This window comes from Lucilia sericata, unplaced genomic scaffold (assembly GCF_015586225.1).
Source record: "Lucilia sericata isolate MDLA Ls3-8-SP2 unplaced genomic scaffold, ASM1558622v1 Contig000067F_arrow, whole genome shotgun sequence".
Taxonomy (NCBI): domain Eukaryota; kingdom Metazoa; phylum Arthropoda; class Insecta; order Diptera; family Calliphoridae; genus Lucilia; species Lucilia sericata.
In genome coordinates this window covers 78,721-222,899 of record NW_023994101.1, presented here as the reverse complement: position 1 = coordinate 222,899, position 144,179 = coordinate 78,721, and the positions used below count along the sequence as shown (strand labels likewise).

At 27.3% G+C, this 144,179-nt stretch overlaps 3 protein-coding genes across 6 annotated transcripts; 1 reads left to right on the top strand and 2 right to left on the bottom strand.

Moving 5' to 3' along the window:
* Positions 1-17,363: 17,363 nt before the first annotated feature.
* On the bottom strand, positions 17,364-43,075 carry LOC119616331. 3 transcript variants are annotated; one of them, XM_037972689.1, is made up of 8 exons: positions 42,530-43,075; positions 35,202-35,335; positions 20,562-20,767; positions 20,322-20,457; positions 20,032-20,165; positions 18,477-18,599; positions 18,224-18,419; positions 17,364-18,131 (listed from the first exon to the last, which is right to left on the bottom strand). In XM_037972689.1, the coding sequence occupies exons 2-8, from the start codon at positions 35,263-35,265 to the stop codon at positions 17,962-17,964; spliced, it is 1,029 nt and encodes a 342-aa protein (XP_037828617.1). In that variant the 5' UTR covers positions 35,266-35,335; positions 42,530-43,075; the 3' UTR covers positions 17,364-17,961. The 3 variants fall into 3 exon arrangements, with proteins under 3 accessions (XP_037828617.1, XP_037828619.1, XP_037828618.1); XM_037972691.1 differs by having other exon boundaries at positions 17,372-18,131; positions 42,664-43,044; XM_037972690.1 differs by having other exon boundaries at positions 17,372-18,131; positions 42,425-42,534.
* A 6,875-nt stretch (positions 43,076-49,950) lies between these two features.
* LOC119616332 (protein bicaudal C) lies at positions 49,951-56,507 on the top strand. 2 transcript variants are annotated; one of them, XM_037972693.1, is made up of 13 exons: positions 49,951-50,086; positions 51,860-52,250; positions 52,648-52,697; positions 52,760-52,829; positions 52,899-52,978; positions 53,034-53,360; positions 53,426-53,551; positions 53,615-53,725; positions 53,785-53,892; positions 53,979-54,141; positions 54,212-55,104; positions 55,176-55,503; positions 55,568-56,507. In XM_037972693.1, exons 2-13 carry the CDS (start codon positions 52,007-52,009, stop codon positions 55,807-55,809), a joined length of 2,742 nt encoding a protein of 913 aa, XP_037828621.1. In that variant the 5' UTR covers positions 49,951-50,086; positions 51,860-52,006; the 3' UTR covers positions 55,810-56,507. The 2 variants fall into 2 exon arrangements, with proteins under 2 accessions (XP_037828621.1, XP_037828620.1); XM_037972692.1 differs by lacking the exon at positions 49,951-50,086 and adding an exon at positions 51,245-51,734.
* Positions 56,508-58,705: 2,198 nt separating this feature from the next.
* LOC119616338 lies at positions 58,706-115,788 on the bottom strand. The gene is made up of 8 exons (XM_037972710.1): positions 115,120-115,788; positions 93,868-94,600; positions 70,594-70,805; positions 68,141-68,276; positions 66,528-66,661; positions 61,648-61,770; positions 61,329-61,506; positions 58,706-61,235 (listed from the first exon to the last, which is right to left on the bottom strand). The coding sequence occupies exons 2-8, from the start codon at positions 94,046-94,048 to the stop codon at positions 60,022-60,024; spliced, it is 2,178 nt and encodes a 725-aa protein (XP_037828638.1). The 5' UTR covers positions 94,049-94,600; positions 115,120-115,788; the 3' UTR covers positions 58,706-60,021.
* Between the last annotated feature and the right edge of the window lie 28,391 nt (positions 115,789-144,179).

The window sequence follows — 144,179 nt, the reverse complement described above, 5'->3', positions numbered from 1 at the left end:
GATATTAACTTATTTGTTGTCATCATACATACATATGTATATGTAGATAGTTTTATATCATTAGTCGTATTATGATTATTAACATTATTATTGTACGAGACTCTCATTAATATGTGAGACACATAACTTGCAGGTCATTAGTTGTCATTGTTTTAATAAAATTTTCAAAATATTTAATTAATTTTAGACATTAGGAAAATCATAAAAAGAACAGATAAGACTAGAAATTTTTATGTTACAATGAACATAAAGTTTTTGTTGCCATCATGGCTTCTTCATTGTTTACAAAAAGAAATAATGGAAACCATAAGATGATAATGATAGTAATAAGAGTTATTAAATTAAATGCTTAAAAAATTTTTGTACTTTTTTAGAAAAAGGCGAAAGATTTAATTTTTATATTTATATCACAAAAGTAAATTTTCTTTTAAATATTAAGAATGTGCATGTAGTGCTCAAAAATTAACACCAAACATTAAAATCTATAGAACTCATTGCAAAATAATTTTGAAAGGGAAAAAAATGTTGTACCATTTTTTCATCAACTTTGTCATAATTTCCTTTTATCTTAATGAACAATATTTTTTTATATGCAACTTTATAAATTTACTGTATGAACGAGTACGACAGAATATAGTTCATAAATGGCAAAAACTTTTGTCAAACATATTGTATAGAGTTTTTCATATTTTGTTTTTCACATTTTCATCTACGAACATTTTCAAGTCGAACTTATGAACACAACAGTGAAGTGATGTAGTAGTAATAGTCATAGTATATAATCATAATAACTAACATTGCAGTTATATGTACAAGGGAGTGGGGTGTGTAATATGTTCTCTAGGTAGACACCTGCTGTTTTGTCACAATTTTCAAACTATGCATGCTTTTGTATGAACCAACAAAAAGAGTAACATCAAATTACAAAGACATTACAGTTTTCTTCTCTTTTTTTATTTAGCTATGAAATATGAGTCAAAACTTTTTTGTCCTTTTTGTCTATATATTTTAAAACAAATGTTGTCTCTTGTTGGAATACAAAACAATATTTCATTAAAAAAAAAGTTGTAGTAACTCATTTGAAAATGTTAAAGCCTTTAAGTTAAATAAAAAAAAAAGTCACACACACACATCAATCTAAAGACATTTATCAAGACAATTATAGCTTCATTTGAAATATTTCAATATAAGAATTTTTGTAAAACTCTTTTCCATTTTTCTTTCGTTATTTTGAGTATTTGAGTTTTTTGTTGGTTTGTTTGTTTTCTAAGCCACAAATCAATCAGGATTTGATTTTTTTGTCTGCATTTCTAGGTTTAACTGCCACTAAAATTCTTGTTTTTTCCCAACATCTCTTTTAATTTTGTCCCAAAAAAATATTTACAAAAATTGCTATAGTTTCTACCTCTAAGACAGTTAGTTTCCTTCACAGAAGTTTTACATATTTCAACAATTTTGTAAAAACCCATATGATTTTTTTCATGTGATAGAAATTAAGGTTTACTTGATTGTTTTTTCATTTGTGGTTTGTGTTATTCAATTTTTATTTTGGATATTTTTTGGGGTGATTTTTTAGACCACACATTATGCAATAGAAAAGTGTTGACAAAGAAATTGGAAAGTTGATTAAATCGATAAGATTTGTGTGTCAGTTTTGCTTTGAAAATGGTATATTAAAATTTAAATATAAAATTATATGAATATCTAACTATAAAACGATTTTAAAGGTTTTAAATTAAATGATCATGTGAATGGATACTTGTTTTTAAATTAAATGGAGAGATAATTAATTCCGCCAAAGGATCGACGCAATCATGTTTTTACAATATCCTTCATTAGTATAGCCTACACCAGTATAGATGGGAAGGTATTATGCGTTTGTGCTGATGTTTCACCTTAAAGTATACCAATCAGCTTAGAATCACTTACTGAGTCAATCCTATGTCTATCCGTCTGTGTGTCCATGTAATCCTTCTGTAAAGGTCATGATAATTTGATGAAATTTGCCTCAGTAGTGTAGGCTTAAAATTGCTTTTGAGCTCATAATTATGTTTAAAATACTTGTACCTGCCTAAACAGAGGCACAACTAATTTTATATAAGCCTCGATAACCTTGAGATAGTCCGACCCAGATACCAAAGTACACTTTTCTAAAAGATTGAGCTGCGTTGAATCCGAGTCTGACCTCAGAATTTCTCCATCACATATGAAATTCGATTTGATCTTAATATCTGACATATCTTATTTTTTCTTCAATATATGCATCTTTACCTTTTTAGGTGACGATACAAAAATAAATTGACAAAACCTTTATTTTTTCGTACATTAAATACTTTTTTGAATGGTTTAAAAATCTGCTGATATTGCTGACATATTATCCATTGAAATTGACGGACAGACAGACATCGTTAAATCGAAATAGAAAGTAATATTGAGTCGATTGGAACATCCTTAGATAGGTGTGGATCCAATATTTTTCTCTGCTATAAAAAATATTTACAAAACAGAATATCCTTTGAACTGTAGTAGTGTATGTTATAAATAACATAAATGTATAGAAATCCATGAGTTTTCAAGCTTTAGGTAAAGATATTAAAAAGAAGAAAGCAGATAGGAAAGGACTTTCAAATAGCATAAATTTTTTAAATAAAGTTGTCTTTGCTCAGTTATTACATCTCAAAGAAGGGCCAGAAATTGCGTTTTTTCACTCATTTGGTGCAAGTCTGTTTTAACTCGAAAAATACAGTTTAAGTCAAGACTTAAAATGCTAATCCAGAATATGTGTTCTTTAGTCCACTGTTGTAGCTACAATGCCACTGCTTTCATATTTAATTGTGCATTTTTTTTTTTTCAAACAGAAATACTTTTCATTCTGCATGTAAAGAGCAGACGCTAGCGTGTTTTAAACACTTGTTTTTATTTGTGACTCTCTTGCATAAACGAGCCTTATGATAAACAATATCCAACAAAGTCAAATTTATTACCTTTACTGCTTTTCAATTCAACTCCCAAATCACTTTTTGTGTTTTCAAAAACTTTTCTCAAACACGTTCCTGATTTCCGCACATAAAAGTTTAAGTATTGAGACAACAAATATGAAAAAAATACCAAAAAACAAATAAAAGTTGACCGCTTTTAACACTTTGGCTTATGCTAGTCAAACGTTCATGTTAAAAAAGTTTAAAAGTCACAATTTTGCCAACACTTTTCATATGGTGGTTATGATTTTAAATGGAAACTAAATCCATGAACGAGCTATACGTGTTGTTTATAAGTTTTAGTGGTTGACGTATGATTAGACAGATATTTAAAAGCTTTAAGTTAAGGAAAACTGTTGAATCTATGCTTGAGGGGATTTTTTAAATGTTAAAACAAATATAATTCCAATATATGTATGTATATTGCAATTTATAATTTTATTTACATATCTATAATTTTTTTTGAAATCGTTACTGTTTGATAGTAAAAATTTAAAATTCTATTTTACCTGCCAGTTTCTGGGTTTTAGCAAAACATTTTCTTAGTTTTCTTTTTTTTTTTGTTTTTAGTTTGTTGCATTCAGTTATTCTTTACTAAGGCCAACTACTTTAAGCAAGCAACAACACCTACTTATCATTTATTTTACTCACGTACAACATGCATTTGAAAAGCAAACAATCATGAATATCAACTTTACCATGCAATCTGCATTAGAATTCACAATAGATGCAAAAAATAACTACGATTGAAATTTATTGGTAGCAATAACGATTTATAAAAGCCCCTAAGCTTAAATTACAACAATGAAAAAGAAAATACTGAACTTTAATTGTTCTCCTTTTATATTTACAAATACTTTTAAATACATACATATTCACAGTAAACCTGGTAGTCAATTTCTAACCAATGAACCTTCATACATACATAAAAATATTTATTTCATATATGGAAAATTATTTATTCAAATTTTAAGTTGCAAAATGATTTTGTTCTCATGTATACTTTCTTTAGGGGCAAGTATCATAGAATAAGTATAAAAATCATAGTACAAGAAGAAAAAATACATCAACAATGCTAACTGCAACATATATGTACATATAAAGATATGTTCGTAAAACGTATATGTATAGATACATATGTAAGTATGTATGCATTTACATTTACATTTGCACTATGAATAAAATGTTAACTACAGCACTGAAAGAAATAACATTTTATTGAATTAGGAAATTCAGCCTATCAGAGAATTTTTTTAAAAATTTCTTATTGAATTTGTAAACTATTATAATTGAAGTATTTTATATTAAAAACTAAATGAACTAACTACATATTTTAAACATCTGCAAAAAAACAAATTTAATTGAAAAAATATTTTATTACTAATTCCTATACTTTCTGTGTACGTTTGTATATTTGTTGGCAGTATTTGCCAGTATGTAAAAAAAAATTGTAACTTACTTCCCAGTAGATGTGTGAACATTATATAAAAAGTATTGAAAGAGAAAAAAAAAAATAAGTGAAATGCATAAAATAGAATGAAAAAAAATATTTCAAATCGTATCGATGTGTTGAGAAATCAAAATTGTTAAGCAGATGTTAGAAGAGTGATGCTAATTTCCAACAATGTAGTGATGAGATGAATTGCAAAATGTGTTATTGATTTTGCTGCCATAAGAATCTGTTGAATGTAAGTACTATTTAATAATTTAAAAGAACTATTTACTGGGAGTAATAAATACACTTAAGTGTATACTAGTTTTTATAGCGTTTTATTATTATTATTTGATTTTGAATACTACACAACCACCAATATTTTACTGTAGATATGTAATGGATATTTTAATAGCAAATCGGTTACTATTATAAACAAAAGATTTAGTTTTTTGAATTTTGTTATATAATAAAAATAGTAAATATAATAAATAAATCTTTTTAATTATGTGCATGTGTGTACTATGTACTTGTCAATTAAATACTTTATTGGCTATTCTATTAATTTGTGCGTTGACTACTGTATGTCTTTGATTATCCCACCTATACTAGTCTATTGACTTTTCTGTGTACTAGACTAAACATTAACTATTCTATGGACTAGTCTATTGGCTTATCTATTGATAATTTTATAGAATAGTCTTTGGCTATAGACAAGTCCATTTGCTAGTCTAAGGACTACCCAGGACGGCAAATTTTTAACCCAGAGACCAGAGTGAAGATATTTCGAATATTTTAAAAAAGGCCAAAAATTAAATTTTCAAACTTCTGTCAAATCCTAGATGTGATGATGAAATTCAGAGCGGCTCAGAAAGTAAAACTTTAGAAAAGTATAACTTTATCTCAACATTTCGACTTTTTTCAAATTTTGTCGGCTTGTGCTATTATATTGACTGAATTAAATATTACCCCATTACCCACCCATTTGCTAGTATATGACATTAACTAGTCTAAAGAGTAATCTATTGACTAGACTATTACTCTGTTAATTGGTCTAAGGATCAGTTTTGCATAGAATATATGTTAAAAGTATTCTAAAAAGTGCAATAGTAACGAATAGTAACTTTCTAAATATAACTTATTTAGATGGGTCTTAAATGAAAGGCAAAGCAGTATTATCTTATAATATGTCCAAGGGAAATATTAGTTAGAAAGAAACGGACTTAAAGCGATTTAAAACAATATAAAATATAATATTCAGGTTTCCTATATTTAAATTTAAATTCAACTTAAATTCCGCAATAACCTTAAAGATTTGGACTATGTTTTGTGTTTTGCCAGCCTTTAACAAAAGTACACAAATTAACTTCTAACGTAAGTAATTAAGACAATAGAGTTATGTTGACTACTCCTCCTTTTCAAAACATAAAAACTTTTTATTTTTTGGGGGGAAAATCTTACATCTTTTGGAAAAAAACTAAGAAAAGTGTGCAGAAGTAAAATGCTATACATGATATTTAATGTTAAAAAGAGAGTATTTTCCTCCCATTTTAGCCAAACAAAAGTAAAATCCGCATTAATGTACAAAAACAAAAAAAAGTAACAGCAACCTCATTGAAAGAAAAATGTGCAAAAAAAGGCAAAACGAAAAAAAAACTAAATTTTCTACCTTTAATATAATTGAGTCATAGAGTTTTAATGGCTAATAATACAACAAACTACTGACATGGTTTCTGTTTGTGTTTTCATAGAATAAAATAAAAAGCAACAACAACAAAAATCACTATACCAAATAGTTGTGTAACATTTAATGTCAGGATAGAGTTTAGTTTAGTTCAGCTGTTGGAAAGACCTTTATTTGCAGTAGTGTTTTATAGTTTATGGGTTTTCTTCTTATTTTATTTTTCTACCGGAGTGTAAAGCTACTACTAAATAGCAAAAAAATAAATAAATAAAAATAGGAAAAAGGTTAATTATGTGAACATATCATGTGAAATTTACACTTTGACTACTTTCTATGCAAAGATATAATTATGTTATAATTTCTGTTCTACAGTTGTTACTTCATGCCAAATACCAACAATGAAACGAGAGAAAGGGAAAAAACAAGAAATTAAAATAAAAGAGTCTAGAAAAACTTAAGGGAAAGTAAAAGTTTGTTTCACTTTGAGACACGTTCTTATTATTATTTTTAAGGTATAATAGAAAAACTAATTAAATGCTAACATTAAATAGATTATAGAATTAATTTAGTTTACCAACTTTTTTTGCAGTAGGAAATATGGGAAGTTAATGGTTTGTGATATATGTAAAAAGTTTTTGTATTAGTTTAAATAGACTTTTGTGGATTTAAATTTTAAAAAGAATTTAAAATTAAATAAAAATTTAGCAAACATTATTACGACGTATGATTTATATTTTATAGTTTACATGAATTAAAAATTAATCATACGTACATTATGCTAATTTTATATGGCAAAAATATTCAACTAATTTTATATTTTTTCTTTCAATTTCCAATTCTTATTCAACCATAATTGAGTTAATTTCTGTCTTTCCAAAAGACATTACAGATTTAAAAATATGCAAAGTATTTGTGTCTTTTTTTTTCTAACATGTCATTTAGGACTAACATGATATCTCAATTCCGAAAGACAACAAACTGCTAGGCAAAGTAAATAACAAACATTTTAAAATCTTTTTTTCCATTTTTTCTTTTCACTTTGGTTTTTCTATTTTTTTACTTTGACAAAGTCTATGTAAGCACGACTACACAAATTTGAATATAAATTAGTAGGTTTACAGCATACTAAACAAACGTTTGACTAACACATTTTTAAACCAACAAAGACATTACACTCACTCACATACACACCAATAGGAAACAGGCAGTAAATTCCTGCTGTAGGAATAACTATTTCTCATTGGCGTTAAGTGTAAAGTTTGACAGAGTATTTATTCTGTTATTTTTTTGTTTTCCAACAACTATATATATTTTGTTCTAACAACTCTTCAGGGCTCTTGCTACTAGAATTACTTTACTGCAATTCGTCTGTTGCCTTTTTAAGATTTTTTCTAAAGGCCTTAGCTGCCTGGTTGTCTGTGTCTTTAATTCCCCAACAATTTCAAGTCAATATTGTTCGGCAAATTGTTGCTATTGCAACGGCAACAACAATTTACTGGTTGGAGTTTTTCTGTTTTAGATCTCTGTTTTCGGTGTCTTTTCGTTGTGAACATTTTCTTAAGTTTCAGTCTTTAAAAAGTTTTGTATTCTTATCTTAAGCTGTTGGAGCAACAAAACAACCATTCAGACATATACAACAAAAACAACAAAGTATTACATTGTATAAATACTTGTACATATTTGTATTAACATATAAGTTTATATGTATATATTTTCTTATGTATAGAACTACAACAGCTCTTAGAATAACATTGTATCCTGTGTTTTGAAAATTTGTTTGTTGTTTTATAATTGTGTCAACATGTTGCAGCATCCAAGACAAGAAGCCAAGAAAGACATTGCGTTCCATTGGAATTTACAGCGGAAATCGGTAGCTGTAGTTTGTCAAGACAATCCCTGGTGTAAGGAAGTTGTAAAATATTTAGAAAATGTTCGTATTATTTAAAATACAATTTACAGCAATATAAAATATATTTGTGATAAGTGCTTAATGAATGGTTGTAATTTAATAGTAAGGTATAAATTTATTCTAGGTGATGATGTATTGTAAGTTGAAAGTTCAAATTTATATTGGGTAAATAATCGTAAATAAAGAAATTATGAAAAGTTAAATGTTGCTTTTAAATAATTATGATGTAAGCATTAATCCAAATATTGTAAAGGAAGATTTTACAAATATTTTAAAGTTTTCCCTTTTAATTAGGTTTTTTTTACAACTTTGCCATCCTATTAAAGACAATTTAACAAGTCAACTAAAATTCATAAAAATTAAAACTAAATTCTTTAAATTAATAACACCATTGTGTATTTAGATTTTATTACCACAATGTATGCTTCACTTTGTTAATTCCTTAAAGAGATCATTAAAAAGTGAGTGCTGTTATTTTTGAAACATTTCACAAACTTTTTATTTTTCTTTCTATAGTACATATTATTCTTTTTACTCAAAATCAACTCAAGTGATTGTTTTTTAATTGTTTACATCAAAAAGTTTAGTTTACTTTAGTTTTGTGTATTTTGTTTTTAGTACTAATAGTTTGTTTTGGAATACAAATTCAAACAAGCATGCTCACACAAACCAATACACCCACACATTATATTAACATTCAGAAAACATTCGGGGAAATTTACAAAAAAAATCAAAAAAATAAAATTTTATAAAACAACAAAAGCGGAAATGACAGCCTGTTGAGAATTCAAATTTCTATTTCATCTTATATCACCCCAACTACTCATTCATTCTTCCTCTCTATCTTTCTAACTTATTCTCCACTAAATACTACAAGTACTTTTAACTCAAATACTAATACACATGCACGCACAGCATAGTTTGTGTTGCAAGTATGAGTATTTCGATGTGTGTGCGTGTAGGTTTGTGTTTTTGTTGTTGAAGAAAGTTCATATTCTACACAAAGTAATGAATAAAGTTGGCAGCAAATATTGCTAATGTTAGCAATTAAAATATGTCAAAAACCATTCTCAAGAAACACTTGTTGTAGTTGCTAATGAAATTTTTGTGTTGTCGTCATTATTGTTGTTGTTCTTGTATGTAAGGTTGCTTGTTTCTGCCTCAAATAGTTCTTAAGTGTATTATTTTCGACAAATAATTTACCAAGAAGACTTTCAATTGAATTTTATAACTTTGTGAAAAATGTCAGTATTTTCTTTTTCTTTTCTAAATTTTACTCTTATTGCAAATAAGCACAAACGTCTCCTCTATGGACTGGTAATTAATTTTTAAAAATTTACATTTCTACTGGTGAAAAGCTACCGTTGTGTAATAAAACTTAATGACGAGTTTTATTTGTGCAATGAAAATTATATATTTTTTAATTTAATGTTTAGCAAAAAGCAACAATTTTTTTTTTTATTTGTTAGGTTAAATAAAATTAAATTTAGTCGGGTTTTTTATATGATCTTAAAAAGTCTCCCCCTCAATGTATTAAATTATTGAGATTCATTCCTACTTCTTAGCATTAATTAAAAATCAAAGATCAAAGATGATTCAACGTTGGCTTGTAAAATACATTAAATAAAGTGTCAACTATTTTGGTACTATTTTTATTTAAAATTTCATTTCCTGTTACCAACAAATTATTCCAGAGAATTCCTGGGATTTCCCGAATCCCAAGCTCTAATTACAATGAAATAAATATCTTTTATATGAAAATAAATCCCTCTACCAAATTTTATCAGGATCATTTAGTCCAGCTCGAGTAATTTTCCTATTTGTCTTTTATGTCTTCCTTGCAAAAATTATTGGAGTACATAATCTATTTAGGTAATCAAAGAACTACTCGCTGTAAATATTATAGTAGTACATGATCCGTTAGTAGTCATATGTAATGCAGGCATGGATCATGTTTATTATTTTTGAAAACAATATGGTCCATAGCCTGCATTACATTGGACCATGTTGCGAATCATTTCAGAAAGGGACTAGTTTTGGGATTAATCCTTTGTAATACATTAATGATTACACCACCATGTTAAATGGAGTTTGTTTTTTCCATATATTTGAATTAATTTTGGAAAAGTCCTTTGAGAAGTACTCTTTACACGCGTTCGGGGAGTCTCCATTTTTGTAGAGTTCAAGTTCGTGTTGCGTATGATTATTATTGAGTGGAATTTGTGAATCTTATATTACTCATTCGCCTAATATCCAAGGAAAATTAGTCGAAAAAAATGTGCAAATGGCCAAATTTTATATAGCAAAACAAAGACCCAATTATGGGATTTAAAGTCGCCATTGATCCCGTATGACCTAAGTGAAATATTGGAGGTTAAAGGTCATAAAATCAGTTTTTCATATATCTTGCTTATTATGTATGCTGAAGATAATTTTTGTGTATCATTAGCTATTTGAGACCAGTAGTGCTATTTGCACATAAAAAGATTCCCTGTTAATCTCTATTTTAGTCATTATTTCTGAACAGATACTCATATTCATTAATCAATTTTTCCGAGAAAACATTTTTATGAGTATCGGATGTTTTGAACGGACATTGCACTATAGGTCTGAAATAAATAAATAAATAAAAGGTATAGTAACAATTAATTAAGTTTTTAGATAATATTTTTCAGAAGTATTATGTCATAAACTATATCTGTTTTAAGATTATAAAGATTCAAAAATATAATTGCAAATAATAAATAATATACTATAGCTGAAAAACCACTAATGATATACAAATATAATTTTCAACCAATAAGTAGGAAATAAATTTTATATCGAAATTATTAAAACATCTGAATGTGTAGGATGCACTATATGCGTGATATTCCCTAAAAAACATATTATTGTAACCTTTGACGTCCAATATCTCTCTAGGCGAACACGTCTATATTAAGAACTATGCTATGGGCTAATTTTCTTTTTGCTATCGCAGCAGAACCCTTATTTTTCTGGGCTATAACTAACTATAGTTAGTTAGTTAAATAGTTAGTTAGTTAGTTAGTTAGTTAGTTAGTTAGTTAGTTAGTTAGTTAGTTAGTTAGTTAGTTAGTTAGTTAGTTAGTTAGTTAGTTAGTTAGTTAGTTAGTTAGTTAGTTAGTTAGTTAGTTAGTTAGTTAGTTAGTTAGTTAGTTAGTTAGTTAGTTAGTTAGTTAGTTAGTTAGTTAGTTAGTTAGTTAGTTAGTTAGTTAGTTAGTTAGTTAGTTAGTTTAGTTTTAGTTTGAACAGAGGATGAATATACATCAAATCCGAAGAAATACACCTAGGCCTCTATCGGGCCTGTTTTCGCTCCTTAACCAGTGCCTCAGGTGGGAATCGAACCCACCACCTCCGGTTTACCAGACTAGAACACTAACCACTAACCTACCGGAGGCCACATTTTAATAAGGCTTGCCTTAAAATCAAAAGAAGTATGGATTTATAATATTTTCGATTAGTATGCATATACAAGAGAACAATATCCTTTACGATAACAAAAAAAAGTTTTATAAAAATCCTTCAAAAAGTCATTCAAATTTTAATAATGAAAAACCCCAATAAATATTGTTTCGTTCAACGTTTTAAATATTCAGTAGATAATTTTCCTCTAAATACATGACATTGGATTTTCAACATCATTCTTTTGTTACGAAAATCTTTATAAAAAATTTACATTAAACCAAAAATTTTTTTTGCAATATTAAAAACATGTAAAAAAAACTCATCATTTGTGACTGACATGTTAATAATGCAAGAAGCGAGTGAAAAAAATAACAAGAAAAATTCACTAAACATACGCGCAAAAAGTGAAAACATACTTTACAAATATCCTGTTTTATGTAAAACATGTACCCAGTGATGCCAAGTGTAGGGATTTTTCCCTTTTTGTAGGGATTTTTTTAAAAAATTTCACGTGTAGGGAAAAAGGGAAAGATTTCTTACTATTGTCAAGTTGTAGGGATTTTTTCAATTTCATAGTTTTTATCAACTAAAAATATACTCTTTCATGTCTTAAACTTTAAAATTAACCAGTTAGAGTGCTATATTCGGCTGAGCCGAATCTTAAATACCCTCCACCAGCAACTTTTGTATTAATACATTTCTAATTAATAAAATATTTGTAGAAATAAGTTTTCTCATGTCATAAATAGAAAAAACCCAAGATTTAAACATCTTTAATCTACTACAATTCCAAGATTTATTGAACATTAGAAACGCCACTTCCTTTTAAATTTTTATAGCGCCCTAAGACATGCTTTAGCGATATCTAGTATTTGCATGTGTGTGAAAGATTTAAGGATTTTCAAAATACATACATATATATAATTTTGTTCTACACAAATTTATAATGCAAATAGTTAAATACGGTTAAATCGCTTTTAGGGGCAGGACCTAGTATGAGAAATATGACCAAATATAGACCGATCGTGAAAAATTTTTGAAATAACATTAAGTGCTTTTTGCATTACAAAATAGTATTTATGAACAAAAATAGTATTTATTTATATCATTATTTGGTAATGAGTTATGTGCCTTTAAGTGTTTTTCTGAAAGGGACCTTGTATGGGAGCTATGATCAATTATGGATCGATAGGAAAACAATTTCACAGTAATATTTCTCTGTATATGAGCAATATTTCTGCCAAACTTTATATGGATATCTTAATTTAGTAATGAGTTATGCGCGTTTAAGTGATTTTCGGGAGCGCCCTAAGACATGCTTTAGCGATATCTAGTATTTGCATGTGTGTGAAAGATTTAAGGATTTTCAAAATACATACATATATATAATTTTGTTCTACACAAATTTATAATGCAAATAGTTAAATACGGTTAAATCGCTTTTAGGGGCAGGACCTAGTATGAGAAATATGACCAAATATAGACCGATCGTGAAAAATTTTTGAAATAACATTAAGTGCTTTTTGCATTACAAAATAGTATTTATGAACAAAAATAGTATTTATTTATATCATTATTTGGTAATGAGTTATGTGCCTTTAAGTGTTTTTCTGAAAGGGACCTTGTATGGGAGCTATGATCAATTATGGATCGATAGGAAAACAATTTCACAGTAATATTTCTCTGTATATGAGCAATATTTCTGCCAAACTTTATATGGATATCTTAATTTAGTTATGAGTTATGCGCGTTTAAGTGATTTTCGGGAGGGGACCTTGTATGGGAGCTATGACCAATTATGGACCGATCGGAAAAAAATTTCACGGTAATATTTCTGTGCATATGGACAATACTTATACCAAATTTTATATGGATATCTTTATTTTGTAATGAGTTATGTGCGTTTAAGTGAGTTTCGGGAGGGGACCTTGTATGGGAGCTATGACCAATTATGGACCGATCGGAAAAAAATTTCACAGCAATATTTCTATGCATGTGGGCAATACTTACACCAAATTTTATATGGATATCTTAATTAAGTTATGAGTTATGCGCGTTTAAGTGATTTTCGGGAGGGGACCTTGTATGGGAGCTATGACCAATTATGGACCGATCGGAAAAAAATTTCACGGTAATATTTCTATGCATGTGGGCAATACTTACACCAAATTTTATATGGATATCTTAATTTAGTTATGAGTTATGCGCGTTTAAGTGATTTTCGGGAGGGGACCTTGTATGGGAGCTATGACCAATTATGGACCGATCGGAAAAAAAATTTCACGGTAATATTTCTATGCATGTGAGCAATACTTGTACCAAATTTTATATGGATATCTTAATTTAGTTATGAGTTATGCGCGTTTAAGTGATTTTCGGGAGGGGACCTTGTATGGGAGCTATGACCAATTATGGACCGATCGGAAAAAAATTTCACGGTAATATTTCTATGCATGTGGGTAATACTTGTACCAAATTTTATATAGATATCTTAATTTAGTAATGAGTTATGCGCGTTTAAGTGATTTTCGGGAGGGGACCTTGTATGGGAGCTATGTCCAATTATGGACCGATCCATAAAATTTTTCCTCTGGAAGAATTCTATTGACATAAGATTTTAATTTGTGAAATTTTGTGAAGATATCGACATTGTGGCGGAAGTTATTAACAAAAAACCCATTTTCCGGGAATTTGTACTTTTGTATGGGAGGTATATGAAATTGTGGACCGATTCTGGCAATTTTCAGCAGGGATCAAGATCTTGTGCAGAAACGAATATATGGTGATTTCCATGAAATTATCTTGCATAGTTTTCGAGAAAATTATATCATAATGTGTAAAAAATGCTTATTTTTTTCCGAGGTTGTTTTAAATTTTGATTCATAACTTTTCCCGGTGTGAACCGATTTTGCCCATTTGCAATACCAAACAACTTAGGAAAATGAAGAACATTTTGGGTGAATTTGGTTAAACTCTATTGCTTCGTTTTATCGTGAGCGTGTTTTACACAGACAGACGGACAGACGGACATAGCTAAATCGACTCAGAATTTGATAAGGACCCAGAATATATATACTTTGTTGGGTCTCAGATGAATATTTCTTGGTGTTACACACGGAATGACAAAGTTATATATACCCTCTATCACCACTGATGGTGGTGGAGGGTATAAAAATGAAATCAATTTTAAGTGTATCGTTAGTAAAAATTCCGCTTGTAATTTCTACAATATGTGTACCTATGTACATATCGCTACAAGCCTGGCATAATCCAAAATTCGGGTTTCTTGAACTGAGGTCTAAAAAACATGCGACATCTAAAATCTTTCATATAGATTTATCAAATTTCTAATATGTCTATTATTTTCGATGTGAAAACGATTTTTGTAAACGTAAAAACTAAAACCCACGTTTTCGTGAATATTAGATAACTAAAAATTGAATTTCAATTTAGATGAGAAACATATTAAACTCAACTATCTGAATTTGGATTTTTAAAATCCCTTGATTTGTTTAAAAGTTATCAAAGAAAATAGTTAAATGTCTTTAAATATTCTTACCCTTTTTTCTTGAAACTACTTTTTTGGATTATGCCAATCCTGTAGGGCGATATATTCTGACTCATTATAGATAGAGTAGTCGGGGGCTTAATGCAGTAACTCTGGATTGAAAAAAATAATTTCATGTTCTGAAAATTTATAAAAGTAAACCGCAAAAAGTAAACGCAAAAGTAAACCTTATTTAAAATAATTATATTAAATTTTATGAAATTTTTTGTTGGGGGCACATAAAATAAATTTTTAACATCGAATCGTGATACTGCCATAAATCTCTCAATTGTCTTGTTTTTTTTTAATCTTAACTGAAGAGTCAGGGTTGGAAGATTTGTATGATGTAAAATTGAAAGTAAAAATTTAAATTCTAGAAACTTCATTCCTAAAAATTAAACAAAAAAAAAAAAAAAACATATATATATATATATATATATATATATGTATATTATAAAACAGCTAATATTTTAGTTTTTTATGTTATTTTTGTATTTTTTTAAGATAAACTTTGAAAAAAGTAGTGTAGGGAAAAATGTAGGGAAAATAAAAAGTGGGTGTAGGGAAAAAAGGGATTTTTTCTCATAAGCGTAGGGATTTCTAAAAAAAATCTCCTGGCATCACTGCATGTACCGAACAATAAAAAAGTGAAAAAAAAAACAAGAAAAGGATTTATTTGTAATACCTAAAATATTAATGACATCTTTTCTATACCAAATACATTGACACATACTCACACTCTAATAACCAACCATAGATCATCATCAGTGACAATAATGTTATATTACATAATACATAGTTATATTTATATACATATGTACATGCAAAGATAAATAGGTATTTCCCCTGCTCAAGCAAGTTACTTATACACATATATTTCGCTTGTATACGTCTTCCCCAACTTACAATTGATATTATTGTAAGTCACTTAAATATATGACGTAACGTGAGATACTCTTCTTTTGAGACATTTTATTCATTCAGCGTAATTTTCTTCAATCTTGCTTTCCCTGTTATGTATTTATTTATTTTTGCAACACCTTAAACCTTTGTATTGTTAACGACATTTATTTGAAATATTTACAACAATATGAAAAGTGCCTTTGACATTTTCATACATTTACAACAAGCAGTATTTGCCTCTGTTTTGTATACATACATATATTATTAAATATGCGTTTCAGAATAATGTTTCCTATACTATATTTCAAATGGCATACCTTTACAGGTTCATTTGTATAGTATGTTTTGATGTATTGAGTGAAATGAAAAAAAATATGTTTACACGTTTATTGACAGCTAACGATAAAAAGGTACAAGTAAAAATATATTAACAGAAGAAAAAAATTGACAATATGTAAGAAAATTCGAAATATATGCAGTCACATATATTTAAAAATAATGACTACTGCGAAACAATCACCACATGTTTGTAATATTAGTTTTTTTTTATTTATTAAAATTCATTTGTTGTCAAATTTTAAAATTATTACAATATTTTAAAATTTTTTTTGACTTCATTTTCTATAAATTGTATAAAATCGATTGAGCTAATTTTAAACAAATTTTCATTTTCTCACATTTCTATTTTTATAGCAATATTTGAAATTTTTAAGAACCTTCTTTTTAGTAGAACATTTTCGAAAATTTCTCTCTTTTAGAATAGATTTTTTTTCTCATTTTTAAATTCACAATTTTTTTTTTAATTTTTTTAATGTTAAAAAAATTTTATTCTTTCTTTCACTTTGTCTGTCTGTCCGTCTATATGTCTGTTGAAAAAACGATAGAAGAAGCTAGAGAGCTGAAATTTTCTAAAACCACTTCTTATTGATGCAAGTTGTTTGGTTTTGAAAATGGCCGCGATCGATTCACGATTTCACTTGGCCCCCTACAAATGGCCTAAGGGAATATCGTTTAAACAGTTGTTTTTAAAATACCATTATAGCGATGAAATTTAACATAAACAAACTATCATTGATTTCGAGATCTCTCTACCAAATTTTAAGACGATCCGACCATAATTCACTCCACCCCCCATATAAGGTCCAGCTTAGAAAATGATTTTAACGTTCATAACTTACTTCTAAATGAGAGAATACGTAAGAAGCTTGACATGTTTGAGTTTTATATTAACGATGTGTTTATAATTAACCGCCACCCCATACAAAGTCTCCTTCAGAAAATTACTTAAAAACTCATAGATGGCTTAAAAATGCAATAAAATCAATGAAATTTTGCATAAATAAATTTTATGTTAATAGAAATTTCTCCACCAAAGATTTTGATGGTCGGTTCATAATTAAGCCAAACACTGAATATAAAATCATTAAATTCATTCCAAAATATCTTACCTCATCAGTTGCCCTTAATAAATGAAACATATTTGAGTTTATTTAAAAAATGTTATATCGTTATTTATAGTTTTGCATTTTATTTATTTATAATTGATTTGCTTAAAAAATATATTTTAATGTTCAAACTAAATGCAAGTAATTCAAGATTATGTATACTTAAATGCATTAATTATAAATTTAAATCATTACGTTTATCTTTTTCATTAATTTGAGCATTTTTTGTATTTTGTTTAAATTATAATTTTATAATTCTAGTATATAGTAAACCATCAATTACCCTACACACGTTTTGTTTTTTTAATATATATTTTTTATTATATTTAATTCTTTGGTAAACCCTCTATACATTTTAACACATTAATTTTATTATACAATAGGAGTTCTTCATCTTAAATAATATTACAAAAAAATATACTTCTTTTTAGAAAGTGGCACTCTATGTTTAACTGAAAATCTTATAAATAAATCAGGTTTATATATTTTTTTGGTTTCTTGTGTAATGGCTGTTGATGCTCTTTTTCACATTTTTTTTATTTTTTGTTAAATTTAGTATGCAAGACATCACTGTGAGGTTTCTTTTGAAAAATTAAATTTTTAACAAACATGTATTGATTTGAAATCAATAAGATTTTCATGATAAGTTAAGAAAACAATTTTTTAAATGCCAACACAAATAAAAGAGGGATGTTATTAACAAATTCAAGGAACAGCTAATCAATTTAAGCGAAGACGTTGAATTGGCAGCCGAAGCCCAGGCGGATATTTCAGCATCATTTGAGGGTATAAAATTGTAAAAGAAATCTATGGGAATAAAAAATAAGCAACAAATATACATTTGCAATAAATATTTTCAATGTGTTATTAAATAAATATTTGAACTAAACAAATATTACCTTGTATTTGTGTTAAGTAATTATTTTTCTTTCTTAACATTTCACTGTCCTGCAAAGCATATTGATCATAATCCCGATCTGTGGGTATCATATTTACTGTATTTGTACTTTCATATTTGTGATGGTAATCAATATCAAGTATTGTTTTCTCCGATGATTTGTAGTAAATATCGCCAATTTGTGCTGTGCAACGTATCTACAAAACAAGTTTCATTAACATTAAATCTAAAATATATTTAGGTACTATTCTCACCTTTAGTTTGCCATCTTCAAAATGATAATCATTAATTACAAAATGTATACCTATTGTTGAAGTTTGCATTTCATTGCGTGCATCCTTGTGGGTTTTGTAATGACGTACATGAGATGATTGTATCTAAAAATATAAATTTTGAAATTAGTTTATTTAAAGTAAAATTCTTAAATATTTTTCAGTTAGAATGTATCTAAAAGATTTCCATTGGATGCCAAATTATATTTATTGCCCTCAAAGAAGAAAACTTCATGAGTCCATGTAAAACGTCAAAAAGACCGTTAATTGATGGTAGCAGAAAGAGTGTAAAGTGTATGTATGTAAATTTACTGCAGAATTCAAACTGAACACAGAATTTAATGCGCGTATTTTTAATATACTCTCATGCAGACACTCTATGTATATTATGTTAACTGATAAAAGTGCATAAAACAAGTTAAACAAACATAGTAAAGGGCATACAGAAGGGAAAATAATTAAAAAAAATTTTATAATTTTTTCATTAAGAATTATACTAAAATTTTATAAATTAGCTTTTTAATTTGTCAATGTGAATATAATAAAAAAAAGTTGTAGAAGTTCTTTCTTTATCATATTTTTACCACTATGTTCTAAATTAGGAACCTCTTGGAATAGGCGATATTTCTAAAGGAAGAGAATTTTTCCTAGTATTAAACAGATTAGAAAAATTCACTTGAAATTCAATTATTTTATTTTTTGTATAAAGCTAAAAGTAGTTTTCATACTTTTTGTTGATGAATAGTACAATTTTAACAGCTTTATATCCTTGAAATAACCCCATACTAAATGCATACAGATCAGTATTAGTGGGTTTCAGTTTGAGTTTTCTATATTCTAATAATCTCTAATTTTGTTAAAACAATTTTTTAAAAAATTGTCCTTCGTTTAAATATTAGTCTCCCTAATATACATACATATTTGTGTTTATGCTTAAATACTAGTATACACACACTAACATACTCTATTATATGTATATGTCCGTATATCTGACGGTTTTAGTGCGAATATTGCGTGCATAAACTACACAAAACATTATTAGCAAATAGACTACGGGGTACTAGAGGGTTTCAGGCGAAAAAAATTAAATACAAACATAAAATATCAACACTCTCAACATGTTGCATAGATTACTTTCAACTTAGTCTTGACTCACGATTGCTAACAATAACAAATATATGCTCAAGTTGCAACTGCACAAATTTTTGTAACATGCAATATTGCGTTTGTTTGTCAGCTAACTTTATGTATACTCTAAAACACTTACTCCGTCCCTCTTATTCAAATCCACCAGCAAGAGAGCAGTGACAAGCTAAAATATGTCACATAAATTCTGTTTACAAATACACACAACACTTTTCTCACTAGCACTTAAATAAAAATCTATACAAACTTGTATGTAAAACGTTACTAACGATACTTCATTTGCTTCTCAGACCCGAAATAAGTTGGGAGGATAGTTGTATATCTACTAAGCAGTGTCTAAAACATGATCACACCGTACAAACTAACAATCCTGCAAATAGTGAATACTTACCTCTTCATTATTCACTGTCCATGTGAGATTTGCTGCTGGCTTTGAGTGTCGCGATGTACAATTGCCGCGTAATATATCACCAATGTGGTAGCGTGGTCGTATGCCAATGATAAGCGGTGGATTGTGTGGCAGTTCTGAAATGAATATAAAGAACACGCACAAACATACGTCAATAAAACGGAAACGAAAAAAAAGTATTGTAGTGGTTGTAAAGTGAAAAGCACACGTAAAAATGAACATAAATTCTAGGAAATTAACAGCACTGTATTTGTTGTCTGCTTCATACTCACCTACGACTTCTAATTCGGCAGCAGCAATTAAGGTATGAAAGGATGGTGCATCGGCTGATACCTCACATGAATATTTACCCGCAGTGGCCATAGATGCTGAATCCAATACTAATTGTGTTTCATTGGAGGCACGACGCTGTTCAAGACATAGAAACAAACAAATATAAAACCATGTTAATACTATTTAAGCCATTTTTAATATTGTTTATTTACAAAATTGTAAACATTTTGTTTACTTACATCCACTCGAACACCTGGCATTTGAAATACTTTTATGGCCGGCTGCTCATTGGGTGTAATTCTATAGAATTCCCTTCGTCCTTTGTACCATTTTACCGAGTAAAGTGTGTCATCTTCAATGTCATAGTGACACTTTAATGTGATTTTCTGTCCACGACGCACTGCATGTGGCACTTTAACGCGAACATCACGCAACGCTAAAGATTCTAAAAGTAGCAAAATAATAAACGAAGTAAAAGTGTTGATGAAACTCTTTATTTTTAAAGAACATTTAAAAATTATGTATCAATTTTAAATTCAAAAGAAAAATTAATTTTTGTTTTTAATTTTCAAACAAGATTTAAATGTGATACCAATAAACTTGCCTGTAAAAAAAAATATCCAATATTTTGAAATATATTACCATATTGGAAGATATCCTTTGCTTATGTAATTGCAATTTTATCGTACTAAATATTTGCTGATTTATTAAAATTGTAAAGTTTATTAAAGCACGTAAAAATTATTATACCTACTCTGAAGTATGTGTGTAAATTGTAAAATATGTTAAAAAATAACGATAGTTCCACAAAAAAAGACCTTGTTATTAAAATTGAATCCTTCAGAAATGCCTTGACTGAGTTTATCATTTTTAAATCAATCAAAATGTCAAACAATTTTGTACTGCCTTTTTTCTTTTTCTCCTTTAACATCCACTAACATGTTCTTGTACGAATATTTGCTCGTTTGTTTCATTTAATGTTGTTATTTCTTTCTTTTGGTTGGGTTTTTGTTCCTTAATCCTTTTACTGAAACTTTACTTATACTGCATCACAAACATATGTACGCATGTAAATTCTTGAATTTGGTAACATTTATAATGTTTCTTGATTTTACCCACTCACGTCTCCCCTTATTATTCGTCTTTATTTGCTGCCCTTCATTATACATGCCCTCAACAAAGCTATTGTGCAAGTCTTTCTTTTAGTGTTTGCTTTTTTTTGGTGTTGACACATTTTTGTCACAAAAAATTATTTGTCTGTCTTACTGTCTATCTATCCGTCTATCTACTCCTTGTCAGTCAGTCGTTCACTTATTCATCCATCCATTCAGTTTTTGCCAGCAGAGAATATTTACCCCTTTTTTTAATATTTATCATGCATTCATTCAATTCATACGAGTACAAGTACAATAACTACTATTTTCCATACATCCTTAACAGTCATGTTGATATGAGACTGTGAGTATTCATAGTGAGTATTCCTTGTTGGTTTTGATAATTCAGTTGCATTTCATTTTGTGGCAATAAAATGCGATTTCATGTTGCGCCTTCTTACTGTCAGTTTTGTTAAAGTTTTTTATGTCTCTTATTTTTTTTGTTCCTTCACTTTTATGCATTTTTATATAAATTTGTATTCAGGTTTTATATTTTATTTTTATTTCATTTCATATTGTTGTTCACTTTTTTATTCTACTGTGTCCTGTGTGTTATCGTCAAGTGCATTAACTTTCTCTTGGCGTTACACATGTGAATCGTAGCTATAAGAGAACTAAATCTCTCATTATATATCGATTAACAAATTGTCCAAAAGCAGGAATGTCTTTATATACTTTATAACAATCACTATCAACAGAGAAATAGCAATATGAAGGTTTGAACTTCAGCGAATAAAATAAGAGTCCGAAAGATTGTATGGATCATAACTGAGTGCAAAGTCTAGTCAACAGTATCTTTATCAAATACTAAGAATTTTTTGGCCTTCTCATGGACCACATTTTTATAGGAATATCTCTCAAAAGATACGTATAAATATACTAAACCAAATAAAAATATTATATAAAATATAATAAAAATATTTTTTAAATATTATTTCAAAATTTCAACAATTTTGACACCTATTTCAAAAAAACAAAGATAATATGCCTCACTAAAAGTCATTTTGTACACCAAATATACTCTACAACAATTTTACAATTTTTTTCCCGTGATCAGCCAAAAATTACGGAACTTTTGAGGACAATTTCGAAAAAATTTCAGAAATCTTTTTTTATGAAAGATCCCTACCAGCGATTAAAAGTTTTGACTGAGACCCCTTCAAGAATAAAAAATATTTTAATTTTCCTTTTGTTCAGTATATTAATACTTATCGAATGGTAGAGAATCCTAAAAAGTCCATTCCTCCTGACACTCATTTTTGACGTTTAAGAAATTTTTTAAAGCGGGACAGCCAGCCGGACAGACGGACGGACTGAATCGATCGGTATACTTTAAGGTGGGTGTAGGACCAATATTTTTGTGTGTTACAAACAATCGTATAATACCCTCCCCACTATAGTGGTGTAGGGTATAACTATTAGTTATTAAGTTCGAAATGAGGATGTATATTAGAGTGTCCGGAGGAACTGACTTTTAAGAATTTATTTTTTTTATATTATAAATTATTTGTAAAATTATTATGGAGTGTAACTCCATTTTTTAAGAAATCATTACTTTAAAGCACATCCATGTAGGTGCTTTTTTGTTGTCTGAAAATATAATAAAGTACTGAAAATGTTTGCATTTATAGTGACATGAGTCAACATGTTTAAAGATGTACGAGTTAAATGTAATAAATTTTAAATAAATTGAAATTATTGTAAAACGCTGGAAAGAGAGTTTGTGGGTTGTCAGAGGAAAAAAAAAACAAAAGTAACACGACAAAAAACAACAAGGAATAAAATCAAGGATAAATACTACTAAAGAGAACAAAATGAAATGTATAAGCTAATGAAATGGGTTTTTTTTATCTTACACCACAGATAAAATTGATACACGTAATGTAATTTAAACGCTATAAAAATAATGAAATATTTTCAGCAAAATCTGCCAGCCAGAGAAATGTTTTAATTGAGTAGAAATAAAGTATTTTAAAGCTTTAATAATTGAATATTATATTTATAGAATATTGCCGTAAATTGTCTGACCTTTTTCAGTTTAATATTGTAACTTTCTTAAACCGCATAATTTAAGATGAATTTGGTTTGTTTTATTTTTGGTTTAAACTTTCAGAATATTTATTGATGTTTTTATTTGTATTGAACAGTCATTCAGGGTTTAGGTCAGCCATTGTCTCAATGATTATCGTCTACTTATAAATTCGTTAAGCATAAAAAACATTTAAATTTCCAAATGTTTACTTGGGTTTATTTACGTATGAATATATGTATGTGAGTGTAAAAGTTCCTTTTTTGTTTACTTTTTGTGTGCGAGTAAAAACCCATATCAAATTTCCAATTCAATAAGCATACAAATATTCGTGTTTGAACCTTTGGGTGACTATTGAACACATAACCGCCTTTCTTTGGGATTACATGGTCAAAGGTTTTATTGTTTAAATGTTTGGCGTCTACAGGAGTTGGTAGAGGAAACCGAAATTTCAACTTAAAAAAAACAGATTTGTTTTAGATTTACTGGAAATCGATGTTTAATATTTAACAAACCAAATATTTAGTAGTATTTAACAACAATCTATAGATTTTCAACTTAACATAGAAATATAGTCTTTTAACCAACAAATGTTTTTTTATTGTCGTCCTTTTTACTAAAGTTGTTGCATGTCTGAAATGAAAACAAAAGTGTTGGTCCTTTTTTTTATTTCTCTCCTTGAGTCTTGGCTTGTTTGGATTTTCTTTAAGATTTTATAAGTAAATTTATCTTGTAGACCTTTGTAAGTGCTTTTAAAGTCTTTAGGGAGTTCAGGTTTTTGCAAATAAATAACTAGTTCTTACGTAAAAAACGTATTATGGAGGGACCGTGGGAATAACTATATTTATTGAAACACATATTGTCTGCGAAAGATTTCTAAAATGTTCTAAAGTTATTTGTTATAGTATATTTTTTGTAGGAATGTTACTTAACATAGTCCCAAATTTTTGATCATATTTTTGAACAACCTTTTTAAATAAGCTGAATAATATAATAAAATAATTTTAAAAGAAATTTTCTTACGTATACTACTATTTTGGGGCTACTGTATTTGACTTCTTAATTTTATTGCTTTTAGGACCTTTTTGTTGTTATTTTTACCACAAAAAATATGTTTAAGATTATCATGTTGTACATGTTAAGTAGTCCACAATGATCATTTAATCTTTGATGATTGATTCTGATAACATATTTATATACTCCAACTACAAAACTAAACTTTTCATGGCATGAATAATTCTGTTTAAAGATAAACAAACCACATCAATAAAAAATACTGAAAACATTTTAAATATGTATTAAAAAAAGCAGGAAAACAAGAAAAAAACAAACTTTCAAATATTTGTTTAAATCGTCCATTTAAACAGAATTTTTTTACTATTAAGAAACATAAAGATATGATTTATTATACCCTACCCAATGCGTTCATTCATAATTTCACCTTTATTGCTCTTAAATTTCTTCATTTTACTTTATTGCAAACAAAAAATCTTTTCAAAACTTAAGAAAATGAAAAAATTATATAAGAAAAACTTTCAAGTATTCCATATTAACTGGTATTTTCTTTTTTGGTTGTTTACAAAGCAACAACTAAATGGCAAAAACTCAAGGGTCTACTTAGTTTATGTTGTTGTACTTTAATAAAACACATTTCTGTGTTTTAGTGGTAAATGCGTGTAAGAGTAAGAGTATGTGTGTTTGTATCTAAAATGTTTCTTTCTCCTTAAAAGTGATATATGTGTAATTTGTTGTTATGTATGTTTGAATTGTTGTTGGTGTTATTTGCGTGTAACATTTGTTGGTGTAGAAGGAAACACCACTACCTCTGGTATCACTAAAATAAAGTGACATTTATGTGACAGTAAGAATATTTTCACATGTTGCTTCTTCAGTTTTGAAGACAGTTAGAAAAACTTATGCTCATACCTACAATCATCCAACAAACTTTGTTAAAATGATTAATTACTTATACTACAAATAGTTGCAACACATATGTATACATATTTAGAATTCATAGAAAAAACGTGTCTCTTTAAAGCAAAATAAAAAAGAAGCCATAAGGTTAACCAATCAACGTAGTGGGACAAATTAAATTGAAAGGTAAATTGTATGTTTAAGAATGTTTTATTAAAATAAATGGATATTTAAGTAAAATATTCAATTATAATGGGACAGACGACGTTTCTATAGAGAAAGAAATATTACAAACAGCTCATTACAAATGACATTATGAGATGATATTTACAAATTGATTAAGGGTTTTGTTAGCATAAAGTATTATAATATATACAATAATAAAATACCAATAAATAAATATGTCAAAATACTTAAAAATTACACAACTTATTAAGTTATATTTAAAAAATTTTACTTTTATAAATAAAAGATTTAAAAATCGATTGATTTTTTTTGGTTGACTATACTGAAAAGAAAAATTTTTCCTAGAAGTGATAATTACTTATATTGTAGTCTTATTTTCAAAGATTAGTTGTTTCTGTATACAATGCTTAATTTTATTCAAATAATTGTAGTGAAAAAATAAATCCAGTTTTATACTTTATATTATTTTCAGCAAAAACATTTTCAAAATATTCTCACTTCACTCCATTATCAACTGAAAAATATAAATTGTATTATTGCAGCCACAAAAATTTATTCTTATATCCTCGAAATAATATCCTTCTTAATAGTCTTATTTTACTCTTCATTTAAAAGAAAACTTTACATGCATAAGTGTGAGAGAATTTTTTGATTATTTTCATTTTTTTTCTTTCCCTCTTTCTAAAACCCACATAAAGTTTTAAATTTCTTGGATTTACACTAAATTAAACATACATTACATTCATACACATACATACATATTTACTTGATAAGTAGGGGTTTGTATGTTAAATAAAAAATGTCATAAATGAGGTCATATTAAAGTAGATTTGCATTTAGTTAAAAAGTTAAAGTTTATAAGCAACAAACAAATGCAATGGTATAAGAAAAACATCCCTTCTTATTTGACTTTATTTGTTTTGTTTTTTTTTTTTTTTTTGTTGTATAAAATCGAAATTTACACTTGACATCATCGTCATCACCATTGACATGAGTAAGACTTATAAATAAGAGAAATTGTCTTTAAGTAAATTATTAAAACAGGAAATCACAATTGATGGGGTGAGTAATCAAACATATACATCCTCCTAAACAACAGCACATGCATTCTATATTTATTTATAAATACATATAAAGAAATTATAAGGGTGAACTTTGAAAAAAAAAGAAAATAGTTTCTGTGTACGTAAAAAGTATGTGTTATGGGGATGTATATGTATGTTGAAGTATGAGTCATTTATAATTTTTGTTCAAATTAAATTGTAAAGAAATCAATTGATATATAAATATTGACTGCTAACTTTTATTTATATTCATGGGTGTGTTTATACATCAATGAATTACTTGTCTTTACATTAGTTTGTATATGTATGTATTTACTCAACAAAATGTATTCAACTTTATGTGGGTGTTCTTTGTATTTATATTAAACATTCATATTTTCTATGTTAATTTATCTTTGTTTGGTTGTGTGTGTCCTTTTTGGATTCTGGGGGGAGGTTGCTAAAGATTATCTTCTTGTTCGAATTATATAATTTACAAAGTTGTTTCAACTTTATTCCATTCGACAGGGTGGGTTAATTTCTTTGTCAAACTATTTTTAAAAGTGTTTGACTATATTTGGAAAGTTTAAGTTTATAGAGATATATATGTACATTAGGGTGTCATGTGGACACTATATATTTGACTATATTTGGAGAGTTTAAGTTTATAGACCACTTTTTGTAGAAATACCTCCAAAACGATGCGTCGAATTCATCGTTATGCCGGTATTTTTAAGCCAGTAATGAGAGTTAAAGTTATTTTATGGGTATTTTGCGTGTGTCCACTTATATGGGGCTATATGAAAACGTCGACCGATATCGCCCATATTCAATATCAAACAAACTTTACCTATAGTGAATATTTGTGGAAAATTTAAACCCTCTAGCTCTTTCCGTTCGGTCTCAATCGTGCTTTCAACAGACGGACATGGCTAGATCGTCTTAGAATTTAATAAGGACCCAGAATATATATACTTTTGTGGGTCTATGACCAATATTTCGATGTGTTACAAACGGAATAACAAATCAATATACCTCCATCTTTTTTTGATGTTGGGTATAAAAAGTGGATATATTTTTTTTCTCGTGTTCAGTTCATTTATACGCATTTATTGGGAAGCATTCCTAGATGAGATTCTTAAAAAGGGCTGTTTCTCGGGACACACTAGATGTTTATAGACATATGTATATATGAACACAGTAGTAATCCAATTTATAAGGACAGTGATATTATCTATAATAATAAAATATTTCAAAATAAAATATAAATATTAACTGCCTTATTCATAAACATTTATCAAAGGTTTATAGAACAAATTTTGTATGAAAATTTGATTTATAAACCTTTGATAAAAGTTTATGAATTATACCCTAAACATTTATTTAAATTTGATTGCAATAAATATAAATTGAAAAACAAGTAAGAAATTATAGTCGGGCGTGGCCGACCATATGATACCCTACACCAGTTATGAATATTAAATGTGATTTATTTTTCATAATAAAGCATTTATCTTCAATATTCCCTTGTTCCGATACATTTAAGCAATTTATGGATGAAAAACTAATTTTCTGAAAGAGGCTTTATATGGGGGCTAGGGGCAAATATGGACCAAGCCCGATAAAATTTTGTGAATATATTTATATTGACATAATATTTTATTGTGCTGAATTTCATCGCGATATTTGTGTTTATAAGCTAATTTGGGACATTCAAGTAATTTTCTGAAGGGGACTTTGTATGGGAGCTAGGGTCAACTGTGGCCCGATCTCTATGAAATTTGGCAGGGTCATCAAGACTTCTATAAAACTTAGTTGTGCCGTATTTTACCGATATATCTGTATATTTAACATAATTATGAGCTCAGAAGCCCTTTTCGGGGGGTTCTGTTCTATGGGGGCTAGGTGAAATAATGGACCGATTTTAACCATTTTCAATAGGCTTCGTCCTTAGGTCAAATAAAACGTGCGTGCCAAATTTCATCCAATTATCTTGAAAATTGCGACCTGTACCTTGCGCACAAGGTTTACATGGACAGCCAGCCAGCCTGCCAGACGGACGGACGGACGGACGGACATAGCTTAATCGACTCAGAAAACGATTCTAAGCCGATTGGTATACTTTAAGGTGGGTCTAGGACGAATATTTTTGTATGTTACAAACATCAGCACAAATCCAATATACCCTCCCCACTAAAGTGGTGTAGGGTATAATAAATAATAATTTCGAGTACTGAATTATTTTGTTACTTCTATATAGTACGATATGCCCCTCACTTTAAAAGTTCAAAACTATAAGTATTGTTGTTGTTAACATTTTGTAATAAATTTAAAAATTTTATGTTGACATACATAAATAAAATTATCTTTTTATTCTCCATCAATATTAAATTTTTAATTGAATTTATTCTTACAAGTTATAATCCTCATTATATCTATACTCATACAAGAACTAATGTAGGTGAATAAATTATAAGAAATTGCCCATACGCTATGTAAAAGCAAATAAAAATGGGATAATGCCCACTCTGAAAATACTTCCTTTATATTGTTATTAATATATTCTTATTTTTTTAATCTATTTATCTAAAAAGGTGAAAAATATATACATAGGTTACACCATTAAATAGTTTCAAAATAAAATATTTTTATATAATACGTATAATATAAAGAAACTAATCAATATTTTTATCTACAAATCATTTTGAAATAACTGAAGTTTTCAGAGAGTGCTTTCGAAAATTAACGTAATTGCATTAACTCAGAAATTATAAAACTATTAAAAAATAAATTAAAATGTAAAACATTTAATAATATTACAACGTACTTTAAAACAAAAATCCTAATAACATTTTTATGTCAGTATGTCTGGTAATTAAAATTGTAATTAATCCCGCCTGTGTTTAAGGACATAATTTCAAAACCATAAAAAAACAAAACTTTATACACTTAATAAACAGCTAAATGTTAACAAAATACTTACACAGAAAAAGTCGCAATAAAAAAATTAACTTAATCTAAACAAGCACCAGCTCAAATAAATAAATAAAAAACATGAAACAACTAAATGCCAGCAATTAAATATAAATCAAATACTACTCAGACACAATTAGAAATAAACGAACGAACAAACCTACATAATCAAAATCACTTCAATATAACAATACAATATACACATACATATGTATGTATAAGCCCACCTAGGCATTTACACACACATATAATACTACATACAAACATATGTATAACAAATAATAAAACAGTTTAACACCGGGTATTGGACACAAAAACAAACAGAAAAAAACATTTTCAACTAAAATACACTTATACACATGGTGTTAAATAAATACAACAGAAACAAAATACAATAATACAAAATGAAATGAAATTTACCATGGTACAAACATAAAGGAAATGTAGCAGGAAACCGTGGCAAATAAAGCAATTACCTACCATGACAAAACTATAATAATATTAAATTATTAAATAAAATATATACACATACAACAACAGCAGCAGCAACAAAAAATAAATATAAACACAAACACAAACACACAGCTTTTTATTATCAGCGACATTGATTTATACACCTATACACCTACACAAACGTTAAAATATATACAAACACACAACAATGCATTAATTTAACTTTAAGGACTAAAGGTTTATATAGGTATTTGTAGGGGTGACAATATTTATGAGTGTCACTATACCCTACAATAATATATTATGCGTTTGTTTTGACGATTGCAGCATTCAAAAATATTGCTCTTGCACCCATAATTCTACTAAGAATCATTTTTTTAATTGAGCCAATTGGTAAATCCAAATTACAGATCTTATGAAGAAAACGATCACCTAGTTTAGTTTAATCATACATGGGAGTAGTTAATTATATCGACTAATTAATTGACGATTTCATTAGCATTAAATTGAAAAAAATTATAATTATTATTTTTTCATTAGCATTATTTTGTCTAATGGTAATGGGTTTTAATGAAACGATTTCATTAGTAATTATATAAAAATAAATTTTCATTACCATTATTCAATAGATTTTAAAAATTTTCGAACATTAGTTCGAATTTCGAAATTAATTTCAAATATCCGAACATGATAATGTATTGTCATTAGGTGAAATCATGTATGACAAATTTCAGCACATTCGGACTAGAAGAACTAGTTTTAACAGCTTTAAAAGTTTTTCGAACACAAGTTCGAATTTTCGAAATTTTTTTTTAGGTTTTATGACACAGAGATTAATTTAAAAACATAAAAAAGTTTTCGAAAATAACTTCGAATTTTCGAACTTAATTTCGAATATTCGAACATATTATTGTATTGTCATCAGATGTACTTATGACTGCAAAATTTCAGCCAATTTGGGCTACGGGAACTGGTTTTAAAAGCTTTCAAACCTCGAATCTTCGAAAAATTTTCCTTAATATATTTTTCGACAATTATAAATACTAATTAAATTCGTTTTTGAAAATTCATTATCAAATTCATTACCATTATCAAAAAAAGTTATAATGAAAAAAATATAATTTTCATTAAATGGTACTTAAAATATTTTTCATTACAATTTTTTCTATAAATGGTAATGAAATTTTAATGCTTAATGAAAAATTCCCATGTATGAGTTTAATGAGTGTTTGCGTTATTGGAGATCCTTAAAGTTCATGGAGCCAAGTGAAAATATTTGAAATCGGTGCATTGAAAACGTTTAAATATGTGGTTCTAAAATTTTTTCTTCAGAAGTGACATTTGAAACACATCATCATTGATTCGACAGCATCCCGAAATAAACAAATTAAACCTTAACCTCATCGTATTCATTATAGTTTATGATGTGAGTACTAATTATATGTTGTAGTCCCTAGACGAATTAATGATTTTAACGGTCGAACATGAATTGCTTCGAAAAAGTCAAGCAAGGAAATCCTCGGTGCACGGATAAGTGCACCGAGAACGGTGCACTTATCCGTCTATTTTGTTCATAATGTGGTAAATAGGCTGTACTATTGAGGCATGTTCTGATGGTCCATATTACCTCAATATTTCAATTTATAATGAACCTATAAGGGCATTAGTAGATACCAGTTTTACTCTCACGTATACAGGGCTACACTGATGTTCGTACCCAGAAGTCATTAGTCAACCATACAACTGGCAGATGTGTTATTCATATCCGACTATTTCATCAATGAAAAAAGTGTTCAGTCACACCTGCTGTACAATTGCTTTTTTATGTCGATAGGGAACTTCAGGTTCAATCTCCGAGGGAATCAAACCCTCATCATTCATATTCTATCGTACATCGAGAATTATTGGTTACCAAAAAAAATCCGCCCTCTTAACTTAACAGCATTTACTACGACAATAGAAAATACGTGTAAACCGTTATTAGGAACCATTCTACGTCTTTCGAAATTCACTGATGTAATGATGCATAAAGTCGGACATAGGCGACTATAATATTTTACTCGTTTTACACTGTGGTAATAACGGGAGATTAAGTGAAATATTTTTTTTATGATATTTGACCACTAATAATGGACAATTATTAATGTATAAAATAATTAAACATTAATTTATTATCTACATAATTTTAATGTAAGTTTTGTTTCTGAGTTGGTAATAATAAATAAGTGAATGTGGGATAAATTTTAGTATATTTTTGTAAAAATACGTATATGGGCAATTTTGTGTCAAGTGGCCCATCAAAAAAGAAAAAAAAAAAAAAAAATAGATTTGGATAAAATTTGCACCTCGGTTAGTACTATTGGAATGTAGTCCAGACACAAATTTTCATCTGCATCGGTCAAGAACTGCCGTACAGGGTTTTATTCAAATGAGTGTAACTTTTATAGCAAAAATTGTCCAAAGAATTTCATATAGCTATTTGATCTGATATCCAATAGTATTAACCTTGGTGGAAATTTCATCCAAATCGGAAGACATCGATTTTAAATGTTGCGTCACTTGATACGAAATTGTCGATGCGTCTGCCAATTATGTCGTTTCGTGAATTCAACCAAATCGATTAAAAAACTATTTTTTTAACAAAAAATTTTGAACTTCATATTTGAACCACTGTCCGACGTTAACTTATAAAGTAGATCTACATATGTACAATCATACCTAAATGTAAATTTGGTAAGGGGGGTGTTCATTTTCGTTTATGCTCCTTTCTGCTTTTATTTAATAGTGTTAAAAACACATTAGCACACGTTTTTGTGGTAACAGTAGACTAAACCAATAGACGTGACTTGATATAAATCTAATGTATCAAAAACAATAGTCTATGTAAACCTATTCTACTCTATGTTTAATAAAAAAAGGAACTATACGAATAAAAATATTTCATATATGTATGTATGTATGTTTGTATTTCCTGTGGTGACTATAAAATAGAATAAAATCATAAATTTAAATTAGAAAATGAAATAAAATTTGATTTGATTTTTTGCTGCCTCCAAACAAACACTAAGCTGTTGTGTATGTGTGTGTCTGTATGAATATTTTAATAAATTTTCTGTTCGTCGTTGAAAATTAAATTTGATTTGTATGTAAATACGTAAGTAAAGTGAGTCAGTAAAAGTGTGTGTACACAAATAAATGTGTAAAAACACGTGTATACATTTATTCATATTGTTTGGTTTTACACCTGATACTATTTATTTACATACATACATGTGTGTGTATATGTACATACATATAGTTTAAACTACCTTGAATATCTTGTGCTGTTTCATTTTCCCTTTTAATATTGTTTTTTTAATGTCGCTGTCTTTCTGACTATGAAATCCTTTTTGGGTCATAAATTGCTGTGATATTTATATGTATTTCAAGGATCGTACTTAATAAGGATTGTTTTATTCTTCATATTTTTTTTTTCTCTCTTAATGCTTAAATTGTAACAATACAATTTTTCGTGACTGTTGGCGTCGTTATTATTACTGGTGTCATAAATTATGTTAATTTATTACAATTTACATGTGTGTGTGTTTTTAAATGAGCACAGTGGGCTCAAGTAAAATTATTATTTAAATAATTGAACATAAATTTTAAAAATTTAATTTTTATTTGTAATATTGAAAGCTTTGTCTCTTTTCGTGATTTCTTACTTGCCAACTCAATTGTAAAACTTCTTACTGCTTTTTTAATCTACTGTTATCTTTAAATGTTTATTTACATGTTTTTACTTTTATGTTTAATTTCCACGCATTTCCTTAACACTTTGTTTTTGTACTTTTTTTGTTTGCCATTTCCCGTAACGCTTCCGTTGTATTAAGTTTGTGTTTCTTTTTTCTTCCTTACAAAAAGCAACGCAGAGTTTAAAAGTTATTTTTTTTTGAAATTTATTATTGTCTTTTTGTTAAGTTGTTTGTCCGTCTGTCAGTCCGATGATTATTTCATCTGTGTTTTTGTTTGTATTTAAAAACGTTTTAATTTCCTTTTCTTTCGCTATTGTTTTACTTTTTTTATTTACATTCTTTCTTCAGTTGTTGTTATTTGATTTTGTTTTTAACTTTAATGTGTTTATTTTTACATCTCTTTTACAGTTTTTCTATAAACATTTACACTTACTTATACCCACATACATACATACATTCAAGTGTATTTGTATGTATATATGTACATGCGTGTAAAAGAGCTTTAACGGAAGTCATTCTTAAGACGTGATTGCATTATTATGTGTCTTTAAACGAAAAATACTTTCACATTTTCGTACCAAGTAAACAATATCATTTTCACTACGTTATTTTTTAAAAGATTTAAGAAAAATATACAAGGAAAAAAAAAAACTTTCTTACGCCAGAACAAACAAAGAAAATGTTTAAGAAAAACAATGACAAAAGTTAAGAGACGATAGAGCAGATGAAACAAAAAACGAACAACAATCTTTTAGAAGTATTAAAGGATTTGGGAATGTAACCATTTATTCCATATCGAAATCTAAAACCCAAAATGTGTGAAAACTTAAAGAGAATTTTGTGTGTGAAGGAAATCGATTGATATGTTCTTATAATATTATTTATAATATTTGGTGTTAAATATTACTAAATATTTAATAGAATATTTTTGTGGGGGAATATACAGAAAGTTTATTTCTTTTACAAATAAATGTAGAAAACTTTTGACAACCAACTATACACATAGATGGTTGTAGTGACATTTATGAGTTTAACAAATCTAAAGCTATAGAAGTTAAAAGAAAGAAATAGTTTGGAAATATTCATAAGTGGTACAGAGAAAATTATATGAACTACAGACATTTTAGTAAAATCTAGGAAAATCGTGTTGTTGTTTAAAAAAAAAAAAAATAGGTAATTTAGGTATAATTCATAAATTTATTCTTATATTCTTCATATAACCCTATGAAAACATTTTAAATAAAATTAGGTATTACACTTCAAACAAATTTATTATTTAAATAAAAACTTTAAATTAACATATAATAGATGATTATTTACTCAAAAATGAAATTTTTCGATTAATGCCGGTCCTGTAGTAAATGAGTGATATGTGCCATTAAATACTTCTTACCTTTTGTAAATATTGCCATTAGTATGATCCATATTAACTGTGTTGTACTATATACAGCTTGCATTTTATTACTTTTATTTTTAGAATATATATATGACACACTTCCTTTTTCTCTTAGCAAAATCTAAAACTATCTGTAAAGAAAGAATAATTTCAAAATATTTAAATATTAAACAGAAAAATAACATATTTAAATTATAGACTAGTATTTATGGTAAATTTTAAAGCAAAGTTTTGTCGAAACGTAACCATAAATCTAATAATGGTACGAATATAACTTTAAACAAGAATTTATGAATTAAAAATAAAAACCTTCTTTTAAGAGATTTTAAATTTACTTTTAGTCTCTATTTGTTTTTACATCTGTTATTCCACTTTTTGTCTCCTTTTTATTACTTTCCTTTGAAGTAATGCTAAGAGTTTTTTCTTGTTAAAGAAATAAAAAAAATTAAAAGCAAATGTTAAAATATGAAACATATACTAACTATACATATTATCATACATAATAATAAATCAATGTTGGCTGCAAGTATATTCTTACTTCTTTTGTTGGCTGGTATTTTTACTATGTATAATAGTCATACATAGGATAGATAGTAGCAGCAGTGAAAGTACTTTTACGTTTATATGTATAAGTCTGCATACACACAAAAATTTATGTATTTACATTCTAAATCAAATTGTTTGCATTAAGGTTAGACGTTAGATACCAAAAAAATATGAAAAAAGTTCTATAATATTTGTTGAATAAAAAATCCTATAAATACTTTAGTTGTATATTAGATATTATAAAGATTTAGTTGGGTTTGCATAGATGTAAAGTAAGAATTTTGTATTTTACATTTTATCTCTTTTATAGTCTAGAATTTATCTTTTGCAGCTACACTCATAAACTATTTGTTGAGATTTAAAAAAAATAAATTCTTATAACATATGTATGTATATGGCTGTACTAGAAAATCTCTGGTTATATTTACCCTGCGTGGAAGGGAAATGACACGAAACATGTCACGCTTGTACTAAAGTGATAGAGACCGGGCGATGTCCTACGAGGGGGTTAATTGACATTTCATTCAAACTCTGTGATATATCACGGAACTTACGTCAGCGAACCTGTGTAATTTTTTTAATTTAATTAATGAAGCAATAGCAAAAATTTGCATAAGACGCAAAAATTTTTAAATATTTTAAAATAAAAGGATTACTCCACAAACGTAAAAAGAGAACATGGCACTTAACTTGCCCGAAAGTCTCAAGTATTTATTAATATATTTAAATCAAGTTACTAAAACAAAATTTATTCAATATTTGTCACTTCCTATAAATAATGCCATATTAATGTGTATATTGTAAAAAATAAATAAAAAATGAAAATTTTTATTAAAATATGCTATTTTCACCATAGCGTACATGTTCTTAAAATTAAATTAGGGCCTACATGTTCTTAAAATTAATCTGTCTGTCCGTCTGTCTGGTGAAGGGGCCTGCATATTCTTAAAATTAATATGCCCGTTTGTCTTTCCGTCCGTCTGTCTGTCTGTCTGTCTATCTATCTATCTATCTATCTATTATCTATCTATCTATCTAATCTATCTATCTATCTATCTATCTATCTATCTATCTATCTATCTATCTATCTATCTATCTATCTATCTATCTATCTATTTATCTATCTATCTATCTATCTATCTATCTATCTATCTATCTATCTATCTATCTATCTATCTATCTATCTATCTATCTATCTATCTATCTATCTATCTATCTATCTATCTATCTATCTATCTATCTATCTATCTTATCTATCTATCTATCTATCTATCTATCTATCTATCTATCTATCTATCTATCTATCTATCTATCTATATATATATATATATGTATATATATATATATCTATATATATAGATCTATATATATCTATCTATCTAAATGCTCTCTTATCTTATCTGACTTAACTTATTTAAACTAAAAAAATATTTAGAAATGATAAAGACATAAAAAATTTACAAAACAAACAAAAAATATAATAGAAACATCCTAAAACATTTAACGCCGTTTCAAAATATATTTTTACTAACATCTTTTCACGAGTGTATAATACCATTCCATTTAACAATAAATCAGAATGCATGTCCAAATAGTGAAAAAGGATTTATTATTTATATGCATAATATGCATTTACAAGGTAACTAAGAATATATAATAACCTGTATAAAAGAAAAAAAGAAAATATATGTATTTATTTTGAACAATCTTTATGTGAATAACAAAAAAAAAACAAGCACCGAATACAAACAACAGAGTACCATTGTTAAAATCTCCATAAATATATTAGAAAATACGTTCAATGTTATCAGTTTCATTTAAGACTCTTCAATATTATGTTTGATTTCCTAATCCCAAATGTAATTACATTTTCAATGACCACAGTAATGTGAAAGATAAAATCCAAACAAAATCATACAAATATCAATAAAAATAGCTACTGTAAGCATGTATACACCATGGATGCAACAATTTCTCTTTATATTAACACACCTGTGACATTGTTTTATAATATATTCAGGCAAAATTCTGTGTAGTTGTTTGTTAGTAGAATATTGATGGTGATTATAGAAAAATTGAAATTTTTTTCATTTTTATGTTTTTTATTTCTATTGAAAATTTGATGTTCAAACTATAAACATTAAAGGATTTAGTTATTTTCCATTTTCTAGCAATTTCAAGAAAACTGTTAAATATGCTACAGTTTTAGGGAAAATCCTGTTATTTAACATTAAAGACTTAATGCTTGCAGTTGAATGCTAAATACATATGTTTTTACTTTTAAAACTTAATTTTTATTCCTCTATCAAGATTTTCTATAAATCTGGATTATGGTAAAAGTCTTGATAGCATTTTGCATATATGTATGTTGTCGCAACAATGTAATAAAATATTACAATATGTAATAACGGAAAATTGTTGTTAAAGATGAGTTCAAAGTTTACTGTTTTGTTAACAAATGTGTGCTATACACAAATTGAATTTTTTAGTCAGACTTAGTTTTTAAGTTAACCCATGTATTCATAAACGTTTAATAAAGACATTGATGGTGCTTAATAAACCATAAATAAGCGTTTAATATATGTATGAATACGGGGTTAAGTGATTAGTCTCGCTTAAAACATTTATATTTTTTAATAATTAATCGCTTTCCTTAAATTTACTGGTTTATTTGCTTTTTAAACTTTGCTTTTAAAATCTTATTAGACTATAAAGTCAAAATCCAATACAGCATTAAAATGCGTTAAAATATTTGACAAGCTGTGAAAAAAAATAACAAAAAACAACAAAAAGTAAATATATAAAAACAGCGAAAGCAAAAAAAGTAACTTTATGAATTAGCACTACTGGCTCCATCGAGTTTCCACAGTTTGCCAACATCTACAAATAACATTTTTTTATAACCTCCCCAAGCACTAAATAAAAAACAAAACGAGGAAAACTTTTACCCTCAAATAAAAAATCCACCAAAAAATAACAACAAAATAGCATTGAACATCTAGACCAGATGAAAAAAAGTTTAAAAGAAAACCAACAACCACAAAATATTCCATTTAAAAAACGCGTAAAAGAAAACTCACAAATACGATTGCGAGTGTTACACAAATTCACAATAGTATAAAATAAACAAATAATAAGAAGAATAAAAATAAAATAAATAAATAAAAATAAACTGAAAAGTATTTTCGTGCTGAAAAAATTCAGCAGCAACCAAAAAACAAATACAAAGTGATAATATTTTCTTTTACTTAAATGAAGTAATTCAAGAATTGTAAAATTTTTATAAAAAATTTCCACGAAATTTAACAATTTCCACTTAATTTTACCAGCATTTTAGTTGTAGTTTTTTTTTCAGTTTCTCTTCCAGGGATCGAAATTATTATTATTAAAAAAAACATCAATTCTATAAAATTTTAATTTATTTCATTTTCCCGTTTATATCATTATTATCGCAATAGCAAAACGAACAACAACAACGCTAAACGAAATAAACACACAAAAAAAAAAACAAAATACACAAGCACAAGGCAGTAAAAACAACAGACATCCAAACATACGAAACGAAATACACAAAAAACAAAATAGACAACGCAATGAAACCAACAGACATCCAAACATACGAAACTGAATACACCAAAAAACAAAAACAATATACACAAGGCAATGAAACATGCGAAACGAAATACTCCAAAAAAAAGCAAAAACAAAATACACAACGCAATGAAACCAACAGACATCCAAACATACGAAACTGAATGCACCAAGAAACAAAAACAATATACACAAGGCAATGAAACACACAGTCATTCAAACACATGAAACGAAATGTTGTTGCGTATATCAAAGCATGAAAAAATTGTCTTTTTTATGAAATTTTCAGAGGTTGTCTCGGATTTTTGCTCATATCTCCGGTATTTATGGACCGATTTTGCTAATTTTAAATAGCGATCTTCTCGAAAGCATGTCTAACAGAATTATTGAAGATTTGGATCTCGCCGATATCTGGGGTCCTCTAAAAACTGATTTCAACAAACAAACACACAGACGGACAGACAGACAGACGGACATAGCTTAATCAACTCCGCTACCTATAAGGATCCAGAATATATATACTTTATGGGGTCGGAAAATTATATTATAGAAATTACAAACGGAATGACAAACTTATATGTATATACCCTTCTCACGAAGGTGAAGAGTATAAAAAAAAATTATAGATATCCCACTCACATCTCATTATAAAGCCCTTAAAGGAATTTGTCTAAGATTTCATTCGAACAAAAAAATGAGAGTTTTTAGAAAAACAAATTAATTTTATAATGAAGAAATAACTAAATATCTGAACTCCTTTGGACACTTTTTTCTAGGACAAATAGGTGCAAAGTTATACTCATTTGCATAAAACCCTGTATGACTAAAATGTCCAACTTTGACCGATAGAGCTGATAGTGTCTGGCTTACTATCCAATTGTACTATCCCCGGTGCAAATTTCATCAAAATCGATTTTTTGGGTTTTTACGATCCCTGTTTTTTCTTCATTTCTTTTTGGTTATTTAGTTTCTTTAGGAAAATTCTGTAATTCTGTTTTTTTATTAACAATTTCTTTTTGTATGTGTTGTGGTTGCTAAAAATGCTATTTTAAAGAGAACAATAAATTTGATGATAGTATTTAACAATTTTATAAAAATAAAAACGGTAAGTTTTGTTTTGCATACATGAAGGGGTATAATTTTTAATTTTATATATAATTTTGATTTTAAACCATAAACGCCAAATGGGTAGAAAAATACCCAAAAATAAACCAATTTTAGAAAAATTCTTGAACATTTTAGGATTAGCTTTCTGAAATAGGAAAAGTAAGAATTGTACTACATAAAATAATTTTTTTTATACGGTCATGCCTTGATGGGAAACTAGTGGACCAAATTTGAGCAGATTTATTAAATCACAAAATTCGAAGATAAATGCCTGTAGAAGTGGAGGCCCAAAAGGATCTTCTTACTTGTCCTAGGAGGAAGTCAATTGACGCTTTGTAGAGAGTTACTACATTTTTCGTTAAATATATATTTCATGATATTATTATAAATATATTATTCATGATATTATGTATATCAAGAGGAAATAGAGGTCAATTTTAATACATTACTTTAGAATGCTGTATTTAATTTTTATTGTATTATTATACAATAAAATTTTTGCAAGTATTTGCAATTGTTATTTTTAATCTTTTCCCATCTTTCTGGCAAACTATGGATTCCGCGCCAAATGAATATAACAAGTTTTGAGGCCACGAATTCAGTCAGTTCGATTCAAGTCAATTTGGGATACACTGTTCTGAAGTGAAGCGTATTCCAAAGAGAGAGTTCTGAATCGAACAAAACACATAATAATTGGACGTGCAATGGTCTGAACTTTAAGGAAGGCTAAACTTTTCAACTTCTTACTTTATTAGTTTTCAATAGGTATTGCAACATGTGTGGAAGGGAGTTCTGAATCGAACAAAACACATAATAGTTGGATGGGGCATGGTTTGAACTATAAGGAAGGCCAAAGTTTCCAACCTCTTACTTCCATTAGCTTTCAACAGGTATTGCAACATGTGTCGGAGCCATGTCTGGCCGTATATTTTGCGGCCAATGCTCGCTTTAATCGATTCTGAAGCATTAAGTACAAGCTTTCTGTGATGATTTGGCCAGATTTTAGCAGTTCACAATAGATAGTACGCTTTCGGTTCCTTTTCGCCATGGATATTCGGCTGATTAGCCGGGATTTACATATGATATATTTCTCTTTTAAAGCAACATTTTGTTTAGTAGCCCGATCTTTGTCTTCTATATCAAAAACACAACTTTTGAAAGGCACAAACCATATATCGCACACATTCACCATAAGTTTTGCTAAGCAATTGATGTACTTCAACGGCACTTTTTTCAAATAAAATATTTAAGGCAAAATTTTCCAAATTCAACATTTTGAAATAAAAAATTAAAAACAACAGTGATTATTTAAATATGATTCCTTATCTCCCTAATGCATTAAATCATTTTAAATAAATATTTTTGTTTGTGTTATTTTTTTGCCTCCTTATATACTTGCACATATGTATATGAACATACATATGTATGTATATATTTATATTTAGTATATTAATAAAGCAAGAATGAAAATACTGTGGCTAGACCGACCATATGATACACTACACCAGTTATAAGTATATTTAAAATATGATTTATACCTTAGTAAGTTATTTGTGTCTAAGTTTATCTTTCCAATTTATTCAAGTAATTTCTAGATGAATTTAGAAAATTGATTATAGGGAGACGTTGATTTTATTGCGATTCTTATATAGTACTATAAGTTATACGACCATTATTTTTGTGCGATACAAACATTATCACATTTTGGTATAAAAATTTATATTTAATCTGAATTTAATATGTAGATTTGTATGTCAATATATTTAAACACACATTTATGTGGTAAATTCAATTAAAGTATACCTTATCTTGCATTAATGAGTCGGAATTGCCCAAGCAGTTCATAATTAATAATCGTTTATAAATAACGGGGTAAGGGTTTATATGCATTCTTATTAATTCGTGTTTATATTTTTTCATAATTTTGATGTATTTTTCCATTAATACAGTAAATCCCAGTCATATATCATACATACCAGACATTTAATAATAGAAACAAACATCCATCAAAATAATTGCAAATAACAAAATATTTCTGCCTTTCGAAATTGTTTGAATTAAATTATTTTTTTTATTCATACCTTTTTGTTATGTTTTCCGATTAGCAGATATATATTTTTGAAATAAGTTCCACTTTTAAAAATTATGTTATTTTAATTTTAATCTTTTTATTTATATCACCTTAAAAACGCACAAATTTAAAACATATACCAACATTTTATTTAACTTTCCACACGATATTTATTCTTGGACAGTTCAAGTTGCATTTGTAAACTTTGATGTAGTATGTTACCGGCACGTAACCACATTATTAAACATTTAAACAGCCATAAGAAAGATGTAAGACTTTTTAGTTTGCCCACAGAAAAAAAAAGAACTGTAATATTTCAACAATTTAGGTCAAACATTTGGAAAAGAATAAAAAACCTTAATAATGTTGTTGTAAGAAGAAATATATTATTTTCTTTTTTGTTTTATATAAAAACACTTTTTAACCGTTTAAATGCAGTTAACGAAATGCACAATTTGTACGACTAAGACCCGGCTACTTTTTTGGTGGTTAAAAGACACAACCTTTGCCAATAAACTTAAAAATTGAACTGATTTTGTAAATCACAAACAAGGGTAAAGATGTGTGCAAAATAATGTCAAAGAAAAATTCGCAAATTATAAAATGTGGTGAATTTCTTCTGCAACATAATTTCATTTAAAATCAACACTCTCAATTTCACGAAGTTGTGATGAGAGCTGCCGAGAGCGAAGCATTGTTATTTATAAAATTCACCACTTTATTGATACAAAATTCTCTGAGTCCAAGACTAACAGGATTATTTGTAATTATAAGCTGAGAGTGCCAGCAAGCTAGTCTCTATTTATTTATGAGATTTGTTTTTTTGGTTTGTTTTTCTTGCTAGCACGTGTTATTTGTTATTGTTTACATCAACAGGTTGCTTGTTTTTATTGTAGTCTATAGTTGGTGGTGGTGGTTTTAGTTGCTGAGCTGGTGATAAGGAGTATTTATATTAATTTCATTAACTGTTATACTGATTGTGTTGAATTTAGTGATTTTCAACAATGGTTTGTGTATTGTCTATTTCATTTATTTCTTTATGACAAAAGATGTCGCTGTTAATTTTCTAATAGATTTTGTAATAAATTTGTGAAAAATTCCGCAATGATTATATTCAAATGAATGTTTATTGCGGTATGTCGTATAAACAGACTTATGGATAAGATACATATTTTCACGTTTTAGAAATATTTATGAATTTTGGGATCGATTTGTTAACGCATGTTTTTACATAATTTTCCCATAAGAACATAATTTAGCACAATTTGATTTTATTAGCTTATTTTAGGCTTATTTTCTTATTTTAAGGCGTATTTTACTCTTTTAGCACATATTTATAAAAACACTTCACTCACGACCCTATAAAGTATATTCTAGATCATTATAGATAGCGGGGTCTATTAAGTCATATCCTTCTGTCCGTCTGTCGGTATCCAAATCTTCAATAATTCTATTAGACAGCTAAATCCGTCCATAAATAACGGAAATATGTGCAAAAATCCGAGATAACCTCTCAAAATTTCATACCACTCTCCACATTGATTAAACAAAAACAGTTTTGTTGATTTCTTGTGTAATCATCCAGTGTACACACAATCTCGACCTCGTATGAGAGGGTAAGTACTTCAAAAAGAAGCAAAAGAAATCAGCAACAAGACAAAATGTTAAGGGTTAATAAAAATATTTATAAAAGCTAAATTTTCTGGATCGGGATGCAAATCTTTAATAATTCTATCAGACAGCAAAATAACTTCCATAAATAACGGAGATATGAACAAAATCGGAATAACCCCTCAAATTTTATAAAAAATAATTTTTTTTGCATGCTTTGGCAAAGAAGCAACAACAATATTGGCTTATTGGAAAAAAATTTGTTTGGATGTGTATTGGTTTCATTGCTTTGTGTATTTTGTATGGAAGCTAATCGACGATTTTACCAGCGGGCAAAATCGAAATTGCTTGGGAAGTGAAGTATCTAATACTGAATACGAGGGTTCTATAATACTTCACCTTTTTTAATCAGGCTCATACCTAAAACATATTAAATATTGTATATGGTTTTTTTTACAATTTATATACAATGTATTTCAGTTTGTTGATTAGACTATATATTATATTAAAACTATTTCGCATTACATTAATTTTCTTGAAATTGCTTAAATTTACCGGAAAACCATAGTTTCATTTATTCGCTTACAAATGTAGATTTATAAAATAATTTAAAAAACTCATTTTCAACTGTATCAGATTAAAATCAAATGGCACTTCATAAAATGTCAATATTAAAACTATAAATCAATTGCATACACATTTGCCATACACGTCCTTAATAATTGTAGAAAAAACAGTGTTATTTGCACTGGCATTTCGTTATGTAAAAATATGTACACATTTCCACCTAAATATGTTTACGTTAAACATTTTATTTAATATCAAGTTGTATAACATCAAATTGTTCAAAACCCATTCTACCGACTTCCGTTTAACACTTATTGCCACTTTACGTGACATAAACTTGCCATCCTACTTGCACTTTCTACTATACATTCATACACTCGAACACATTATATTTGCTCGGTTTAATATTGAATAAAAAGACGGACTACAAAAAAAAAAAAAAAACGTAAAATAAAATAACATATTGATGTTTATCCTTGTGTTGATAACACAAATTGATTTGATTTGACAATTTTTTTTCTCTACTTCTTGAATTTTTTGTCGTTTGTGTCATGTATTTTTTTTGAGCCCAAGAAAAATATGAAAGGAAGGAATATATCTAAAACGCGTGATGTCATTTAAATTGTATCTACATACATTCTACAAACTTATACTCATACAATGATTTCAGGATTGCAAAAAAATGAAAACATGAAAGAAAAAAGGTGTTACCTCTAAGTATTTTATGCTTATTTTTCCTTAAACAACATACAAATTTATACAGGTTTTTAGTTGGAAACAGTGGTATGGAAAGTGTTTTTTTATGGTAATATATTGTCAAGAAGTTCTGCTATAATAAGGGGGTTTTGTAATTATTTGGATAAGTTAATTGATAATTGATTGGTTGTTCCTTTGTATCTCTATACTAAGTAATATATATTTTTTTTAGAATTATGATGAGCCAATAAAATTATGTAAATAATACCACTGTCAACATTGATTGAACAAATACAGTTTTGTTGTAAATTGACAGTTGATTTCTTGTGTAATCATCCAGTGTACACACAATCTCGACCCCCTCATACCTGGTATGAGAGGGTAAGTACTTCAAAAAGAAGCAAAAGAAATCAGCAACAAGACAAGATGTTAAGGGTTAATAAAATATGTATAAAAAATATATTGAACAAAAACCTAAACAGTTAAGTCGTGGCAAAAACATCGAGGAACGAAAAGCTGGAGGGAGTTAACGACAACAATAAGAAGAACAAGGTCTATCTTTACATAATAGACGTCGTCGTTGGAATGTCAGGTAAAGTTAATATATAAGTTTATTGAATTATATTATTTTATTGGAAAAATTCTTTTAGATTTGTCATCGTTGTTGTCATGCAATTGTGGTAAATTAAATTTTACACGAAGCTAAAATTTGTTCACAATTTCATTTTAGTTATTTTCTTGTTCCTCTTTTATTAAGAGAAACGCAATAAAAAGATTTGATTTGTTTACGTGCCGGTATTGAAAATACCGGATTTTATTTTAAAATTAAGTCATAAATAAAGTTTATATTCAATTTTTAATACATTTCAAAATATTTATTTACGAATACCCATTGAGTGCAAATGAGAGCAATAAACCTTTCTGTTTTTTTTTTAATATCTATAGAATACATAAAAATTGTAATTTAGTTTTATGCAAATCCAAATTTCCTTCATTTATCATTGTCTTCCTTGCAAAAGTAAAGTGCTTATAATAAAATAAAATGAAAAAGCACTAAAAATTATAAACATTTAAAATTACATATGCTGATTTTATATTTTCAACGAGTAATTTTGAAAAAATATCAAGTTATAATCTTGATGACATTATTGGCTCGATTTAATAGTCATTAAATAAAGATTTTTTGTGTATATAATGTCTACATACTAACATGTATGTGTGTATATAAAATGCAGCATTATCCTTTTATTATATAAACTATATCCTTATTACTCTAATGTATAACTTCTCTGACGCCATGCAAACAGTAATTCATAAATACTTATGTACATGTGTATTTATGTTTGTATCTATGTATGTATGTGTGTTTTTCTAGTTAGCATAAATATTTTACAAACAATATTTGTAATATTATAACGACTTAAGTTTTATTCTATGGGATTTATGTTTAAATTATAACATTTGTTTTCTTTTTTTTCGTTTTGTTTTTGTGGCCCATTTGTTCATTCACTTATAATATTTGAATATTCATTAAAGTTATTTATTACCAGCATGAAATATATATAAAGAAAAAGTATTTTTTTTCACAGATAACATTATCTTATTAAAATGTGTCTGCAATAACAGGCTCTAAACGAAACATTTAGTTGAATAAAGGTGAGACTGCACAGAAGTGCTTATTTCTGCACTTAGACCATCTTTTGTAGGTATACCTCTCAAACGATGCGTATTAATATACTAAATAAGAGAAAATTTAAAATATTATTTTTCAAAGGGCCCTCAGTTCCCTACCTGCGATTCAGAATCCTGATCTCAGTAAAATTTATTAACAAAAATTATCTGGAGTCTGTTCCAAATGGGTCTCAAAAATTCAAAACTTTCAATCGCTTGAGTATTCCTACTTGAGATTTTTCAAAAGGTAGTTCCTTGGGACACTCTAATGTATATATTTTAAAACTAAACAAGTAAGAGTGTTATATTCGACTATGCCGAATCCTATATACCCACCATCAAACCGCATGCCGTAAATGGAATGCTCCCCTATAAACATAAGCTTGATATTTGAAATAGGGCTTAAGACAATTGTGAACACATCCCTTTCGGATTAACAAAATATTAATTTTTAAACCATGAACATCGGGAATCGGGATCAATTATAAAATTCGATAGAGAGATTTTGGCTTGTAAGAAACTTACTTCTGTATATCGAATTTCATAGCTATACTCGTATTTTTAAGCTCGTAATGTGCGTTAAAATCATTTTCGGAAGGGGGCCTTTTAGAGGGGGAGGTTGGTTCAATTCTCATAAAATTCGATAGAGATATTTGCTCTTTAGAGACTTACTTATGTCGAATTTCAGCGCTATACTCGTATTTTCCAGCCAGTAAATAAATAAATTCATTCTCTGAGGGGGGCCCTATATGGGTAGAGTCAATTGTGGACCGATCCTCATAAAATTTGCCAAAAAAACTTGGTTATGTCGAATTTCATCGCTATACTCTTATTATTGAGGCAGTAATGAGCGTTAAAGTAATTTTGTGGAAAATTTTAACCCTTTAGCTCTTTTCGTTCGGACTTTATCGTGCTTTCAACAGAACAGACAGGCGGGCAGACATGGCTAGATCGTCTTAGAATTTAATAAGGACCCAGGATATATGTATATACTTTTGTGGGTCTATGATCAATATTTCGATGTGTTACAAACTGAATGACAACAACAATATACCCCCATCTTTTTCGATAGTGGGTATAAGAATGCTAAATAAAAAATATATATTATAATTAAATATTAAATAAAAATTTTAATAAAAAATTTGATGATAAAATTGCAAGAAAAAGTTAAAACATTTAATAAAAATTCACATTCCTATCAATTAATAAAATCCGTGAAAACCCAAATGACAAATAGATTTAAAATATTTTTGTACATAAGTATGTTATTGTAGTAATAGGACATAATTAAGTCGGATTAAATCGACTAAAAAGTTAACAGCTTCTTCATGGTTTGGTTTCAATACCAATATCTTTCATTCAATCAGCTGTTTAATAAACATGGATTTGTTTTTGTTTTGATCTTCTCTTTTTGTAATTTACAAACTATAGTTGCCAGATAATTTTCATTTAGACGAATTTTAATTTAAAAATTAAAAAAACTTAGCACGTACTTTAAAAAAATAAATTAAAAAAAAAATATACAAACATATTAATAAAATTTTCAAAACTTTCATAAAAAATCTATTGCTTTCCAAAAGATCATGCATCTGTTTTTTATTGTAGAGATTTTGTGTGAAATGTAACCCAATTATCCTGTAATCTTTTCCTATTGTATATAGATGCAAATTTTTGTTGTTGACATTTCCAGTACCCATATAGGATATACGTATAAATGTACATGGACATATAAGTATGTATAGCAATTCAAAGCAGTATATGTGTAAATATATATTCCAAATATAGGAAGGTTAAAGCTTATGCTGTTAACTGTCTTCCTTAATTTAAATTATAGGATTTTATTACCCTCGGTACATACTCCAAACGTATCATGTTTTATACAAAAAGTTCTGCAAGCATATTGTGGCAGCCATGCAATCTGAGGCAGAGTGTAAAGCTCTTTAGCTTCGTGTGTACATATGTATGTTTGCACTTGTTGGGCAACAACATAATTGAAGTTAATTTTCTTTAAATCGATTTATAAGCGCCATATAAGGCATGTTATATTCAACAAAGTTAAAATAATATGCAAAGGTTAAGGGAAATACAAATTTACATGGAAAATAAAAAAAGATATTAAAAAAATAAAGATTTGTTAACTAAGCGATAACAGCAGCTTAATATTGCTAGTTGTTCTGTTTCCATTAATGAAACTTTGTTGACTTAGCTATACTTCCCCTGATTACAGCTGCTTAACATGTTTACTTGTTTTGATTTTTAAATATTTTTTAAACCAACTACCGTTATTCTGCTCGTTGCAATATTTATTTGTCTTTTGTTCTTATTTTCTTTCGTAAAAAATCACTCAATGAATCGAACATCTTTTAAACAATCAATGTTTATAGCTATTTGTAATATTTTATAGATTTTAGTGATTGCCTACACCCTCTATCGCTCACAATATACGGTCACTCATTGAAACAAAATTACGCTGCTCTAAATAAATCTTAAGCTAAGAATTTTCATTAAACAATTTAAATATAAAAAAAATTATAAAACATAACAAAAATATTAAATAATAAATAAAAATAAAAACAATAATTAAAATCTGTGTTGTTAGACATTCCTGACTAGACGATTTTCAATTTACCGCTTCTTAAATTTTTTTAAACGCGTTGACTTTTATTTGACTTTGTATTTAGCCCCTTTTGTTAATAATTTGGAAGAAGTAATTTTTATTGTTTAAAAATTCACTTGCTTCCCTCTTTAGGTTTTTCCACAGTTTTTATTTTATTTAATTGACCAATTGACATTAAATTAATGTTATAATTAATTTTTTTATGTAAATTGTAAAACAAAACAAATTAAAAATTTTCAAGTGTTTCGACTTATAATTATTATTTTTTTTTTTTAATAAAATTCGCGTGTTCCCTTTTACGTTTGCTTAAATTTTCTGTATCGACAAGTTTGTTTTTCATTCTACGTTTCGCGTTTTAAATTTTTGTTTTTTTTTTTTCATTTTGGTTATTGAGCCACTTTCAAAGTAAGTATAAAAATATTATTTCTAATAAAGATAAGTTATTTTTAAATAAATGGCTACTCTAAAAGAATAAAACTGTGACATAACTTATATTGTGAATTAATTTGTATTCACAATGTTAAAACATTTTATAAAATAACTGTAAACCTCCAGCAGGGTGCGTTTCTATTGATGTTTAATCAAATTTAGGTATTCTACAATAATTGTCATATTCACAAGATGTTGTGTCTTTGTTTGAAAAGTAATTATGATATTCATATGAGCAGTTTCATGCCAAGTGACCCAACACAAAAAAATCGATTTTGATGAAATTTGCACCAAGGTTAGTACTATTCGATAGTAGGACTTAGAGAGGGTCAAAGTTGGACATTTTGGTCATATAGGTTTTTATTCAAATGAGTGTCACTTTTCAACTACTGATCCTAGCAAAAATTGTCCAAAGGAGTTTAGATAACTATTTATTTTTTTATGTACTATCTATAAGTACCAACCTTGGTGCAAATATCATCCAAATCGATTTTATGAGTTGTGTCACTTGACACGAAGTTGCCCATTATTGTGAATTGGGCTAATGTTCGTGTTTATTTAAAATAAAGCGAAAGAAATGTTAAGATAGTTATTTTATTATTCGATGGTTTGTGAATTCTCTCTTTTATAATACCATAAAACTAAAGCATTAAAAGTTCATGTTGATAAAGCTATCACTAAAACTTTTTAGCTTTTTTTAAGTTTTATCCTTGACAAATTTAAGGATAAACATATTTTAAATGTTTCTTAAAAAACGCTTTCAACTACCCATAACGACATTGGTTTGCATCACTGCTTTCTCTTTTCAAAAACTACGTTTTTATTTAACACCCTTATTTTCTTTATGTTATTTAACATACAAATCTCTGAGCTAAAGCTTTTATAGTAACTCTCAACAAAAAGCAATAGAAGACAAACCTTAAAAATAATCCAGCGCATTCCAAACTGTTGTATTGAAAAGATGTTTAAAGAAGAAACGGCAATAACAAAATTCAACAAAAAATATATCAAAACACTCTCAACGGTCATTGAACTTAAAAACCGTTAAATTTATTTTTGTTAGCACTCTGAGAGCTCTCATGAGATCTTTTACTTTTAAAATGTTATTATGTATTGCAATTTATTGGCAGGTCTAATTGCTGTGAATACGTTTAGTTTAACTTGTGAGACCTTAACTAGAACAACTAAAGTTTTTTTCGTTCTGTTTTTTTAAGACAAGTGCATTTTATTTTTTCCCTTTAAACACATTTTTCGAATGGAATTGATTATTGAATTTGACCACAAGAGCATCAATAAAAATTTTGAGAAAAAAAAATTGTATAATTAAAGTGTTTAATGAAACGTGTAATATTTAAATAAATTATTATTTCTAACCTGAAATAAATTGTAATATTTTAAACAAAATTAAGTTAAATCTAGATTTAATTTTGTTTCGCGAATTTAAATCTGCATAAATGCTGTTTTATAAAAACTTTAGACAACTTTGCCAATTTGTCATGAAAATTTGTGTTCTAGAAATTAATGTAATTTTACAAAATTTTTTTCATCCTGTGTATCTATACTTTCAAATTTTATTCAAGATAAAGTGATTTTATATTTTCTTAACAAAAAACTAAAATCCAAGGTAATTCTTTAATTAAAAAAATCTCCATATTGTATTTTATTTCTTTTTCCAGTTCTAAATTTCCAAAAATAAAACCAGTACTAAATAACTCTTGTCTTGGTTAATATTACTTCGTTTCTTTTCAGCTTTTCCTTATTCTTTTAAACTTTTCACTTTTATAATTGTGAAACTAAACTTCGTACCAGAATAAAGCTTTAAGGACTTTATGTACTAAACACCGAGTCTTCTTTAGAGTACTGTATTCTATTCACAAACCATTTTCAAAAAGCACCATGATTTCTTGCATCAATAAACTTTTGTATCCTACTGCTGCCTCTGTTGCAGCTGCTTCTGCTGCTGCAACTTTGGCCCCATCGAGTGGAGCACCCAGCGAAACTCAAAGTGAAATTTCATCTGTGGATAGCGATTGGAGTGATATACGAGCGATAGCCATGAAATTGGGTGTTTCTAATCCAGATGATTTACATACCGAACGTTTTAAAGTGGACCGACAGAAATTGGAACAAATGATAAAAGGTAAGAATTCATATTTACATACATATAAGGAATTTCATGTCAAGTGACCCATCTCCAAAAATTGATTTTGACGAAATTTGCACTAAGGTTAGTACTATTGGATAGTAGGTCAAAGAACTACCGGATTTATAGGGGGTCAAAGTTGAACATTTTAGTCGTACAGGGTTTTATTCAAATGAGTGTAATATTTCATTTGAATAAAACATTGTATGGCCAAAATGTCCAACTTTGACCCCCTCTGACTCCGGCAGTTCTTGACTGATAGAGCTGAAAATTTGTGTCTGGCATACTATCCCATAGTACTAATCCATAGCACAAATTTCATCCAAATCGGAAGATTTGTAGGTGGTTCACTTGACACGAAATTCTCTATATCTTTTTTTATTTATATTTTTAGCTGACAGTTCTATTGAGGGCATGAATGGAGCAGAGTATTTTTTTGAAAGCGTAAGTGAATTATGATTTACAAAAACAACTCAAATATAATTTTAAAAAAATTTGCTTAAAAGGTCATGAAAACTACTGAAACTTATATAAGCTGGCCTTGTAGACTTAAAATTGGCGCAAAGAGTAAAAAGGGTATGATAATATTATTCTCATAAATAATTTTCGCTAACACTATTTAATTCTCTTTAAATGAATAAACAGATCCTCATGTTCGTATAGTAGGTAAAGCTGATGAAGTAGCAAAAGCTAAAGAACGTATTTTAGCTAATCTAGACTCAAGAGTAAGTCCGACTAAAAACTCTATATTCCTAATGTTAATAAAATCCATGATTTAAGGGCACACGTGTTATTATGAAAATGGATGTCTCTTATACGGATCACTCCTATATTATAGGACGTGGTGGAAATAATATTAAACGCATAATGGAAGATACAGCGACGCATATACATTTTCCCGATTCGAATCGCTCTAATCCTACAGAAAAATCTAATCAAGTTTCGTTATGTGGTTCTTTGGAGGGTGTAGAAAAAGCCAGAGCCTTGGTTCGTTTATCTACACCTTTATTGATTTCGTTTGAATTGCCAGTTATGGCACCAGGACGTCCACAGCCAGACAGGGAAACTCCATATGTAACAATGGTGGAGCAGAAATATAATGTGCAGGTAAGAAATTCTGACTATATAAAAGTAACTTTTAACTTTGCATTAACTATTTTAAAAATGTTTAGGTCATTTTTTCTTCTCGTCCTAAATTACATTCATCTTTAGTTTTGGTCAAGGGTTCTGAAAAGGAAGCAGGACAAGTCCAAGAAGCCACACAAACACTAATAAATTATTCTTGTGAAAATATTGCAGTTTGTATCTTTTATGTTTACAATTATGTATATTCTTATTCTATACTTTGCTTTTGTTTTCAGAATCAAATCTTGGTGAATATGCAGCTGGAAATTTCTCCGCAGCATCATGAAATTGTTAAAGGAAAAAATAATACAAATTTATTGAGTATTATGGAACGTACAAATACTAAGGTAAAAAGAATTGCATATATTCCTTTTTACTTTAAGTCTATTTTCGTTTCTATATTAAGATAATATTTCCCGATTTATCGGATATGAATGTTAAACCATTGAAAAAATCTCAAGTGACTATTACTGGAACCATTGAAGGTGTCTATAAAGCACGACAACAGTTACTCGTAAGTACTATTTTAAGTGAACTGTCCTCTTTGGACATTTCTTACTCTAATTAAAACCAACTATTTAAACGTCCCGTTAATTTTAGGGTAATTTACCGATCGCTTTAATATTTGACTTTCCCGACAATCAAAACGATGCCTCTGAAATAATGAGCCTTAGCACTAAATATGGCGTTTACATAACGTTACGTCAAAAGCAACGACAAAGCACTTTGGCCATTGTTGTAAAGGGTGTGGAAAAGTTTATAGGTAAGACCTATTCCTCTACCTCTCTATTTTTATTTAACATATTTAACGCATCTAATAACTTTAATCTTAGACAAAATCTACGAAGCCCGTCATGAGATTTTACGTTTGACAACACCGATGATTAGGCCGGAAATACCGGAGACATATTTTATGCCACAGGACAAAGATCTCAATTTGGTATATCGTACCACATTGACGGCTTTGTTGGCTGGCTATACAGAGAGTCCTAAGACTCCGAATGTAATGCCAACAGGGCAGGTACAAATATCACCCTACGGCAACAATAATAATTTGTTGCTTAATCACAACAACAATAATAACAATGCTAATAATAACAACAATAACAATCACAATATGAATCAATTAAATAGACAACAATTTGGAGGTTTATACCCCAGCACTCCAACGGGCATTTGCTCGCCGACTCAAAAGTATTTGCAGATCCACAACAACACTTATGCCCGTCAGCAGCAGCAACATCAACCACCACAACATAATCATAATAACAATTATCTACAAGTTATGCAACAGCAGCATCAACAACAAGTGCAGCAACAACAGGCCCAACAACAAATGCAACCTCCTTCGCATTTGCAGCAACAACAACAACAGCAAGCAGCACATCAAACTCATAATGTTTCACCACGCAACAGTTGCAGTAATAATACAAGTGGTTATCAGAGTTTCAGCAGCAGTACTACATCTTTGGAACAGGCTTATCCACCATATGGAAATTCATTAGCGGCCGGTTCAAATGTTGGCCCTAATGGCACTACTTTATTAACGGCAAATAGACCATCGCCTTTCTCGCCGGACTCGAACTATAGCAGTGAAGCTGGTTGCAGTCGTTTGGGTAGAAGATCAAGTGATGGAGTTCTATTAGGCTTGAATGCTTCTGGACCCATTGGTCCTTTGATCCCCGGTAGCGCTGAAAGTTATCGTAATTTACATTATGACTTAAAGGTTTGTCTCAGCATTCTAATTTAAGCGAAAAAAAGCTTTTCTTATACAATCTTGAAAAAAATTTATTTTAGCACAATCGTACTTTTGATTTTGACATTAAGCGCGCCATGGGTTTTAAGGCTATGGAACGTCCACCTGTTGCTGGCGAACTGCGTACACCCACACCCAATTGGATGGGTATGGGCTTGAGTCGCACTTCACCAGCTCCAATTGAGACTGTTGATGATTTGGCACCTTGGCAACGTGGTCTTGCAGGAGCTGGTATTCTTGCTTCACCCTATGGTTTGGGTGCAACAACTGGAATTGTTGATTCGACGTCCGCCAACCGTCGCTTACAGTTAACCCAGTACAAAGACATACATTCATTGTTGACAGCTTTGGGTTTGGAGCATTACATTAGTAAGTTTTGTAATAGAGGGTTTGAAAAATTCTTTTTTCTTTTAAAAACATATTTGCTTTTTAGAAATTTTCGTTTTAAACGAAATTGATTTGGAAATGTTTTCTACACTTACTGAAGAGAATCTTATGGAATTGGGTATAACAGCATTTGGCGCCCGCAAGAAAATGCTGACAGCTATACATACCCTACAAGCTAATGAGGCGGCCACATCGACAATGCCTACCACATCCTCTAACGCCTCATCACCACGATTTTCTGGATCTGCAGCACCCGGAGCTGAGCGTAGACCTTCAAATCAGTGGTAAAAACCATTAAAGTTTGGAGTTGAACTTTGAACTTTTTTTTTACTTTTTTCTATTTTTTTTTATAACCTTTTAGATTTTAAGTTTTTTTCTTTCTATTGCATGCTTAAAAAAATGAAATGATTTATTCCCTTTAGTAACTATGAATTTAATTAAACACTCTCTTTGTAAAAAAGGACTTTCGTAAATGAAATTGTAAAATTTTAAATCCTAATTAAAACTAAAATCAATCTTTCTCTCTTCGATGAAGTACTTAAAACTCCGACTGTTGTCTTATGAAATTTTATTAAAAAATTTTATTAACTATTTATTTTTTAACATAAAAACTTTCTTCAAACCTTTAAATGACTTATACTCGTATTTGTACACAAATTTCTTTTAAAGCAACAGCCGATAATTCTGTTTTTCAATAAACTAATCTTAGGAGATAAATTGATTTTATTTAAAAACAAGAATGAAAACAATATTTAATGAAAGTCCATTTATTAAAACTATTTATTTTTTTATTTGTAATTATTTATTTATTTAATTTTTATATTTATTTTTTTTTTTTTGAAAAACAAACCTTGAACTGCATGAAATTTTCAAACTTCAAAAACAGTGCCGTTTACTTATTAAGTTGTAACAAAAAAAAGGAAAATGTTAAATAATATGTAATTAAATTGAAAATAAAAAAATTATGAACATTATTTGAAAAATTATGAAAGTTCATCTATTTTAATTTGCAAAATAATGAAGTGGAATAAAAAAAAAATATTTATGTCTTTGTGTAGGAGCTAGGTGAAATAATGGATCGATTTCAACAATTTTCAACAGGCTTCGTCCTTGGTCCAATGTTTACATGGATATACAGACGGACAGACAGACAAGCGGAACATAGCTTAATCGGCTCAGGAGCAATATTTCTGGATGTTACAAACATCAGCCCAAACGCACTATAGTGGTATAGGGTATAAAAGCACTTACACACACACTTGTATGTTAGACCGACAAAAAATGATGCTTGAGTAACCCTTATTTAGGACTCGTAAGAAACTTACTTATGTCGAATTTCAGCGAATTTGTGGACCGATTCTCATCGAATTTGATAGAGAGATTATAACTCATAAGAAACTTGTTCATGTCGAATTTCATCGCTATACTTTTATTATTAAGCCAGTATTGAGCGTTAAAGTAATATTCGGAAGGGGGCTTTATATGGGAGGTAGGATAAGTTATAGACCGATCCTCATTTCGGTAGATAGAGTTTTGCTCGTAAGAAACTTGCTTATATAGAATTTCAACGCTAGACTTGTATTTTTAAGCCAGTAATGGGCGTTAAAGTAATTTTTTTGAGTGGACCATGTATATAAGGGGTAGGATCAATAATCGGTCGATCCTTATAAAATTTGGTAGAGAGAATTTAGCTCATATGAAATTTATTTAATTCGAATTTCATCGCTATACTCACCTGCTTTCAACAGAAAGACAGATAGACAGACGGACAGACATGGCTAGATCGCCTTAGAATTGCATAAGGCGCCAGAATATATATATACTTTTGTGGGTCTATGATCAAAATTATAAACGGAATGGCAAAATCAATTTTTTTAATTTTATTTAAAGGAAAAAATACCAATTTAACCTTTACGTGTATTCATACCCACCAATACGATTTTTTATAAATTAAAGCAAAAATCTTAAAATAAATTTTGTTCATTATTATTCTCATTAAATTTTATTTATATTTATTTGCAAAATTATGTTTAATTGTAATTTAATTATTATTTGTTATTTCTATGTTTATTTTTATTTATATTATAATTTTTTTTTCTTTGTTGTTGTTATCATTATTATTTTTTTATTATAAGTATTACTTGTATTTAAGATATGACTATTTTTAAATATATTTATTTATTTTATTTCTTTTAACTATTTTACAATACTATAATAATATATTATACTATATGTGTAAGTATGTTTGTAAGTATTTAATAATTATGATTTTTTAAATACATATATTTTTAATTTATTACTTTGTTGTTATTGTATTTGTTTATATATATTTATATTTATATAGATTCTTTATATTTTTATAGCATGTTTATTTTATGCTCATTCATAATCAATTTACATAAATTTTATTTCAATTTATTTATTTATATAGTACGTCTAGTTTTATTTACAATTTATTCAATCAATCAAACAACCAATCAATCAAATTATTATTCATAAATGTATGATGGTACATACGACAACTAATTAACTATAGATTTTATTTATTTAACATTTATGTCTGTTTGTATGAATGTGTCAGTTTGCAAGTGTATTTAGTGGTATTTGTTTTAATAAAATAAATAAAATTTATATAAATCTTTAACGGCTAAATAAATTAATAATGGGGTCACATTTGTGTTTAATAAAAAATAATTAATTGTGTTTTTTTTTTTCTTGTTATATTAATAGCAATTAACACCATTACATGGAGTTAAATTAAACTATTACAATTTTTTATAAAAATTACTACTATTTTTATATTAGTTTATGTTGTTTTTTTAACTATTTTAAGGAAATATAATCTATATTTAGCCATGACATCAACCTGGTTATATGAGCGTTTTTATTTAGTTTGATTTTGTGAGCTTTTGAATGTATTAAACAAATACATAAATAACTAATTTACTACTAAAATAAAAATCATATATTGTTTTAATTAATTTTTCATATTTTTTTTCCATATAACTTAAGGAAGACAATTGGCACAACACTTTCGCTAAATACTAGAAGAAATTATATTGTTAAAAAGCATATTTAAAAAAATAATTTTAATTGTTAATAAATTTTATATATAAACGTAAATTTTAATTTAATTCTAGGAATTTTACTTCCCAAGTTTAAAATGGAAAATTTTTCAAATATATATTTATTATACTTTTTACTCTTTACCGGGGTTTAAATAATTTTTTAATTTACAGGCGTGTTTGATTTACAAAATAAATATTTTAGAGGTTTCATAAAATATAAAAATTTAATTAAACTAACTATAGATTTTATAGTCATATTTTATTCTTAAAAAACTTCTATAAAATCTATAATCTGTTTGAAACATTTTATTAAGTTTATTTGTATGTCTTAATTGTTGGTTATGTTTATCTCTTAATTTAAGGAACTAGTTACCGTTTTTATGGATTTTTTTCAAATTAACCAATTATATAATTTTTTTTATTTTTTCGGCCTAAAAGTTTTGAAATAATTTTTTACATATCTTTTATAATAATTTTACTATTTTTAGTTTTTTGTTGCCAAAGTTTTTATTTTAACGGTAATTATTTTCCCCAAAATTTTTTCAATTTTCAAACATACCAAAACATGCTTTAAAATTCATTTTTTTCAATTTATTTACATATTTACAATATAGAATTCAAAAAGAAGATTAATCTTGGTATATTTAGTCAAAGAAATATCGTTAAATTGTTTCAAGGATATAACAATAATTTTTATAATATTGAAAAGTAAAAGAAATATAAAAAATTTTAAAAATTTTACCAGGATCATATTTAAGAATTGAAATTTTTTGTTATTTTACCTTTTTCAAGAAATTATTTCATATAATCTCCTCTTACGCTTTCTTTTTTTTAGTCTATGTTTTGCTTTTTAATTTTCACTTAAATTTAACGTTAAGGCTTAATTAAATTTAAGATTATTTTAAATATTTATCTTATATAATTTATTTATTAAGTTCTATTTATGTGTTTATTTTTTACTTATTTTGTTTATAACAGTCATAACATAAATTAAACTTGTTTTTAAGGGGTTGTATTTTTTTTCTTTTAATTCTTACAAAAAATTATAACATTTAACACTTAAAATCTAAACGTACAACACTTTGTAATTTTCCTGCGAATTTGTCATTTCACTTTTACTCCTCTCACAGCTTGTCCTTTTCTCCTTTGCAGTTAGTTCACTTTGACACTTTGTGCTCCAAGAGCAGTTGTTGCAGTAATATAGCTTATCAATAAATACTACCACTATTTCTTTGACATAATGCAGTTAGAGAAATAATATTAAAAATATAATATATTATTAAGAAAAATAACTGTATATTTCATAAAAATAATAAAGGAAAATTTTATATATATTTTTTTTCATTCAACGTTGTTAAGCTTATTTTGTTGTTGTCAAAGATTGACGAGAGTCGAGCAAAAGAAAATAATATCATTCATCATCATTTTAACATCAGCATTGATGCAATAACAATTCGCCAATAAACGCCATTAAATAGTTATTCCGGGAAAATGTTGGCGATAGTGATGAGAATGAGTTTGACGATGACGACGATGATAATGATGATGGTATTGATGTTTCTTCTTTTACTATTACCAGCAAGGGTAGCACAGATGTTTGTAATAAGTTCAACTCTAAAACTAATGCTCTCACTGATGTTGATGTTGCTGTTGCTGTTGAGGGTGCAAAAGCACTTGGTATTTCATAAGTTGAATTTGAAGTGGCAACAACAACAATGGCAGCTACAGCTGCAGCTGCAGCAGTTACAGACGCAGTAGAAGTCATCAATAATGTTTGATCCTTTGACATATACTTGGCGTTATTGCTTTTAGATGCATCTACAGTATATAATGGAAAACTATCATGTGTATATGTTTTGCTATAACCCAAAGTTGTTGACAATGATAATGATGTTGATGCCAGTGAACATGATGATGAAGAGGTAAATGCTGTAGGTGGCAAAATAGCTGCATTGGTTAAGAACAGTGTATCGAAAGCATGTGTTTGTGACATTTGCTGTTGGCCATCAATGGCTGTTAATGCAGCAGTAACAGTTTTGTTTTTTGAACTCCACTGTGTTTTAGTAATATTTGTTTCTTTTGGAGAGTTTTCTTCATTGATGACATTTTGATTTGATACTAAACAGTGTTCATTTTGTTGGTATTGCTGCTGTTGTTGTTGGCGTTGTCCACATTTGGCCTGACAGTCATCATTATTGGCATCTTGATAACAATTCCCATTTTCTAGTCGCTGTTCTTTTTCTTCAATGTAACATGTATAAGGCCATAAATTCATCGCTAAAAAATTCTCTTTTATTTTTATTAACATTTCAATGCAATTATCTACTATTTTCCTGTTTACTGTCATTTTCTTTTGCAGACATTTTCTTAAGTAGTTTTTTTGCTGTATTTGTAAAAGCAACACTACCAATAATATGATGAAAACAGATATTAATTTTATTAGCATTAGAAATAAAACATTAATAAGATTGATTCTGTCCAAACTATTTTTCATTTTATTGACAAGTGTCGAGGTTAAGGCATTTTGAGTTATGTTATCGACTAATGAGTTCAAATGTTGTGAGATTTTTAGCGCTTTATGTTTAAACATTTTAAGTATGTTATTCAATACAAAATCGGCAGTTGGAGAAGCAGAAGATTTTGGAGCTATAAAGATTAAAAGTAGGATGGTAAAAAGTATATTTTAAATTGTTGGGCTTTGAAGAACATATAACTGATTTATCAGTAAACACTACTAACCTGAAAAATATGTTAAATATGACTCATTATGTTCATAGCCATCACTGTCGCCATGAGAACCATAACCATGATCAGGTGGATAGGATTGGCCGGATGCCATAATGCGTGGACGATCTTCTTCGATAACACTTTCAATTTCTTCTTTGAAAATATCAAAAATACTTGCGGTACATTTAAGCTAAAAATACAAATATAATTATTAGTATGTCAAAAGCTTTGCAAGCTTTTAGGTATTATGTTTATGTTCTCAAGAAATTCTTTTTAATTCTTATTTTAATTTATTTGACAATCATTTATTGATATGTTTGTTTTTACTTACCCTCATTTGTCCCTTAATAAAATGCTGTGTGGTCACCATGAAATGAACGGCACTCATTACGGATTCCAAATTGGTTTCCTCATACTTTTCAATTTGATAGGTTTTGATGTGGTGGGGAGGAACCTTAAAAAAGGAAAAACAATTAAAATCTTTTTTTAATAACAAACATTCTGTAAACAATCATGAATTTTCAATTGTGGTTGCTTTCAAATTTGCGGTCAATCAATTTTTTCTCTTTAAAATTCTTCTTATTTATTTGAATTTTATTTAAGTCTCTACTCATCTGCGGAGAGTGGTCTACACATTTAGCAAAAAATTTTTTGTGTTTAACCAAAATTGTCACACTTTATGGAGTATGCTTTTTTTTACATCAACTAACATGTTTTATGAGTTCCTTTTATAGAGAAATTTTATGTCTACTTTTCTTGATTTCATTACACATTTCTTTTTTGTGAAGTGTTGATGTTGAATATTTGTAGCATACTTTATGGGGCACCAACAAAACAAATAAACAACAATATCACTTGAATAGGTCCTTTTTAAGTATTTCCTGTGGCAATGTTTGTGGAAGAGCAAAAAATAGTAGCATCTTTTACTACTTCAAATGAATTTTGGAGAGTTTTTTCAGTTGCCGTTGTTATTTTCTTACTCGAATGTCCTTGTCAACCTTAATGAATTATGAGTTTTTGTTTCTAAGTTTGAAAAAATTCTAAGAATATTTTAACAAATATTTCGTTGTAAATTGTAAACATTTTTAACTTTAAGTTTCTCTTTATTAAATTGACATTTGACATAAATATAGAGTAGCAGTAGAAGTTTTGGTTTATTTTTAAGAAAATATAAACTAAAGCATATTTTTAGGAAATTTATAAAACAAATTTTAAAATATACATATGGTCCAATTTTTAAAATTTTGTAAATTGAAATTAAAAAGGATGAAAATGCACATGTTTCTAGTAATATTAGTTTATGGGTTAAAATAACTCTCTAAATTAGTACAAATATAAAAAATAAAATTGTACAAAATTTAAAAACTAAAACTTTTAGTATTTTATTTAATTATTTTTTGTTGTTGTTGAAATTAACGTTTTGCAAAATATTACAAATTTTACACAAAACCTTATTTTATTGTTTATTAAACAAATCTAAATTTATTTCATAAAACAATTTAATTTATTTGTTATACATAAACATGTTATATGTTTTATATAAAATTTATACATTTTTTAAAACTACCAATAAATCGAATAATGTAGTCGGTTGACTGGAATTTTATATACCCTTTTCTTTAGTAAGCATTAAAATAAATTCATGTAAAATACATGATTTTATCTGCAGAAAATGAATTTTGTAATTTTATTTATTTATACTGAAAAATAGATTAGGAAACGATTTTCACAAAGAGGTGTTTTTTTTTTTACTTTTAAAGAAGTTACTAATTCTTTAAAATTGAAAAATCGCCTTTTTGTGAAAACCATTTCCAATTATCTGGGGACTTGGGATAATATACTACAACCTACAAAATTTATTTATATTTAAGAATATTATGATAATTACAAAGACAATACCAAATTTATTTATCGTTATGGTAAAAGGTACAACAGTTTAAACATTCAAACAATTTATGCATTCAAAATCTGGCCTTAACAGATTATTTTGGAAAAAAAGAATAGAAATAATTTCCTGTACATGATTCACAGACAATAAAAAACTACTAAAGCATGTACTTTTTTATTTTCTAAAAAGCAAAACGAAACATGACAAATAGCGAAAAAATAGTTTGCAAAATAAAAAAATAATAATAAATTCCGATTTTAGAGCACAAAATAAAGAAATTTAATAGCTTTGACCGAAAAAAGGGATTGAGCACAATATGCGAATAAAATAGAAAAAAAAAACAAATAATCTAAACAAATAAAACATTTTCGATGTTAGTATTTTTTACGCCCAGTCCGAGTTAGAAAAACTAAGATAAATAAAAAAGTGGAATATGAATTATGTTTTAGAAATAGCAACAGATTTGAAGTCATAAATGCCATCAATACAACTGAAAATTATAAAAAAAGGAACAAAATGGAAAGCAAGTAAAGCGTAAAAAAGTTGACTAAATTGTCTAACAGTTCATGCTAAAATGAAAATACCAACGCGACGTGATATCAGAGAAATAAAGTTGGGAAAAAAATTAACATCCTGTAGTTGCCTCCCTCAATTTATAGGCCTGTAGAGTAACACGCATACAGTCATAGAATACTAGAGGGAAATCTACAGCGTTTATTTATTGTTGAATACTTTTATGGGAAAAACGAAATGGAAATGATTTTTTTTTTTTTTTTTGGAGATGGTATGTAGACTTTCATTTATTTCATTTAGAAGGCACTCTAGTTGGTACATTTTTTTATTTGCTTTAGTAAGTGATACAATGGTGGTCGTTGTTATTAAGTTTTTGTTCTGTTGGTTTGATATTTTTTTTTTCGTTTTTTTTTTTTGTTTTTATGACACATGACCTTTTATATACTTTTTTAGTTTTTTATTATTTTGCTGGCTATTTGTGCAAAAATATTTCTTGGTGGTTATTTGTTTTGACAGGTGCGGGCACGATTTACAGTTTCCATTTTTGCTTTGATTTTTCTTCCATAAATCGTATTTTTATAAAAAATTCTAGTTAGCCTTACAAAAATATATGTAACTATGTATGTATGCAAATGGGCTTAAATATCTTTGCGTCTAATAACAATTTCTCTGTTTTCTTTTAAAGCCTTATAATAGTATGCAATAACTTTAATTTGTTTATGCTGCCTAGAAGTGTGTACCAAAGTTGTTGTATTTTTTTAGCTTTTTACTTTAAGAAAACCCCATCGTTTAATGGTATATGTTTTATTTAAATTATGTATTTTTTATGTTATGCTACCTACTTTCAATGTAGTTCAAATTTCAAAGAAAAGTGGCTAAAATGGCTTTTTTCCAGACATTTATAATCATATAAAATCTTTTAAATCCTAAACACTTAAATATTTCTACTGACTCATCATCATAGTCATAAATATTCGTTTTATTTTATTTGTATATTTTTTTCATTGTTTACATATTTAAACTATATTTTAAAAAAACTTCCATTGTTGCCGTTGTTGTGTTTTTAAATAAACCATAAAATATAAAATCAATTTATATATGCACAAACATATTTATTATTGTATCTACAAAACTAAGATGAACGAACTACTTGTGAATAAATTTACTATATATACAAAACTAAAAAATGGAAACTTATTCCCGTACACTTAACACAAACAAAGAAAAACTCGTCGAAGAGAAATTTTATTCAAGCGTAAATATTTTGTTATACAAAATATAAAACACAATAGTCGAAGAAAAAGTGCACAAATTAAAAAAAAAAACAACTTTTGGAAATTTCACATTCCATGCTACTGGTGGATGTATGGGAAAGTGAAAGGTGATCGTAACAGCGAATCATAGGTTTTATATTGGAGACATTCTACAAAGAATTATGTTAAAGTAGAAGTGCAAGAACAATATTTCCCATTAAAGAGGTTTTACTTTAAAATATTTATTTCGCTTTTACCGTAGACTTCTTAACAGTGGTGTATATTTCTGTTAACGTTTTTCCTTGTTTGTATTTATTTAAATATTTATACAGGACATTCATGACCATTACATGGTGCGTTTCTTCAATGTTGACGTTGTGTCTTCTGTATAAAAATATGCTAAAAATTTTTGTTGTCTGTGGCGTCTCAAGAAATCTATAGAATATTTTTTATACAGCTGCTTCAAGTTGTTGTGCTTTTTCTAATATTTTAACAAAAGAATAGATTTACGCTTGAGTGATTAAGTAGAGCAAGGAGTAGTTATTCTCTGATTTCTTCTTCGTTTTTTTCTTATCCCTACTAAAAATAGTGAAAAACAATGTTATTGCGGTTTTTAAGTTTAACCACTGTATCGTAACAAGTATAAAGTAAATCTCAACGAAAATTTACAGTATTTTTCAATGAATCAACTGCCACCATCATCATTATCATTTTACTGTACCAGTGTCTATCGAATGACTTGACTTTGACTGGTGGCGTTGATGATAAGAAAAAGTACTGGAATTTGATGGTTTGTGTAGTGTTTTCTGTTCTTATTCTGTTTTCATTCTTTAGTTTATGATGAAAAAGTACTTGTCAGAAGACAACTAATGATGAGAAATTTATTTGTGAAACAATGAAAGAGTGGTAGTTAAGAAAATAATAATAAAATTGTATAAGATATGTATTTTAGAGAAATTATTATTATTTTTTCTGTTTCTTATTAAACAATGACTTTTTGGTTAGCAATAATAAAATTTAAATTTTTTAAATGCAGTAGTTACTTAGTGAAAAATATCAATAAAAATTGTATTTTATACAAAATTTTAAATCCTGTGATACCATGAGAAAAATTTACCTATAAATTTGATTAGATCTGTTGCGATAGATAACAAAATTTGTTTACAATTTATATATATTTATAAATAGTAAAAAAGTTTAAAATTTATTGTTAAATTTAATTATTTAAATTAATTTCTTCAATAATACTTTACTTCTTTATATTTCTATGTTCTTATTTATGTATGTTTAAAAAAATCTGACTTCATTCTTATAAAATTTCATTTTCAACTTTAACTTCATTTGTGCATAAAACTTGCCATCATCATTAATCTACAATAGACCGACCATTTTTTGTTCTGTAAAATACTCTTTACTTTTATGTGAGCATTTGGAAAAAAGTTCCTCATTGATTTTAATGCCATCATAAAATGTGTAATAAGCCTTTCCATGCCATTTTTAGTATTAAAAAAAAAGTGGAAATATTTTTTGTGCGATGTACTGAACCTTAATACTTACCACTATGCCATTAATAGTCCATGTCAAATTAGCAGCTGGTTTAGAGTATTTAATTGAGCAATTGCCGTCAACCAAATCACCGATACGATAACGTGGCTGTATGCCCGTTACGGTAGCCTGCTCTTCGGGTAATTCTGTGTCAAAATTAATTGAAACGAGATAAAAAAAAAAAAAAAAACAGCAAAAGGAAAGAAAATGTTTTAAAAAATGTACAACAATATAAAGCAAAAGTAATGAATTGGGTTTGGTCGAATAATATGTAAAACATTTGATCGTGTTTGAAGGTTCTTTTTATAGCTGAAGTAAGTACGAGTATAGTAAACTTATTCTTTTTAGGATTTAATTTTATAAAACATATCAATATTTAGAACAAATGAATTAAATATTTATTGATTACTAAGACAATCTAAAATATGTAACAAAAGTTGTTTTATGCTCTTAAAATATAATTGAAACAAACGCATAAAAAAGTTTGGTGTTACAATTTGATAGTTAATTACACTGTATGCAATTTTTAAAATCCATGAAACATTACCATATACGAACTCTACTACGTGATAAAAAACCAAAAAAAAAAGACCCATGTGTCTCAGTTTTTCACCAAGTCATGCACTTTTTTACGGGCTCCCAAAGATTTGGGGCTTTGGTGTCATTTTTGTAAAATTCTGATCATTTTTACAGGCTCATATCTTGCAAACCGTTCGGAAAGGTAAAGTTGTAGCTCTTGTCATAAAGAACAAAAATGTAAAATTAAAAAAAAAACTTGAAATTCATTTTTTTCATTTCAAGTTGAAAGTTTTAAATTGTAAAATTCACAGCACGACATCTGTACGTATACGTATTGATGATTAATTGATATTACAAATATTAAGTATACGCCTAATTTAGAGAAATTCTGTACGTATACGTATTTATGATTTATTGATATTACAATTATTAAGTATACGCCCAATTTAGAGAAATTTTTTTGGATCTTGATGATGATTTAGATCTTGATTTGCCCCAGGGAGTAAATTAAAATTCCGAATGGTTTGCAGGAGACTCCAAATCTTTTGAGGCCCATAAAAAAGTGCATGACTTTATGCAAATCTGGTCTTGTTATTTAGGCCTTTTATCACGTGTGGTGTCCGTATATGGTTATGTTTTTTTGTGTTGCACTGTGTTATTGTAGCGTGCCCAAAAAAGAGAAAGACTAATCAATAATTTTCCCGCTATGGGTAAGATCGTGCATGTATGTAGTTGTAATAGTGTTCGAAAGAGGAATATAATGTTTAATCAAAATGAGCAGTAGTAGTAAATGTTTTACAGGGTAATTGTGGTTATTGATGAAAAAGGAGAAAAAAAGAAAAAAAAACTGTAATGGTTAGTACAAAAAAAGTTTGAAAAGAAATACCACAAAAATTCATTTGTCTAATTAATTTGTTTTTCACCCTTCTTTAGTACGTTCATAGTTTTCGTTTGTTCGTTCTTAACTTTTACCCAGCCAACTAACATTTTTGTTTAACACATTTTCTAAATTTTTTATTGGTTTCACACCCACCCACTAACCAATACACACACACAGATTCCAATGGAAGTTATTGTATCATTTGATAAGAATTTATCATACTCACCTACAACTTCCATTTCACCGGATACCATTGCTGTTTGAAATGAAGGCGCCTCAACGGATATTTCACAAGTGAATTTGCCTGATATATTCAGAGGTACGGCTAATAAAACGACATGACTTTGATTAGAAAGATTGCGCTGAAAAAAGATGCCAAGAAAAAAAATTAGAGAAACATGAAATCATTTTAATAAAAGGAATAATATTGTTAAAACATAAATTTTCCCATCACTGACAGGGCAACTGAAGGTAACAGGAGTTGGAGTAAAAGTGGCGGCACAAATTATTCACATAATGTTTTTTTTTTGTTTCTTTTACTACATTGGTTTTTTTCAATAATGCTTTGAGTTATAATTTTCAACAAAATGCAAATTGCAAGTCATGAAAATTAGTATGCTGGTAGTTTTTACTTCTTCTAGCTGTGGTTTTTCATTATATTCATGGCAAAAAATGATGAATAATATATTTGATTCGTTCGCTTCTTTCTTTTCATTTACCACAATATTTTTTGAATTAGAAGAGTTTTTTCAATGTGGCTTTTTTCCTATTGCTTGTACTTTTTTATATTTCAGTTGTGATTGAAAATTGTATGTAAGGAAGGGCAGCAAGTACATTTGACTGAATAATAGATTTTCCATTTGAAACGTGTTTTTACAAATTATTCATGTCAGTTCGAAGTTTATTTGGAAATCGTAAAAGGAGTTGCTTGAATAATTGCTTAATGCAGTTTCCAAAAAGGTGATTAATTTTAATTAAGTTTAGAAAATGTAATATAAACATTTTTGAGAATATAATTTTTACAATTGATATGAATTCTAAATTATTTTTTAATACAATATTAATCTTAAAAAATAAGACTTGTTATTTTGGTGGCGTCAACTTTTCGTTTTGATGTAGATTAGAATAGGATAATAGCAAAGATTTAGAATCAACTTTTTGGAAGTTATTAATTAGCACTTGGAGTAGCGCCTCAAATTTGAATCTCGGATAATTGCAAATAGTTCTTTGTCATTTTGATTAACGAAAAATAATTATTTTATTGTTAAAATTTTACTTCTTTACAAATTTGTTTTAATATGTTTTAATTTATTTAATACAAATAAATAATAATAATAAAAAAATTAAAAGAAAATACTATAATTATTTAATAAATGTTTACGCACAAATATTATAATTTGAATAACTTTCCTTTATTATTGTATATTTAATGAACAAGGTTATTACTACGAATCCGCTTTGACACTTTTCGGTCTGTTATTTAATCCCCACTTTAAAAATAAAATTTCATTTTTGTCTTTATTAATTCTCTATATAATAATCTGTAGTATGGATTTGCAGCAAAGAAAGAAAAAAAAAATTATATTGGTGTTGAAAATGTTGCTCATTAAAAGCAAATAAATGTTGGAATGTAAAAAACAAATTAAAATATGAATTGTAAAGTATGGAAACAAATAAGTGAGAATGTGTAATCGGACATATCCGACAACATGATACCCTTTAATTGGTATGAGTATATTAAAAGGAAGTGTCAATGGTTTTAGAATATGAGAGAAACTATTTTATAAAATTTTTAGTCTTATAATGTTCCTTACAACAATTGGAGATTATATCAATTATTAATAGAAGATGCTGACTAAATGTATTCTTTATGGTGGATACACAAACGATTAAAGTAATGTAGGGTATAATTACAAAAACATTGGTTTATTAACAGCGATATTATCTGTTTTAATTTATTTATTGTATGTTTTTTTTTACTTTGCATTAATAACACACAGGTATTGAAAAAATTTCACTAAAATGCTATTGAATTGTAAATTAAAATTAATAAAAAAGTGTTGCAAATGAATATTATACATTTATTGCGGTATACATGTATTTCATTTGTTTGTGCAATTTCCTTGTAAATTATTAAATGAGAAAAATAAAGTGGAAAAAAAAATACATAGATATGAAACATTTTTTTATGACTGTGTTGTATATGAAAGTTTGTGTATTGTTTATTAAATGTAATCGATCGATAATACATTATTATGTAATGTATTGTTAATGAGTTTTGTTGTTTTATTTTTGTTGATGTTGTTTCTGTTATTCTTGTTGCTCTCCTCATTAAACAACAGTTGCTTTAATTACATGCAATTTTTGAGCTTGTTGTAAACAAAAAACAACAGTATCGATGTTTGTATGTTGTGTTTTCATAACTTTACAGTTATTTCACTCATTCTCGTATTTATTCGGTGCGAGTATTTATGAATAAAGTATTTCGGTATATTTTCTCGTTTTCCTTTTCCGTTACATTTTACTCTCGATCTATTATACTTTTTTTACTCCGGTTTGAGTTTTACAGTAAAGTTGTGCGTACTTTGTTTTGGATTGTTATGCCAATGTGCTTTAAAGTGTACCGGCATTAATTTCAGAACTAAAAAACATAAAACAGAAAATAGTAGAGAAACTTACCTCTACATTTAGACCACTTTGGCTAGGAAAAACTTTCATTGCCGGATTTTCCTTTGGTGTATAACGATAAAATTCACGTCGTCCTTTGTACCATTTCACAGAATATAAAGTATCATTTTCCATATCGTAATTACATGTTAGCATTGCATTACTACCACGTTTTACAGCTTGTGGTATCGTTACCGAAACATCCTTGAGTGCTACAATGAAATCTGCAAGAGAAATACAAAAAAAAAAAGACGAAAAAGGGAAAAATGAGAACAAGTAGAAAAAGAAAAAGGATGAATAAGAAAAAGTTGCCATGAAAGAGTTATAATGGCCGTTGTAGTTGTTATTTTTGTTTAACATTAAAACATAAAAATATGAGAGTATAAAAACTAACGAAAGACAAACAGGAAATATTGTTTAAAAAGTTATATCTTGAAATGTAAATGTATGTATGTAGATTTATATGCATACATTTGTATGTACATATATAGATACATTTTTATGTAATTATAATTGCATATGTATGTACATAAGTAAGTTTGAAAATGCCTACATATGTTATATATGTATTTATAGTTGTATGTATATATTACTGTACAGTAATACTGATATTAAACTTTGTATTTTTACTGTAATAAGGATATGTAAATTATTTTCTTTTACAAGTTCAAATGAGTACAAATTTAATATGTATGTTACAAATTATTTAAAAGGTCTGTAGCTTTTATGAAGATAATATTCGAAATTCTATAAATTTTATGTTTTTATATATTTTTTTTCAAATGAAATGAGAAAGTTTAAAGTTTTGAACATTTCTAGGAGAATTTGTACACTAATTTTTAGATTATTAACGAGAAGTTTTAGTTTTTTTTAAGTAACAATTTTTATATTTTAATTCTTAGATTTTTTGGAAAAGTAATAACTTTTATCATATTATATGGATAATATGACCAACTATAGTTCGATAAATAGGAGGGTTTGTTAATGGCTACTATAATTATGAACATTTTTGTACTGATTTCCTGAAAAGGATTAAGTATTTTTTACTAATACTTGTAAGAAATCAAGTATAGTTCTGACCATCAGCCTAGTGTAACCCTATAAAACGAAAGTTCCAATTGGCACCTTTCACTAGTTATATTACCCTTATATCCAACTAACTACCAGAGGTACGGTAAATAAAGTGGTCGATATTTTGTCAAAACGTTCACTGCATTTTACCATTGTAATCAATAGTTCACATTTCATAAATTTTGCCATGAAATTCCAGAAAAATTAAATGTTCCAAAAATTTCACTTTAATAAGCGCATGGAGGGCTTAAAGTAACCACATGGCACATTTTTGACGAAATGTTATGTCCGTTTGCATTAAGTAGAGCAGAAAATACAAAAATTGTTAAAAAGTTATTCATAGAAATAATATAGCTTTGTATGAACAAGAGATCAGTTGCTCAGTTGCGAGAGCTTTTAACTAAAAATCGATATATATCAAAAAATTTTTTTTTGATTTCAGATTTTTTTGCGCATTGACATCCCCATGTTCAACAGTAATAACAGTGCTAGTGGGTTGAAAGTTCACTAGTGGTAGTTCTTAGTAGCTGTTGATACGCCGTTGTTGAACTAGTTCTTCGTACTGTAGGGAATTTAAAGGAAATTTAATTTTAAAATTTATTGTTGTTTAGGAATTTATTTAAGGATCGATTCCAAAGATATCTGGGGTCTTCAGAAAATTCATTTCATTAAGAAGACAGAAAGATGAATCGTCCTCGCTGTCTACATCGATCCAGAATATATATACTTAATAGGGATGGAAAGTTATATTACACCTTTATATACCCTTTTCACTAAGGACTAAAGACTCTTTATTACAAAATAAATGTTTAAATCTTATAGATTATATCCATAATATCTATCTGTAGTGAATATAAATTTTTTAAAGCATTATTAAATTTAATTTACAAGCTGCTATGAATTCTGTGTTCATTTGTTTTGTCTATTTATAGTTATTACCCTTATGTCCATTTTACATATTTACATAAGTTTTGATATTGAGTCTCTAAACTCTGGCTCCATTAGTAGTGTACATTTATGTTCATGTCACTTTTTTTGCGGTTCTGTATTATGTCATGTCTACAGCATGCATTTACATGCAATATTTTTCTCTTGTTCATGAAGAAAAAAATGAACATTTTTGAATATATGTAGCTGTATGTATTATGTATATTTTATAGATTTTTTTTGCATACTGTTAACAAATCATAAAGTTTCCGTTTCCGTTAAATACATATACATACTCATGTATGAGTGTATACTAGAATTTATGTTTAGAATGATGATAGAGAGATAGAAAACTATCTAACATTTGAACATTAAACACATACATATAAACACATGCATTTAAATATATGAAAATGAATGTGTGTTGGTATATTTGTATAGAATAATAACAGGCAACATTGTGCTTTGCATACACAGATATTCATACATGCTCGTGTTTAAAATATAAATAATATAAAAAAAACAACAAGTCTGACATCATGTTTAGTGACATGTGCATATGGTGTTGCTGATATTTTGCTTTATGTATGTTGCCGCCGCTGTTACTTTAGTTTGCAACTTTTGAATAGACATTTAAATACTCAATGTATAACAACAATAACAACTAGTTGCTTGAATTTAGCATTAAAGCCTTATAAAATTATATAAAACATATTTATGTAAGTACCATGGCTTATTTGTATGGCTTTTTTATACAATTACCATAGTGGTGAGAAAAATGACTTCTGATTAGGATTTTAAATTAATTTCAATTAAAAGTTCTAATCTTGGTTCAAATACCTATTTATTTTCACTATTACTGTTTAAATTGAGTATATATCTGTTACGTAGATTTAGGTGATATATTAAACCGTTAGAAAACTAAACTTTACGTGGATGGACAGGCTGACGGATAGAAATGTTTTAATCTGACGCTATTTCTGAATGGTAAGCTTTAAGAGTAACACAAACTTATAATACTATACCCTCTATAGTAGTATGGTATATACATATGTAAATAGTTTATTCTATCTAAAAAACAACTTGTAATTATTTACAAAAAATATATATATATAAAAAAAATAAAGATTTCTTCTTGTTTCTAAAATAAAATTTATAGCGTTCTTTATTTATTCCATTTTATTTTTGAAAATATAGTACTTCTTTTGCGTTCTTGGTTCTTTTTTTATTTATAATTTGTAATTCTAAACATTTATCAACAACTAATTAAAAAGACACATTAAACTAAAACTTTTCTTTTGGCTAGAATAACAAATTTTCTTTCTTACCATTTTGCTACAACCACATAAAACTTTGTCATTTTTGTTGTTGTTTTTGTCGTAATACATATAAAAACGTTTTGTTGTTTTTGTTTTGGCTGTTGTTTTTATTATTACCAAAACAAAGTATCATGTGTATTTATTGGAAGGAAGCAAAAGAAAGATATTTTGTTTGTGTTTATAGTTTTCATTACTTTCGGTGTGCAGGAGTTGTTTTTTGTTTCGTTTTTCGAGTTTTATAATGGTTTAGTTGGTCTTTTAGTGATGACAGTTTTTATATGTTTGCAACAAATGAACAAAGGACAGAAAAGAAATACGTACATATATACACACACATTTATAAAAATAGATGCAGGAATGATTTTAGAAAATACATTTTGTAATTCATATACCACAAGGGTTTATTCTATTTTTTTTTTCAAACAAAAAATTGAATGTTTCAATCCTTTTTAAATCACTAAACTGTTCATGATTGCAGATGTTCTTAGTTTGTATGTTTGTTTCTCTTTTATTTTTTTCCTTTTGGTCAAGTCCACCATATTTTTTATTTCAGGAAACATAACAGTTAAAAGGACAAATGTAGTCCTTTTTAAAGCTTACAATATCGAAAACTTTGTATTGCCTGTATAGAGAATACAGAAAATATACAGCCTTTTTAAAACAATATTTAGATAAAGTTTATCAGTTTGTTTTGCAACATTTTCTGCATAAAAGAAATGTTAGTTTAGTAGTTTTCAAATCTTCTTTTTTTTGTTCCTTTCCAACCAGCATTTTGTCTTTAGTTTTTAGATGTTGGTAATATGTATAAATATACATTTTTTCTCTCTCTAGTTTTAGTTGTAACCACTGGATATCATTTGCAGTTAACCTTCACCTGAACATATCAATTTATAACTTTTTTCTGTTGGTTTCTGTCTAAACTTTACAGTTATTTATTATTGGTTATCAGTTGTGCTGTGCTGTTCTGCTCTTATTTTCTTCGGTAGGTATTGTTGGTTTTGCAGGTGAAAAATACTAAAAATTTTATATTAAGCTTAAAAAGGTTTGAGGTAATATTTTTAATGAATCTAAGGTAAAACATTTATTTAAATTCAAGCTAAAAAATAACTATTTTTATCTTAAATTTACATTTGCATTTTTGTTTATTTCTTGAATAAAGGGAGTTTAAAATTATTTGTAAAATTCTTTAATTTAATATCACAGAATTTTAGATTTTAAATTAGGATTTGCTGTAGTATAATTCAAAATTTCCAAATTATTACTAAGAGATGTTCATGAAAGCGTATACGGAATATTTAATTGAACTTTAATACTCATACGTAAGTATGTCCAAGCATCATTGCTTCTTTATGATAAATATTTAAAATTATAAAAAAATTATTGAAATTTATTACCTGAGAATGCATTTACGCCATGAAATTTACTCAAACAATTTACACAGCCCACAATACTTTTTTAAATTCATTTCAAATATACTGAAATAATATTTACTAATATTTTTATGGCAATATGAAATTGTTTAATATTTATACTATATATACCTATGAGTAATAAACAGTATCATAAATACAACATCCTTAAGGACTCTTAACAAAATTCTCTATATATAATATTCACTCAATTTTCAGCACAAAATTTTCACTTCATAATATGTTCACAATAATCAAAATGAAATAAAAAAACTTTGTTTAACTTTAACTTTTTTGTGAAACAAAACCTTTGACCAATACACCAATGACATGTTTATAAACAGACACAAACAACAAATAACATATAAAGTTTTTAGCATGAAGTAAAGAAAAAAATAAATAATAGTGGCCAAAGCTACTTGCAAACGACAGCAGTAACAACAAAAATAATGCCAATAAAAGCAATAACAACAAAAACAACCACATGGCGCCATATGTATGTATGAAGCACAACAAATAAGTTTGTAACTCTTAACAAAAATAAACTGAAAATCAAATATTCACATAATAACTATACAAATACAAAAACACACATATGTATGTACATACATCCAAACACACACCACTACTCATACATTTAAATGAAAATTTAACAAAAATAAAGCAAAAAAAACATGAAATTCATAAAAAATATATAAACACATGAGTACGTGCATGAGTGTATAAATATGTTCGCCTGTATTGTATCTACATACAATTTGATTTCATTTTAAACGAAATAGTATAAATGTTGATGTGGGAGTGTGAAGTTGTTGTAGTGTTTTTATACGAACACTGAGCAAGTATTTATACTGTTTTCAACCAGCAGAAACCAAATGGAATATTGTTGCATAAATGTATGGTTGCAAGTATGAGTGTGCTACATTCATTTGTAGGTTGTAGATATAATCTAAAAAAATAAGTTCCAATAGTTCTGTATTATTTATTTTTTCATTCATTTTTTTATTATATTTTACAGTGATATTGACATAAACATGTAACATGTAGTAAATAGTTTCGTTTATTTAAATTTTTATTATAGCATTTTATATTTTTTGATAAGTTTTATTTTTGTTCTATATATTTTAATTTGAAATTTCATTGTTACTGATCATAAGGGAGGTTGTTTTTTTTGCGATGGGTGAACGAGATTAATTAAGATCGACTGCCTGCAATTTAAGATGTGTTTGTACAGTTTTAAATTAAACTTTTTACATTAAAACGTTATTACAATGTTTTTTTTTTATTTTTTTGCTGTACGTTTTTGTCGGTTACTTTGAAATGTTAAAAAGAGAAATGCTTTAAAAAATATATGTATGTAAATAAAATGAGATTTTAATATCCGTTTTATCGTTTTTATTATTTGAAAATCGTCAACATTGTTGCCCAGGGTGTATTTGATGTAAATATTTATTATTTCATAAATATTTATTTGCAAATTTTAAATTTGTTTAAATTAGTTAGTATTTTTTATAAATACAGTATATTCTGTTAAGTAGTAATTGTTTGGTATAATTAATGAATGGAATATTTTAAAATAAAGGCAAGAAATTTTAATATAAAATATTACTTGTAAATAAATTAAATATCAATAATTTAATAACAGTAATATTTCAGTAAAATAAAGTAAAAATTCTTTAAAAAAAATCTCAATATATACATACATATTATTTGCTAATGACCTTACAAAACCGCTAATACTTGTAGCTTATTCTAAGGTTAAGATGTTTTTTGCAGAAAATTAAAAAAGTTCTGAATTTCTTCTTTCTAAAAATATGGTTATATCAGCAACTTATTAACCTGTCTAGACTAAAACCACAAATTTCCATATGTTAACAAAAGATAAGTTCATATCAACCGCAAAAATATGGTGGCCCTCAAAATACAAGGTCAAACGTGTTCCGTTTTGACACATGAACAGCATGGCACATTTTATTAAGTATTTTGTTATTCTGTATGTGTTCATTGATCTTAAGAATATTGTTGCCAAAAATGTTGTAAACAGAAATTACTTAAACATTTTTATTTTAATACGGCAATAAATATTCTTAAGAAATACATACATTTTTGATTTCATCGACCACAAATGATATTTTGTATCTTCTTGAGCCATTTGTTGGTGTCTCTTATTTGGTTTATCATTTATTGCCTTTAAATTTGCATTATTTGTTTGTTTTTTTTTTTTGGCTTCGATTTTGCGTAAGTTAAAATCTTAAGGTTATTTTATTGTTTATAATTGCTGTAGAATGGCCTAAGGCTAAGGTATTTTTATTAGAATGAGTTTTTGTATATGTATAGTATATTAACTATACTATAAATAATTTAGAATTAATGAACAATATTTTGTAGAAATTAAAACAATTTATATTTTAAATTACGATTAACCAAGAAACATTAAATTTATAAACAATTATCATTTCTTATTTATAGATTTGTCCTTTAATGTAATTGTTGAACTTTGTTAATCAATTTAATTAATCGTATAAAAGATAAGGTCAAATCTGATCTAAGGGTGTTGTATTTAATTTAATAATAAGTTTAAGATGTTATATGTGGTATAATTGAAAAGCATATTGAACATTTTTTAGCACAATAGTTTATTTATATAGAAAATTTTTGCTATATTAATAGTGTCATGCATTCATTCCATATTAGTTTTTAAATTACCTTATTCGAAATAAATATGCAGATATATATCTTTTTAGTATGAACCCATATAAAATAAATTGAAAATCTGTTATTTGTCAATCAAAATAAATGGTTTTTTGTATTATTGCATATTTGCGTTTCGTTTCATAAACCTTTTCCTTTCAGATTGATGATAGTTCTTCGTGACCTCCATTAAGTGTCCTAACACGTTTTCCCATTTTAACAGCGTAAGAAATATCACTTTACTGTTACGAAAATAAGCATGATTTGCATACGTAAGACATGAGTTAAAGAAAAACCATTATCAACAATCGTATGAATTGTATGAAGAGCAAGCGAAATGTTGAAGCTAGACTAAGAACTAACTGCGATAAACAATTGTCACACAGGAAGAAAATCTATATATGTATATATAAAAGTTTTTGTTTCAAACACCCTTTATTTTTTTCTTTGGCAAAGAACAACTTGACTCCAACTGCTAAAGGTGAAGTTGGAAAATATTATTTTCACATTTTTAACATTGACACATACACTCATCAGTGAAATAATGTCACGTGTTGATAAGGCGGTTTTTGGGAAGAGGTTACTTATAACATTTTGTTGTTTATGGTCCAACTACCCCTTCATACCTTGCTGAAACAACAACAAGTGAAAAACTCTTCTAACAGCAAGTGGTGGAAGTTAAAACAATCAAACTTGCATTTAATATGAGGGCATGCATAAAGTTGTCGTAAGTTTTAACTTTAACGTTTATTTTTTTCATATAAAACTAGATGTTACAAAATAACAACAACAACAAAAGCAAACACCAGCAGCAACATATGCAGATAAATGTTAAAATGATATAAATTCCCACTTAAAATCAACTAAATTCCCTTCTCAAGAGTAAAAGCCAAAACAAGTATAGGGCGTGAGTAAGAGCGCGAGGAAGACACAAAAATATTGCTAGTGATAGCTTTAGTCGGAAAAGGAAGTTTAATTGTCAAGGTGTGTGTGTGTGTGAAGCAAAAGTGCAACAACACTTTGAAAAGAACAATTGATATTGTTTTTATAATCCGGTCTATAGTAGAAATTTATGTGTGGTTTATGTGTCTTCAAATGTATTCACATTTTTAAAATGATTGAAAAAATAACACCAACTCTGTATTAAATTTTTAATATAATGGTATAATTTACAATATATTTACTTATAAACATGTGTATAATCATAATTTCTGTTTAAATGTATCTATTTAAATTTAAAAATGTTAAATTTACAAAAATTCCTCTAAATAGTTGGTTACATTAGCTTAACTGCTTAAACTAAATCAATAGCTAAAATATGTTTTATACTACATGTTTAAAATTTTGTTATTGTAGCCTTAATAATAGTAAATTAAATGGAAAAGTAATATAATAAAATGTCTTTTCGATAATAGCTATAACATACCAAACAACCAGTCAACCCTCCTCCAACAAAACCTATATATAAAGATTAATCTAAGTGAGCAGTATGTACTTTTTTATATTTTTTCCTATCTATATTGCAATTGATGAAAGAATTTAGATTTAAAAAAATCTTTTTTTTCCCAACCATTTTTTATCTTTCTACAGCACTTTGTACACTGGTTCTTACTGTTGCAGTTGTACAGTCATTACAATGCACAACTGTAAAAAAAGTTATTCCACACTTAATTAAAATTTTGTTCACTAGACCATTACAATGTGTGGTGGCAACCCTGACGGCTGTATGACTACAAATGAAAATGCACATGTTAAATAAAAAAAAAATTAAAAATGGAATAAAAATAAAAAATGAGAACAAACCAGAATAGTAAAAGCGAAACAATTAAATTTCTTTGCATCAAATTCAGAGAGCCGAAGGTCTGGTGAAGAGGCGTTAAGAAACGAAAAAAAAAAGTTATAAATTCATAGACAATGATAAGAATCCCTTTATGGTTTTTAAGGATTGCTGATAGTAAATTAATTTATCTTTTTTGTTTCAAATTCTATAAGGATAACATTTTAACTTTGTTTGACGAATGAAATGACGAATGATCATAGAATATTTATTTATTTTTCTTTGCAATCTGAAAGGTATTTTTTTCTGTAATCAATATTTAAAAAGTTAAAATTTTTCACAATCGTATATCATATTTCAAGTTTAAAGAATACAAAAGTCTTTATCAAGTTGTTAACTCTTTGTTTTTTTGTCATTCATTTATTTTACCTTTCAAAAATTGCTATCACAGTTATCAACATTTGACATTATTATTGTTTGTTATTTGTTGTTGTTGCTGCTATTGTTGATTCAAAGAAATAGTCAATTTTCTGTTTGTAAAAGATAATTTACAACATTTGAATAATGTTTTGTGATCATAAATCATTTGTTTTGAGCATATCAAGACAACAATAGTCCTACAAATACGCATACAACAAACAGAAAATAATTATATGTATTGTATATATTTGACACACACACATACAAAAAACCTAGGACATCAAAAGCACTTTTCATATGTACATACATATACATATATACAATATGATATATGTACATTTACCTGGAAAATATATGACAAAACATATTGCTTGATCATATGATAAATGATGATTATTCTATTACAAACAGCAAACAATTTATACTCATATAAACACACATATATAAATACATGTGTATATACAAATACATATTAACTATTGTGAAAGTGTAAAAGTATTTGAATGTGTTGTTTTATATACACTAGGCATGCATAATAACCAGAAACTGTTATCAAATCTTAGATGTATGTATACATAAATCTATATGTACAAACATATAGATAACTAAAACGAAAAAAGTTTATTACATATATAATAAAAATACATATTTTATTTAAGTTTTTAAACATTCGCACATAATTTTTTAAATAACTATATTTATCCTAAAATTGGTTATATTTCAATCTTCACTCAAATTATGTCTTTTGTTAATTTATTTATTTAACCTCCATTCAAATGTTCCCTTAAAATTAAACATTAGAGACCATATACATTCATACACATTTCTGAAATAAAATTTTGCTGAAATAAACAACAAAATATTTTTCTTTCTATCGGAAATTGTTCTGTTTATGTGACGATATGAAAATCTAAAAGAGTATATTTATGTGTATGAAATTTTGTGTACTTAAACGTAAATAACAATCACCAAAACAACAATAATTATACAACAATAAATATTTCAACAGCACAACATCAGCAGCCACACACATACATATTTATGCACAAATATTTTAGAACATTATTTTTTTGTTCGTTCTTTTGTTTCAAATCTTCTATTGTAAGTACTTTAACGAGCAGATACTATTCAAATAAGAGCGCTATTAAAATTCGTTTCGAAAACTAAACAAAAATAACAATATTATATTATGTTGAAGGTGCTAGTTTGGTAAGCGCCACTGCTACCACAGACCAACATTGTCAAATGCTTCAATAAAACATTTATGTGTGAGTGAGCATAAATATGCTTAAATACTGTTGTACATACATACATATATATATATGTACATGTGTGTATAAATTCGCATTTCTTAGTTTATGTGTACAATTGAAAATTTCATAATCAGCATTTTGTTAACTTGTTTTGTTCAGCTGGCTTGTCTTGTATGGCTAAAAGGCCATTAAAATCCAATATAAATTATTATTTTGTCATTGTATGATTATGATTTGCATTTTATACCAACCGCTTAACTTGATATAAGGCTTTAAATATTCTTTTATTTTGATATACGTTCTGAAAATCCATAAATTGTAGAATTCTTTACACGTCATTATGCAAGTGCTGTAGAGAAACATTGATGTTGGGCAACAAAATTTAAGAACATAATGTCAAAAATTAAAATTTTAATTAAAGTCGAATTAATTTGAATCTATTAAATAAAAAAAAATAATTATAAAAATGAGATAATTATATTCAGCTGAAAATCTTTGCTTTTTTTTAATTGTTGTAATCGTTCATTTTATTTTTCCTAAGTGTTTGCATTGTGGGTAGTGATTGATATTTAATTACGCTTAATACTCATACGCAAGTTTTTCGGGTTTCATGTACATATATTTTATGGTTTAAACTTTTCGGAACAATTATCAAACAAGTTCATTAAAATATTAATAATTTTGTGTACTTTTAGGCCAAAAGAACATCGTTGCATTTCTTTAATTATTTATTTATGTGTGCACTGATATGAAGTCCTGAATAAAACTATTAAAGCCAAATTTAGAATAAATATTATTTTTTTAATTTTACTTCGTAGTATATATTTCTTATATTTTATTGCATTCTGTTTAGTCAACATAAAATGTTCTCTAAATTATTAAACTTCAAAATATACATATGTATGTTTTAATAGCTCTCTTTGAACTTAAGTGTTGCTACTACAAACAGTAATTTGAATACGAACTACCTATATAAGATGGATAGATAGATGTACAAGCAAATAAATACAGCCTGCATACAAATATATGTATATAAACAGGAATTTGATTATTTGTTAAATTTAAACATATACATGAATTATTAGTTGCTCACTGGTTACCAACACTATAACACCACAAAACTATATATTCAAAATGAGACAACTTAAATTTTGATCAAATGAAGTTTTTTGATGGCCCATGTCTAAAATAACAATTGTGTTATTTGAACAAAATATGCTTTATTTGTTTTTCGACCAAAAAGTGCTTCTTTAAAAAAGTATGTAATTTTTTCAAGACTATATTATTTTAGTTGACAATTTTTGAATATAATGTCTAGATATACGATCTTCATTGATTCTAATGGATATATTTTTGATTCATTTAATAGAGTTATTGCCACTTAACTGTAACCGTTTTTACTTTTGCACTCAAAACTACTTTTTTTACTTTTATATTAAAAATTTGCTTCCTTCGGGAAAATGGTAGGACTGTCACTTGAAACTGTTGGGATTTGTATATATTAGGTATACACACAAACATAATAATATAACCAAGAATTCAAAGCAATGTAATAATCAACTAAATTATCTTCCTTTATGTATGTATGTATATTGTACAATATACATGGATAAACAAGTATAAATACGTATGGGCAATTTCATGTTAAGTGATCCAACTCAAAAAATCGATTTTGATGAAATTTACACCAAGGTTAGTACTGGATAGTAGGCCACACACAAATTTTCAGCTCAATCGGTCAAGAACTGTTGGAATTGAGTTGGTCAAAGTTGGACTTTTTAGTCATACGGGGTTTTATTCAAATGAGTGTAACTTTTCATCTATTGATCCTAGCAAAAATATTCCAAAGGAGTTCAGATAGCTATTTTTTCATTGTTTCTAAGGGCTTTATATACCCATAATAGTATCCGAGAGGGATGTCTATCAAAAAAATATTTTTTATATTTTTTCTAAATGAATCGGAAGAAATCGATTTTAAAAGTTGGGTCAGTTGACACGAAATTTCCCATATGTATATGAGTGAGTGGTAATATTATATATCACTCATTTACATGCAGGCTGTCATAATTCTAATTTTCAAGGAAACCCTTGTCTTATGATATGAAGTTTTGATGGCAAATACAGATTTTTAAACAACTAATGGTTTTTGGAATATAAGGGATTAATAATAAGAAATAAGAAGATGACACCCATAATCCTGTTTAAGTTGATATATGATATATAAAAAAATGTTGTGAGTTATGACACTTCTGATGTAACTAACTACAATATGTATCTAGAGTATTTCACATTTACTCAAAAGTAGATGATTGTTTGAGTGTGAATATGTATGCGTTTTATAAATGCAGTTATTTAGTTGATTGAATTTTGCGTAGTTAGTTGTAGTTGTTATTAGAGTGTAGCAGTAGTAGTAGTAGTATTGAGTTTTGCGGTTACTATGTTTTGGAGTAAATTTATGGTTTTTCATTTCATAGTCTACTTATTGCTACTATTACTACCACACTACTACTACAACTAAGACTCTTATACTGACAATTATAGCAACAACATTTTGTAGCAGTTCTATAATAAATATAACAACATTTATATACAACAAAACATGCTGATGCGGTAATATAATTAAATAAGTAGTTCCAATGTCTCACATATACACGTAAACCCAACAAATATTTGAAACACAATACTATTGCCCATATATATGAAGACATTACATCATAGTTGCTTTTATTCTGTATGATATGTTGAAGAGTAAGTTGTTGTGCTTAGATTTGTAATACTATGTAATTAAAAATTTCTGCAGGTTATAGGATTGATAGCATAAATTCCTACATTCGATTTTGCTGCATAAATTTGATATTGGGTTATGCCTGTGTTAGAAGGAGTTGTCATTATTTGTTACTGAGATTTTTGGTATTGTCATAACTAACAAAGGAACATTAATTACATTGACATTTTATTAATTTTATAAATGTTTTACTAGTTTTACTTTCTGGTTGCTTTACTATAGTTGCTGTTTTTGTTGTTGTTGTTCTGGGTGCTGAATTATTTAAATGTTGACTTTTTTTTTCTTTGAATTTGCAATTTATTCGAAAACCAACATGAAATTAATTTTACTTGAGGTCTAGAAAACTATTTGTATACTAATCACTGGAAGAAATCTGACATTTGTAGCAGTAATAAATAAGATTTATTTTAAATTAATTTAAGTTTGTAATTTATTGAAATTTGATGTGCATTTACAAACATATATTATGTTCGCTATACATAAATTTTAAAATTGTTATTGCTCATTAATTTTACTTTATTATAAGTGTTATAACTGAACAAGTAAACTAATTTAAAGCTAACCTTTTTCTGGGAAATTTATGATACTAAGCAAAATAAGATATTTATTTATTAGTAGTTTTCAGCAATTTAATTTAAAATTTGGTGACTAAATTAGTAACAGTAACAGTAACACAACATTCGTATTAAATAGTTATAAAATAATTTTATTTACAATAATCTATTTCCGAAAAATTTATGACTTTGAAGAAAAAAAAATATTAAACGTTTTTAACAATTAAATTAAAAATTTGAAAAAGTAACATAACGTTTGAACTAAAATTATATGAATTATTCTCCATTCAACATTAGTTATTCATCATATACATATGTACGTATTCATTTTCTACGTAAACTGCACAAATTCCCAGGTTATTGCTTATTTTTCGGAACATATTAAATTTCGCTTTAATAAGTAGCACGACAATATATATATTTTTTTCCAAACATACCTATATAAGTAACATGGACCACACAGAATAACAAACTTAATAGTACCCTCATTAACTACGTTTAGTGGTGCAAAATGAAAACAAAAATATCTAATTTCTCAAAATTTGAAATTATATTAAAATACTAATTTAATTTTATATTTAAGCTGATTTGTATTCAGTACGTAATTTTCTATGTTCAAAAACGGTACCTTTTCAATGAAAAAGCAAAAATAATATTGGCAATATTTTAAACATTGTAACACGTCTTGGAAAATTGATGTGATAGAAAATTAACTTCAAGTTGAACGAAACACGAAGACAAATTGGAAAAACAAGAATTCGAAAAAAAATCAACATATAAAAGAAAAAAATATAAAAAATAAACAATAAAATATTGTCACTATGTAACAAATTAGGAATTTGTGTGATCTAAAGGAATTAAACAACAAAAACAACAACCAGAGTAATAGCAAAATAAAATAATAATTGTACAACATCAGAAAACTACCAATAAGAAGAAAAAGATTAAAAAAAACGAAAACACTTGAATGAAAACATTTTTATGTATTTTTACGGAGGGGTGGATGTAAATATAAACTGTGGGGTAAAAGCATAAGATAGTCAAACACATTATCTTAGCACTATTAAAATATAGGTAATAATTCAAATTTTTACTGAAAATATAGTTCAAATATTTGTTTCGTGTAATCATTTGAAGTTAATTTGTATGGTTGTAGGGTAGCATAAAGTTGTGCTTTACCGTATTGACTTTGTGACATAATTTATTTTATCCGTCATTCTTTGAAATTACTAAATAGAATGTTTACACATTGTTTTTGACTTCCTTCCACTGTGCCATGTTACAAGTAAAAAAATTAGAATTTAATTGAGAAGAAAAAAACAAGCAAAACAATAAATAAATATTTTCATGTTAAGGCATTAAGTAACATTTTTAAAAGTTTCGTTTTTTCTTCATCTACTACTGATACCAAAAAAAGGAAAACAAAAAAATTTTTTGGTGTTTTATTAATTTGCAAGAAACACGCAAAACACTTGAAATCAATTTGAAGTGTGTTTTTTATGTTTTAAATAAAAATTGAAATTGGGTGACAAATGAACAGGAAATTCTTATTGCTATCTTTGCTTCTTATTTCTTTTTATAAGATGGTGTTGAAATATTTCAAGTGGTAAACAAATTTAAATTTCATTTCATGTTATTAAGCTGAGACAGGTTACTGAAGTTTTAGATGTTTGACACATGTTTTTATTTTTAGCTTTTATGGTAGACTTTTTAGGGCATATATTTGTACAATTTTGTATAATTTCCTTTATTGTTTTAACCTACAAAAAAAAACCCCCAGAAAAAGAATCCTCTTTAGAAAAATCCCTCCCTTGTATAAGTCAAAATTTTGTTAGAAGTTTTTGCGTTTTCTAAGTAATTTTTGTTTGTGTGAGTTATTGAAAAACATTAGAATTATTTTGTGTAATTTTTCGCTTTTTATTTATTTTATTATACAGTTCCTTTTTTCCCCATATTTGTTTTTGTCATCATTTTGAATAGGCAAATTACTTAATGTTATGGAAATTACAAATTATGGCATATAAATTGAAATTATTTTTTATCAATCAGTAAAATTGGTTTGGATTTCTAGAACAAGGACAAGAAATTACACAAATATTATATTTGTAATGATATGTAATGAACCACAAGTGTAGAAAATTAGTTTTTTAAATAAATTTCACATTAAAAGCCATTAATTTTTGTTGTATTTTTCAAGTCCGAAGACTTAACATTTTCAAACGATATATATCTTTTTTCTTAAATTTTACATTTCCCCTTTTAATATGTACTTTTTGGCATTTACAAAGCATTTAGTATATACATAAATAAATAAATTTTTAATACCTTGATATATGAATATGTTTTTTGCAATGCTGTTTGTTTAGATTATTTTGTGTATTTATTTTTTTTATCCACGACTAGGAAAATATTTCCAGTTCAATGAAGCTCAAATACAGATTGTCAGTTAAAAAAGTAGTAACCAAGAAATAAAAAAAACAACAACTTTTTTATAGCCATTACATATGAAACATATTTACTTTCTGTTATAGTTGTGTACAGCAAACGTCTACTAATATAACGTACATACATACACATATAACATATAACAAACAACAAACTTCTTACATACACATGTGTGTGTACGCTACTCACTAGTCCATTCATGTAAGAAATAATGTAAAAATGCACTTTACACAGAAAAATAAATGCATATTTATAACTGTCAGCTCGAGAGAATAAAGAAAAATAGAAAAAATAAAAAGAAACATAGTTGGGAGAACGATCTAAGGACAATGAAATGGTAAATATATACATACATTTATAAAGAGCTACACTCGGAGAAAGTTATTTAAGTAACTAATGTTAAGTTATGTCATTTGAAAATGTCATAGCTTTTGCCACTGCTAAAATAAAATTATTTAATAATTTTTTATTCTATTATATGTTATGACAGTTACTTAAACATATTTTAATTCTGTAGCCATTTTTATAAAATTTTTCTATTTTACCAACATTCGTCTTCGAGCATATGAGTATGTATATTAGGGTGGCCTCAAATTAGAAGTTTCTGGTGTTCCGCGGGAAATTAAAATTAAGTTCATTCTTAGATACTATTTCCTAAAAGTTTGGCGCTGACGTTAGTATTTGTTGAGCTGGATCAAAAGATAAAGACATGGTAGGTCTTTGAGATACGGTTTCAATGACATAATACAATTTTGCATACGATCCCTTAAAAAACGCTATCTTAGAAAAAACTAAATTTAAATCTTTTGCAAAAACAACATTTGGAAACAATGCCACCTTATTTTTCCTTCATACAAGCAGAGCCACCCTAATATACGTATGTAATTTATACACTTATACAGAACACATTGACATTTTCAAACCCAACAAACTTAAAATTGAAAGAAAAAGTATATGTAGAATTCTAAAAGAATTTTAAAATCTAAGAAAAGGATTAAAAATCGAGAGATCCACAAAGCGTATCTGGTTCTTATATGAAAACTAAACTATTTTTTGATAAAATTTGTTTCAACATTACTTATGTAGGAGTTAAATTTTATCCGCATTTTTTTCATAATTTGAAATATTAATCTATGTCAAATAATTTTAAGCTTGCAACTTCTTATAAAAAGTTTATCTTAATAGATAGAGTTTATCTATTTTACTCTATCAGTATACGTATGTTGAAATAAATTCTCAGAATGGCCAGATATCTTCGGGGTCCCAACTTTGTATAATTTTATTAGACATGCTTTCCAATTTGAAATCATCATAAATAATGAATATATTATCAAGACTTCGGATGTTCGATATAAATATGCGAAAAACCATTCATCTGAATTTAAGACGTTTTTAAACTAACTATGACGAATCTTATATGTATACCCACCATCAAACCGTACACGGTAAAATGAATACTCCCCTATAAACATCAGGCTAGTATTTGAAATAGGGTCCAAGTCAATTATGGACTAAGCTCTTTCGAATTAACAAAACATTTATTTCTAATTTTTAAACCATGAACATATATAAATATGTGGGCGGTAGGGTCTACTATGTCGTAAAAGTCGGATGAAAGATTTCATCGCTTTTGTCGTATTTTAATCAATATGAACCGAACCTCATAAAATTTTATGGAGCGATTTTTGTTCATTTAAACTTATTTATGTCAAAATTCATGGTATGAGCTGATCATTTAAAATTTTGTATAAAGATTTTGGGTCATATGAAACATATTTATGTCGAATTTCATTGCTATATTCGTATTTGGTAGGGTCATTTATGTCGAAATTTGTCTCTATAACTATTAGTTTTTTATAACAGTCAACAGGGGTCACTTGTATAGGGGCTAGGTGAAGACATCGGCCTATATTGCAAATTTTCAGACAGATGGACGGAAGTGGCTAGATCATATTAGATTTTAATAAGGGCCCAGAATATATATACTTTTGTGGGTCTATAACCAATTTTTCTACGTGTTACAAACGGAACGATAAAATCAATATTCCCTTCATCTTTTTTGATGATGGGTATAAAAAAAAATAGTTTTAATTAAAAAGAAAAAATAATAATATTATAATTAGTAAATTTCCCGCAAACTTGATAAAAATTATTTTTAAACTCAAACCTTCATGTTTGCTGGGAAAATGCTTATATTAAAAGTATATAAAGCAAACGTGTATCCTGGTACTGTTAGTAGTAGTAGTAGTAGTTGTGATGGTCCTAGCAAAATCATCTTTTTAGCTAAACAATAGATTATTTTCTCCATTTGCTGATTTATGAGTTTTATTCAATGTTATGGACTTCTATAATGTGAACAATAAAATTCGATTTTTCTACAGTTCATTTTTAAAAATGACGATACATTTCTTTCTCTTTTTTGTTTCGTTTTATTTTTATTGTATGACAAATATTTTAAATTATATAACAAAACATATTTTTATATCTCAAACATTTACAGCCATTATCAGTTGCTTTTTATCCATTTGTCATACATATATGGATGATTTTATTTTTTGGCATGTTTAGTTAGCCATGGTATTTTTAAAGGAAACGAAATGTACATATGAATGTATATATGTGTGTTTATCAGTTAACCTTAAATGGACAAAAAGTTTACATACGTTGCAAGATGTTTTAAAATTCAAACTTTTGCCAATAACGATGTTTTATTGGTTGGATACCACTCAGAATGATTGAGGATATAAAACTCACAATTCTCAAGCTGTTAGACCAATAATGGCTTACTAGTTATTAACTGAACGCATTGGCTATTTTAGGCACAATTGTAAAATGTTTTATATTTTTTAGTGTATATACTCCTAACATTTAAGCTTAAAACACAATATTCTTACTACTTCCAATCTAGGGTTAATTTTTAAACTTCTAGCAGTATTAAAGTTTATTTGACTCCATATCGACAATAGGTAACAAATAATATTTTTTTCTATTTTTTGAAAAATAAATAGGAAAATAACAACAGCATCATATACATATACAGCTAAAACCCATACTATGTGTCTTTAGAAACACGAGCTGTCATGTTGGTGTCTCCGTGTATCAACTCGTATACATGTTTAGGTATATATAAGGCTTAAAGTGTATAGAAGAGTATATAAGTACGAATATATTTGTATGTTTGCAACTGTGTGATAGTTTCGTTATAATAGTATTAGTTAGTTATTGTTCAATATCTGTTAAATTGGAAAATGTCCAACTATACAACAAAAGTACAAATAAATACAACAAAAATAAAGAAAACAAAAATGTTTTGTGTCGTCCAGTTTATCTTCCAATAAATATTAACAAAATTACAACAACTATAGCAATATCTATGACAACAATTGTAAAGTAACTTTTTGCAAAAAAAAGGCACCAAAAATAATAAAAAAAAAAAACTAAAAATGTTGTGAACAAATATACGGGTATTTATAAACCATAAATATGACATATTAAAACACAATGTACAAAAAGAGGATACTGGAAAAGTTACAGTAGTTAAAAATAAATTTCAATTTTAATTTATAATTTATATTTAGAGATTTATGTGCAATTAAATAAGTACAAACTATTCTAATGTTAATAATTGATTTGGTAAAAATGTGGTTATCCTTATAATTATATACATTTTGTAGCTTATTTCTACTTTAATACACATTAATAAAAACTATATTTTATTTAAACATAAATTAATTTTATTTAAACTGCTATCAGTTACTGTTTTGATATCAAACATATTAAATTAAAAATTTCTGTAATTAGAATAAAATCAGTTTTTAACTGAAAAAAGCTTTTTTAACTTAAAACGTCTGGTGTTTAAATTTTTATTTCCATTTCCGCTCTATGTATTTTAAAAAGTGGTAAAAAATTTAATATAAAATTTAACATATGATGACAATAAATTCAATAACAAACAAAAAATTAATTTACATATAAAACAGAAATATATAAACATCATTACACATAAAAGAATAATCAGTGGCATATCATAATATCCAATGGCATAATGTCCGTGAAGGTTACGATACACCAGTGACTTAATGCACATGGAATTAGAACATTTGTATAGAATTTATAAAAGAGACACACTTTTTCCGGATAGAATTGCTCCTGACTTTGGTTTATGTTGCTTTTTGGATTCATTAAAAAAGCGCTCTATAGAGCCGGCCTTTGGTGACACTTTTTGATGTGCCATAATGTCTATGGATACAACGGCACTTTTAACATGCCATCGAAAAATATATGATATTTTATATATTTCAATGTTATATTTAATTTTAAGAATCACTTTACGTATTAACCTATGTTCATTTATCAAGCCTCTTTATATAAAATCCAAAATGCTCTATAAATGTTTTTGACAAATTTTGTAAGGCTTTCACTCCACGAAATTCTGTAAAGATTTACATTTTATATAACATGAAATCAGTTTACGACTTTTTTCTGTTATATCCGCCAGTCTGTCTCAAAAGGAAGGAGCTAGGATTTCGAATTTCCATAAAATATATGGGAATTACAAAAAGTCCATTTAAACAGATATAAAAATATCGTAAAATCAGCTTTGTTGTTATAAATTTCTACTGTTCTGCAAACTGTGGTGCAGGCAGGGTATAAAAAAGTAAAAATGCAAATAATATGCTGTAAAACCAAACTACATATACTATATTTAAATTTAAATAACTTATTTTTATAGTAATGTGAAAATGCCGAAAATAATGTGTTTTCATTAAAATGTAAATTTTATTCAATTATTGTAATTGAAACTAATCAAATAATTATGGCTTATATGTATGTAAATGAAAAAAATTGTAGCGAATTCGTTGAACTGAAAGAAGGTTTAAATTAAACAAATAATACTCTTATAATAATCAAATTATTCTATATTTATTATTTTCAATATTAATAATGAATTTTTGAATTTTGTAGCTGCAGCAAATAAAACTTTAATATGTTGGTGACATTTTAACCTCTATACAAAGTACAGGAACCAAAAAGTAATAATTAAAAGACTAAATAAATTTGTATGTAGTTGTTTGTACTCAAATACTATTTATGGGGGTGAGTATACAAGCGTTGCAATTTCAATTTCTAGTTTTTATTTAAAAATCTAACAAGTTTTGTTTCCTGCTTTTTTTTTTGTAAATTGTACTTTTTAATCTATTTTCCCCATGTTATTGTCAGAACTTTTTACAGAATTGTTTTTTTTTTTCTACAATTTCCATCTTTCTTGTTTGTAATACAATAACAATGACAGGTGAAAAAGTAATGTAAAGTCAAGAAGATAACGAAAAACAAAAAATTCTTGTGTACATCAGCAGTTATATTTATACATGCATCATTTATGCATATGTGTGTACATATGTATGTATGTATGTATATGTGTGGCTGTGCGTACGTTTACACTGCAATTCAATTGGGAGTTACTCTATCAAGGTTTTTATGTTGCTACATTTGTGGTTGTGTTGCATGTCATATGTTTATACATTCTTATTGCAGCTGAACAATATTCTGCTGCATTGTTCATAAGAGCTACATGCGTATCTATAGCTCTTATTACTAACCATTGGTTACTGTTGATTTTTTTTTTTTCATTTTTGGTTTCCATTCCTGTTTTGTTCTTTATTATTTTTGCATAAACATGAGATGCCATCATATGAAGGGTAAAAAATATACAAGACAACACCACACTGAAATGTACTAAACACAATATAGCACTCGCATGTTGATGTAAATGAAATGGCATAAAGGGTGAAATGTATTAATAAAATGTAAATAAAAGCAATTTCACTAAATAAACATCTAGAGGAAAAAGAATTGACCTCAAATATTCTGTAATTTTTACTTCACTTATATTGATGCCAAAGATCTAAAGAGAAATTTTAGTTTAAATGTATTAAATGTTTGACATCAGAATTCAAGAACTTAATAAGGACTTTTATTTCTGATATTCACAAGTGCGTTTTAATTTTTTATGAAAAAAAAGCAGTGACTAAGAGAGATGCTGTAAAACATCTAATATCTATTATATTTAAAAAGAAGTTTTCAAAAAAAAATTAAATAAATCATCATACTACATTTCCAAATGAAAGACTGTAAACTTATTTTTTTCTTGGTTGATTTTTTTCATTTAATTAATTTTAATATTTTTTATTATTGAGAAAAGTAAAAACAAATAATTTTATTAAATTTTAGATGCGATTATGAGTAACAGCTGGTTCATAAAAAATATATATTGTTTTAATACAATGACATTTATTATTTCAGCATTCTTTTCAATCTTTAGCATATTTTAGTTTGTACTTTTGTCAATATCTTTCAAGTCTGTATTTTTAAGCAGACTCCAGAAAAACAAAAGAAACAATAAAAAAATTATTAAATATTTATGGATTTATTTAAATATTTAAATTGAAAATAGCCAACGTATTTCTATTAATAAAAGAACATAAGGAATTGTTTAACTTTTTTTGAATTTATTTTTTTTTTTTGCGAAAAAGGTAAAGCAATATTTCAGTTGTAAATTAAAATAATACTAAGTCTTATTTAAAATTATTACAATATGTTTTTATTACTGTAAAATCTGTAAAAATTTTACTTACCAGGCAGCCAACATAAGAAGACCAATATTGATATAATACTGTATGCTAACAAATGCTGTGGACATTTCTTTATTCTAAAGCTTCCTCGACCACCATCACCTCCTCTTCGTTTACAGAGTGGTAAGTGCTGTTCCTGCTGTTTATGTGTGAGAGGTGTAGCAAAGGTTGTCGTAGAAGTCATATTGAAATTGTCGATGTTGTGTTTATATTTGTAAGAGGAAACAAAACAAAAAGAGCAAGTAACGAAAGAAATATTTCAAAATAATAAAAAAAAACTAAAAGAAAACGAAGAAAAACAAACGGAAGTGGCAGTAGTTGTTAAGGGGTATTTATAACTGTAAATGTTTGTTGGGTTTAGGTAGTTTGGCTTCCTTTTCAGTTTTCTTTTTTTTTTCAATTCTCTTTTTAGTTCTATGGCTGTTAGTGTGTTTTTAGTACAATTTATTTTTTATTTTACAATTTCCGCTTCCGTTTAAATATATATTTTTTTGTATTTTGTATATATGTATATAAAGTTTCTTATTTTTCTTTGGTTATTTCTTTTATGGCTTTTTATTTAGATTTATTTAAACCAAATTGTCAATTGAATTGTCTGTATGCACATACATATATATTCACACAAATAATGTTGCTTTTCTTTTTATTCTCTCCCCTTTTTTAGCAAAAAATTTTATTTTTTAACAAAATTGTTAAATTATTGCTAATCCATTGAAGGTTTAAATATTGATGCAGTCTGAAAAAAAGCAAGAAAAAATAATTCAATTAAAAATATATATTTAATACAATTTTAATATTTTGCAAAATAAAGGTTTTCTTTACAGATTTATTTTCTTTTTAAAAGCAACATTTCATTTTAACATTTAACCTTTTTATCTAAAAGTTTATTTTTCAGCGTTTAATTCAGTATTATCATTGTATTTTTATTTAGTTCTAGCCACTTTTTTGGGGGTCTTAAATGCATGTCAATTTCATGTCTGTTTAAATGTCATTTAAACTTTTGTTGTTGCTATTTGGTTTTTATTGTTCTCATGCCTTTTTGTTTTCTGTTTATTTGAAAGTATTATTTTGTAGTGTTTATTTGTCAAAGTCTTTTACGTTATACAGTTGCAATTTTTTTTATTAATTTTTTCAATTTGTTTTTATTTTCTATTATATGTGTGATTCCAATCTTTTGTCGTTTTGTTTTATTATACAATTTTACTTTTTTTCTATTTTGTTGTTTTGTATTTTGTATGGTTTTTTTGTTGTTGCATTTTTAATTACTTTAATGAAAGTTTTAATTGCATAATAGTATCAACACACTTACACATACACATAAACATTTAAAAAATTTCAAATCCGTAATGAGTTTTACTATCATGGTTTGTATATTTCCCTTTTTGTTGTTCCTGTGTCATTGTGTATGTATGTGTTTTGTGTTAATGTGAGTGTATGTGTGAATATGCATTTGTAAATGTAGTTGCATTTGTTATGGTTGGTTTACCATTTTGTTGTAGTTATTTTTGTTGTTAATGTACTGCTATTAGAAGTTTTATTTAGTCAAAGTATCATTTTATTACAGTTGTTAACTTCTGTAGTAAAAAACAAAAAATGTGTACCCGTAGGTTTTCACACATACATTGCAATAAATTCATTTCTAGTTAAAATGTTGCTAAGTACAATTTTAACACTTTGTTGAAAATTTTACAAAATTGTAAATAATTCCTTTATTTTTTACAATAAAAAAGCTTAAAAACTTTTTTGACTACTGCAATTAATTTAATCCATTTTATAAAAAAAAGTGTACAGTTCATAGAAAAAATACATTAAATTGATTCTTAACAAATCTTAATTGTTATAACAATTTTTGTAATAAAAATCCGTTATACAGACAAGAAAGACAAAAACACAGTTTTTTGTATTTGTGTACATATTACGGGAAAATATTTATCATAATTTATCCGTTAAAATCTTCTGGTTCCAACAGATCTCATTCTTAACATACAATTTTTCATGTCATTATATTTTGTTATAAAATATCTTTACATTTCATTAATTATTTCACTTGTTACATATTAATAATATTTTGTATTGTGTTTTATTTTATACACTCGTTTATTCGTTTTTTATTCTTTGCTAAATGTATCAGTAAAATTGCTTTTCAAAAGATTAAAATACTTTGATAAGAGGTTCAGCAAAAGACATTATTTTGCAATTTTCACATTTCTACTCGGTGATGTAGAATTTTTTTAGTGGCTGGCACCGGTCATGAATACAGTTAAAAACGTAAAAGTGAACAAGAAAAAAATGCTTCTATAAACCACAAATGACTATCAAAATAATAAAAAAATACAACAAAGCTAAAGCAACAACATTTTTTCAAAAAGTACATATATATAGACATATAAATGCCGGAACTGTTAAAACTTAAATAGCCAGCTAGCATTTCTACAACAAAAAATTCTGGATAAAAGATCTGTGCAAATGTTGTAAATAACTAAAATAATATTGGAAATTATTTTAAAAAAAAGTTAAACGTAATGTAGCAATCAATGAGCCACAATTGTATCTTTGGGAAAATGTTTATAAGTATGAACGTAAAAATGTACAACAACCCAGAGCAAAAAATACAAATAAACATTTACTATCGTTAGCTATTTATCTTTATATGGAAGTACTCGTATATGAATAATGGATAATAAACCGATATAAAGCCAACAACTATTAGTATAGAATTCTGAAAATTAAATAGATGCGGAATTGAAATGGCACAGGAAATTGTTAAAAATATATACCAGAAATGCGCAAAATAGGAAATGGATTCGTTAAATGAAAGGCAATAAATGAAGCTACCTAATAGACATAATACACTATCATTTTTTGAAAGACAATTGTCTCAAATGTGTCATTTGTGCTACATTTGTCAAAGGCATAATAATTTAGAATATTTGGTGTTAATGTGAACTGAACTATTTGTTGTTAATGTGAACTGAACTAGAACTGAACTAGAATTGAAGTAGAACTAGTAAAGAACTGAACTAGAACTAGAACTGAACTAGAACTGAACTGAAGAACTAGAACTGAACTAGAACTGAACTAGAACTGAACTAGAACGAACTAGAACTGAACTAGAACTGAACTAGAACTGAACTAGAACTGAACTAGAACTGAACTAGAACTGAACTAGAACTGAACTAGAACTGAACTAGAACTGAACTAGAACTGAACTAGAGAACTGAACTAGAACTGAACTAGAAGAAACTGAACTAGAACTGAACTAGAACTGAACTAGAACTGAACTAGAACTGAACTAGAAACTGAACTAGAACTGAACTAGAACTGAACTAGAACTGAACTAGAACTGAACTAGAACTGAACTAGAACTGAACTAGAACTGAACTGAAATGAACTAGAACTAAACTAGAACTGAACTAGAACTGAACTAGAAGAACTAGAACTGAACTAGAACTGAACTAGAACTGAACTAGAACTGAACTAGAACTGAACTAGAACTGAACTAGAACTGAACTAGAACTGAACTAGAACTGAACTAGAACTGAACTAGAACTGAACTAGAAAACTGAAACTAGAACTGAACTAGAACTGAACTAGAACTGAACTAGAACTGAACTAGAAACTGAACTAGAACTGAACTAGAACTGAACTAGAAACTGAACTAGAACTGAACTAGAACTGAACTAGAACTGAACTAGAACTGAACTAGAACTGAACTAGAACTGAACTAGAACTGAACTAGAACTGAACTAGAACTGAACTAGAACTGAACTAGAACTGAACTAGAACTGAACTAGAACTGAACTAGAACTGAACTAGAACTGAACTAGAACTGAACTAGAACTGAACTAGAACTGAACTAGAACTGAACTAGAACTGAACTAGTGAAAGAACTGAACTAGAACTGAACTAGAACTGAACTAGAACTGAACTAGAACTGAACTAGAACTGAACTAGAACTGAACTAGAACTGAACTAGAACTGAACTAGAACTGAACTAGAACTGAACTAGAACTGAACTAGAATGAACTAGAACTGAACTAGAACTGACTAGACTGAACTAGAACTGAACTAGAACTGAACTAGAAGAACTGAATGACTAGAACTGAACTAGAACTGAACTAGAACTGAACTAGAACTGAACTAGAATGACACTAGAACTGAACTAGAAACTGAACTAGAACTGAACTAGAACTGAACTAGAACTGAACTAGAACTGAACTAGAACTGAACTAGAACTGAACTAGAACTGAACTAGAAACTGAACTAGAACTGAACTAGAACTGAACTAGAACTGACTAGAATGAACTAGAACTGAACTAGAACTGAACTAGACTGAACTAGAACTGAACTAGAACTGAACTAGAACTGAACTAGAACTGAACTAGAACTGAACTAGAACTGAACTAGAACTGAACTAGAACTGAACTAGAACTGAACTAGAACTGAACTAGAACTGAACTAGAACTGAACTAGAACTGAACTATGAACTGACTAGAACTGAACTAGAACTGAACTAGAACTGAACTAGAACTGAACTAGAACTGAACTAGAACTGAACTAGAACTGAACTAGAACTGAACTAGAACTGAACTAGAACTGAACTAGAAACTGAACTAGAACTGAACTAGAACTGAACTAGAACTGAACTAGAAACTGAACTAGAACTGAACTAGAACTGAACTAGAACTGAACTAGAACTGAACTAGAACTGAACTAGAACTGAACTAGAACTGAACTAGAACTGAACTAGAACTGAACTAGAACTGAACTAGAACTGAACTAGAACTGAACTAGAACTGAACTAGAACTGAACTAGAACTGAACTAGAACTGAACTAGAACTGAACTAGAACTGACTAGAACTGAACTAGAACTGAACTAGAAATGAACTAGAACTGAACTAGAACTGAACTAGAACTGAACTAGACTGAACTAGAACTGAACTAGAACTGAACTAGAACTGAACTAGAACTGAACTAGAACTGAACTAGAACTGAACTAGAACTGAACTAGAACTGAACTAGAACTGAACTAGAACTGAACTAGAACTGAACTAGAACTGAACTAGAACTGAACTAGAACTGAACTAGAACTGAACTAGAACTGAACTAGAACTGAACTAGAACTGAACTAGAACTGAACTAGAACTGAAAACTAAAATGGAAATTAGCTTAATAAGGCTGCACATTTATTGTCTATTTCTTCGTTTGTGGTTTTTAAAATAGTCCATATTACTAGTCTACTATCTGTGCAATTTAATTTATAGTCTACATTATCTGGTTAATTTTAATATAGATTTTTTGTATTTTGCCTTTTGGCAAACAAAAATTAACAAAACAATTTGCAGACTACTTATAGGCATTTTAGCTAACATTTCTTTTAAAATTTATATGGCCTACTTTATGCTACAGTAAGACAAAATAAAATATATAGTCTAGTTTTAGATTCATATTATACGTAATTATTTTTTATTTAAACGTTAATTTCATTTCTTTGGATTATTTAACTTTGTGCTAAATAGAAATTTTCTTTGCAGTAGGTTGTTTTTTTTTTCTTTTCTATTCTTGGTATTGTTTGCTTGGCATTTGGCAACGTTTTTTCTTTTAATTGCATTTGTATGCACTCATTACCTTAAATCTGTCTACATTTTACTGAAATTTTATGTGTTTGTTGTTTTTGCTTTTATCTTTTTTTTCTTTCGTTTTTTATGGTGTAATGCAAGACTTAATTTATTTTTAAGCATATCCTTTTCGCATAACCAAGGAAGAAAATGTTCTGCTAATGTTCTATTATACTGTTGTGATTCTTAGTTAACGTTTCTCAGCTGTAAAGTACCCTATGTATAGGTTTTAATAAAAAAATCATTTAATTGATTGGATATTTACTTTAAATTAACGGAAATTTTTTATATTTTGTTTAGAGCTTGAAAATCTGATAATCTATTTTATTTGAGTTATAAGAAATACATAAATAGAAATTTCTATATAGATCTATTCTCTACAGATCTTTTTGCTAAAACTTTGATCGATGTATGTATTTCTCAAAGTCTTAGTTTTTAAACGTTGGATAGTGATTTTTACTACGTCGGTTTGTCCTGAAATTAAAACCTGACTTATTTTGTATTTGTTCGATGCTGTTGTTACTAGTCGCAGTATTTACTGTTGCCAACATAGTCACTAATACAATTACGTTTGCACACACTTACACAGAGTCATTGTTAATGCCAAACTTGGCAACTTATTGTTCACTAAAGACACTTTGTTTGTCGTTTTCTTTTTTGTTTTTGCCGTGTTGTTTTCAGTTTGATTTTTTTGTTAGAAGCTTTAAGCGCCAACAAACTTTTTGCAAGTGTAAATTTCTTTCAGCTAAAGGATTATAGTGCTTGCCTGCAGTATAATGTACTAAATACTATGAGTACTAACTACAAACACTACAATCAGCCTTAAATGTGAGTGAGAAAATAGAAAATAGTATGGCGTTTGTTACATGGTATGTGTATATGTATGTTAGTATGAATGTATAAGTTTAGCTAAAGCATTAGTTAAGGCGTATACAGAGCATTTTACGTTGCTGTTGTTTTTGATTTTTCAATGCTGTTTTGTTTCAATATGACGACGACGATGATGATGCTGTTTTGTTTTTTCCAAATTCCCAAGTGCGTATTTTTTTCGGATAAATGTTAAGTTAGCAAAAAGTGAGAAATGAGTGTTTACTAACAAACACACATATGAGAAATATGTACATACAGACAATTCTAGTATATACTCTCATTTAGCACGTTGCTTTTCATTGCATGCCACATGTGTATGTTGTTGCAAATATACATACATAAGTATAAACACAATGTGTTCTTTCTTGCAAACTGTAATTAAATGCGGATTAATGCCTGTGCAAGAACATAATGAAGAAACAATAATAACTACTACAGCTGAAGACAACGAATAAGACTAGAGCAGGAAGGATACTATTTCTGGTAGCAGCAACAAAACCAACAGCAATGTTGAAATTAAAACAAATTAAGACTTTAGCACAAAAATAATTCTTAAGGAGACATTTAGTAGATAAAACATTAGACAAGAAAAAAGTAAACGAAAAAGAAAGACAGTTAAAAAATTTATGTATGTATGTACATTAGAAGTGCCCAAAAAATATCGATTTTGTTTATTAGTGTCTAAAACTAACTGCTATTTGTAAAACTCTTCGTCTTGCGTTAAAAACATTTTCATACGAATTTTTAGAAATTTAAAAACAATTTATATGAAGTAAGGTTATTTACAACGTTTGAAGAAATATATGTGAACATAGCTGCATTGTTTATAACATGAGTGTAATCTATAGACAAAAAGTTTTGAGATATTTAAATTTTCTTTTTCACTTTTTAATAATTACTTTTTATATTTAAGTGTTATAAATCACTTTTTATTGAGAGTAGAAGGACAAGATCTATTTTTATGAGGTAACGAAATAAATTTCAGGGCGAGTCTATAATAAATGATTTAAATTATTCTCAATAATTTAAATGGTATTATCATTACTAATATTTACAGTAAAATTTTATAAATAATACAAAATAAATCTTCTTCCAGAGCTCTCGAAGAAAAATTTTATTGATTTAGCAATTTAAAAATATTATCTTAAACTAACCATAATAATACAAATACACTAACACATACTTATAAATACCACAATATTATAAATATTACGGATATATAAGTAAAATACACATATCCACAAGGAACTATGTATGTAAGTTTGTCAGTATGCTCAGGGAAGAGATACACACACCATTAAATTTTATACTTGATTTTAAAATATTTCTCAAATTGAAATAAAGAAGAGAAAAAATTGTTAGAAAAAAAAAAAAACAAAATAAAAAAGGCTTAAGGCCTAAAAATTCAAACAGTAAATTTTGAAAGATTTTAACACAACAGACTATAGACTACAACAACCAGCTACTAGAAAAATCATTGAACTATGTAAGAGCATAAGAACCACAACAACACTAACAATAGATACATTTAAAAGTGTAGAAGTTTTTATAAATACGAATAAATACACATATAACCATACGTCCAAAAGTAATAGCCATTACTTATGTATACAATGTGTACAGTATTGTTCAAAACACAAATAATGCAAAATATTATTAACAAAACTAAAAGAAGTTTAATATCATAGACCGCTGTTCGAAATTTAAGTAACTTTTACTTGCAACCACATAAATTTCAAAAACAATTTTTTTAAACATATCGGAGTCCCGTACTAAACTAAGTATTTTGGGATTAATAACTAGAATTATGTAGAATAACATACAAGTGGAATATCAGTACATTCTGAAGAGATAATTATATTCGGCTTTATGGTTACTCTGATTATAACAAAAAGTTGCTGATGTTTTGAACAATATTTTGAGTACTCATATATAAACAAGCACATATTATAAGTAAGTATTGTGTGTGTGTGTGAGTAAGTATAGATTATGGTCCTAGAAGGCAATTGATTAAGGTTTTTGATGAAAGAAAAGGATTTTGTGAGAAATAAATGGAATAGGGTTACAATATGAAAGCAGAATCTTTTGTTAAAAAGGTTGTTAATTCCCTATTTTTTTTCGTACATCCATTCTTTCTCATTTATTTTAATACAGTTTACTTAAGAGCTGCTGGGCCCGAAAAATAAAATGTAAAGAATAAACTATTATATTGAAAAATATTGATTAAAGTTTAAATATTAGCTGAACATAAATTATGTGCTCGAATAAGTATCTATTGAAGAAGTATACTGAGCTACAATATATGTTTTATCGATGTAGAACTTCACACTTAATGCTATTGAAATGTCAAAAACACAGACTGTCTTGGGGAATTAGTTTTAATAGGAATTGACATATATAATACAACACCAATATCTTACAAGAATATAAAAGGAATGAAAAAAAAATAACTTTCTTTTTATGCATTACGAATTATCAGACGTTATTTATTTGATGAAATTTGTTGTTAAAAAAATACTTATTTATATATGTATTTTCTCTTTTAATTAAAGTATTTTTAATAAACATCTTACATGTTTATTAAAATATAAAGAAGATATTTTTAATTTAAAGTATTATATGTTTTCAAATTGAAAATTCATTATATTGTTATGGTTTCTTTAGCTTTAAGCTAAAATTTGTTTTTACCAACTTTTGTCTTAAAAAGCCATTACTTTGCTGAGTGGTTACTTGCTGTAACCCACCCATTTTATATTTCACACCATATGACGCTTAAATAAGCCTTGGAAATTGTCGTAAAATAATAAGCCTTAACAAATTTACAACACACACTTATATATTTATATTTATTTATATGTACATATACAAATACATATTTACATTTAGAAATACATTTCACACTCAAGACAAAGTTATTTCTATCGTATTATTATTATTTTCCCGGCTGTGCTTTTATTATTTTACATACATATTCTTCGTTGTTGTTGTTTTTTAGCATTTAATCGATTTTGACATTTTAAAGTAAATGCGTGAAAATTAGGATATTATTTAAATTTTTCTTCTGTCTACTGCCATTTGTTTTTTATTAGCATCGTTAGGCATTAAATGTGAGCGAATGGGTGGTAGAGGTTTTAGTCCTAAAGAAAATCTATATTTACATTTATACAAAGAAGGCTAATAAACCTAGATTTTGTTTATAAAATATATATTTGAATTGCTGCTGAAGATGTTGTGATTTTTAAAGAGAGACTTTTATTATTCAAATTAAAATCCATGACGTATGAGTGATAAATATTTCTGGGCTTTTGATATAGTATATTTATTACTCATACGTATTGGAGTGAAGTCTTTAAAAAAACAAAAAGTTCTTAAGTAATGTAAAAATTAGAGATTTTTTTACTTTAAAGTATTCTTAAGAATTTATAAGTTTGTGCTAATAATTGTATCACTTATATCAATTGTTATTCACAACTTGAGTTCGTTTAAATATGTCCAAACCTTTGTTATCATGTAAACATTGTTGTTTTCTAGATCATAATTTGAAATAAAAATTGCCAAAATAAGTAAACTAAGTAACACACACACATAGACCAATATAAGTGTACACCAGGTGTTGTGTTTATATGCTCTCAAATAGGTTATAATTTTTGAATCCTAGAAATGTTCGGGGACCACTTTAGTGTATTTATAAATATTTTAATATTTTAACAATCGTAAAGGAAAATCAACCACTGCCACTACTGTACCCTTAACGAATCTTTGTATTTTGTCTTGTGACGTAGTTTGATAGTAAAACTACTGTAAGAAGAAAGAGGGGTTAAAAGCGTTTTTAAGTGTTTCTTGTATAGTTTTTTATGGTGAAAGACATAAAATTTAACAAAAAAGTATATTTTAAAATGTTGTACAAGTATTTCCTTACAAATATTTTGCTTTCCTTCTCTCTCTCTCTCTCTCTTTTGAGGATGTTTAAGAAAAGCAATAAACTCCTGAAGTATAAACAGCAGCTATAAAAACATAAACATGACTCTATTTTAAAATGATTTTTTATTTACATTTTAACAGAAAATAAAAGACGATAAAAATGTTTTACAGATTTTAAGATGAAACGAATGGCAAGTGATTGACTATAACTATGAAGCAAGTTGATTTATTGAGGCGTGAATGCGTAAAAAATATTTTTATTCTTACAATGTTTGAGTAGTACAAGTTATTTTGATTATTGATTTTGTTGCAGTATTGTAAAAAACACTTTATTACATGCTGTCGTTAATTTTTAATATTGTTTTTCAAAATGATTATGAAACTTTACCAAGATTTAATTATAATTTTTTTTAATATAAACAAACATAAACATTTCAATTTTATTTAATACTAAACATTTGCAATTTATTTTATTCCACCTGATAACCCAAACCAGAAATAATTAATATATACTCTAACAATCCAATAAAATGATAATTGCTTTAAATTTGCATAAACTACACATACGTATGATTATTATCAATTATGTACAATTTCAAACATTTTATATTACTCATACGCATACAGCATACACATGCCTGTATACTTATACTCAATCTCTCTCGCTCTTAATTTTAATCTTCTTTTAAATTTGTTAACGTTATTTTTTTCTGTATAAATCTTCTTTCACATTCGTTTATATGGAATTTTAATTATTTTTTCTCTACTATTTTGGTTTAATTATGGTTTATTATCTGGATGACTGTTTTATTGAGTTCATAGCAAAAACAGCAACCGAAAACTGTCTTGTTGTTTTTATTATTTTTATTGTTATTGCCATTTGCCTTCATTATTGTTACCAGTTAAACAATAAATAAATGAATTAAAAAAATATTGAAAACATTAAAAACAACAAAACACCACTGCTATGTATACAAATATATATACATATACATACATATATATAAAAAGTCTACAGAATAAAATTGCTGAAGATTGACAGACATTTATTATTTCTGTTAAATCATGCAAATGCAAATTTAAACACAAATTAATTTGTTTATTTATATACATATATTTTTTTCACTTAGCGCTCTCATTGTTTTATTTATTATTTTTTATTTTCACTTAATGGTCATGCTGGCTTGATATGCAAATGTTGGACTATAATAAGTACAAAAGTTTTAAATAAAAAAGTAATAAATTATAACAATAAATTTTTGTGTGATTAAAACAAATTCATGAAAAGACAAACTGTTAGTATTTATAGAAACATCGTATGTTTAAAATTAAGAAAGTATTTTATTGATGTTATAAAGTGATTTTATTATATGTCGAGTAATAAGGTTTGTTAATTTCATATGAAATCGACAATTTTTATTGCTTTTCTAGTTATTTATTGTTATGTAAATTAATTGGTTTTTTGTTTTACAATAAATTTCTATTGATAAACAAAATGTGTCAGTATTAGTTTTCCTACATATAATTGGTATTTTTGGAATAAATTCCCATCCATTAAAATTCAGCAAACTTAAATATAAATAAATTATTCCATTTAAACGCTAACTTGTGTATAATTGGTTCCGGCAGTATAAACACAATTTTTAGTAGGGTTTTATAGTTGAAACAAAAATTCGACTTTTTTTTAATTTATGAAAAGTTAATTTTTCGACTTTTTTCTATTATCGAAAATTGATCTTTCGAGCTTTTGTAAATATCATTATTTCGACCTTTTCCGACTTTTCGACCTTTTATTAATTTTTTGACTTCTTTTTTAATATTTATGTTAAGTTATATATTCGACTTTTCCGAATATTATATACCGCTATTTTAAGTTAATTTTACAAATTATTTTATTTTAAATAAAAAACTTCTTGAAAGTATGTCTGACAGAGTTATTGAAAATTTGGATCCCGAAGATATCAGGGGTCTTTAGAAAATTGCTTTGAACAGACAGACAGACATGGCTTGATCGACTCCGCTATCTATAAGGATCTAGAATTGTTCGTAGCAATAGGTTTTTATGCAGATTTTATTGAGGCTCCTTTCGATTTTTTCTTTTATTTACAAAGACTATTTTTCGACTTTTTTCCTAAAAAATAGTTGATGTAATAACTTTTTTTTAATAAAATCGTCTATTTTCGAAAAAAATTCGACTGTTTGAAAGTCGATTTATACAACCCTAGTAATTAAAAACATCGACTCAGTAAAAAAATTCTCAATAAGTCGATATAGTCGATATAGCCACTTCACTAACAGATTTTTCTTATTTTTCTATATCTATTAACGAAATGAACTGTCAAATATTTAGTATTAGAAACGCATTTTTTTATATAAATTATCTAACTGATATCAAAAGAACTTTTAAACCGTAAATTACATGCCTTTCTCTGCCAAATTAAAAAAACTCATTAAATTGTTATTCAACTTTTGTTTACATTTTTAAACTTAATTGATTTTATTATTTGTTTTATTTTTGGAAAATGTTCTGTTTTTGCTAACAAAATTAATTATTTATTTTATTCAACTATAAATACACTTTATTTATTTGTATATTTTAAATATCACTATATTTAATTAATAAATATTTACATTCCCACATATATTTTATGACAATAAATCAAACAGAAAATTAAACTATTAAATAATATTTCATAGGTTCTACAAATAATACTTCGTCTTTTTTACAGAATTCTAAAAAATATTCATAAATATGCTTTGCAAATTACCACAAAATAATGGTATTACTTTTTTTTATAAAAAAGAATGAGTAATTGAATACTTCATATACATATACACGTATTTACTTAAGTACATGTATGTGAAATTTTGTGTGAGAGTTTTGTTTTTTCAAGAGCATTGAACTAAATTGACCTATTTATTCAAACACATTCGTATAAATAATTGATACACATACATGCGAAAATTCTATGGTTTTAAATTTGTATTTTACTTATGGTATTTAAAAAAATTTATTGTATTTAAAGTTCTTAAAAAAACAGAAAAATGCAAATAAATAAAAATATACATTTAAAACATATATACTACGTCTAACATTTTTCTATTTACTGTATTTAACAACAAAAAACTGCATGTTTTTATATACAATTTTCAGTTTCACAAACGATATACTTTTAAATATATAAAATAACAACAACTATTTGTTTTTAGTTTGTTTAAAAAAAAATTGTGTGAAAAGTAGAAAAAAATAATAACACAACTTCAAATGTTAAAAGCTTCTGTTTTTGTAATAACAACAACTACAACATTATGGCTTTAAAGCAATAGTTAAGAGAGAAAAAGCAATACAAAAAATATAAGAAAGGAACTTGCACAACTGTAATAGAAATAGAAATACTACTTTTACTCTAGCATGTAACACACTCACATCAACTAATTCCCACTCTCACTAACAAATACCCAAACATCCATATAAACACTCTCACATTTAGATATTGTTTGTATGCTGTATTACAGCTACGAGTACAATCATTTGTGCCGAAATAAAGAAAACAAAACATATATTCTAAAGCAAATTGTTAGTAGTTTACTATATAGGGATTATTTTCGAACACAAACACACCAACTTACAGTTACACTTAACAAATACATGTACTGATGAAAATGCACTGACATATACTTTCTTGTTAATACTGGCAATGGTGTCAGGTATACGTATGTATTTATATAAATATATAAAAGTATGTGTTATTAGGGTGCCGCTATTTTAAATCAACAAATATTTTTGTTAATTTTTTGAAGATACATATGTATGTTAAAAACTAATATACACATATGAATATGGTTGCTTTATAGCTGATTATCCAGTGCAAATTCAAAAGAAACAAATATTCGATAAATATTTTTTTAGTTGAAAACGTTGAAAAATTTGTTTCGGGATGCCCTTATGTACATAAACCTATTTTGCATACAGTGAGTAACAAAACAATTAAACGACAAAATGGCTTTTTTATTAATCTTGTTATTAAAAATTATTATTGATAAAATTATTGCGGATAATATCCCGATAATTATTTTTTCATATTTATTGATCCTAAAAATAATATACATATGGGCTATTTCGTGTCAAGTGACAAGGGTTGTCAATTATTAGTGTTTAAAATTATTTGAATAAAAATGTACTATATTTTTTCATTTCAAATTTAAAAAAGTATTCAATTATTCGAACTGATAACGAATAACAGATTCTATTCGAATAATTTAATAAAATATAAATAAAATTTGCCAAACACCTCCAAAATCTTACGATAAGGGTTAAAAACGGGTTTCGTACATTAATACACTTATAAAACAGTAAGTTGGTTAAATCTCAACTTATTTTAAATTTCTCAAGGGATTTAAAAGGGGAAACTGAAGCCTACTATTTATTAATGTATTAGAAACAGGCCACTATCGGTCCTGTTGTACGCTGCTTTTGATGGAGGAATAGTGTCCACTATCTTTAAATTTTCTGAAACTCAGTTTCCTGGCTGTAATTCCTGAGAATTTCCCAACCAGTGTTCGTGAGAAATGTTCCGCTTGACCAAGACATTCTATCTGGGCTCAGTGTTTCAAAGTTTCCAACATATGCTGTGTCTGGTATGTGATCAGATACGTTGTTTATATCCTTCCAATGTGACCAGTATACTTTGATGACGTGTCCTATAACCGCTTTTGGCCAGTTCACCTAAAATTATGAGCCGTTTGGGTGTAAGTCCCGCCTCATATCTTAAATATGTTCCATGTGTGAGTGGAACATATTTAGCAACGTTTTTAGAGCCTTGCTTGACGTTGTGCTTATGGCACCACTTGTACCTAAGCAGCATGTACGCTGAACTCTCTGTTGTAGTTTGATATTACACTTTTTGTCTAAAGAAGTCAACCAAATTATTGAATCTTAAGCTAGAATTAGTCTAATAAAACTTTTATAAAACCAATGTGTCATAGTAGGACTAAGACCCTATTTCATGTCTACAGTTCTCCTACATATAGCCCAGCACTGATGTGCCTCTTTGATCTTATCCTCTATATGGTGTCTCCATTTTAATTTTCGGTGAAGGGTTACATTCTGCCTATCACCGGTATCTTCTTGCTCAGGAAACAGGATTCAGTATACTTAGAAATTGTTGTCTTTCTTGTGATAAGACAGATACTTGAAGAACCAAATTAATTAATGTTTATCTGTTCCCCTTATTGCAAACATTTACTAAACTTTTAAAACTAGAACCATTTTATTTTTAACATTGCAAAACAAAATTTTTTATAAACTGCAAAAAGTAGTAGGTAAACGTTTTAAAAAATATTAATAAAATTAAAATGCATACATATAATAAAATATTCGTAAAAAGTACATTCAAATATTATTCGATTAATCAACAAAAATTGTTCGAATTATTCTTTATTTTAAATTGGAAATTTTTTATTTGTTCGAAAAAATTAATCGAATAATTTTATTCGAATGACAACCCTACAAGTGACCCAACTTTTAAAATCAATGTCTTCCGATTTTGATGAAATTTGACCAAGGTTTGTACTATTGGATAGTGGACCAGAATTTTCAGCTATATCGGTAAAGAACTGCTGGACTTAGAGGGGGTCAAAGTTGGTAATTTTGGTCATACAGGGTTTTATTAAAATGAGTGTAACTTTTCACCTATTGGTCCTAGCAAAAATTGTCCAAAGGTGTTCAGATAGCTATTTCTTCATTGTTTCCATTTTTTTAATATTTTTTCAAAGATTAGTAAACTATCCTTGGTGCAAATTTCATCAAAATTTGAAATTGCTCATATACATATATTTTTCCAAATTAAGCGCTTATAACTTCCACAAAGAACACTTGGTCTTGAAATTCTACAACAAAATAAAAGTTGGAAAAAACATTGAGAAATGTGGTTCATAAAACAAGGGATGAAGAAAAAATTAATAATTCAGAAACGCGACATTTAAAAACGATTAGAATGCTTTTATAAGAGTATTTCCTTGCAGTGGTTATTATGATCAGTTCAAAAATAAGAAAATTATACTATGAATTAATAAGTAATATCAAATCACTTATCTGTAGGGTAATTTCGGTTTAGATTTTATCGAGGTCCACAGTTCATATTTTTAAAAAGCTGGCACTGATCTTTATATTAGGACATAAAATTTACTACTAAATAATCTCGTGTAATCAAAGATGACAAAATTTTGTTCATTATTAACAGTAGTGCTATTCTTATACCAATAATGATCTTGCTTAGAGCACATGGTATCTACCGTGACTTTAAAACTCTTATTAACAATGTCAAGGAAGAGCTATGTATATTCTAAATGTTCTTTAAATTTTTCTGATAAATGATCTCTACTTTTGTATGTTACTGTAAATAATTCATGTGTTGTTACTGGTTTTATGTTTTTGTTATTATTATAAAAAATAGTGCGTTTTAGTTTGTGGGTTACTTTCAAGAATTTATGCATTAAAAAAAATAAACACAAGAAAAATGATTGCATGCAAGTACCACCATCACCAACAAGAGTGTGGTATCATTTTTAAGTTAAGCAAAAAAATCTATTATACATACAAATATGTATGTTTACAAGAATGGTTTTTGCAGGCTTGGTTATAATATATGAATTTATTTTATACAAACTCTATATAAATACATACATATATACATTTATGCAGTATACATATTTACAAAAAGTATGCATTTTTCTTAAGAGTTTGTATGGATTTCTTGAAGTGCAAGTGTGCATTGTAGCAAGTAAAATCTATAATCACTTTTTTTGCAGTCTGTTTGTTTTGGCTGTATATTGTTATATTCTTTTAACCTGCATCAGGTGAAATGAAAGTTCAAAGTGCAATGAAATATTTTTTTATATTTTTTTAAACAAAACAAAAATATATATAAAAATAATACAAAAATTTCAATTGAATGATTTATATGCAAAGAAACTAGAGATTCTATTTTCAACCATAACAAAACATTTAAATGGAAAAACAATTTATGCCATTTTAAAATGTATTGGTACATGATAATATAGAATATTTTATGATTCATCGTTTATAATGTTAAATTTAAGTAAATAAATTAGTTGCTTGTTATAAAAATTTTTAAACTGTTTGTCTTTTAATACTAGAACTACAATAACGCCTGAACGCTTTCTTTAATCCCATTGAACTTTTCCTAGAAAAATAAAATCTTATTTAAATTTCAGTATTTAACTTTTAACTTAACTCTCTCGTATTTAATACAATAAAACATCTATCATTAACACTGCTGTTTAAAAATCTCAGCAAAATATTTACAAAAACATTAATTAACAATGATTTAAAGACATTAATCATTATTAAAAATTTAACTTCGAGATGTGCAAATAATAAAGGGATGATTAAAAGTAAAAGCTTTTAAAGAGAAAGAGCAATTTGTTAAAGGAATTTTAAATAGATTTTAAATATTTGCGATTTATGAAATTTTAATGGGCAAGTGTTGAATACAAAATGAAGCACATTGATTAGACTGTTTAAAATGTATTGGTCTTGGGGTTACAGAAAAAAAATATTTATATTATTAATAGTTGGATTTTTATAAAGATGTTAAAGAGTTCATTAATTATTCTAAAGTACGTACTTAAAAGCATTGTTCACTTTTATAATTGCAACTAATTAATCACTTAAAATATGAACTGAAACTTAATAAACTGACATCACATAACAGTGGTTTGTTGTACATGAAAAAAAAAACTGAAAATGCGTTGTACAAAAAACTATTTTTGCCGCATTTTTTAAAAAGTATTCCATGGATATCTGAATTGCTAAAAAATTTATGAATTTTTGAAAATTTGATTTAATTTCCAATACATTGATATGTAAAATTTCTTCCGTGTCCTTTTCGCATTTAAAATTAAGGAGGAAATATTTAACATCTAATGGTAAAATTGGCTCAATTTATTTTTTCATCATTGTGTTGGATACGTGATGTATACGTATTATTTAATTTTTGCTGTCACAATTTTACCATGAGATGTTAAATATTTTTCCTTAATTTTACATGTTAATAGGACAACGTAGACGTATTACATACCAACTGATTGGAAATTAAGTCTACTTTTCAGAAATTTATAAATAGAATTTTAGATAAAAAATGGGAATGCAACTGGTTCCCTCGATATCAAAATTTTCGAAATTTTTTTCATGCTTAATTTTAGGTGTACTTTAAAATAAATTTCTTAAGAAATGCGAAATTAACCCTAAGCTCTCTTTTGTTGTGTCTTATTTCTGACTTTCAGGGACTTATAGTAGAATTTCCCTGAGAATATTTTTGCGGAATATTTTAACCTCTTAAATGCCGGTTAAAACAGTATTATTCTCTTTTTTAAAAGAAATACAAAAAAGACCCATACTTTGAGGAGTAAGAGGGTTAACATATTCCACAAAGATATTCACCATAATATTTTACATCAAGTTGCTGAACATATTTTGTGCCTAAAATGTAAAGATCACATGGTTTCTTATGACGATTAACTAATAACAATGTGCCAGAGTTGGGAAACTTTAACCCCACGTCAAACGAAAATCAGATGTAAACTTTCAAAACGCCAATAGACGTGACTTTTGTTTTTGTCTCCTCTATTAAAATTTATAGGCCGAACCTTATAATTTTTTTTTTGTGTTGTACAGTGTAATTAATATCAATAACTATCAGGCTATTAAATATTAATTGAATCAATTAAAATTTTAAACACATTTCGAGTTAAAGTTGAAGAAGGAATAAAACAAGTTAAATGGGAATTAACTGCCAATATGCTTGACTTCGTATACCTACAAAAGTTTTCTCTTAAGATATTCTAATATAATCTAATCTATCTGGTTTCTGTTTATTGAAAGTACGATATGGTTCCGATGTTAAGTTACTCGATAAATATATTCTATGTTTTTAAAATAAGATTCTAAGGCGATCAGTAGTGTTGAAACTGCTTAAATTTATTTGGCAGTAATAATGGGCAAACATCGTGCACATTTAACCCAACACTTATATAAGAAAATAACTTTAACATCAAAAAAATCGCCTAAGAAGTTTCTTTCAAATTTCAACAAGTACTGAAGTTTACACACTCCCCATTTTACCACTATTAAGAAAAACAATTTATTATCAATAATTTTTCTAAAAGTCAAATTAGAAAGGAGGATGTATGCACATTAGGGTGTCTCGGGAAACAGCAGTTTTAGGAATTTCATGTAGGAATACCCCTAAATCGATGCGTATTAGTGAACTGAATACGAGAAAAATAAAAATATTTTTTGTTTCAAATGGTCCTCAGTTCCCTACCAGCAATTGAAAATCCTGATTTCAGTATAAATTTTAAAAAAATAATATTTAGATTTTTTGAAATGGATCTCAAAAATTCCGTAATATTAAGATGATTTTGGGGAAAATAATTTTAAAATTTTTGTAGAGTATTTTTGGTCCCCAAAATGATTTTTGGCGGGTTGTAGAGGCATATTATTTTTATTACTTTTTTTATCTAAATAGGTGTCAATTTTGTCATATTTTTTAGCTTATACAGAAAATATTTAAAAATTGTTTGGTATTTGCTTTGGTCCATTTCAGAGTTTTTTAGATTGTATCCAAATTTATAATACACTAAAAATCATTTTGCGGACCAGAAATACACTAACAATAATTTTAATCATTTTTCCCGAGGTAAGCTCAAAATAACGGAATTTTTGATATCCATTCCAAAAAGACTGCAGAAAATTTGTTTAATTTTCAATCACAGTTAGGGAACTGAGGACTTTTTCAAAAAAATGTTTTTTATTTTTCTCGTATTTACTACATTAGAACGCATAGTTTCAGAGATATTCCTCTAAAAAGAGATCCACGAATACCCTTATGTATATATCTCTATCGGACCTCTCTCTTTAACCAGTGCCTCAGGTAGGAATCGAACTCACCACCTCCGGTCGACCAGACTACAACACTGACCAACCAGAGACCATACTCAAGTTCTTAAGTTAAACATTTCATAGATCCATAGAACTTAGTCTATAATTCATTTTAATATCGATATGTGACAATATGTTGGTGGTCACATTATTACTTGTTGCTTAACAACAAATTTTGTATATCTAAATTATAAGGTTAGAGGTAATTGAATTGGCCATATCGGAATCTACAATGGTCAACAAATATCTGTTTTAGTAACATATTTCATTTTTAAATGCATTTATTTTTTGGAGTATTTCATGTCTTGAATATACTTCGTACAATTTAATTTACTCACAAGCTAAATAATTGTTTACATTCTGTTTATTGGAGATATTAAAAAAATCGTTTCAATTAAAAAACATAAATATTTAAATGTCGGTGAAATTATCCGAAATATATATAATATATTATGACACCACATTGGAACCAACACGTGGCATATAAATATTTAGGTAAAAATATGTAGATAACATTAACTCTGATTTGCCTAATATTCGATCCAATACATAAGAAGACTAAAATTTTTATGAATTTCAAATGTTGTGTTATAAAAAAAAAAAAATATACGCAATAGCCAAACTTTACATTCATTTAAAATTTTTAAGTATTTGCTAGTCGACATGAATGTTTTGGTAATTGCGTATGTGAAAACTTGTGTTTGTAATTTCATTTCAATCTGAGTTTGAGTTTTACATTCTCTGTACTAAGTTTTTCCTATTTTTACAGTAAAAATTCCTATTTATATCCTATATATGTATGAACAATTGTGCAAAATTGTATATTGGCTAGCTTACTCGTATGTAAGTATGTATGGGTATGTCTGTAAGTATGTATTTACCTTTGGGATAACAAATCATAAAGTTTATGATTTGTGGGCAGCAGCTTTACTAGAGAGAAAATAACTTTTGGTATTTTGTTTGTTTATTTGTTTGTTTCTAGTTGATGTTATTTTTATGATGTTGCTGCTTTTGTTGTTGTTGAATTTTGTACTGAAGACCCTGGCTGTTTATGGCCGTTGAAGTTGATAATGATGATGATGATGTTGCTGTTGACTTGACCATCATGTTTGGTTAGATGGTTTTACAAAAGTTTGGCAATATTCGTAGTAACAAATTTTCAACATTTTCTTTAAATGATTTTATTTTCAAACATTAAATTTTATTTCAACACAAATTACTTTTTCTGTAGTATGGTTAAACTCCAAAGATTTTTTTTATATTATTGAGACTTTTGAACAACACTTTTTGCAAATAAAATAAATAAAATTGTAAATGTGTTATTTATGAAAATATTTATTTACAATATTTGTTTTAGAACTTTAAAATATTTCTAGACATTTTTGACCTTTTTTATTATTTGTGCATTTTTTGTTTTTTACACTGTTTAAATAAACTAATGAATATTTGTGTTATATTTATTTTTACAACTTGTAAAAAATTCCGTTTTAATTTAAAACTTCTTTAGTGTGATTTTTACTTTAAATTAATTCCGTGTTTAGTTCAACATCTATTCGTTTTGACATTATCATTATAACTGAAAATAGTATTTACTTCGTGTTTCGTTTTTTCTTTTCTACTACTAAAACGAGCCTCATTTTAAGATGCTGCTTCTGCCACACACTCTATATCCTTTTGGTATTCTGTTAGAGATGGAAAAAAATACCGTATACAACAAATACAATAGAAAGATATGTATGTATATGTAACTTTATATTTTAGAACTCAAATGTTTCACTCTCTCATGATTCCTTACTAAATTCGCATAAGCAAGAGTACACATATTTTAGTACATTGTTCTCAGAGCACATAACATAAATATTTGCCTTTTAGAGATGTGTTTTTTGGGTGTTTGTTGACAAATGACATTCTGTAAAACATTTCAATATTACAATACATGATATAGTATTTGTGTAGTAAATGATATAATGTTGAGAATATATTAAAGAGGGTTGTTGTTGGTTTTATTACTGTAGTAAAGCAAAACATAGTGAATTCTCTGAGGAATATATTGGTATTGGAATTATAAATTTCGTTCCTGTTAAACTTCCAGTGAAATTAATGTTATTTGTCTGTAATATAAGGAAATGTTAGCAGAATTTTATAGCATGTTAAGTTTTTCTCATCGTTTTTTGTATATGCTACTATGTATTATTTGAAAGTTAGTACATAAATTATTTGAGATAACAGAAATATTGACTGAAAAGCAATATATAAACAGTTTGTTATGAAATTATATATATGAGTCAACTTTCTAAAAATGGTCTTTCCACTTTCTAAAAGAAATAAAAGAAAGGAGCTAGATACTATTATATGGACTTTAAACAATAATATTCCCCACTTTAGTAGGAAGTGTATATTGGATTTGTGCTGATGTTTGTAACGCACAAAAATAATTGTCCTATAAACCAATGGCATTATACGTTAGTACACTAATCGACTTTTCTGACAATTTTCTGATTCCATTGTGATTTTCAACCAAAAAATTGGTTTATTGTTTTATTTAGCACCCATATTACTGGATCCCATAATATGACGTTGAAGCTCATAACAATCTTAAATAAACTAGTATCTCTACTAAAATCTGTTCGAATAAGTTTTATATAAGCCAATGTCGTATTGGAGATTTTTATTATGATCGCGTCTTTAGTCCCAATTATACTTCAAAAAATTTGTTGAACGTTCATAGCTTACTTAAAATTACTAGTATCACAATTCGATATAATCAATTTAATCAAAAAAATAAATACCTCCACTCTAGCCCCCATATAAAGCCTATGTCAGAAAATCAGTTTTTCTTCAATGAAATGAAAAGTAATTTTTAAAAATTTTGCCTCTAATTGTGCCTCAGTGGCGTATGATATATGTATTTGTTGATTACGTATACGTCCACCTTAGTCTATATCTATATTATTTAATTCGTTAAAATTTTTTATATAATTTAATTATGTTTATGTATGTGTTGAATTATTTTTTTTAATTATAAAGTCTTAAATTATTTTTTGGCTTTAATAGATATTTTCCTTTTTTTTTTGTTATTTGATTTGTCTGCGCATTGTTTATGTTAAACGTACCAAAGTGTAAAATAAAATTACAATTAAAAAACAATCCTTTTATTATTCCCTTATCACACAACAATTACAATAGCAAAAACAAAAAAAAAAAAACAAAAGTATGATTGGTTTTATAAAGAGCAGCACTTCATTCATGCTTCACTCTAGATCACCATGAATATAAAATTGGTCAGCAGAAATTTACACTGAAAGCACACAAAAAAATATATATATATAAATAGCAACAAAGATGAAAATAAAAAAAGATTTGATGGTAAAAAGGGAACGCTGGTGCTGTTGGCATAATTTGTGGTAATGTTTTATTAGTCCATGGGGAAGCATTACATTTTTAAATGATTTATATATTCGTGGTTAAATTGAGAATCGAAATGAAAGATGTCAACAATAACAAATGCCAAGAAAACAAAAGGGTTTCCAATAGAGGCATGTCCAAATAAAAAATTAAAAAGAGTAAAAAATAGAGGCAAAATGATTTATTTAAATATTTTTAAATATTCCTGTTTAAACAACAGAATTAAATATTAATTGACAAAAACAAAACCTGAAATTATATTTTTATAATACCAATCACGTACATACAAGAGTTGTGATCCTTTCCTTTTTGTTTATTTTTGTAATTTGAATATTCATATGACTTCCGTTGATAAGTATATTTTTATACAAACTTGACTAAATTTCTAGGAAATTAATGTATAAATAGCAAAGCATATATACATACGTTTTATTTGTGTTATAGATGGATGATACACATATACTTCTTCTATTTCATCTCACATGAATGACATATAATTGACGGTTATTACTGTAATTTAATTTATATTTTATAAACGTAATTCTTTTTAAATAAAAAATTTTAAAAGTACATTTAATATACCTTTAAATATAAACGATGTATTATTACTTATGCATGCTTGCTTAATTTTTAAGCAAAAAAATATTTTGTTTCAAACTGAAACTTCATTAAAAGTATTTCTAAAAGCTAATAATTTAAAAACTTAAAAAATTTGCTGCTAATAACAATTTTATTTTTAAATGTTGAAAAGTGCTACCTAGTTCTGAGTTTTCAATTCCTTTTTTATTTTAAATAAATTCAATTTTATTTTATAAACTAAACCTTTTTTAATAATATTGCAAAAAAGTAAAATCAATAACAACTCAATTTAATATTTTGTTTAGTTTATTCCAATTTTATGATTTCAAAATTTCAGTGAATGCACGGTTAACATATGCATGTAGATTGTGCAGCTATAGTTTATTAGTACGAAATAAAATTTCGGCAAATCAGCTTGTAAATTGTATTTGTAACAAATTACATTATTATTGTCATATTTTAAAATTCATCATTTGTCAACTAAAATTTTAAATTTTAGGTAAGAATTTAATTAAAAATAAAAATTTTTGATTTACTTTTTTTATGGATTAAATACAATTCATGTCATTTCGTTTCTATTTATTTACTACTGAGATTTTTTTTAATAAAATAGAATCTATTAATTTCTGCAATTTTTATTTGTTACCAGAGTACAATTTTTTGTTGCCACTATTTTCATTTTTATTTTATGGTGTTTTTTTTAGTTTTACATTTTCGTGGTAATTATAGTCACTGATCGATTTTTGTGGTTTACAATAATTTTTTAGTGCAATAGTCAATGTTTTACGTGCTTCATGAATTTAAGAAAAAACAAGTAAGAATTTATAGTCGGGCATGGCCGTCCATATGATACCCTACACCAGTGATTATGTTACAAATTTTGATTAATTTTTTAATAATCATATTTCAAGAATTTGTTGACAAAAAAGTGATATTCTAAAAGAGGGGTTATATGGGGGAAGGGGGTTAAAATGGTCCTATTCTTATAAATTTTAGTAGACGTGATATTAGTGTTTATAAGTGAATTTTGACCATCAAGTCATTTTCTGAAGGGGACTTTGTATGGGGGATAGGATCATAAGAGGCCCGATCATTACGAAAATCAGCTGTATTATTAACATTTAACATATTTATGAGCTTGTAAATTGGGACCTGTAGAATGCGCACAAGGTTTATATGGACACACAGCAGGACCGACAGATGGACGGACAGACGGACATAGCTAAATTGACTCAGTGTTTTTGAGCTGATTGATATACTTTAAGGTGGGTGTAGGTCCAATATTTTTGGGTGTTACAGACATCAGCACAAACGCATAATACCCTCAGCACTACAGTGGTGTAGGGTATAATAAAATTGATGATTAATAGATTAAAACGTTATTAAATGATTTTCATTTTTATGTATTTTTATGTATAGAATATTATGAAATGAGTAGTTCAAGATAGATATAAAAACAATAACATTATTTTCTGAACAAAATTTTTATAGTTTAATGAAATTATTCACAGAATTGTTTATCTTTTCAATGTCAAACAAAAATTGAGTTATTTCAATATATAAAAATATATGACAGATTCAACATAATAATAGTATACTTGTGATTAAAAATATGTAAGATAAAAAAATTAACATAAAATTGCAGCAACTGCAAAATAAATTTGACGCTCTTTGTTTGTTTTAACAATCAAAATAATTTGATTATTATTTTGCTTTTTGTTTTAATATAATTTTATATGTATTTCTTTGTGGAGTTAAAAACAAGGCCACGCTATTTAAATATTTTAATAGAATATTTTTACATTATATGACACAAGTATTTGCAACGTTGTCAACTATTTATAACCAAAAAGCGCTAAAAACTATATTTAAAACACAAAGTTACTAAAAAATATAGTATTTGCCAAAAATTGGTTTTATGAAAAGCAAAGAGTTCTCTATAGGTTTACTTTAGAATTTAAAAAAGACAGAACATACCAATATTTCAGATTAATAGCCAGCAAAAACTTTCATTACGAAGTAAGGTGTTAAAATGCAAAAATTATTAATATAATATGGCGATATCATTGAGGCAAGTACTTACTACAATTGCTTCTATACATATATAGCTTCATCGGGAAGATGAAAACAACACTTACCTTAAGTGTTGTTATTTTAGTTGTCGTTGTGAGTTTTCTCCGATGTACTTTTATACCCTACACCACTATATGTTCGTCTATCCGTTCATCCGTCTGTCTGTCTGTCTGTGTGTCCATGTAAAGCTACAGGTCGCAATTTTCTAGATAACTTGATGAAGATTGGCACATAGTGTTCTTTCGACCTAAAGACAAACGCTATTGAAAATTGTTGAAATCGGTCTATTATTTCGCATAGCACCCATACAACCGTATCCTTGAATAGGGCTTTCGGGATCATAATTATATTACATGTTCTAGTATGTAATAAAAATCGGAAAAATTTAGTTTTATAGAAGTTTAAACAACATTGTCGATTTTTTTAACGATCGGGCCTCATTTGACTCCCCTTCAGAAAATGTCTTGAAGGTCAAAATTCACTTATAAACACTAATAACACAATGAAATTCTACATAAATAACTTTGATGTAGGCGAAACATCAACTTATTAATGTACCCTCACCCACCAAAAGAGCCTTCTTGTAGAAAATATCTTTTTTGTCAACAATAAGTAAAAATATTCCGGAATTAAGTAAAAATCAAATTAAATGCTTAATTATTTAAAAACTAAGCCAAATTTTTAACATATTTACCGGTGTATGGTATCATATAGTCGGCCATTCATACTTGTTTAACTGTTAAAACTTGTATTTTTTAACTGTTAAAACTTAGAACATACGAAACGTTAATAACGGTATATTTTTTTATAGGAAAGCGAATAAAAAGTTGATGGTATAGCTGGTGAACATCATGAGTTTAAGTCCACACAACAACTAGATATTTTAAATCACAAATAAAACATCAATTAGCGCCTTTAAAAATCTTTAGGGGTTGATAAAAGCACTAAATCTAGCGTTAAAGCACTAAATTGGCAACACTGAGTATTTGTGCTGTTACGAAATAATATTAAATAATATTGACAATAATTTTAAGCCTCATCAACTGCTAACACGATTAAGAAAAAAATGTAACAAAGAAATAAATATGCATCACATTTGCCTCTAACTTTATAATTTTCATAAGGATTGTATGTTAAGCTTCTCAAGGTTTTGTTCTTTGTCTAATACTCTAATATCAGTTTGATGCCTCAAACTGCCCAGATGGCTATGCAGTTTCTATAAGCTTGTGACGAAAATGTGTGTATATATGTCGCTGTGCAAGTGTTTGTTCGTGGTATGACGATGATGATTTTATGTTCTTGTGCTAGTTGATTGAATTGCATTAATCTAATTATATTATTCAAAAGAAAGGAAGACAAGCAGGACTAGGTCTTTTCATCAATTTTCAATTTTTTATTCAATCTTTATAAAAGTCATGGAGTCATATACATATACAACGTATGCCCTCTAAATTATTATAAAATACAATATTCAGTTTGGATTTTAATGGTGCATGACTTGATTACAATATCCTTAGAATGTAAGTTGAACAGAAGAATTTAGTATTTGTTTTTATAAGGTGTCGTTGGCGTTCCAGAGGCATTGTTTTTCTTTTAATAAGTCTTATTATTTAAAAACACCTCACAATATATAGGAATATTTAATACATACCAACTTTTGTATTATGTTTTTTTCATAGTATTAAGCTAATGGTATCGAACTAGGGATTCTTGTTTTCTTTTTTATTTAATTTAATTTTAATATGATTTGCCAGTCTTCGTTTTTTCTATAGAATTAAAATGTTTAGAAATTGTTGGGTCTTCCGTAGTTTATGGTTTATATTTATATTATGTGGAATTAAAAACAGTGTAATAAACTGTATAAAGCGCTTAAGATTTAAATGCTAATTTATAAGTAACCAGTTACTTAAAAAATGTTTTAATATTCTTAATTATAAATATCATTACAGTTTGTGAAAATAATTCAATAAAATATTTCTCAAATTTAGGCTAAAAGTGATCTTGATTTACCTAACAATCTTAATAATTTCTATTCGGACCGCCTCTGAATGCACGAAAAGTTATTAAGTAATTATTGTTAATGAAATTACAAACATGAAATTATGCTTGTAGAGCCCGGAGTAAGAGAAAACGGGAGTTTTTGGCACTTTATTGTTCTATAATTCTTTCACGTATATGGGACACCTGTGTTCCAAGTCCAGCTACAGTAAATGGTTATTTCCAAAGAAAATCAAGTTATTTTTTAGAATTTGGTGTCACTACAGGCTAAAAGCGATAATATCCAGTGATATCCTTCGAAAACACTTTTTCCATTTTTCATCAAAAATGATCAATATACGTCAAAATATAGTGTGTGGTGAAGAGATATCCATAAAAAGTACAGCGTTATAGTTTTGTGCGTGAAAGGGTTAACAGCTATTTTTTGAATTTTCTATAATATTGAACTTAGGAAGAACATGGTTGAATGAAAATCTATAAAAGGGGACTTTCTGATACTTTTTCGTTTTAGAACTGGTGGTTTTATAGAAATAAAATTATAAATAAACACACTTTGATGAAGGATATATAAGATTCGGCACAGCGAAATGGACTTTTATGTTTTCACTCAAAAATCTATTTTTAGTGGGAAATAAACGTGATCACTGACTATCATTGTTTTTGCCGTAGGGTTTCTAGTTTAGCCAGAAAATTTTAATTTTAATAATAGAAAATCGTTTCATAGTCGATTTCCTTATAATGTCGGTAATTAAATAAATAATATTAAAGTAATAATTAGCTTTTATAAATTTCGATTTCAAAGTTTAGATATTAATATGAATACCGAACATTTTAAAACTTATATTAGTTCAACAGCTAGTTGATTTTGAATTCAGCATCTAATTTTTCAAATTTGAGTTCTTATTTTCCTTTGCATTTGTTCATATTGCCTTTTTTTGGCAATTTTAATCTTCTTTATTCACATATCCAATAACATCAATTTGCAATCAATGTTGTTTTTCTGTGTGATATGCTTTTTACCACAAAAGTGATTCTTTTGTACGACAACAAACAACAGCAACAAGGCCAAAACAAAAACAGAAAAGGATATAGGAAAGACTACAACAACAACTGTGTTTACAGCTTGTATTTCTGTTTTGCGTATACGTTTAATACTGTTAGCATTTATTGGAATTCAGACATGTAACACACACATATTCACACAAACACACACTCAGACATCAAGTTACAGACTCACACATACATGCATACACCTCATAAAACAATTTACAATTTGTTTGTTTCAGTTTTACATTACACAAAAGATTTTCTGCCTGCTTTCGTAATCCTTAAAGTACAAATTTTCATTTAACAAAATGCAATCACTAACTAACATATACATACATACATATATACCCAAAGTTTCATTGGGATATGTGAATATCTGTGTGTGTAAGAATTAACAAGCAATCAGATACAAACACATGCTCACTTACATTTACGTTTATTTCGAACAAACTAACACTCAGATTCGTCGTACGTACTAACAAACATGATTATGTGGTCGAATCAATGAACACTATGATTTGTTTTGTGCCAATAACTGTGGAAATTTCTATTGAAACATCTATAAGTAGGTGGCAAAGGGATTTATATTCTGTGCTTACATACCCCCTCTAACACATTGCCTCTACTAAAATTGTACAAAATGAAATGTTAATGAACAAAATTGATCATTATGAGGAAGCGAATAAAATTTTGCTAGTTGTCTATAGAATATTTTTTTTTTTTGTTTAATTTTTCATAATTTTTTCTAAGTTTTGGTTAAAATGAAATTTTTGTTTTTTTTTTTAATTTAATGTTGTGCTAATTTGTGCATCTTTTTCACACCTAAAATCAAAAATAGCCTCTCTTAATTCATTTATGAATATTTAATGAATTTATATACCAGTTGACCATATACGCCAAAATGCATTCATACATATGTATGTATGTATGTATATGCATGCATAGCAAAAATATGAAAAATAATCCTAAATCACCTTTACAACACAGACAATGCCAGCAGCAGAATTAACAACAACAAATGCAAAAACCACCAACATCATCACCACTGCTCCTATTGCTACCACTTTCACCATTATCTCTATACAAAATAACAAATATCTCTGACCATACAACGAACCCTCACCAGCAGCCACCAAAGTATTTTCAGTCTTTCGGATGAATGAATGCATGAATAAATGAACGAATGCATATTATATACACTCATACAGATATGAAAGTATGATCCTCCAAAAATCATCAAATTAAAATCTCATCATTTTATACAAACTTTATTTATACGCGAACATATGTATATACATGCATAAGTATGTAAAATGTACATATGAATATGTGTGAATGTGTAGTCCTACTTTCTGGCTCTTTATTTGGTTTGTGGGCTAAGGGACTTTTTCAAACTGCATGGATAAAATATGTATACTAACCACAGACAACAGCAAATAACATATAGAATTTTATATGCGACCACAGCAAAAAAAAACTGCCCTACTGTAATCCTAAAAACAAAAAGTATTGTATACATTTAGTTGTTATATACATATAAAGGAATAAATAATGTGCATTTGTACTTATGTAAGTATATTTATTTTAAAAAGGTGAGTTTTTAACATTTAAAAATAGTCTTTGCAACTAATCATATATTAAGTGTAAAATAATTCATATTATATATTTTAATCTGCGTATAAACATGTATATCTAAAATTAATAGTGAGGATGTATTATTTGTCCCGATCAATTACCGTTAATTTACAGCAATTCTGTAAATAATTCAGCGAAACTTCGATCATAACTAATCTCTTACACTTTAATCAATTGCAACATTTGAATGTACATTGTACACAATCAAATACTAACATCATATATTTTTCACAGTGTTCAACACCCTAATTTTCATATGCATACATACGTTGTGGTTTAGGTATTGAATTTTAAAATCATGCGTTAATTTCATTTTGAAAAGGCTGGCTAATGAAAAATCCTAGAATGCCAAATATCAACAACAGGAAATTATGATAGCTGGTATTTTTAGTGTGTTGATACACACATAAATTTTAACAAACATTTACATACAAACCAAGAGTATACACATACATACATGATGGGTATATCATCTTGATAATGATAATGATGATGACGAATATAACACAGAGCAATAAAGCTGTTATTGTTGACTACTTGCCTGCCTTTAATAGTGATGATGAAGGCGACGATGACAATGATGATGGTAATAGTGGCATGCATCCATTGGTTGCACATAAAGCAACCACAAATATGAAAACACTCTGTATATGCAGTGAATAGTAAACGTATATAATTTACATATATGTACATTGTACAATGTACATACTTAAATAAGCCAAAGGCATTATAAATAAAAAGTGTTATTATTTTTTTTTATAAATTACTAAAAATAATCTTACATAGTTTCACTCCAACCCTATCAAGGAAAAAGATGTTTCGTCGTAGACCCACATAAGCCTTCATGAGCTTTTTCGATCGTAGTCGCCAAATAAATCACTTATGATATTATTTCATTATATTAAATTCGATATAAACATGTCATAGGAATCAAAATTTCACATGATGATCAGTATATAACTTACCCTTCTCACAACAAATTAGTTCATTTTAAATAATTATTTTAAAATGGTCCATACTATGCGACCAACTTTCAACATTCAGTTTATATTTAAAACATGCTTTTTAAATATTTAATAATAGGTCTAAACACACCCTTAATAAACATAAAATGTTGACATTTTATAACTTAAAAAAAACCCTGTATATTTTGTATGTGTATATTTATTTACACATCGACCAAAAGAATTTTTACATGAACATGCATTTGAAAGTAATGACACAATTGTGAATTGTCTGTACAAAATTTTAATATATATTTTTTTACTCCTGTTCTCTTCATATATTAAAAGTTAAATTTGGTGAAAGCGAACCAACCATACAAGGGTAATTGGCTGGAAAATAAATAAAAAGTATAAATTATTGACTGAAATGTTTAAAATTAAAAACTAACTTATACATTAAGTAGGGCAAGAATAGTAATTAGAAAGTAATTGTTTAATTGTAGACATTGAATTGAACATTGTAAAAGGATATGGGTGTAAATTAAGATATTAGGGTTTTAGCAGCGATATCCAAATACAAAAAAAATTTATAGTGTAGCTATGAAATTCGACATAAATAAGTTTTATATGAGCTAAAATCTCCCTATCAAATTTTATGAGGATCCGTCCGTAATGGACCCAACCCCCATATAACGTCCCCTTCATAAAATAACTTTAACGCTCATTACTGCCTTAAAAATACGAGTATAGCGGTAAAAATCGACTCTAGTAAGTTCGTTACGAGCCAAAATCTTCAAATCACCAAATTTTATGTGGATCAATCCAAAATCAAATACGAGTAGTGCGATTAAATTCGAATCAAATAAGTATTATACGAATCGAAACATTTCTATCAATTTTTACGACAATCGGTCCATAACAAAAGTATTTTGATTTTAAAAATAAATAGTTTGTTAATTTAAGAGAGCTCGGTCCATAATTAACTTAAGATATATTCCGAATATCACCCGTGATGTTTATACGGCATACGGTTTAATGATGGGTATATATGATTCGGAACAGCCGAATATAACACTCTCACTTGTTCATTATTAAAGCTAATATTTTAAAATTAGCCACTATTATGAAATTAATTCTGAATTAGTAGTCTGTTTGTATTATTGAAAACGTAAAACTTTAAGCAAAAGTTAATAAGTCTGAAATTATTAGAGACCTTTTCTCTTTTACTATTGGGTTTCTGTATAGCTTTTTATCAAAAACTAGTTGAAAGTAATTTTTAATTTGAATGGAAAATTAAATAAATTTTATTGGTTTTTCAATTAAAATCTATATAAAAATATAGTTATGGCATATAATTTTATTTAAATGATTATTTTTCCTGAATTATTTTTGGACTACTTTTGAAATTAATCATAAATCGACTAGCAAAATGTTAACATGATTTTAAATAAACTCATAAAAATCCGACAGGGAATTTATTATATCTTTTTTGCTTTTATTGTAATATTTGGGTTTATTGAATTCAATAAAGCATACTTTTTTAAATTTTAATCTGTTGTCATTTGATAATTCCAGGTAATAATAAAGACAATGAAAAAAGTGAGAAATAACAATATTAGAGCAGACAATGTATTTATAAAATTTACAAACTGTTTATGACAGCAAACAGTAATTAAAATAATTGTGCATAAATTACAGATTAACAAATCGCAACAATCAAAAATCTATTTTATAATAATAACAACAATATAAACAAGTAAAGCATGGACAATATACATATATGTATGTATATACGCATACAAACACGCATACAAACACAACATATAAATTTTTACAGTTTCACAAACAATCACATAGACAAATCTACTTTACATACACACCATCATAATTTATAATTATAAACATTGAAAACAAAACAACAAAAAAATGCCTGCGAAAAAAATATAATAATATTGAGAATATATTCATGAATACACATGAATGAGCACAACAACATAAACAATTGACAACAGCAATTAACAATACGTTACACGAACTAAAAGAGCAGAAGTGAGGGATAGGGAGGAACAAGAAAAATGTTTAACAACACAATTTACAGGACTAACTCTACAACAAACACGTTGATAATTATTTTGTTTAAAAAAAAACACAAACACACTCATTTACAATAAGCAAACTATTGAAAGAAATAAAAAACAATGATAACATCCTGATGATTTAAAAAAATGTTTATATTTCTATGCAAATTATTATGGTTAGTGTTGAAAATATTAAAAACAACAAAAACAAATAACACTGAAATGAAATACTAATAACAAAATAATAACACAGAACCATTTGAGGCCTTCACAGTTTTGGCTGATTTGTTCATTCATCTTATACAACTACATTAATTATAATTTTAATATTTTTAATTTAACCCACATAGAATTATTTTTTTTTAGATACAGCCAGTTAAATCTTATATTAAAAGCTTTGCTATTTACAAAATGCTACATTTTATCTTCAAAACTAAACGAAATGTGAGTTATTTAGTTTTGATTTTTTCATATTTCATAACTAAAATTTGAGCACTATATGCTCGACTTCTAGCTCTTCTTAGATCAAAACTTTTAGTATGACTTTTGTCAGTTGAAATTTTTTCCAATAATGATTATTTGCGATCCCTGATTTAAAATATATGTACATACTAAATTTAAAAAATTGTGATGGCCTTAAATGTAAATTGTTATTAAAAAAATCTACTATAATAGCAACAGCGGCAGTGATATAACAATAATAACAAAAACTATTCTAGTTAAATATTTGCATTATTATGATTATTACTGTTATTGTTTTTCTATTATATATCACAGAAAAAATCACTGAAATGAAAATTAGAAATAAAAATAACATAAATGACAAAATATAGCAAAATAATATGAATATTTTTTAAATATTTTTAAAGTAAAAGAATTTATATAATAGCCTTTAAAAGCAATAAAATCATAAATAGGTTTAACCGATATAGTTTGTTTGCACTTTTGGAAATGAATACAATAATTAGTCCAGCCCATTAATGAAAATCTCGAGATCAACAGTAATTTAAGAAACATCTTAAAACTAATAAAGTGTGCTTTAAACTGCTAAAAAAATATATATCAAGCATAAAAAATCTTTCTTTCTTCGCTAGACTTTAGGTATTAAAAGGTATATTTTATATTCCACAAAGCGGCTGTGAGATACAGGCCGTTACACAAGAAATCACAAAACAATGGTTAATAAGTTTATATTACTAAAATCATTTTACTTGTTTAATCAAGTTTATATTAATAATAATAAAAAGTTTTTATAATAAAAGTTATTATTATCATGTATAGCGGCAAGGGTCAAAATTTGCAGTACCATTTGGATTTACATTAATTAAGTTTTGGCGATTTTTAACATATTTATGAGCTCAAAAGCCCTATTCGGAGGATACGGTTTAGTGGGGACTAGGATGGGACGAAATAATGGACCGATTTTAACCATTTTCAATTTTGGTTCAAAAGAAGAGCAAATTCCAAATTTCAAATTATATTGAAAATTGTAACCTGTAGTGTGCGCACAAGCTTTACATGGACACCCAGGTGGACGTAGCTAAAAGAAATCAGAAAGTGATTCTGAGCCGATTGGTATACTTTAAGGTGTTACAAACATTAGCACAAACGCATAATAGACTCCACACTCTCTATTTTGTTACTCACAGTACGTATGAGTAACATGCATGCATTCATACGTACTGTGTGACTCTTTCTGCTAATATGATTTTTTAATATGCTTTAAACTGCTAAAAAAATATATATCAAGCATAAAAAATCTTTCTTTCTTCGCTAGACTTTAGGTATTAAAAGGTATATTTTATATTCCACAAAGCGGCTGTGAGATACAGGCCGTTACACAAGAAATCACAAAACAATGGTTAATAAGTTTATATTACTAAAATCATTTTACTTGTTTAATCAAGTTTATATTAATAATAATAAAAAGTTTTTATAATAAAAGTTATTATTATCATGTATAGCGGCAAGGGTCAAAATTTGCAGTACCATTTGGATTTACATTAATTAAGTTTTGGCGATTTTTAACATATTTATGAGCTCAAAAGCCCTATTCGGAGGATACGGTTTAGTGGGGACTAGGATGGGACGAAATAATGGACCGATTTTAACCATTTTCAATTTTGGTTCAAAAGAAGAGCAAATTCCAAATTTCAAATTATATTGAAAATTGTAACCTGTAGTGTGCGCACAAGCTTTACATGGACACCCAGGTGGACGTAGCTAAAAGAAATCAGAAAGTGATTCTGAGCCGATTGGTATACTTTAAGGTGTTACAAACATTAGCACAAACGCATAATAGACTCCACACTCTCTATTTTGTTACTCACAGTACGTATGAGTAACATGCATGCATTCATACGTACTGTGTGACTCTTTCTGCTAATATGATTTTTTAATATTCTTCTTATAATCAAGCAATCAGCCATAAACATTTATCAATGAACTTATGATGGAAGAAATATTTGCTTTTTCAATTTTTTAAGTACATCAACAACACATAACATATATGTATGTACAATGTAAGTATGTTCTCCTAAGTATACATAAAAAATAATATCATATGGTTTTTTTTTTTATGTGTATGTTATATTGCATATATTAAGTGGACTTCAGTTGCCATAGAATATCTTAAGTCCATTTTCTTTTTTCCAATTTCTTTTGTCTTGCATTTTATGTTATATTAATATTTTAGAAAGGCAGCAGATTGCACAAAAATAAATAGTTTAGGAACATTTCTGAAAATTGACTTTCAAAATTCATATATATATTCTAGGTTCAATTGAAAATCGTATATGACTAACATATATCAATCTTTCTGTTCTACCTTTAGTTAAACAATTAAAATTTTCTGAATTACCTAAAATTTTTAAAATAGTGCCACATAAATAATGAAATTTAAAAACCATATAATGGCTACCGTTCTAATACTTATATACATCAGAATTGCAAGAAAAGGAGAAATTTTGAAACAATAAACAAAGAAAAACTAACAAATTTAAAATAACACTTTTGCATATATGTATAAAAGTATGAGTGTATATGCATGAATACAAAGAGCAGAGCCTGTGTTTCACGTGTATGTAAGTTTGTTGAACTTACCCGTTGTGATAAACGACCCTTTAGCTAGGAAACAAGTATTAGATGTTCACCATTTACAGTATGATACAATCACATAAAACACTTATTTTATATAGGAAACAAGCACATACATAAACACATGTATGTATCTTTAATACAACCAATAATGGTGTGTTGTTGTTACTCTGTCTTCAGTGAAAACATATGCATACATGCATGTGTGAGTATGCTTGTAATGTGGGTGTACTATATAGTACGGTTGAGTTGTATTGTTTAGACGAACATAAGCTTTGACATGATGAACAACATGGTTTGCTGTAAATTCGTACGTTTATGAAGAAGACACAGAAAAAAAAAAGAAAAACAGTACATTGTGTTATATTGAAAGCTATGTATGTGTTATAACTTTTTAAAGCAGAATAACCAAAGTATTTCTAATATAAACGATAACCAAACTAACTTGTAGGACTTGTACAACTACTACTGTTGTTACTTTAACAACTAGCATTATGGCAAGTTCAACTACTGTTACTACAACTACTATGCTGCTACAAAAGACGAGTAGTTTGTGTTACAAAAATGAACTTTTATTCGTCTAAAAATTTGTTTTGGTCTTATGTTTTTGCTCTTTTTTATAAAGAGTTGCCAAGCATTAATTAAAAATAACCGGCAAAGTAAATTTGATTCCTATTTCAGTAAATAGTAAGTAAAAACTAATAAATACATATTTATAAAATGACTCACTAATTAATGTAGCATTTTTACATATAGTGTCTCTCTATAAATAAAACTATGTGAAAAACTTTAGAAATTACCAATTTGAGCTATGCCATTCCATTAGTAAATGAGCGATATGTTATTGTAAGTTTTAATTTAAAGCTCATAATTAAAATTTTAACTTTGGTGAATTATTTCATCATGTAATACTTATATGTTCATATGAAAACCCATGTAAAATACAATACATTTAGTTATTGTAAATATTTATACAATAGAATGGCACTTAAAATATATAGTCTCTTTACAAATTACTATTATGAATCTTATTTACGAAAGAATTATACATGTGGGAAATTTTGTGTCAAGTGACGCAACTCAAAATATCGATTGGCCGGACTTAGAGGGGGTCAAAGTTGGACATTTTGGTCATAGAGAGTTTTATTCAAATGAGTGTAACTTTTCATCTATCGGTCCTAACAAATTGTCCAAAGGATTTCAGATAGTTATTTCTTCATTGATTCAAAAAACAAAATTTTAAACTAAAAATTTGTTTTTAATATTTTTTTTAAAAAACTCAATTTTTTTTGCTCAGAAAAAAGCTTATACAATATATGTTTTTATATACTAACTGCCTTATTCATAAACATTTATCAAATGTTTATAGTAGATATTTTGTATGAAATTTGATTTGCAAATCTTTCATAAAAGTTTATGTATAAGACCCTTAATAGAAAAATGTTCATTAAAAATAGAATTTAATTTTTGTTATAAAAGGAACCATCCTTATACATTCTTACCTAAGCTAAAATGTTAGTTGCTGTTGTTAATTTTTTGGTCGTTTACTCTTAAGATATGTAGTTGTTGCATTTGGTTCTTTTGGAAACTTTTTTGTATGTCTTTGGTAAAAGTCAAACAAACATTTGCAAATTAGAGAAAAAACTATTTGTAGTTTGGAAAAGTAGTTTTCTGTTAAATTTTAAAATATGTATATATGCTCAAACAAACGTCCGAAGTAGCTATATTTTGAATGAGCACACACATGTTGTCGTTGCTGCAACCAAATCAGTTTTGTGAAAATTAAAATTTTTAAGTATTTAATAGATAGTTTTCTTGCTCTCCCAAAACCTAATAAAAATACATAACAGTTTTCGCCAGAGCAACGACGATATGTGTTTTAGAAAAAAATGTGTAACAATGATATACCACTATAATCCTAACTGATGTTTCTAATAATTTTTACATATGGTTTTTGTTTTTTGTTATTATTGTTATGTGTGCTTTCACAAAAACATAGTTATTGTTTTTATTTGAATACTTATTTATTAAATAAAATGTGATTTTTTTTTTTGTGAAAAAGTATATTAGAAAACTAATAAAAAAATGTTTCTACTGGCCTTGCAAATTTTTACAAATTTTACTAGTTAAAGATATTCTCAAGGGTTTTATAAATCAATTTATTATTAGATTTTATATCCACAAAGAAGTAAAATAAACGTCCCATAAACATTTCATTTCGTTACTAACCCATACTCCTCGCCGGAAAAAACGAGAGAACTCTAACACTTACTTTGGAAAACAAATATAAAAGTTTGTAATTTCAAATATGTATGTTTGTTTGTTTGCTGTTACTGTTGGTGTTTTTGTAATTTTTACCAAAAATTTTTTTTCATCTATTAACAACTTTTGGCTGTTAGTTGTTGTTGAGAAATGTTAAATGAAAATAGTTGCACCCTTAGTGAAGGCAATAAATTTTAAACTTGACTTTTATATAAAACGCGTTAGTTTTTTATTTGTACTTTTAACAGATTTGAAAAAATAACAAAGTTCTTGTTTCATGTCCTTGGAGTATTTGTAATGGCACCAGCAATAACACAAACAACAGCAACAAACAATGATAACAGCATTATGTAGGAGTAACTGAAAAACAAAGTTTAAATGGTAACAAATTTTTTATATACACTTTTTTCTCTTTGTTTGAAAAATACCTACATATATATATTTTTGGTTTCGTTTTGGTCGTTTTTTTATGTTCGAAGAATTTACTTTTTGCCAATAAACAACATATTGCAAAGAGCAAGAACGAAAGTTTTTATTTTTCTACGATTGTATTGTGGAGAGCTGAAAATTAGTTTTTTTAACTCCAATCAATTTATTGCTGCTAAGAAATGGGCTCTAAATAGTTTTTTTAACAGAAAAATGCCAATAAAGTTGAATAAGAAGGACTTTATTTCAAAAAATTTCGCGGTGTGTTAAAATCTTATTGTTTTATGTTGCAGAAATACATAGTTCAAATTTAAAAAAAGAAAATCCCAGCAAAAACTAGGTAATGGCTTTCAATTGAAATTACTTACCTAACAACATACTTTTCAATGACTACAAGATATTGTCTGGATTACATACAAGATCTTACTAATGACGTGTTATGTGTTAATGTGTTTTCATGCGATTTACAATGACTACTTTTTCTAATTACTTGTGATCGTTTGTGGTAAGTACTTGCCTCGAATGACATCGCCGTATTAAAATAATGACTTAAAATGATATTATGGAAGTAAAATTTGGCATTTTAACTTCTTAAATGGTAATGAAAGTTTTTACTGGGATATTATTTAAACATTCTGAGAAGTCTTAAATATGTATATTGTTCATTAATAAATCCAAATTAAATGGTTTTATTTTAGTTATATTCTTGGCAAAGATCTATATTTTCAGAATTAAACAAGTCTTAAAAACTTCACCACTAAATTTATGACAAAACTTACATAACAATGTTCTATTTTTTCCACATCACTTGAATTATAATTGATATAATTTTTCAGTAACGAAAGTTCACTTAATGTCAATGTAAACAATTTTTGTATAATTTTTATTCCGAATCGCAAATCTAGGGCTTAAAAATTAATTGGAATTTAATAACGTTTTTTAATCTTTTATGATTGCTTCAATTTAATTCTTATTTTTCTATTGACAAATGTTATTTTTGTACCCAATCTATATTCAAATCTCAAAATACATAAAGCTGAAATTGTTAAATAAAGAAAACAACTTAATTATTTTTTTTTTTTGTTTTCGTACAAAAATTGAAGAATAATAATTCTGTAACAACACTTTATAACAATGCCGACAATATCAGTAATGGTTGAATGAATTTGAAAACAACGATACATTTCTTATAGTTAAACAACTACAACTACAGAGCCAACAACAACAGAAGCAAGAACAACATTCATATCCACATTAACTGCAGAAAACAATATCAACACCACCACAGTTATTTACTTTAATTGTTGTACATTTTAATTTCATTTTTTATTCTACAGATTTTTCCCATTTTTTTTTGTGCTGTCGAAATGCTTGTGTTTAAGCAAATGTTCATGTTGAATCAAACAAAACAAAACCAAACCATACCAGTTCGTGGAATAAGCATGGCAGGCATGTAGGCTGGATGGTTGGCTATTTTGTCCTGTGATTGTAACTACGACTGTGTTAAAATGTTCATATTTGTGGTTAAAAGCAGAAGGGGGTCAGAAACTACATAAAAATATTTATATAAAAAAAATTATTGTTTTGTTTGGATTTTCCGTTTATTTTTTTTTTTTCCTTTTTTCAAATAAAAAATCTCCAAAGTTTTTGTTCATTTGAAAACATGAAAAAAATCACGTGCGACATACCCTGGAGACTTAATGGTGTTTGGTTTGGGTTCAGTGTTTTTTACTTTTTATGCCATTTTTTGTTAAATTGTTTTTTTTTTTGTGCCGTTCGTTTGGCGAGCCAGTTTATGATGTTGTATAATGTTTTATTTTTTATTTATTTTTTAGGAATGAAAATTAAACAAAAACAACAAGAGCAATAGCAACAGCAAAGAGCCAACATAAAATGAAATGTAATTTAAAGTAAGTTGTCATTTTATGATGGTAATGTTTTCAGTGTTGTGATTTTAATTTAGCTGGGTGTTGTTTTTCTTTATTTGCATTATTTTTGGTCAAAAATGTTTTGACCTCGAAAATTAAATAATGAAAAAGTGTATGACATATAAAAACAAAAAAGCAAAATGGAAATGTAATATCAAAAATAAAAATATATATATCTTGCTTCTTGCCGAGAGAACACTTACATATATATGCGTTTATTTCAAAATGTGGCTCACGTTTTATTTGTACAATATTAAGGTGTTTTAGAATTAATTATTCTTTTTTAAAAATTATTTTTTAATAAGTATAGTTTAAGTTTACAGACAAGTGGGCAGGGTGGATACATAAATTAGGTGGTAGTATATATAACAACGTAGTTAAGCTTATAATAGGATTGTACATTGACCAAAGATGCTTATATAAAAATATAAAAGAAAAATATATATGTAAGAGTTCCTAAACTGAAACTTTTAGATTAAAACATATCAGAAGAATATTTCAATAATTCAATTTGATTGATAGAAAAATCAAAATACTACTAACTCCAAGAATTGTGCCTCTACCTTAATGTTTTAGACAAAATCTAGGTGCACCTTTTCTTTATTTTTTATATAATTAATACCCATAATGCATATTGCAATATTTTTTTTATGAAATCAAAGTTTTTGTTGCAAAAAATTCTTTATTTTAATGAGCATTAAATATTTTAAAAAAATATCTACACCGGAAATTAAAGAACTTCCGACTTTGTTTCTACTGTTTATTTTTTAGTTATGCGCAACCGGATGTTAATTGTTATGCAAGATACAAGTAGTTGCATCAATAGTAGTAGTGGAGTTATAAAAACCCACCAGTATAAAAACAAGGCAAAAATTAAATAAATATCAAAATAAACACATATACTTAAATATTTTCCTAAAAGTTTGTATTTTTCTTAAATATATGTTTTAGAGCATTGCACTCTACTGTATAATAAAATAGTTAATTTTTAATAAAAAATTTATATTCTTTTATTATATTTAATCCATTTTAGTAAATTATCTTAAATATTTGTTTTTAATTATTTTGGTATATTTTTATAGCTCCTAAGAAAGTCATTGTTTATCTTGTTCCTTTTTTTATAACTTTACAACAATTTATGAAAGCTTAGTATGTGACTTTACATTTTCTTCTCCAAAGTTTTAAATGCCCAATAAAATTATGTTCACATATTTTAAGAAAACGAGGAAAAAATGTATATGCAATTTTAAATAAATAAGACGATCTAGCCATGTCCGTCCGTCTGTCTGTCTATTAAAAACTCTTCCAAATAGCTAGCGAGCTGAAATTTTTCATAAATATTTCTAGTTAGCGGTGAAATTCGGCAAAAACATGTTTTATGGGAACATAAATAAAATAAATAAAGTTTTATAAGGATAGGCCCATAATTTACCCTACCCCCCAAATAAAGTCCCCTTCAGAAAATGACTTTAATGCTCATACTGAATCAAAAATGCGAGTACAGCGATTAAATTCGAAATAAGCAATTCCTTTATGAAACATAAACTGAAATTTTTCAAATGAATTTGATGAGATTCGGTCGATAACTGTTCATACAGTATATTTTGATTTTATTTTTTTTTTAATTTAAAAATTTTATGTAAACTTGTCAAAAGAAAAAAATAAAATGTTAATTTTTGCTTTAACAATTTTTGTATTCATATTTTTTATACTTATGCTTTTATTTCCTTTTAACGGTGTTATACAACTGTCTTTTTATCTATTGATATCACTGCCTTCTTTGGTTGCCATTTTTGTTGTGGCTTTAATTTTGATATTGCTATTAAGATTTTTGAATCTTTCTTTACGGATTATTGCACAAATCTTAATGGGAACATTATGGACAGTAAGTTTGTGTCTTCTATTGCTGATATTGAGTTTAATGGCAATAGTAGTACGAATGGTTTGCAAAATAAATTCAGAATAAATAATTGCAAATATTTTGTATAAATTGACCATGGAAAGGTAGTTATTTAATTAAACATTGGTAAGTTATTACATTGCATGCGTGCTTTAATCTTGTAATTGATTTCTTTGCAGGCAAATATTTGATGTTAAAATTAAGTCTGAAAATCATTTTTGTAAAAATGGATTATATTAATATATTTCTAAATTATGATTTTTTCTTAAAAGTATTATTTGAATCCTGCAACCCACGAAATAAAATTTAATTTATTGCACAATTTCATAGTGTTTTACGTATTTTCAAGCATATGAATATAAAAATAAAAATTTTTGCTATTTTTACATACACACATACATATGTACTTAAAAGTGTACTATATCTTTACTATATTTATATGCCACTGAAAAACAGTAATTGCGCGGAGGAAGAGAAATAGGTGGCAGTAACCGTAAGACTATTGAAAACTTTGTTACAAACAGCATAAATAATTCAATTGAAATTTATAGCCAAAACTCATAAGACTTATAACATGATTTTGAAGTTTTCATTCATTCTTTATTTTTTTCTTTCTGCAACACTTGGTTTCTTCGTTCATTTATACCACCATATAACATACAGAAAGAACAAACCTAATACCAATAATGGCAGTACAAAGTTTTTACCAACTTTCAAAGCCAAAAACATGCATAAGTTAAAATGTATAAATTTAAGCTTATGAAAGAAACTTTACAAAAACAAATATTACAATTTACACGCACATACATACAGAAAACATCTTTTGAAGAAATAAACTTTTGCTGAAAATTTCTATTCTTAATAAATTTTCTATGGGAAATTTTAGAAAGAACAAAATTTCTATAGATGTTTTATATATTTTTAGTAAGCATTTAAAATTGGTTACTATTATACAGCATACACTACATAACTCTAATATTTTTCTATACTTTTTCTACACGTATACTTTTGTTGGAATCTAACTGATAAATTTAATAGATCCCCTGTGATAAAAATACAAAAAAATATTTATATATCAATAATAAAATTTCTTTTATTGTTTAATTTTTAGAAAACAATCAACATTTCAATATTACAGCATATACATACATATCTATGAAGGAGTTTATACACACATACGTAAGCAACCACATTTTACATCTCATTTATTGACTGACAATCTTCGATGTAAAATATTTATATACAATTTATACATTTGTATGTATGTATTTAGACATGCAAATACTCACACATCTTCTGAAAAAATATAAATTTATCTACATTCATAAATTGAATACTCACACATCAATGTTTTTTCTACTCGGATATGAAAAAATGAGCAAATAAGAGCGGTATTAATAGAGTGTTAACGAATATGTTATGCTGTATATTTTCTCACAGAATATATGTACATATGTATATCCAAAATGTATTTATATCTAGTCAGAAATTAAACTGAAATTAAATGTCAAGTAACCCAACTGAAAATATCGATTTTGATGAAATTTGCGCCAAGGTTTGCATCAAATTTTCAGCTTTATAGGTCAAGAACTGCCGGACCTAGAGCGGGTCAAAGTTCAACATTTTGGTCATACAGCAGTTTATTTAAATGACACTCATTTTTCTTATTTTTTTGCTAGATATCCCACTTGCATTAAATTATGGGACTATAGAGCTGCCGGACTTAGAGCGGGTCAATGTTCAACATTTTGGTCATACAGCAGTTTATTCAAATGACACTAACTTTTTCATATTTTTTTGATAGATATGACACTTGCATCCCATTATGGGACTATAGGTTAAGGAAAATTGTATCAGCTTTATGCTGAGCAAAGAAAAAAAGGGAGTTTTTTCTGAAAGGGGGTCAAAGTTGGACATTTTGGTCATGTGAGGGTTTTATTGAAATGAGTGTAACTTTTCACCTATTGTACCAATAGGTGAAAAGTTACACTCATTTCAATAAAACCCTCACATGACCAAAATGTCCAACTTTGACCCCCTTTAAGTCCGACAGTTCTTGAGCGTTAGAGATTAAAATTTATGCCTGGCCTACTATTCAATAGTACTCAGCTTGGTGCAAAGTTTCATCCAAATCGATTTTTTGTGTTGGGTCACTTCACACGAAATCGACCAAAATATTTATTATTTGATTCACCAATACGTATACTTGTTATATACATAACATCATTCATACCACATGTAGTTCAATAGTGAAGTGTTAACACTCTTAATTTTTAACTAAATATACATTTTAATATAGGTTTTAAATAGTGAGAAAAATCACTGTAAACTTGTGTAATTAATACATACAGAAACTTTATGGAAATTCTAAATTTAATAGATTTTGTATATATTAAGGAATTGATTTAAACAATTTGTACAGAATATTTATGTCAAAATCCATTTCAATGTGTTACAAACTCACTCTATAACCTTTCATACCACCTGAAAATAGAGCAACATGAGTGTAAACAAATTGAAAAATATATAAATTGTATGTATGAATATGGCAATTGAAAACATATAAAAAATTGACAAATAGGCAGACAAATATGCAATAATATTAAATTTAATGATGTGCACATAATAAAGTGTCAAATATCAACAAAATGATGACGATAATGATGATTGTAAATGTAAAAAGCAAAAAAAAATAAATAAATAAAACAACAGCAACAAATTGGTAATGCCACTGACTACTACTATGTATTGCTATTGATTATGATGGTACTTTTACTGTTGCCGCCAATGACTCTGATATTGGTGATGATGACAAAAGCAAACGTACTATGATTGTCTGTATAATATATTGGCACACCATAACATTACATATTTGTTTATAACAATACAAATGTATAAAACTACATAGATATTAAATATATGTACATACATATGTATGTATGAACATTAGACCGACTCACCAAAAATTGTGCTTAAGTTATCCTCCATTTGTTTTATTTATATTAATGAAAATCTAACAATTTTAAATTTTTTGGAATATGACAATTATCAGCAGACGGTTATATATGATTTGAAAAGACATCTCTAGATTTAAAATATTATGGGAATCATCATAAAACAAAGTAAGGTAAATGTTAAGAGGGGTAACAAAAACACGTTTTTGCATTCCATACAAAGTGAGTCGGTCTAATGTACATATATGTATATGTAGGTATAAATTCGGGTAGATGGGTGAGTATTTTGTAATACATATAAAAAAATGCTCATCAATTTTTGAATATTGCATATGTGGGGGTATGTTTTTGCAAAAATATTTCTCTACAAAAACAAATGTAAATGCCATAGAATATTAAAGTGGGTTGTAAACTTATGAACGGTATCTTTAAACAGTATATGTAAATATAGGTAAATATAGGCTAATATATATTAAGGCAACACAAAATAATACATTCTTCAAGAAAAAAATGTATTTTTAATATCATATCACTCGGTTTAATTTATTGCAAACGCATTTCTTTTAAATAAATTTTAATTAAAACAAATAGTTGAAAATATTATCTGAGAATACAATATTATGGGTGGCCTTATTATTATTACAAAATTATTATTTATATTTTTACAACAAATTTTATTTGTAAATTGTATCAGATATTTGTTCAAAATTTGTATTGCATACATACTTACAGAAGAAATATAAAAATAAAAAAATTACTGTTAAATTTTTGACATTTTGAATTCCTCATTTGAAATAAAAGAAAATTGTTTATGGTTAACTAAGCTAAAAAAATATATTGAAATTATTAAAAACAATATTACATACTATTATTAGTTGTCTACATAATAAACAATTAAATAAAATTTTGTCATTGATATATCTACATTAGATTTTACCGAGGAGCAACCTTTTTAAAAATAGCATGTAGGAATATCTCTCAATTGATGCGTATTAACAGGTGAAAAATAAACAAGTAAGAATGTACAGACGGGCATGGCCGATTGCATGATACTCTACACCAGTACAAATGTTAAAAATGTGGATTATTTTTTAATAATAAAGCATTAACATTTTTACCTTAACTCCTAAACATTTTAACAATTTATTGACAAAAAAGAGATTTTCCAAAAGAGAAGTTATGTGGGGGCAAGGGTAAATATAGCCCGATCCTTATACATTTTGGTAGAGGTATTTACGTTTACATTAAATTGTAATTTCATTGTAATACTAATGTTTATAACTGAATTTTGAGCTTCAGGTGATTTTCTGAAGGGGACTTTGTATGGGGGCTAGGGTAAAATATGAACCGATCATAACGAAAATCAGAAGTACAATTTAGACTTATATAAAACCACGTTATGTCGATATTTGTAGAGATACTAGAACATTTAACACAATTATGAGCTCAAAAGCCCTATTTGGGGGTATGGTTGTATGGGGGCTAGGCCAAATTTCAATAAATTTTCTCGAGAATTGAATTGTAGCGTGCGTACAAGGTTTACATGGACACCCAGATGGATAGACAGACACACAGACGGACATAGCTAATTCGACTCTGAAAGTGATTCTGAGCCGATTGATATACTTTAAGGTAGAGTACCAATATTTTTCGGTAATACAAACATCAGCACACATGTATAATACCCTCCCCACTACAGTGGTGTAGGGTATAAAAATATGGTCCTCAGTTCCCTACCAGCGATTAAAAATTGTGACCTCCGAATAATTAAAATAAATCTCCAGATTTTTCTGAAATGGGTCTCATAAATTACGGGAAAAATCGTTTTAAAATTTTTCAAAATTCTATATACTTTATTAACAAATTTTGTTAAAGAAACAAAAATTTTCTTTGTAAATAATTTAAAATTAGGTTTCCATTAATATAAACCAGACATTGAAAGTTAAGTAACTGTACTCAGACATTTATATATGTTTATCCTTAAAGTGCGCTAAACTATTCATTCACACTTACATACATATGTATATGGGACATCCAGTTTTCTTGCAACCATAAAACAAAAACTCAAAAATATTCCTTGTTTATACTTTGCCACCATGTCCAGGCGTAAAATGGTCTTAATTGTCTTAAGTTTTTGTGTTACTGCAGCAAGACATAAAACACTTCCCGTTTTTACAATTTCTTTAGTTTTGTGTCCTGGCTATTATATTACTAGTTTTATTTTTTGGGAAGACTATGAACAAAAACATTAATAAATGTCAGCCATAAGCATATAAAAGAGCCCATTTTTATATTGTTAAGAAAACTACTAGTTGTTTTTTTATTTTAAATATACAACAAGGCTCCTACTCATAATTATTTAGAAAAGGTTTATAGCACAAATTTTGTATAAAAATATGGTTTTTAAATCATATATAATTTATTATGAATAAGGCTCTAAAAGTATTGCCTGCAGATACCAGTAAGTTATATTTATAAAGTGCTAACATTCTATTTAATAACTTACTTTTTCTTTTAGTTTATTAGAATGTTAATAATTTTCAGTTAAATTTATGAGATGATTATTATTTGTACATATTCGTAGTAAAAACAAACTTCAACAACTTGTTAAAGTATTAATAGTGATATAATTTTTACTTGTTGCTTTTAAAGGAACTAATTACCACTTATTTTAAGTGTTTGTATTTACTCAATTTTTTTTTTAATAACCAATTAACATGTCAATTGAAGTTATTGTAGTGTTCTCAAAGATTCGATAACAAACATAAAATTTTATGTTTATTTGTACAAAACTAAAGTTAGTTTTTGGCAAAATTGATTTTAAATTGGGAAACTGTGTAATTCCTTTCAAAATGCTACAATTAGGCAGAATATGCATATAGTGCACAAAATTCAGCAAACAGATGGAAAATAGTATCCCGCTGTATCCAACGACAATCCTAGTACTTCTACCCAATAAACCACAGAAACCATATGAACCATCGTTACTCGCACATTGGTATGACATAATGATTGCACATCACCTTGTTTACATTTTTTGTGCTCTTCTCTCCTGCGTTGACTCTTTTTGCTTCTCCTGCAGCTTAACTTGATAGAAAAATCAACATTAGAATCTACACACATTCATACTCCTATAAAGGCAAAAGTGACTGGAATTGTTGAATAAATAGCAATTTTTTGAAAAATATGGTATTTGTTCAAGTGTAAGACAGCGTGTGACTGATTGCACACATTCACATGCATATGTATGAGTGCGTGTGTGTGTGTGAAGTGTCGGTATTAGTATGTCAAATACATGAAAAGCCTCAATTGGCAGGAAAGGTGTAACTAACATTAAATGAAGCCAGTTTATGGCTAAATTGATTTATTTCTTTTTTCAATATTTAAGCAATTTCTTGTGTTAATTAAACCAAGACATTCGGATATTTGATTGTAAGTAGATGTACAAATATACTTATTTGTTTTGATTAGTTTAGTAGTTCGTGAATGAGTATTTGTTTTGATTATATCGATATGTATGTTTTATTGAAATATTGGTTGTAGATTAACAAAATATTAATATACATATATTCTGGTCACATATTGGAATCTGAAACGATCTAACTACGCCCATACG

What these genes read in the sequence shown, in the direction of transcription:
- LOC119616331 (XM_037972689.1), bottom strand. Translation starts at nt 35,265, where the DNA reads ATGCAAGCTGTATATAGTACAACACAGTTAATATGGATCATACTAATG. An exon ending in AATGGCAATATTTACAAAAG is followed by an intron (nt 20,768 to 35,201) that starts GTAAGAAGTATT and finishes TGCTACTTTTAG; the next exon opens with AATCTTTAGCGTTGCGTGAT. An exon ending in TGCCAGGTGTTCGAGTGGAT is followed by an intron (nt 20,458 to 20,561) that starts GTAAGTAAACAA and finishes TGTCTTGAACAG; the next exon opens with CGTCGTGCCTCCAATGAAAC.
- LOC119616332 (XM_037972693.1), top strand. Translation starts at nt 52,007, where the DNA reads ATGATTTCTTGCATCAATAAACTTTTGTATCCTACTGCTGCCTCTGTT. An exon ending in TAGCTAATCTAGACTCAAGA is followed by an intron (nt 52,979 to 53,033) that starts GTAAGTCCGACT and finishes CCATGATTTAAG; the next exon opens with GGCACACGTGTTATTATGAA. An exon ending in ATTTACATTATGACTTAAAG is followed by an intron (nt 55,105 to 55,175) that starts GTTTGTCTCAGC and finishes AATTTATTTTAG; the next exon opens with CACAATCGTACTTTTGATTT.
- LOC119616338 (XM_037972710.1), bottom strand. Translation starts at nt 94,048, where the DNA reads ATGACTTCTACGACAACCTTTGCTACACCTCTCACACATAAACAGCAG. An exon ending in CTTCTTATGTTGGCTGCCTG is followed by an intron (nt 70,806 to 93,867) that starts GTAAGTAAAATT and finishes TTTCTCTTGCAG; the next exon opens with ATTTCATTGTAGCACTCAAG. An exon ending in ATATTTAACATATTTTTCAG is followed by an intron (nt 61,236 to 61,328) that starts GTTAGTAGTGTT and finishes TAATCTTTATAG; the next exon opens with CTCCAAAATCTTCTGCTTCT.